This window comes from Rattus norvegicus, chromosome 11 (assembly GCF_021556685.1).
Source record: "Rattus norvegicus strain SHRSP/BbbUtx chromosome 11, alternate assembly SHRSP_T2T, whole genome shotgun sequence".
In the NCBI taxonomy this organism is placed as follows: Eukaryota; Metazoa; Chordata; class Mammalia; order Rodentia; family Muridae; genus Rattus; species Rattus norvegicus.
The window spans coordinates 83676159-83820337 of record NC_141544.1 but is presented as its reverse complement, the minus strand read 5'-3'; the positions used below and the strand labels follow the sequence as shown (position 1 = coordinate 83820337).

Genomic DNA, 144179 nt, shown 5'->3' with positions numbered 1-144179 from the left:
GTTTGCTCCTGTTTCTCCAGGAAGAGTTGTTTAACAATAATGAAGGCCCCCCACGAATACCCTGCCCATGTTGCCACGACCACTGTCTTGGTTTCTTCTCTAATCATCTCCTGCCAATCTGTAGTACAAGACTCCTCTCCTGTCCTCAGCACCTGCCTGTCTTCCTCACATTGTTGCGTCTGAACCTCAGACCATGGAGTTTTCCAGCTTTGCAGTTACCAGGCAATCTGCTCTCAGCAATTGCTTACTGTTTTAAAAATCTAGCGAGGACGAACGTTGAAGATATTTTATGTGTTAATTATCTGCTGACATCTGCTGTCAGCATTAAAACAGAAATGCAGTAAAAGTACCTTTACTCTGTGTGACCGACCAGAAGATAGATATCGGTTTGCTGGGCTTCATACAGTTTTTCCTAAATGTTGACACATCTCTCTATCAAATCTTCAAAAGCACACTCACTAACATGCGCACTGGAATGCCGCTGGGAACGTCTCTCAGTGTCTGGAAGCTGTCAGGCTCACAGTGGCAAACTCAGTTTTCCAATATTCCAGTGAGCTCTGAGCTCTTCATTCGCAGCAAATCCTGTTATCTGTTTTCCTCGAACTGACACTCGTGAGATTCATTTCTAGGAATATGTCTGTCCAGAGCCAGGTTTGAATAACCAGAGCTTGTCTAGCAGTTGTGTCTTTCAAATAGAAATGTATTTTCTGAAGAAAACAGTGACTAGTACAGCTCACCACTCCTACAGACATGTACAGGCTCGCCACTATTCCTTGAGATTATTGTGACGCTTCAAGTGTGGCAGAAGCAGTGTGGGGGTAATCAGACAACACTAGATATCGAAAGAATATGCTATTTAAGAGTTGAGAGATAACCCTTGCTCTCTCACCAAGGAGGAATGTATGAGGGTGGGGTGGGGGTGGGGACTGCCCTATTTTAATTAAAAAATTGATTGCACTTTATTTATTTATTATGTATGTGTGTGTGCATGCACATAGCATGACTCATATGTGAAGATCAGATGATAACTTGCCAGGAGTCAGTTTTTTCCTTCTGCTGTGTGGGTCCGGGGTCTTGAACTCAGATCATCAGGCTTGGTGGCAAGAACCTTTACTCCCTGAGAACCTCTGATTGGCCCTGGACTTACTTTTTTTAAATATTTTATTTATTTATTATATATGAGTACACTGTAGCTGCGGGCACTGTACACAGCAGAAGAGGGCATCAGATCTCATTACAGAAGGTTGTGAGCCACCATGTGGTTGCTGGGATTTGAACTCAGGACCTCAGAAAGAGCAGTAGGTCCTCTTAACCACTGAGCTATCTCTCCAGCACTCCCTGGACTTACTTTTAAGTTTTTATTTTCACCAAAACAGTACTAGTAGAGGAAACAATTCAGACTCACTCAGCCAGCTATGGGGAGGGGCCGAGATGGCAAGCTTTTGTTTGTTTTTGTTTTGTTTTTTCAAGACAGGGTCTGTAGTCCTGGCTGTCCCAGAACTCACTCTGTACACCAGGCTGTCAGAGATCTGCCTGCCTCTGCCTGCAAAGTGCTGGGATTAGAGGCGTGTGCCGGCAGAGAGGATGGCGACCTTAAACACCACTGCTTCTGCAGCATTGATGTGAATATCGACACGGAGAGCAAAGGCGGGCAACATCTTTGTTCCGTTATGAAAGCTATCTTAACTCCACGGATTCGTTGACTCCCTTGTCCTCCTCAGGGCCGTGGGGATCCACAGTAACATTTTTGATAATTGGTGAACTGACCCAGCCACTTCCAAAGGCTCCTGCTTTCCCCTCTGCGAGAACAGACTAGACCACAAGGTATTTTAGAAGCTGGGGTCAGGTCCCCTTTCTTAGTAGGCACCTCCATGGACACTAAGTTCCAAAGTGGAGCAGTGCAGAGTCAAGTGCGAGCCATGGGGGTAAACTTTTAGCATTACCATGTCTGCCTGGCTGACTGAAGCATCATGGGAAGCTCCTGGTGGGAGGTGTTTATCAGTCGCCCCAGGGTACATGAGGCTTCAGTAGCTTTTGTGCTAAGTGTGCTTTGCTTATGATGCCAATTCCAGCACTAAGTTCATTTCCACAGAATGACTAAGACAAGCGTCCTCTGAGGAGACCATCAGCTGAGTGCAATGCCCACAGCTGCTTACAGCATCAGCCCCTAGCGGGAGGGGGAAGTGTGATCGATCTGGTTTTGCAGGTGGGGAGAGGCATGGTGGGATAGGGTGAGTTAGAGTGAATCAGCCTTGCAGTTCCGTGGGTTAAGAGACTTTTGGGACTTCCTATGACAGGAAGAAGAAGTCAGCAGAAAGTCGAGCTGTAGGATTGGAGAGACTGCCCAGGGGCTCCAGCACAGCCACAGGGCGCATGCGTCAACCATCTCACCTCACACGGTGGCACTGCGTTTCCTTCTCACATTGTTCTGGTGATCATGATTCTGAGGGGAGTGGGTGGGAAGATTTACAGATCAGTCAATATTAGGTGAAGCATAGTTTACCCCATTTTGTAGGTAAGGAAGGTGACTCCCAGAAAGGTTACTTGACACAAATGTAGGAAGTGGCAGAGCGGGGACCTAGGCTAAGACCTCCAGGCTCAGCTCACACGGTAATATTCTTCCTATTCCGTGTGTGTGCAAATGCTGGCTGCTGTGGCAATCTTACAGAGACTCATTATACCTGGGATGCATGCTTTTCTTAACTCACTGGCCAATCTGGCATGAGTTCCCCATAAACACAAACGAGGCAGGCCAGCGCTGGGAGTGGTTCCAGAATTCGAATCCCATGACGGTCACCAAGCTTTCTCGTCTGACTTCTTCGTTGCATGCCATTAAAACCCACAAATCCACAGGCTGCGGGGATGTATACCCGTAACCCCAGCACTAGGAAGGCTAAGGCAGGAGGGTCTGGAGTTTGAGGCCAGCCTGGGCTTCATAGTGAGACTCTGTCTTAGAACAGCAAACCGGAAATAAAATAAAACAAAACAACAACAACTAAAACAAAACAAAACAAAACAAAAAGCATCGATGCTATTCACTTTTCTTCCCCCTGGGCTGTCATGAGCCAGAAGGGCGGGTACTGAACTGGAAGATAGTCAAGCAGGGCTTCCGTTCCTTGTTGTTTAGTATCTGGTGAGCTTGCTACTTGGTCATGTACAAAGTCTGTACGCCTTGGTTTCCTTATGTAACACGAACATATTACACACCACGTATCACAACCTGGCTTCACATAGCATCAAAGAACGCAATACACCTTTGCACTGTGAATGACTTTGAGGAAATTGGGGGTGGGGCAGACACATGCCTAGATTATTAGCCATGCTTCGGGTGTTAAATGGGGCCAGCTTTCATCTGTAAAGTAGGGCAAGCCTTTCAGGTAAGTATAACCTTCCTTAACAGAGCCCTAGGAATCTCAGGGTTGGGCAAATTAGGATCCACTGGGTAAAGGCAGGCCTGAGGACACACCAGGCAGGCAATCCTAAAAGCTATACTGGATTTATTTGTTTTCCAGGAGTTTGGATGGGATGCATGTGGTGGGGGTAGGTGATGTCTGTGTGGCCTGGTACAAGAATTCACAGTTTCTTGGCTCAGGACTCTGGACCACAGTTCAGACAGTAACAGGGTGCATGGTCCTGCACGGTACAGAGGTCAGAGGCACATATTACGGATCTGTAAGGAAGGACTTGGATGGACTGGCATTTGAGCATCGCCCCCCAGAACTTGGGAAGAGTTTCCTAAGTAGCAACTTAGTGTGACTTTTCCAGTCTCCTGGTGGTGCGGTGGTGGGCTGTGCTTGTGGTGATTAGGAACAGAGTCCAAAGCCAGAGAGTGTGAACTGGGAGGCTCCTTTTATCTGCTTGTTGCTTTGCTGTTATTGTTTGGCTTTTAAACTTTTTTTTTTTACATTTATTTTATGTATGTGAGAGTTGCTCTCTTCAGACACACCAGAAGAGGGCATCAGATCCCATTACAGATGGTTGTGAGTCACCATGTGCCTGCTGGGAACTGAACTCAGGACCTCCGGAGGAGGAGCAGTCAATGCTCTTAACGGCTGAGCCATCTCTCCAGCCCCTGTTTGACTTTTTAAGGACAGGGCTTTACACTCTAACTCTGTCTAGCCAGGAACTCACTGCACAGCCTAGGCTTACCTCAAACTCCCTGTGATTTCAACCCTCTCAAGCACTAGGATGATGGACATGAGCCACCACACCTGGCTCTTGATTATCTTTAATTGACAGCTGCCTGCCTCTTACATGAAATCTTATGGAAGATTTCGGTGTTAAAATATGTACAAAGACAGCTAGTCCAGGACTGGACTCACGGGCCAGCTTTAGCTATGGTATCAATATTGGTTAACTATAGATTTCTGAGTTCTAGAGCCCAGGGCAAGGGCTGGTCTGGAAATGGACATAATTGAGCTGAGGACTGGCCCCATCAATCACTTCCGAAGGAAAACTTCCTAAGTTGGCTTTTCTGGGGAGGAGGCACCAAGGCTGTGGGCTCTGCAGCTTCATGGTATCTTACAGTGTGATTCGTGGCAGAGTTTTTCACGGGGCTCAGCAAAGAGGGCTACTGTAAAGTGTTCTATACCTGCTCCTCCTGTCCTGGGCAGGGCCAAGGCTGCTGTCCCACCCACAGGATGACCTCCCTTTAAGCCCCCCTTGAAAGGAGAGCAGGCTCTTGAGGGTTGGGAACTTAGGAGGCGGGTACGAGCTTATGTCACTCCGTCATCTCTAGAGCCCACCTTTCTCCATTTCTCATTCTTCCCTCGGACTCTTAGAGACACATAGATACATATTTAAATTTTTAATGGATACATAGTAATTTCACAGATTTGTGAGGTACAGTGATACATTTCAACAAGTACTTGGCAACCAATGAGAAGGTCAGGTAGCCTGCCTGACACCTGAAACTATTTACCCTGATGTACATAGTAAGTCTCATGAATGAATCACCCTTCATTCAGGCTCCAGTGGGAAGTAAATTGGCTTCCTCCTTCAGATGACATCAGAACATAGGATGGGGCTCGGGTGGGTGCTGGGGTTGGGGTGTTTGGGAGGAAGAACCGCTCTGTTCGAAAGCAGGAAGTCTTCCAGGCGGCTCACTGGGACTCGAACTCTGCGCTCATTTCCTGCATGTCCCCAGGCTGAGGAGCAAACGAAATGAAGACGGTTTTCTCTGGCGAGCTTTATTGTCTTTTCAGGGATGCTGCAGACTGGATTTAGCTGGTCTTGCGATGACTCTTAGCCTTCAAAGTGTTTTTGCTTAGTCATGTCATTACAGAAGCCGATTACGGAAATATTCTTCTAAACAATGAGCCTGTATAAACTTACGTTTGGGAAGCATTTTGTACCAGGATTTAAAGACCGGTAAGGCCCGATGGAGTGAATGTGTCAGTGGAGGTTTATCCAACTTTATTAACAGTTTAGATCATCCCAGTGGGGATGGGTTGTAGCCTGAAGGCTTTATCGGAAAAACAATTCTGGATTCCATTCGCTGGCTCACTTGCATGAGGCGAGGAGTGATTGAATGGTGTTAAAGCACAGGCTAGTCGGGCACTGAAGCCTGTGTCACACCAAATACATTTTAGTGAAGGAAAAAGGAAGGGAGGGCAGAAGGAAGGAAGGAAACAGGGAGGGAGGAAAGCAAAGGAGGGAGAGAGGGAGAGTGGGGGACAGAGATTGTAGTCATGAATTTCTTTAGAATTAATTTTTAAGGTTAGACACTGTCTAGTGCAATGGTTCGTAAGCTGTGGGTCTCTACCCCTCTAGTGGGGCTCAAACAACCCTTTCACAGGGGCCGCCTAAGACTATCGGAAATATCTGATATTTACATTATGATCCGGTTATGAAGTAGCAACGAAAACATGCTATGGTTGGGGTCAGCACAACATGAGGAGCTAGTCAAGGGTCGCAGCATGAGGAAGGTTGAGAACCCTTGATCTAGTATTTTCTGAATGGAAGATTCTGGAAAATAAGAGTTAAGAAGTGCTTCCCTAAAACAAATTCTCTGCTTCAGAAACTCTCTTGGCTTCCGTGTCTCCTTCCAACGATCCAGTGGCCTGATACCTGGTTGGCCCACACTCTGGTCCTGTGAGTCTTGCCCCTGGCTCTCAAGGGAGAGTTTTCATTGTGTATTGGTTCTCGAAGCATTTACCCTTTTCTCGTCTGTGTCTAAGGGGAAAATGAAAGATGACAATGAACTGGAAGCTAACCTCTTCTACAAAACCATAAGCGCCACATTCTTCAAACTCGGTAAGGGGGCACGGCTTGAGCAAGTAACGTGTGTGAATGTTCCGTATTTTCACAGCACCAGAGAGACGTGCTCATTACTGATAAAATACACCCAGGGCCAGGGGCAGAGCTGACAAGACCCCTCATCTCTCTTTCGCCTTGCAGAGGATGCACTTGCAAACAAGCTTGTTGGGACAAACCGAAAAACACGGTCAGAACTAAGGGCATTTAACCCGCAGAAAGATAAGAGAGCTGTCCCTTGCCCCTGAGGGAAAGACTAGATTTGCTTTGGATACTCCAAGAAGTAGAACTGGGTAAAGGGTGGAGTGTGAATCAAGAGGAAAATGTTCCTCACGTGTATCTATCTAGGGACAGTGATGTCATCTCCCCCTTGTTTTAACTGAGGCAAGAAATCTACTTGGCAAGCAGGCTGGAGGAGGGGTGCTGGCCCTGGATGACAGCCAGCTTTGGGCTGCACACCTCCAGCCTTTCCCTGCCGGTGATACCAATTCTGCCTCCGGAAACCCAAGAACAAGCTTCTGTAAGAGTGGGTGTTAGACCAGGGGAATGTCTCAGAGGGCGGCGAGGGAACCAGGCATTTGGGATTTCGTCAGAGCCTTGTGGAGAGCCTAGGAAGAGCGATGCTAAAGCCAGGAAGACACAAGCTCTCAGAGCTTAGCATCTGGGGGACGTTAACCAAAATCTTTCAGGACACATATGCTTGTGTTCTGAAAGACATATGTCTTTCTTTTGTATCCTCTTTTGGTCCTGAAGATTTGAGTGGGACAGAGGTGACTCAGTCCCAGCCACTACACACCAAGGACTATAGTCTGTTTATGAGTAATGTAACCTCAGGCAGTAACGGGGTTGGGGCGTACTCATCTGGACTGTCTGGGGCTCAGGGACTTTTCACATGGGGAAATGGTGTGGGAGAAATATGCTGAATGAGACGGGCTTCTGAATGAGAGGAAGCAGGTACATGTGAAGTTCTGTCATAATGTTCTCTCCCTGAGTAGCTTTCATTTCTTTCTGATACCCAATAGTCACTCTTCACCCCCAAAATCCTATACATGTGTCTGGCACCACTCCATTTAAGTGAGGAAGCACACTTATTCATCCATGGGGACTGTGAGTAGAGGCCAGCAGAGGATAGTTCGGGAGGACTACAGGAGAGGACAAGGGATGACTGAAGATGACTAGGGACAGACATATAGGTGACTCATCACTCGATAAGACTGACAGTTTCGGTAGGCACTGTGCTGTGATGAGGGCAATGGCACATCTCCCTCAAGGAGTCGCCCTGCTGGATGGCTGTGCAGGCCATAGGGGTGATCCTGACAGGCAAGCACATGCAAGAAGCACACGAGAGCTAAGAAGTACGCACTGGATTTACAGAGGATCCTCTTGTTGGGTGTGCTCCACTGTGCCTCAGAGCCAAGAGGAGCTGGCAGCCCCCCTAGAACTGGCGTAACAACCTAACAGTTCACAGTTAGACTCTTGTGCTTGGATCCCTAGAGTGGCCAGGTAACAAGGGCCCACTCTCCCCTTTCGTTTAAGAACTCTCTTCACAACTGTCAGGTCCTCAGCTCAGCCAGACATGGCTTCCTCTGTAGGTGAGGCCTCTGCTCAGCCAGACATGACTTCCTCTGTAGGTAAGGCCTCTGGTCAGCCAGACATGACTTCCTCTGTTGGTTATAGGTGGTTCTTTATATTGGAGGCCCAGTTGGCCAGCCTTTGAATTTTCTGATTGTTGGTGAGAAGTAGACCTGACCTTTAGGAATGGTCACTGAGGGGAGCCATTCTCTTTAGGTGACACCACCATACAGAGGATTGGTCACTAAGGAAGAAAAGCATGGCAGGGCAGCCCATGGGGTAGACATATCTGTTCTCTAGCACTTGATCACATGACATTTCTAACTTTCTAATCTGCTACCAATAGCTGTTATTTTTCTTCCCCCATGCCCCTGAGACTTCGGGTGTGACAGGTCTTTCCCAAATTCATGACAACAGTTGATCAGGTTGTTTTTAGAGGCAGAGAACATTGCCTTCTTGAGCTGTTTCCTGAGCTCACTTCAGGCTTCACAGAAACAACCTCACCAACTTATAGGCAGCTGTTTTTAACCCCCGTAGAACTGGGACCTCTTTCTCCTCTCTAATTTGCATTTTTCTCTGACATGTATGCAAATACTGTAGATAATTTGGGGAGAAGAGTTCTCACTCTTACTTTTACGGGACCATACATACCCAATGCAAATAAGACCACTCTCATGAAGTCATATCAGGGTAATCCCCATGCCCTGCTGGAGTAGCATCTGTTTAAGTGTTCATGGTGGCAGTAAGAAGAGCCTCGCTATGCAGTGCAATGAGACCGTTAAAGAGGCCGTTTTAACTTTTTACGTTAATGGGATTGAAAACCTGCGACGAGAGTCAACATTGTGCAATTTATAGGCAGTGATGCCAGCAAGAGAGCAAAGCAGGACAAGAGGCAGCACCACACCTCAGAGCTCCGTCTGGTCTCTCAATCTTAATGAAGGACAAAACTAAAGGATCAGTAACAGTCGGTGACCACCATTGGTTCTGACTGAAGACCCAGAAGGCTTTTCGGAGGAGAGGACATGGAAGTGTGCAGAAGAAGAATCATTTAGAAAAACCAAAAGCTGGTGTTGCCAGAGGGAGAGGAGAAGTCGAGGAGGCAGTGGCACCTCCAGGGCACAGCCTACAGCCCCTTTGGCAGTTACCAAGTCCATGCTAGCTGGGCCTGTGTGGTACAGAGTTTCCTGCAGAAACCCGCACCATGTGACTAATGGGAGTTGGTGGGTAGGTACCTATCTTAGTTAGGGTTCCTATTGCTGTGATAAAACACCATGACTAAAAACAGCGGGGGGGGGTGTTTATTTCAAAATACTGTTCCATGGCACAGCCCCTCACTTACAGAAGTACAGGCAGGAACTCAAGCAGCACAGGAACCTGGAGGTAGGAACTGATGAAGAGACCATGGAGGGGTGCTGCTTATTGGCTTGTTCCGCATGGTTTGCTCAGTGTACTTTCTTATAGAACCCAGGACCACCAGTCCAGGGATGGCACCACTGACAATGGGCTGGATCCTACCCCACCAATTACTAATTTAGAAAATGCACCTCAGGAACATCCACAGAGACATCCTTTCAGTTGAAAGCCTTTTCCCAAGTGTCTCTAGCTGTGTGATTTTGACACGAAACTAGAAGTACAACACTCAGTTCCTAATTGCGAGTTCCTTTGTAGATTCAAACCACTGAGCATACCCAACCTCATAAAGCTGGGTTTTCTGAGAGTTGGTTGAAGCATTGGGGGAAATCTTTTACATTAAGTAATCCTTCTGGGATCGTGAGATCTGCAATTACCAGCTCATGTCACCCTTAGGTCCACCTGTAAAGAATGCAGTTAATGCCAGAACAACCTAGAAAACGTTACCCTCGACTGACTATCTTTTTTTCTTCCCCAACATCCTGCCGTTATTTTCTTGGAACATCTCCCTGATGTATTGTTCCAACTGTACTTGCACTTGAATCATTGTCAAAAGGCACTCTAAAATGAAAAATAGTTCAGCAGCTAAAAAAAAAAAGACCTGTGGGTAGGACTAGGTGGGCATATTTGGAGAGTGTGAGTGTCCCACATGGCCAGTAAGACTAGGGAGTCAGGAGATGGCACACCAGGACATTGGGCAATATAATGAAACTGTTCTGCGGACAATGGGGAGCTATGGGGCTCTGTGGGTAGTGGACCTTCCTAAGTCTTCAAGTGTGTGCACATGTGCACAGAAAAATAGAAAGCCTATTCTTCTTAACACGTTAGAATTCCTTCAGACTGATACTTTCCCCAGTCATCTATGCCTTCCTATGCCTTCTATTCTCAACCTAAACCAACCTAAACACAAGCTACATTGGCTTACCATCTAAAAATGACTACATCGCCTAAAAACTTATTCTAAGCCTGGAGATGCTAGACCAACACTCAATCTTGTCCAGTCTGTTCCCATTGGTGATATGTTGTTGTCCAGCTGATTCTCAAGGAGTTCATTTGCTTCTAGGTTCAGGGAGAGAGATTGGGGGAGAGGGAGGGGGGAGGAGGAGGAGGAGGAGGAGGAGGAGGAGGAGGAGGAGGAGGAGGAAGAAGAAGAAGAAGAAGAAGAAGAAGAAGAAGAAGAAGAAGAAGAAGAAGAAGAAGAAGAAGAAGAGAGGAGGAGGGAGAGGGAGGAGAGGGAGGGAGGGAGGGAGGAAGGGAGAGAGAGAGAGAGAGAGAGAGAGAGAGAGAGAGAGAGAGAGAGAGAGAGGGAGAGATGATAGATCATGGAGGTCATCAGTTGGGAACTGCTAATACATCCTCCTATGTGCCAAGGTATGACACAGTCCAAGGAGGGCCTTCTGAATGTGTAGACACTATTCTCTCAGAGGTTACCTAGAAGACTTAACCGATGCCAGGTGGGCAGGCAGTGGTTCACCCTTTCTCTTTCCAGTTCATTTGGACTGTTCTTTTCCTGGAGCTGAGGTGGAGGACCTCAGAATTCTGACTTCTTGTCCCAGTTGTAGCAAGCCCAAAGCCTTTGTCCTTGTTCACAATCCCACCTCGGGCTTTCTGGCTCATTTCTGCCCCCTTCTGCCAGCTGCTCCTGACAGGCACAGGCATACAGACGGAACCCTCTCCAAGGCATATCTTGGGTCTGTTCAGTTGTCTGTTCTCAGTGGTTATCTTGCCTAGCGCTGACTCCTCAGGTCAAAAGGACATCTGTATGTGTTGGGTACAGGCACAGAGGATGGTGGGTCATACAAGAAAGGAGGTACCACTCACACATAAATACACTGTATTAACTAAGGGCTTCAGAATGGCGGGCAGGAATTCAGTGATTTATCTATCCATCTTGGTGTTGGTGGTGTTGGGGTGTGTGCATGCTGGGGGAGATGGTCGGAATTGAGAACTGGAAGGCATATCTGGGAGAAAGGGGTTTAGAACTGGAGTGAGAGGCTCATGGAGGATTTGGTTAAAGATGGGGGCATAGCAGAAAGATGAGAGACCCAGGCAGGTCCTTAGATCTGTGTAGAGGAAACGTATTAGTGATTCCTTCCCGAATCTTTTTCTCCTCATCTGCTCTGTTTAGATTCTGAGTTCTCTCATGAGCCTTTATTGACCAAATGTCGTTCGCTAGTGTGCCTACAAAGAGACTTGAACCGGAATGACTGGGCCTTCAGGTTTCTCTTCTCTCAATGCTCTTAGAATGTTGCTATCACGTGAGTGAACATGCAGGAGAAGCATGAAGAGGCTGACTCCAGACGTAGGGTGTGCTGTCTAGACATATGTCAACTTGACACAAAATGTAGCCATCGGAGAGGAGGGAACCTAAGTTCAGAAAATGCCTCTATAAGATCAGTCTGTGGGTCAGTGTATAGAGCATTTTCTTAATTAGTGATTGATGGGGAAGGGCCCAGCCCATTGTGGGTGGTGCCACCCCTGGTTTCTATAAGAAAGCAGGCTGAGCGGCCATGTGGGACAAGCCACTAAGCAGTACTCCCCCATGGCCTCTGCACCAGCTCCTGCCTCCAGGTTCCTGCCCTGTGTGAATCCTGCCCTGGCTTTCCTCAGTGAAGGACAATGGATGTGGAAGTGTAAGCACAGTAAAGCTTTTGCTCCCCAACTTGCTTCTTGGTCCTGGTGTTTCATCATAGCAATAGGAACCCTACTAAGACACAGGGGGAAGCCCTGAATCAGCCAGGTCTGGCCCAGATCAGCTGATCTGTCCAGCTGAGCCCAGCTCAATTCTTTGAATTTCCAGTTCAAAGAAGGGTGAGTTACAGAGCTGGCTATTGGGAGCATGCCAGGTACATTCACTGCTGTAGGAATAAGCCCGGATCTGGGACCCAGGGCTAGCTTTCTGGGGTGTGAGGGTTAATTGCGGGGAAAATTATTGTGATTGGAGCACAGTCTCCGGTAGTTTGCAAAATATGGCCACATTTTTCACTCTCTCCCCTCGAGAGGAAGAATCTTTAAACAGCAAAGTAAAATGAATGAAAGCCTAGATTTGAGAATGGCCACACACACAACTTGCTGTGGCTGTACGAACAGAAACAGATGTCATATAAGCAGAGGTCTAAAGAAAAATCTTCCATTCGAGAGAGGTTCTGCTTGGTGCTTTTGAAACTCAGATTGCCTTATTGTATAAATAAATAAACAATAAATAAAATAAGTAAAAGCCTAGAAAATGAGTGTGGATTCTGGATAGGCCACCCTATAGAAGCTGTCCCAGTAGCCTTGTCTCCATTGACGGTGTACGCAACCACTGTCCTAACTGAGATCAGCTAAGATCACCTCAGGATAGACCTGGAGAACTCCTCATCTGAAGTCAGCCTGTATTGCTCTAATGTGGATTGCAAAATCAAGGCTGAGGCACACGGCTATTATTTTATTTTATATTTTATTTTATTTTATTATTTTAGATAAGGTCTTCCTGGCTGGCGTGGGATTTGCTATGTAAGCCAGGCTGGCCTCAGACTCATAGTTACCTACCTGCCTCCGTTTCCCAAGTGCTGGAATTAAAGGCGTGTACAGTCACGCCATGCACAGCTTATTAAGGCATTCAATTTTGCAAAAATGGCCTGATCTACCCCCTGCCCTGTGGCCATCAGTTCACCTGGATGGTCTCTGTGTGAGTTTACGAGCTTTGTCTTCTGCCAGCAAGAGGAGCTTGAGGACAGGGCAGTTACTTTCCACTTCTTACCCTGCTGGACTGTAGATTGGCCACAACTCAGTCTTGGGAGTTCTGGTGATCATTCCTTCCCATGATCCTTCAGGCCAGGAGGTAGCAAGTCCCTGCACTTTGCCTCTACTCCAGGAGAGGCCAGCTGGGTCCTGAGAAGCTCTTCTGAGGTAAGTGTCATTCTGGGTGCAAGCATCAATGGCCAGGTTTAGCAAGTAGAAGCTTAGGGAGATGGCACAGGACTCCTGCTGCAAGGATTCCTTCTAGAAAACGTCCTCAAGGCTGCTCTGGTTTGGACACTTGGGAAGTCACGCTGGTGAGCCTGCTTGCCAAAGAACTTTCTCGAGCTGGCTCTAAGGAGCCCTCTGGAGTATTGCTTGCTTCAGGGAACAGTCATTGATCCTTTTCCTGACAACTTCTCCACATTAACAAACGTAAAAAAAATCCTTCTGGTGTCCCTCCCCCTCTTATCCCTCCAGAGGATGTTTTTCTTGAGCAATTCTAACCACACAGTGGTGGCTTTATCATCTTTGACTGTCACTTATAAAGTCAGAACCTTCCAGTGGCAGGATGTCCATCAGTGTGCATCTGTGTTACCCAGGGCAACATGTGATGCTGATGACAGTGATGATAAAGGATGGCAAAGTAAACAGGAATCCATCTTTCTCACCAGCATTGCCCTTGTCAAGTTCTTGGGGAAGAATTTGGACTTCTTTGCTGAGTGTGTAAGAAGAATCAGTAGGGTGGCGGTGTGGTGGTTTGAATGAGAATGGTCTTCATAGGCTCATGCATTCAAATGCATGGGTCCTAGATGGTGGAACTGTTTGGGAAGGATTAGGAGGTGTGGCCTTGTTAGAGGAGGTGTGTCACTGCCCATTGGCATTGAGGTTTTAAAAGCCCAGTGTTGTGGATTTGGCCTAACACTTGTATTATGTTAATTGAGTCCCCAAAATTGCATGAGAATCAGCATGTAAGACACTGAGGGTCCCCACCCCCAGTTAGTTTTGGTTGGTAAATATAGTTGCCTGCAGCTAATGGCTGGGCAGGGAGACAGAGGAGGGATTTTAGGATTCATGGGAAGGGGACTGAGGGAGAAGGATGTAGATAGAACCACCATGCTGGGAAAGGAGAAAGACCAGGCCTGAGAAGTGCAAGACAGACAGCCAATTATGTAAGAGCCAGGAAAGAGCAGCCCCAGGGGCCCCCACAGGGTCTAGTGCAACAAAAATGGAATATTGATTTTAGTAAGCAATAACTCAAGAATATTGGAAGGGAGGTGCTAGCCATGTATAAGTTTAGGAGTGGCTTAGCCATTGAACTGTATAAGGCATATTAAAATATAAGGGTGTGTGTGTGTGTGTGTGTGTGTGTATGTCTGTGTGTCTTTCACTTGAGAACCCAGAACATTGGGGCAGGAACATGTGTTGCCACTGTTACTGGGTTGATTAGAGAACTACAACAGCCCAGACCATTTCCAGTTTGCTGGCTACCATGTTCCTCACCATGATAGTCACGGACTCTAGCCTTCAGGAACTGTGAGCTCCAAATTAAATGTTTTCCTTTATAAGTTGTGCTGGTCATGGTGTTTGTCATAGTGTCAGAAAAATAACTAGGATGGGGTAATATAAATTCTCATCTAGAAGGCTTGTTTATCCTCATAGTGATGGTTTTGATTGGCTTTAGGTCCTCTGAGAGGGTTTATCTATAACCCAGTCCTTCTTGGAAAGACCTTTCTGCTACTTTTCTGTGGCCTTGACACAGGCTCAGATCAGACCTTGTTTTTATTGGTCATCGAGAACTGCCTCACTTCTGCTGATGACAGAGGCACAGGACATTGGCATGTCACAGCTGAGGATGCCGGGTTTAGCTGGTGCACTGGGAGTGTGATTATTTCTGAAGATACAGATGCATAACTCAAGTGCAGGGAATAAAAGACTCTTGGTGATATTCAGGGGGAGGGAGCATTGAGGGATAATGTCTGCATTTGTGTTGTAAGTTTTGTAAGGGCAGTTCTTTATATGAGACTGTCCTGGTTGGTGTCCTAGCCCTTAGACCACTGTCAGTAGTGTCTCCTCATCTTTGTGACAATAAAGAATGTCCTTCTATCATTCCAACCATTCCTGGGGCAGAGACAATATAGCCTCTGGGTGAGAAATGAGGCCAAAGAAACAGCTTCAGGAACAAAAGATGGGAGATGGTGGTGTTGCTGAAGAAAAAGATGCATCTGGGAAACTCCTGAAGGCCCCAGGAAAGCCTCCTCAGGAACTCCCACTTTTCTTTTTGGCTCCTGGTAACTTACGTAGTAACAAGAACTCTTGGGTGAAGAAACAAAAGGTATCAGGTATCAGGGAAGTTGAGAGAGACAGTGAGGCAGGTAGAGCAGAAATGGAAACAAGTGGGGAGTCTTTTCTGGTCAGGGATGGGGTCCTGGATGGTGAAGATCCCTGAGAACAAAGGCCTGGCCAGGGTGAGGGTAGGCTTGATCTCCTCAGCTTCTCCTGCTTCAGAAGACATCATCTGGGTCACAGGAAAGGAAGGACCTAGCCACTGGGTTACAATTATTAATCGCTTATTCCTGTTGATCTTTCCAGGACCACTTCTTCTCCCAGGTCTGCATGGTCAGCTCACTCTCTTGTGTTAGCTCATTGCTCTGCTAGAATTCTCCCCCGACCCTGGGCTTTCCCTTAGCTTAGCTTATTTTCTTCAAAACACTTGCTGAGTCACATGCTAATTAATTAATTAAATTAATTAATTTATTGAAATCAGCTTTTATGAATACAGGCCCTTCAGAACAGTGAGTCGATTTCTCGTTCACTGAACTTCCTATTCTTTGGCGTGTAATACCTGCTCAGTGAATATGTATTGAATTAGTGGGTGAATGGTTAGTACACACCAGTGCTGTGCTAAGTAATTTACATGGATTGTTTCACTCAGGCCTCAAGGTAGAGTTATTTCCATATTATACTCCTATGCTATATTATGCAATAACATGTATTATCTTACACTCTTATATTATGTTATATAGTATTTTATATTGTTATTCTCCTATACTATTATTATGCCATATTATATACTATATTACACTCCTATACTGTTACACAATATTTTGTATTATGTTATACTCTTATACTATGATATATATTATGAACTATATATACCCCTTTACTATATTATATACTATATTACATTCCCATACTGTATAATACAATATTTTATATTATGTTATACTCTTATACTATATTATACAATATTATCTACTACATTATACTCCTTTGCAATATTATATTATATAATACTGTATACTCTAGTACCATATTGTACAAACCAAGACTTAATGAAGAAATCTGCCCAGGGTCATTAGCTATTTATTAAGTGTCTCAATAAGAATTTGATTGACTATAGCATCCTCCTTCATGTAGAAAAACAAACATGAGGACTGAGACGCAAACACTAAATGTCACAGGAGCAGCGTGGCAGGACACAGTGATGTGTCACACATAATCCACATGGCTTACGGCTGTCTGACCTGGGTCATCCTCCCTGCCCTGCCCACTTGGTGATCGCCAGGCCTGCTCTGTCAGCCGCTTCTTTCCTCAGTGCTCTGTCCAGTGTGAGCCTGCTGGACAGACACGCATTCTCCTGCTGCCTCACCACGGCCCCTGGAGATCCTTCAAGGCAGGAGCCATTTTTTTTAAATCACCACTGTAGTCATAGCCCTCATCCAACCTGGTGCCAAGATGGTTTGGAGGTGTGGGCCGAGTGAGTGAAATCCTTCTGTCTGCTTGTCCTCTCAAGTTGCTTTGCTTTCTGTCCAAGGGCAGTAGCCGGAATGGTTGGAATGTGTCCTTGGTTGGCCTTTGGGGGTGTTTGCTCCTATGTGATTTCTGGTCTTGGGGAATGGACGTTCTTACGTCCCTCCTGGAGGTTGTAGGTCAAGACCTGTTCTTGTGACTTTTCCCCTCACCCTCCTTCCTCACATAACTTCCCTCTAGACTCATGGTCCAGAACTCTTCTGTACCAGTGCCCAAGCCTTCGCCCACTCTTGCTGCAGGCACGTGGTAGAATACTGATCACAGCTGTCCTTTTCTCTCTGAACCCCAATGAGAGAGGGAAGATTTTCATCTTTGAGCAGTGTCCTCCTGGGACCCAAAGTTTTGTTTTGCTGTGATACATCTACAAACGTGTGGATTTAAGACTCCATCAACTATTTACTCTTTCTTCCTCCAGAGTCCTTTTAGAATGTTCTGGAAGGTTCTCCTTGGCAGCAGAGTAGGAGGAGCTCTTGCACAGTGATGCTTTGCTGTCCCGGCTACTGAGCTGAGGGTTCCATGTCTCCTCAGGGACACTGTGGGCTGTGCTGTATGCTGAGGCCAAGGGAAATATAAGGGAGCAAACATAGCCCTTGTTCCTCCAGGGCATCGCCCCTTTGGTCTATCTTGTCATAAAATCTCATTTGGAGTTCAGAAATACTGAGTACACTTACCCACAGACATTCACCATCATGCTCTGATGCAAGGCTTTCTCTTTTTTTTTTTCTTTTCCTTTTTTTAAAAAAATGTATTTTTATTTTTCATTTTCTTTTGCTTTTATTGAAAATGGATCCTTCTTGCATACAATACACCCCACCACGGTTTCTCCTCCTTCCACTTCTCCCAGCCCTCCCTTCTCATCCCCTCTCCCCTAGATCCACTTTCCTTCCACTTCCTCTTCTGAAGAAAAGAGTGGGTCTCCAAGAGACAACAGCCAAACAGGACAAAACAAGATACAATGAGAGAAGGTAACCTGATAGGAGGAACAAAACAGGCTTGTTTCATTATCATGAGGGCTCAGTTCTTCAAGGCCAGTAAGGAAACATTACAAACTCGTGTTTTGTGATTACTGAAGTAGTCTTGAGGGGCTATGATAGAGCTCGGGGTAAAGTGCATGCAAACCCTAAGTTAAATCACCAGGACAGGCAGGTAGCCAGGAAGACAGACAGACAGACAGATGGATACGCATACACACAAACAGTGATATCCTTCACCGTTGCTGCTGAGTTTTATTGTATAGAGTCAAGTCATAATTCCTGTAAAACTTACAGGGATTAAACAAAGTCATGACTACCATGAATGGATATCATGGAGTCATTTTCTGGGGCCACACGTGTTCCCTAGCCATCTTGTTGTTGGATACTGAAAGAAATTTTATGAAGGTTTTCCTCAATCACCTCAAGCAGATGTCTCTGTCTCATTCTGTGCGCATAGGACTTTGTTTAAATTGCCTTTGACAGTTCATTCCTTCACTTACCCAATGAATACATGCTGAGCCTCTACTGTTGGCCTGAGGTCAACAGCAGTGTAGTACAATGGTTAAGGCCACAAGTTCCCACTACCCAAATGCTAGGTCTACTGTTTTGCTGAGCCCACCTCTAAATGATACGAGAGTTGCACATGAGTGTAGTCAGCTAATTAATGTATTCACTCAATTGGACTGGGCCATAGGACGCCATGCAATTTGGGTAAGTATCCTGGATGTTTCTGTGTGGCTATTTTGGGATGATAATAACATTTAAATCAATGGGTTGAGTATCTTCATCTATTTTTGTGGCACTAAAGAATGCCACACACTGGACAATTCAAAATAGACAGACATGGACTGGCTCCTGGTTCTGGAGGCCAGGGAGTCCAGGATTGAGGGTCTGCTGGCATCTGGTGAAGCCTTTCTCACTGTATCAGCGCAGAGGATCTGGGTAAGGATAGGGAGGGGAGAAAGAGAAAAAGCAGCAGAGGAAGAGAGAATACATGAAAGGGAATAACTTTGCTTCTGTAATAACTCACTTCCACAGTTCCATAAGGGGTTGGTCCTTCCACAAGAGCAGCGTGCATGGCCTAATCACTTGTTCCAACACCTGTACAAAGGAATGTTTTCAATGTATTTTCTATCAGAGGGCACTGGATAAATTGTTAAATTGTTATCTGGAGAGAGAGAGAGAGAGAGAGAGAGAGAGAGAGAGAGAGAGAGAGAGAGTCTGGGTGTGGGGAGCAGCATGTCTAACCCATTGAAGGTCTGTCTATATAAACATTCTTTCCCAGGGAAGAAAGAAATCTTCCAGTCTATTGGCTTTAGGAGTGAGGCACCAGGTTTTCCTGTTTCTATGGCAGCTGCCCATCTTCCCACTTGAACTGGGTTATCAGCTCCTCAGCTTTTGAACTTGCCAGCCTCCATAACTGCCGGAGCCAATTCCTTCTACCAAATGCCTTTAACTTTATCTATATTGATGCCCATATCAATTTGCTATCTGTCCCTCTTAGTGGCTCCATTTCTCTAGAGTCTAAAACCCATTCAATAGAGCTAAATGAAATCGCACAACTGATAGACACACAGCAAAAAGTAGCAGGGACTAAATTTTACTTGAAGTGCTGGGAACCAGCTGTGACTCGGTGATTGTTATCTTGACCTCAGAGTTCAGGCACCCAGGTTCTCAGGTGTCACTGTGGTTGCCTTATCACCCCATCAGGATTTCGGGGATTTTGCTGAGAGCAGCTCCCTACCCCATTCCTCTCTGTTACCCCCTCATGTTTGGGCTTCAGTGAAGGTGTGTGGATGAACAGCCTCTAATTTGGCATTCTTGGGCAGCATGACTCTGCCAACACCCTTCTGCAGTACTTGTTAGCATGCCACCAGCTGTGTGGCCAGTGTGACACACCACCTGACTTCAGTCCTGGTTCAGCCTGCCACACTGGTCTTCTGATACTGACTTCTCTCATGAACAGTATGTTCGGATGCACAGTATTCCTCTTCTCTGTGTTGATGAGCTGTCGAGATAGTGACAGACTGAGGTCTGCCTCCCTCTTTCCCACTTGCTGCTCACTGGGCCAGTTCTCTGCATGAACCCATTCTGAGGTCACCGGAACATTTGCCTTTCATGTTTATTGTTTGCCCAGAATATAATCTGTTCTTTGCTATTTTATGGAATCTTCTGTGTATGGGTCTTACTGGAGGAGGCAGGCCACTGTCTCAGTGCCTTGACCTTCAGGGCCTACGTATGAAGGCAGATTTGAATTTGGGCTATCAAGATAATTCAGACCATCTTCAATTTTCCCAGGAGTCCCAGAGAGATCGGAGGGACCTGTGCTTCAAGCAAATTTTGGCCATACTTCGACCTGTGATATGTCCTCCCCCTTGGGACCATGAAAGTCCTGAGCAAGGCAGATTCAAAGCAGGTGCATTCTCTTAGCAAGGGTGTCCTCAGCTAACTTTGTGTCTTCTTTTTCCTTCTGTTTTACAGGAAGGCGTGGGAGAGAACCAAAAGCAATTAGCTGCTTGTCTTTACTGTCTGGGACTGTGTTCACATGCTTAAAGTGTCACCAAGGGCTAATTGTAACTGTGGAGATGGGGGTTGGGGGAGTGGGGAGACTGGAAGCAAGTCTAGGAAAGTATTATTTTTTTTGTTTTTGTTTTTTGTTGTTTTGTTGTTTTTTTTTTTTAAGAAAAGGAGTAGAAGTCAGGCAGTGGTGGCACACACTTTAAAACCCAGCCCTTGGGAGGCAGAGGCAGGTAGATCTCTGAGTTTGAGGCCAGCCTGGTCTACAGAGTGTGTTCCAGGAGAGCCAGAGCTCCAAAGAGAAACCGTGTCTCAAAAAAAGAAAAAGAAAGAAAGAAAGAAAGAAAGAAAGAAAGAAAGAAAGAAAGAAGGAAGGAAGGAAGGAAGGAAGGAAGGAAGGAAGGAATATAAAAGAAAAAGAAAAGAAAAGTTCATTAGTTTCCAGTTTGGGTGGTTCAAGGACTTGGCTCAGCTCTGTAAAGGCCCTCCTCCTTACTGTTGATTTTTCATGGTGGAGGTTCAAGGGTTGAGCTTGTCCTTATAGCAACCCGTTCTCAGGAGAACTGCAAGCTGGGCACGGTGGCAAACACCTCAGATCCAGCACACAGAATCTAGAGACAGCGAGATTTTCAGTTCCAGGTCCCTATCTAAGAGCTTCAAGCAATCAACAAAAGAAGGATTTACCTCAATCCCTAAGGCTGTGGCTTTAACTACCTACATCTCTCCTAGGCTCCAGTTCTTCAAGTTCCCATTTGCTCTGCTACCACATTGTCACGTTGGATGGGAAGCTACCAGCTCTCAAGCGGTTGGGGCATAAACCACATCCAGCCCCGTTATCTAGCTTAGACGCGAGGGTGCCTTCCAGCTTTCGACTAAACGTGTGTCCCTTTGCACGGTTTCCGGTGGGCCCTCTGGAGATGTGCCTTCCATGGTTTCCGGTGGGCCCTCTGGAGATGAACGTGTGTCCCTTTGCACGGTTTCCGGTGGGTCTTCCGGGGATGTGCCTTCCGCGGCTCGCCCATCTTCTTACAGTTTGGGATCTTTCCAGGAGTTTGAGAAAAGGAAAGCTGTAGGGTTTGCACGGCATTCCCCATCCCACACCTCCTCACCTTCCTTTCAAATCATCCAATTTCTTTCATCATTTCCCGTCTTTCTCTCCCTCTCTTTGTCTCTGACTCTCTGTCTTTCTTTCCCAATGCATACATAAAAGACTAGGAACACTTTGTAGGCCATAGATATGGTTGCTGCCCCCAGGGGCTTCCTTACCCATTCACAGTTTTCTTTGCACTTTTCTTAGTTAATTAATGAGCTTCAACAAGCCCATTCAAAACTGCCCCATGCCACCTTTGCTTTTATAACCCTAATTTTATTTCCCTTGGGGGGAGTGAACCACAGGCTACATTGGCCAGCACAGCCCTTGTTCCAAGCATATTTAATGCCCAACAGTTGTAGAAATGAAAGTGCTTGGGAAATGGGTCCCAAGGCTCTGTCTGATGTGTGACCTTGGGCTGGTGTCTTGTCATCTCCCCTCCCCCCTCCACCAGGGGTCAGATTTCCTTCTCTGTCAGGGAGTGGGTAGGACTGGATGGTCTCCAAGGACCCAGCAGCTCCCTGAGACCCTGAAGTTTATTAAAAGAGAAAGCATCCATAAGATTTATGAGTGGTTATTTTCTAATTATAAAAACAAAACATGTTTGTTGCAAAAATTAGAACAATTCAGAAGTGTGCAAAGCCAAATTGTCTGTGTCCCTTCCTTCCTCCACCAAACCCCAGGGGCCGTCTTTCGGGGCCTGTATTTGCCAAGGGCATTTAGTGCATTTGTGTGACTCTGACCCCAAGTGACTTCAGTTCCCTGGATAATGAAGGGCTGTGCTGGGAAGGCCCTGTGCAGTTCTTACACACAGTTCCTGGTTTCCTCCAAGGACCATCAGACTTACTGTTGTTTAGAGCTGTGACACGCTCTGCTGCCTGCAACCTCACTGAGAGTTTTTGTCAGAAAATAGAACCTAGAATCCAAGCCTTAGTTAGGTTTGCAGGGCCATGTCTTAAGGACAGCTAGTGACCAGGGATCCAACCAACTATCGTATGGTGGCCACGATAGGAATACAAATTCAGAGATTAGACACTGATTTTAATGCTCTGGCCTTTGAGCCAACATGAGTCTTGCCTTCTAATGTGTGTCTGTTTTCAATCAGCCGAAGTTGGACTCTGAGGACAGAGAAGATGCTTATTGTTAGAGCATAGCAGTGAGATGTAGTATGTACTACCTGCTGTTCTGGGGTGGAGTCCATGAGAAGACACTGACCAAAGACTCCTGGCTACCCAGGTTGCTTTGTCCTTTCTCTTGTAACCCACACCTGCCTTCACAAGGGCAAAGGCAAGGTGTGTGAGGCTCAGGAGGGAGAAGGATAGTTGGTGCCGAGGCAGGGAGAGTCCTGGGAAAGGCGTGCAAGGTAGGGAGAGAGCATGGACTGCTTCTCTCCAAAAGATGTGAAGGGGATAGGGTGTGTAAAAGGGTGAGAGGCTAGGCCTGGGGCATTTTAAGGGAGTAGGTAGAGAACCTCAGTGGCTAGACCTATGGAGAGAATAACTGAAACCACAGGTAGAGAGAGAGAGAGAGAGAGAGAGAGAGAGAGAGAGAGAGAGAGCGCAAAACATGGTTGGATTGCATAGGGAAGAGCTTCTAGGGGACGGGAAGCCCAGCCCCTCAGCAAGGAAGTTCAGGGCAGAGGGTGGGGGTATGCCTGGTAACTGGTAGGGACTGAGGGATGCTGGGAGGATCTGGAAGCTGGGTCAGATTTGGTATGTAAAATATGCATCTCAGCTGTTTGTCCTGGGTCCGAATCCCAACAAAGTCATTATTAAAATAGCGCTCAGTCCTATGGTTAGCTCATTCAGCCGTTACTGGGTGGAGGTTTCTTCTCCGTTCACCTCTAGGCTGGCCTCAAACTCTGTCTGTAGCCAAAGATGACCTTGAGCTTCAGATACTCCACCCTCTGTCTTCCAAGTGCTGGGATTACAAGTATGCACCACCATACCCAGCTTAAGTGATGTCAGGAATCAAATTCAGGGCTTCCTGCATACGAGAGAGGTACTCTACCAGCCAAACTACATCCCCAACCTCAGCTCCTGTCTGGAATGACAAGAACACAGGCAGTTTAAGAAGTTTTCTTCGAAAAGCAAAGGAGAGGGAAGGGGAGGGGGAGAGAAGGGAGGGGGAGGGGGAGGGAGAGAAAGGAGAAGAGGGGGAGGAGGAGGGGAAGGGGGAGAAGGGAGAGAGGAGAGGGAGAGGGAGAGGGAGAGAGGAGAGGGAGAAGGAGAAGGAGGAGATTGATTGTAGCAGGGCAGGTTGACCCTAAAGGCCTGTGGGTTGGCAGCCCACAGAGCCCACTGGGTTCTGCATTGTGGATTTTAAAGGCATTTTATAAATATTTATGAAACGAGTGGTATGTTTACAAGGCGCCATGACCCATTTCACCTTCTAAATCAGGGTAGACCAGCTTTCCCTTCTTGTGCACTTCTTCTCATTATTCTCTTGAAACGTCCATGGTGGTGGGGGTCAAAACCATAATGCAAATGATTTTATAATCAAGTAAGGTGTTTTTTTTTTTTTTTGAGGGTGCAGACTCTTCTTTAGCGTGTATGTGTGGCAACTGAGAGAGCTTCCTGGTGCCCGCATTTCTGATATAGCAGGAAGGACATAAATGTTTCAAGTGTGCTTTACCACAAAGGGGCGTTTTGACCATCAGGAGTCATAGTTACCATGGTACAGTGGTTGCTTCCTTGGCTCTCTCCCACAAAGCTCTTGTCTAATTGGAGACATAGCTACCGTGATGTAGCTTCAGTGTTCATACTTAACTCCTTGCCTACCCAGTCTGAAATTCATTCATCCACTCACTCAAAAAGTGGTACCGAGATTGTGTTTTGTGCTGGGTACTGTGCTAGGTCCTGGAGATATGAGACAGATAATTGTTGAGTTTTGGTCTTTTGCTATGTATTGTAGTGCTGAATAATAATCTCTAAGGCTTGGTTGCTTCCAGGGACAAGAGAATCTGCAAGTACAATGTGACCTTGCTCCTTAATTTGAAACTATTGGTTAAATAAAGATACCAACAGCTAATAGCTGAGCAGAGGAGACATAGGCAGGGTTTGGGGTTCCCGAGCTTGGGGTCTGAGGAGAAGCAGGAGGAAAAAGAGAAGGCAGAGAGAGGGACCCATGGGGTAGGTGAGTCATGGAAACATGGCCATGAGGGCTGGCCAACTGAATTAAGAGCTGCCCAGTGGAACATGGAAAATTATAACTTTGAGTTATTGATGGGGAAAGTAGATTCTAATAGCTTAGAGGGTAGGTATCTGCCCAGTTCTAGTGCTGATTAAGGTTTTTGTTTTTTCTTTTTTTTGTTGTTGTTGTTTTTATAAATATAAGGTTGTATGTCCTTTTACCTGGGAATTGAATGAGCCAAGGCAGGGTAGAAGTCCCAGATTGAGATTAAATATTTATCACAACAGATAATGGTTCTGGGTCTCAGGAAAGAGAGGAGACCAGTGCTGGATTCCCAGGTGAGGCCAAGAAGGTGGGTGGGGAAGGATAGATTGGGTGGGGCTTGAGGCTTGAGGCCTGGGGCTATGAAAGGGTGTGGAGGGAACAGATGTTTGCAAGGAAGAAAGAACTGTGTGCACCATCTTCTAGGAAGCACTTGTCAGGGTCAGACCTGTGGGCATGGAGCAGAGGTGATAGCTGGTCTCTGAGTTTGTGGTTTGGAGATATCTGAGAATATTGGGGTAGGATCAGGGATCAAAGTTGGGGGAGATAACCCCAAAGGCCACAGCTCTGTGTCTCATAGCCTCTTGGTCTCTTATTTTAAGACAGGCACCTGGGACGACCGAAGTCCTTCTGCTTCTATCAGGATACATTAGTCTCAGTTTCTTTTCCAACAGTGAACTGAGATAACCAAGTCTAGGTACTTAATTTGGGCCAAGGAATGCAGGCGGAAGTGAGTGGAAACTTAGAGGATTCCAGGAAGGACAGGGAAGAGTCAATGTGCAAACATTTCAAGCACACTCTGGGAGGATCTGCTCTTTATACGGTCTCACCTCTCACTGGGCATGCTGTGCACTTGGGTTTCCCATCTGTAAGAATGAATGCAATGATGTCATCACATAGAACCACGGTGAGAATCAAGTTGCCACCTCAAGCATCACCCTGAAGCAAGGGAGGTACTTGATAAGTGTTAGCCTCTACGCCCAGCCTCAGCATCAACTGAGGGATAGCCCCAGTGGAAAGAGAATGTTCTGTGCTGTCCTGTCTTACCTTGAGATGCAAGCCTATGAAAGCCCTTGACAACCTTTGCCCACACAGATGTAATTACCATTGTGATGTGCTGATTGGTGACAATAATTACCATGAAATGTGGCCAGAGGGGTCAGTAGGTTTCTTAAGAGCAGGGAGAACTGAGTCCGTGCAGCAGCTCTGTGCAACAAACATGGGTGGCAACTGGTGTCTCCGGCTTGAAAGGGCTTGGCTTGTGGTCAGAGGGCTTGGAGGATGACTCTGATGCTGCCACCATTAGCTACTTAATCTTATGGCACACTCTTTGATCTCTTTGGGTTTTACTTCCTCGATTAAATGGCACATCTAGTGCCAGTTGGCTCTATTGACCAATGCAGCGCTCATGTACACATGGGAAGGGTACGTAGAGTGAGTTCTGGGTCAAGGAGTTAATCTCATAGTGCTTCCGTTTCCTCATCGGCAGAGGGTGGGGTATTAACAGAGCCTACTTCCTAGGGTTATGGTAATGAAAGCCTGCAGAACAGTGTCTGGTAGCTGATGTTAGTCATTACCCCCACCCTGCTGGCCTCTGTGACTCTGAGCTGGATCATTCTCTGTGAGGAGATGCCTCTAGTGTGAGAGGCTCTGACATCCAAAGAAATCTTCATGCAGTCTCACAACTGCACGATAGTGGGGGCCTGTGGGAGGCAGCCTAGAAGGTTTATGAGCAACTGAACTTGGGTCCCTTGGTAACCTTGACTGAGACGCAGGTGTTCATCTGCCATGAGTCCTGCTTCCTCCTGTAGGAGAGGAGAGTCTCTGTTGCAGAAGAGCTCCCTCTCTATTCAGTCAGGATTCTCCAGAGAGACCGAACCAGCAGTTCATGTGTTGTTATGGATAAAAATGACGTGGCTGGTGTCAAATGGACACAGAGTGGACTTGTGATGGCTAATCTTCACTGTCCATCTGACTAGGAATCTCCTAGGAGACACACCTCTTGCTGTGCTTGAGCAGGGTTTTCGGTGAAGCACTATCCAGTAGACTGGACCAGATAAAAATGAAAGATGTAGGAAGCCAGCAGAACACCAGCATTCTTTGCTTCCCAATTGTGGGTGCAATGTGACCAGATGCTTCATGTTCCCACCACCAGGTACTTCTCCTTCATGATGGACCACACCCTCTAACTGTGAGCCAAGCCAACCTTGCTCCCTTGAGTTGCTTTTGGCAAGTATGTTGCCACAGCAACAAGAGAAAGTAATTTACAGAATAGGTTCCATACACTTGGGAAACGGGGTACAGAGACAGAAATAAACACATAGAAATGGACCAGAGTGGGGAAGGGAGGGCAGACAGGAGAGAGAGAGATAGAGCCAGAGCCAGAGAGAGAGAGAGAGAGAGAGAGAGAGAGAGAGAGAGAGAGAACCTAAGATATTAGCTCATGTGTCAGTGCATCCAAATCTGAGGAGGGAGGTTGACAGACTGAGTGAGGACCTAGGGAAGAGCTGCAGTATGAGTTCAGACTGATCGAAAGGCAGAATTCCTTTTTATAGTTTTTGTTTTATTCAGATCTTTAGTTGAGTAGAGGGACTCAGCCACATTATAGAGGGTAAGCTTCTCTACTCGAATTTCACTGATGTAAATGTTAATCTCACATATACATGAAAACACCTTTGTAGAAACCTCTAGAGTAATATTTAAGTAACTCTAGGGATACTATGCAGTCAGCCAAGTTGACTGTGGTGGTTTGAATATGCTTGGCCCATATGGAGTGGCCCTGTTAGGAGCTTTGGCCTTGTTGGAGGAAGTGTGTCACTGTGGGGGTGGTCTTTGAGACACTACTCTGAAAGACAGGCTCCTCCTGGCTGCCTTTGGACCAAAGTGTAGAACTCTTAGCTCTTTCTCTAGCACCATAATAATGGACTGAACCTCTGAAACTGCAAGCCAGCCCCAATTAAATGTTGTCCTTTATAAAAGTTGCCTTGGTCATGGAGCTTCACAGCAATGAAACCCTGACTAAGATATTGACCTATAAAGTCAATTTCCACATCCTGTTTTCCCTTTATTGAATCTTCTATATTCAAACTGAGGCATTGTGAGACAGGAACATCCCAGCTTACTGTGAGTCTAGAACAGACTCAGGAACCTGAAAGGTTGCCCTGTCTCTTTAAACAGCTCATTGTGTCCATCTAGGGAGCAGTGAGTTCACTTCTAGAAGTGGGGAGGTTGGCTCAGAGTTGGCGAGTACTTGCCACACAGGAGAGCTTAGTGTTCTCCATAGACCCATGTCCTCCCATCTCAGAGGGCATCATTTCACCTGCCATGCCCCAAATGCTGACCAGATAAACTCTTTGATGCCTACAGAAGCCTCTGACCTCTTACTGTCCTTGCCATGGAAAATCAGCTGTTCCTAAAAGTTCTTCCACCTTTTAACTTCTAGCACACTCTCTCTACCACATGGCCACCTTCTGCTGAGGTAACTGGAGCATGGAGATCAAAGATCTTGGTTTGCCCTACAGATGAGTTGGAAATTTCCCCATCAGATCTAAGGCCTATGGTAAGATAAAGACCTCAGGCTCTTCTTTTAAAAAATCTTTGCAGGGGGTTGGGGATTTAGCTCAGTGGTAGAGCGCTTGCCTAGGAAGCACAAGGCCCTGGGTTCGGTCCCCAGCTCCCAAAAAAAGAACCAAAAAAAAAAATCTTTGCAGAAAATTCTCAAAATCTTAGAAACTCCTAGAAGCTTTTATTTTATCCAATTCCCCAGTTTTGTAGAAAGCTCCAAGGACTCAGAGTTGGGGAGTGAAGAGCTTTAGAAAGCTTAGCAACTGACTGCTGTCCTTGGTTCTCCTCTCCTGGGTCTTGTCTCTGGCCAGGGGGAGCATGGCTGGCTGATGTAGAGAGGATGAGAGGAAAGCTTTTGGAGGGGTAACCCCATGGTCTAGCAGTTGTAGAGTGAGGTGCAGGCTAGATGCTTAATCTAAAGACAATTGTGTTCGTGAGTTGATGAAAGTGGGAACTGGTTGGTTGTGTGAGCTTCGGCAGGAACTATGGAGACTGGGGCAGGACAAGGCAGTGAGAATTCGCAGGGTGGGCAGCGAGCTTTAGACATACGTGGGGAAGTAACCGAACAATGTCCAGAGAAAGCTGTCCAGTGGACAGTGGGTGTGTAGACTGAGCTCGGAGCACTGATGGAGGTGTGAGATGTGGCGTCCCACCTGTGTGGTCTGGAAGCTGAACCACGAGAAGGAAGGTCAGCAAAGAAGAGCTCAGGGCCAGACATAAAAAAAGCCACAGATACCTTCCCAGCAAGGGTTCTATTCCTGTTCTGGTACCTCCTTCCCTTCAGACCAGCACTGTGGACAAGGATATATATGGCAGAGTTAGCCGCTGAGAGGCTAAGTGGCTTTCTCTGGTGCCCAGAATACAGCATTAAAAACTGTCCCCCGTAACTTGTCATCTGAATTCTCTCCAGCTGGCTGGTAATTTCTACTAAATCCCCAATGACCGTGTGTGAGGCTCCTGCTGGCTTTCAAAGAACGCAGGTCACCAGAACACAAAAGCATCTGGGAAATTTCTCAGCTCAGGGAGCTTAAGCCCCTTTTCTTTAATTTTTAAATAACTCATTCCAGATTTAGCAAAAGATCCATTCAAGGATCCTGGTGAGGCAGCGTGAGTTGACAAGTCTGTTTCTGAACAATCCATTACTTATTCAGTGCCAGCCACGACCCAGCAGGTGTCAGAGCTAAAATAAGCTTGCAGGGAAACACACACAGAGCCTGAGAGACAGGAAGAGTGACAGCAACCTGGACTTAGGGTGGTCCCACCAATGAAGGCTAGGAGTGCTGTGTGAGCATCTCTTCCTGCTTGGAGTAGGAGAGCTTACATGTCCCCCAGTACGCTGGGTGCGATACTTGACCTACCCATATGTAATGACCTTGGTTCTCATCATGACCGGTGGAGCATGTCATTCTCTCCACTGTACGGACAAGCGAGTGAGACCTTTGCTGGTGGTGATGCATGTGAGGGCATGCAGGAGAGAAACTACAACATGACCACTCTATCATATGGTTACAGTTTTCATTGTAGATACAAGAAAGGGAGTAGCCAGAGGCATCCAAAAAAAAAAAAAAAAAATCCAGAGCAGGGAGAGAAGGAAGCGGATTGGACATGACCAGATCTAGGGAAGGAGGACGGTGAGAGAGCATAGTGGAGATGGTGAGATAGCAAAAGAGAGAATGGAGAGAAAGGTAGACAGACAGACAGACAAAGTCTGAGTAAGAGATGGAGAATGTGTGTATGGTGGGACTAGCTGGGTTATAAGAAGAATGAGTAGCTGAGGTGAGGGAAGCCTATGGACTGGAGGGAGTTTAGGGTAGGGGAGAAGGTGAGAGGGGCTGGGTGCTAGCTACCATGGACTTTAAATGCTGAGAGAGCTTGTGGACTTTGATATGCTCATAGGCCCTACAGGTGACCATGTGTCCCTTCTGCTAGAGGTAAGGGAAGTGACCTCTTTTGGTAGATGGGAACTGGTTTTACAAGTTCCTGAGGAATGCTGGATTTTATCTAGACATCCTCCCATAGTCCAGTTGAGCTCATGTCTGGAAACCTGGACAGCCTTTGAGACCTCACAGTGGTTAGTTACAAAAGGACACCGCTCCCAAGCAGCCAATCCTGAGTCCAGAGCTCTCTTTTCAGTGACATGTTTTCAGGGCAGGCGAATGGTGTAGTGACTGGTCTCCAAGACTGTCCCAGGGAACTCATTTTGCTATTCATACCCTCTTGTATCTCCCTTCCATGTGGGATCAGAGATGGCCATATGTGGCTGTGGTGGAGTAGGTAATGCTGTGAGATTTCTGAAGCTAGGGCCAGATGCCCTATAGCTTATTAGCTCTTAGATGTTTAGATGCTGAGAGAAGCCAGGAGCTATGGGAGATGTCTGGCTTCTTGAAGACTACCATGCTGTGAGGAAGCCCAAACTAATCGATGACATGAAAGGTGATATGGAAAAAGATGCCCTGCTTCTCTCCAGATGCTCGAACTAGCCCAAGTGAGGCCTAGATTACGTGAGTGAGTGTTCATTCGACTCCCAATAGTGTCTTCACAGGACTCCACACCTCAGCTGTTTCCTGGCGGTAACTATAAGAGGCATCATGGAAGAACTGTCCATCAAAGCACAGATGACCCTCAGGATTGTAGAAAAAAATAAAGGATTTTATGTTGTCCAAAACCAGGCTTTAGGGTAGCCCATTTTTCAGTGACTTAGTGATATGGTAAAACTCAACAAAAACAATTAGGTTTCAGGATTGTTTATCCATCACAGACATGACCAGTTTGCATTGACATTTATTACGTGTCAAGGACTATGTCAAATATTCTTTTTAAAAAAGATTTTAAAAGTTTTAAATTTTGTGTGTGTGTGTGTGTGTGTGTGTGTGTGTGTGTGTGTGTGTGTTTACACATGAGTGCGGGTGCCTGCGAAGGCCAGAAGAGGGTGTTAGATCCACTGGAAGTGGAGTTACAGATGGTTGTGAACCACCTGACGTGGGTACTGGAGCCCAAACTCTGGTCTTCTGCAAGAGCATTTAACTTCTGAACATCTCTCCAGGTGCCAAGTAAGTGTTCTAATCTTTTTTTTTTTTAAACATTTATTTACTTATTATGTATACATCATACAGCTTTCTGCCTGCATGTATGCCTGCAGGCCAGAAGAGGGCACCAGACCTGATTACAGATGGTTGTGAGCCACCATGTGGTTGCTGGGAATTGAACTCAGGACCTCTGGGAGAGCAGACAGTGCTCTTAACCACTGAGCCATCTCTCCAGCCCCCAAGTGTTCTAATTTTGCTATTCCACTTGGCTTCCATAAGAGCCTTCTGAAACAGTACTTTTGTGGTCCCCAAATAGGAGTGAGATCGCAAAGTGTTTGTCTTTCTGTGTTTGGCTTATTTCACTTAACATGATACTCTCTGGTTCTAACCACAACACTAACGATTAGAGGACTTTATTCCTTTTTTTCTTATTGTTTGTAACTATCCAGTAAACTTCGTGTACTAGAAAGGTTCCGGCACGGTCTATATTAAGCCCAAGGTCACATACGAGTAAGCGGTCAGGCTTCAACTCCTCCACAGTACAAACTCCGAGTGCTGGTGCCTCTTGTTAAGCTTTGGGATAGGAGGCAGGTGACTCTCTGGGGACCACACTGATGAGCGGACTCAGATCTGGGCATTTGCCTTGGAAATCCTGGCCGAGCTTAGAGGGCTTGTTCTGGAAGGGTCAGAGCTGCCACCTTTGTGAATTCATTCACATGGAGAAACAAATAGCTGTGACCTTTTCATTTTGAAATGTTTTTCAAGGGAAGCCAATGCTGCCAGCAGGGTCTAGATTGATGGCCTCGGATGCGGAGACACCGAGCCTCTACCTGTGTCACTTCATCTGGTACCTCAGGACAGATCAGCCAGAGTCACATCCAGGTTCAGAAAGGTCACATGGCTTGCTTACTCAGAACACGTTCTCCCTGACTTTTCTCCCATCTGGATTGCTTTTCTGGTCTGTGGGACGTGCGGGATGTGATAGGTTTCATGTCTGTAGGACAAAAAGGGGCAAAAAAGGAAAACCGAGTCACGAACCAGAAAGCACTGATAAGGGAGGTGAAGACACATAGGCTGACCTGTTTGCAGCTGCTCCCTCTCCCTCCAGGTGGGCCTTGGGACTAGGGGTCAGAAGAGTGCAAAGTGACTGTGTCTCTGTATAGCATGGCCCCTGAAGGGCGGCTTGAGAACAAACTTCTGGGCAGTGCTGACTTCCTGTCGCTCTGGGTCAAGTTCTCCATGTGGAAGGGTTCTCAGCGTCAGCCCCATTGATCTGCTTTCTTCCAGAGGAGCTCACCTTGGTACCTGACCTGCACATCCAGGGCCCTACAGAGGCATGAAACACTCAAGGGGAGGAGAGAGGGTGAGGAGTGTGGCCTAGACAACAGCATGAGGCAGTGTTGAAAGGCAGTAGACGTCCTCTGTCTACCAAGAAGAACCAATTTGAACCAGATCCTACATACCCTTTTTTGAAAGACTTTTTTTTTAAAGATTTATTTATTTATTATATATAAGTACACTTTAGCTGTCTTCAGGTGCACCAGAAGAGGGCATCAGATCTCATTACAGATGGTTGTGAGCCACCATGTGGTTGCTGGGAATTGAACTCAGGACCTCTGGAAGAGCAGTCAATGCTCTTAACCACTGAGCCATCTCCCCAGGCCCCTAGCCTCAGCCTCTTAGGACGTCCATCCTGCATCTGAATTCCCTTCTCACTTGGACCCTGCCTTCTCCTCAGAGTCTGCCTGGCCTTCTTCACCATCGGGAAAGCCTGCTCTCTACCCTGGGTATTTTGCTTCCCAAGCCTCCCTTTAAATACTGATTACCTTTTGTTTCTATACCCACAGACCACACGTGTTATTACATTTACTTACCTCATCTTCCATAGATTGATTCTTTTACTGTCCTTAAATTGGCTAATTTCGAGAGGGGAACAGTGTGATGCAAAGCAGAACCATCTGCTATAAATAGGAGTCACCTGTATGAATAAATACAGCGTTGGCTGCCAAGGACCTGGACTGCCCTGTGTTTATTGAAGGGAATAGTGCCATCTGTGAAAGATACACCACGGAGAAACTCTTCTGCAGGGAACCAAAGAATCAGCAATGCATTGGCTTCTCAGCCTTCCATTAAAGCTATTTAATGTTGGCTGAGGGTCACTTCTCCCTCCCACGGTCTGATTTTCAAGTCTTGATAGTCACGGTCACCCCAAATTCAGGCCTGTCCTTCAAGGGTTTCTCCCTCCCAAAGTCTTTCTTGCTGTTGTTCTATGGATATCATTGACTGCTTCCCCCAAAATATTTACAGGAAGAGGTTGACCTATCTCCTACATATCCTCAGCTCTGGTTCTAGCCCGCCAGAGGTCTCAGGCTCTGTGAGTCAGTGTGCAGGATACGCCAGCTGCAGGTTTGCCCTCAGCATCATCTGTGAGGCTCGCTGAACACTAAGTGAGGTCTGTGGTGCCGTGGCTGCTAACTGCCTTGGGCTGCTCTGAAGATGATTTCACCGCACCGTATCAAATAATACGCATACAAACAACTTCCCAGCTCGAATCAGTCAATCATCCCTTGCGATGTCCAGCTCAACAAATTCTGTGCAACAAAAGGAATCTGCGAAATCGAATGCGTCTGAAGGCTTGTTGTCTAGAGCTGTACAAGTTAGAGGAAGCACTGGAGACCCATGGACTGACTAAACGCATTGCTCTCTCCTCTCTCAGCAAACCCTAGCAAAACATCTGCTTTATGCTGGGCCTGAGGGGACTCTTGGAAGGAAAAGGGAAGTAAGTAACGTTTCTGCTTGGAGAGGCTCATCATTCAGAAAAAGGTGATACCTTGAGAGCAGAACAATCAATGGATTGCAATTCGAGGCACCAGCCAAGTGACAGGAGACCCGGGGAGCCCTGGGTTCTAACGGAAAGTTCTGGAAAAGAAATAACACAGTGAGATGACCTTTGAATTAAGCTTTGAAAATGAGCCAGACTTGTCAGAGAAAGAGCAATCCAGGCTAACAAACAACTGGAAGCAGGGGCCCGGAGGCTCCTGTCTGTGCTCGGAAAGGACCGTAGCCAGGGCTGGCTATGGTCTGGAGTATCTGTGGGGAGGGACAGGAAGGAGACAGAGCTAGAGAGAGAGAGAGAGAGAGAGAGAGTGGCAGTCATTAGACCTGAAAGGGCCTTCCTTGCCTAGCAGAGAGGAGTTGTTGGGGTCACCTCAGGGAAGTGGGGTGTAACAGAGGTGGCTGATTCCCAACTTACAGAATTCCGCTGGCACAGAAGGCTGCATGTTCAGCTTTCCATGCAGTGAAGAGACAACACCTGTGGGTGAACAGAGAGCACTGGGCAGGGAATCTAGGAGGCTGCTCACAGGGGCGGGGGTGTGGTGGAGAGAGCAGTCGTTAAGGAGAAATGGATCCTTTGGGACATGCTGTAGTTACTCTCTTTGGGTTTGGGAAATGATGGTTGGCGTTTCATCAGCCCTTTTGGACAACAAAGCTGCTTTGAGGATGGAAGTCAGGCATGGAAATGGCAGAGGAAAAAGAGCAGATACCAATCTTGTATGTCATCTCTTCTATGAAAAAAAATACACACAGTACATGTGTGTGTGTGCGCACGCGCAAGTGCGTGAGCATGTGGGTGCACCTGTATGTGTGTGTGATTATGTGTGTATGTGTGTGTGTGTATGTGTGTGTGAGCATGAATGTGCATGTGTGTGTGTGTCTGTGTGTGTGTGTGTGTCTGTGTTCTCTCTCTCTCTCTCTTTCTCTCTCTCTCCCTCTCTCTCTCTCTCTCCCCTCCCTCTCTATCTCTCTCTCTCCCTGGACCTCCAGGTTAGGCTAGACTGGCTGGCCAACAAGCCCCACCTTGCCCCTGGGATCCTCCTTTTCCACCTTCCCAGCACTGAGATTTCAGGCACAAATTGCTACCCTTAACCTTTAAAATGGATGCCTGAGCTTTGAACTCAGCTCTCCCTGCTTGTAGGGCAAGCATTTTACTGACTGGGCTATTTCCCTAGCTCCCCAACCTAAGTAGTTTAAATTAGTTTACTATGTCCAGCTAAAGCATTTGAGAATGACAACAAGCCCCTCTGTCTTCAAGGCCATGCTGAGAACTTTCCTAGTCCGGACCTTCTTGTATCTATGGTGTATTGTGTGATTGTTGCGGCTTTTGTTTTGTCTGTTTGTTTATCGATTTTTAGTTATTTGATTTTGATTTCCCTGGTGATTTTTGCTGACTTTTTGCTTGTTTTATTTTTTTTTTTATCAGAAAATAGAGTTCACTAGCTATTTTTAACTCATGAAGAGGCTCAAGTGATCCCCCTGCCTCAGTGTTTCCAGTGACCAGGACTACAGATGTGCCTGGCTTCCAGGTCATTTTTTAATGGGAAGTTACACAGGTATAAAGTAGTATTATCGAATGCAGGAGCATTCTATACAGAAGTCGTGTGTAGCTTTAAAAGTTAAGGCGACACAGAATTCAAACTGCAGTTCCCATTTCCCGAGGGAACACTGAGTGTTCAGCTCTATTTCCCTAGGGCTGGGCTGCTGCGTACGAAAGGGCAAACGTCTCACATGGCTCATGCCAAGCCCTCTGCTTCTGTTTTGCTTCTCTCAGAATCTTGGCCTTTCACGAACCTTTGGTCTTGGTAGCTCTCCAATGACTTTAGGTGGGTTTCTGAAGTGCATATTTTATGCAATTTTCTAGCTATTGTTGGCAGTCTGATCCGTATGATCTAGCTGGAATTCCAATCACGTTTCTGCCACGGGCACTTAGAGCAAAGGTAGTCTGGTGGAAGGGTGTAGGGAAAGGCGATTGGAGCTTGAGCGAAGGTTAGGGAAGGAGGGAAGATGAAGTTGTCTAGTCCTGGCTGGATCAGTGGGTTGGGGAAGAGTTCAAGATAGACTCTCAGGCCTGGCCCTCTGATGACTTAGGCCATTGCAACATTATGGAAAGGAGCTAGACTTGGGAAGAGGTTGTTTGGATGGAAGTGGGTGTCCTAGGCCAGTGACATCGGCTGTGACAAGTGTGGCTGCTGCTCAGTGGCAGGGCAGGAACAACTTCCCACGGGAATCTGTCCTGTGCCTTCAGTGTGCACTCGCTGACTAGCAGCTGCGGTCTCCCTCCTTCTACTACCCCTCCCCTTCCTCTTCTGCTTGCTTCTCCAGCCTTCAGTCTCTAGAACTCCGATGGGTAACAGCACATTCATTCATAATAGCCAATGTCCAATCACAGAGGTTTCTCCTTGTCGATAAGATTTCATGTAAACCCAGCAAACTTGCACATCTTACCTTTCAAATACCTGTGGGATGGAAGGAAAGAGCTGGAAGGGAGACATGGAATACAGAGCAGGGTGGCTCTTTCAACTGGTAGTATAGCATCTATGCTTCATCGAAGCCATGAGGATAGGCTATAGTTCCCAGAAACTGTGAAGCCCAAGAAAGAAACAAAGTTTCCGGGTGTTTATCTTTTCCTCTCCTCCCCCGCCCCCAGACAAACTGCTGATCCTTTCAGTGATGTCGAGTCAATTTCAGGGGCTCAGTATGACTTTCTCCCATCATGCTGCTGTGTAGCCTAAACAGAGGTTTACCCACATTTATCCTTCAGCTGCAGCATCAGGGACTTTGAGAGACCTCTCTCCTGGGGTGGTTTGTCCAACTGAAGAACACTGTTTTCTGCCTGGCTTTAAGGCTGCCTGGTGGACAAACCGCTCACCCAGGGGCAGGTCCCCTGAGCTGGAGGCTCAGAGGCAGAGGCCAGACTTAAGAAGTCCTCAGATCAGTGTGGCTTTCAAAGCCCGGCACAGGGTAGGAAGGGACGGGGACGATGCCTGGTCTGTCAGTTTCTGCTTACCTGATCCAAGGCTCGATCATGGATGGCCCCACTGGCATTTGGTGTTCTCTCTGGGTGCTGTGAGGAATCAGGAAGTTAAGTGACTTGATTTATTCTTTGGAAATTTGACTGTGAATGACAGACAAGAAGGGAAGAGATTGTGAAAACAGTTTGGATCTGCAGTAGCGGGAGAGTAGACAGGAACATCGGATCTTCTGTTCACACAGGGGGCTGTGGGGGCATGGAGAGGACATAGACTTAAGAGGGTGTGGGCAAGGTCAGGGTGACCTCTAGATGTGCTTCTCTGAGTAGACTCTCATGCATAACCACAGGATTAGGGAACAAGATAGCCCTGTTTGGACCCGTGGTTTCAAATGTCTGTGGAAGAGTTAAGAAGCTGCATAGATTATGAGCTAGAGTCACAGTCGGGGCTTAGGAGAGAGATTTCTTTGGCCTGAGTGGACCTCTCTCTGATTCTCCACACTTTATACTTCCGAAGGTGGATGGTGTCTATGTGTAGGCTGCATCCTTAGCTTACACTCCTGCTCACAGTGTCTCACGCTGTCTCTTATTTGGCTCCTGCAGAAGGCTGTGCTCCATGGCTGGCCATATCTGTGATCCCAGCCCTGACAATCAAGCCAGCTGTGGGCCATATCTGTGATCCCAGCCCTGACAATCAAGCCAGCTGTGCTTTTTAGGAGCTGGAGTTTGGACTGGCATATGCTTGATTACCCCTAAATTTTTTTTTTTGGTTCTTTTTTTCGGAGCTGGGGACCGAACCCAGGGCCTTGCGCTTCCTAGGAACCCCTAAATTTTTTAATGACTCCTTTTTTTACTGTTATTTGAATATTTTATAAATTATTTGAGAGCTTCCTACAGTGTATTTTGATCACATTTACTCCCATTCCTCACCCAACTCCTCCCCAATCCACCCCCACCCTCCTGCCCCTCTCAACTTCATGTCCTTTTTTATGCTTTAAACTTTTTAAATTTAATTTTATTTTCTTGTGTATATAAGTACTTTGCCTGCACGCTTGTTTGTGCATTGTGTGTGTGCCTGGGGCCTGCTGAGGTCAGATTCCCCAGACATGGAATTAACAGATATTTGTGAACCCACGGGTGGGTGGTGGGAATTGAACCCAGGTCCTCTGCAAGAGCAAGAGCTCTTAACTACTAATGGCTCCAGCCCCTCTCCTCTAACTTCTTTTAATGTTTTAGTTTTTACTAAGTAACCCACTGAGTCCAACTTGTGCTGACTGTATTCTCATGGATGTGGGACTGTTCACTGGAATGTGGTCGACCCACCAGGACTCACTTCCTTAAAGAAAACTGGTTGCTTCTCCCTCAGAAACCATCGATAGCTCCTACTTACTCCGTGCTAGAATGTTGAGCAGCTTGATCTTGTACAGATTGTGTGCATACAACCACGGCGCTGTGAGTGCGTGAGCGCAGTGGTTCCTGTCATGTACAAAGCACTGTCTGGCTTCAGTTCTCCCCCCACAATCTTACCATCTGATTCGAATTCCTACGGACTGAAAGGAAAGAGACCCCAAAGACACAATGCTCTTCTATCCACATCCCAGAGGCTCAAAGATCTTGCTAGCCTATATAGCAACAGGAGTCAAGGAAAGCTTCGGGGAAGGGTTGCTGGGTGCAGCAAACAGGGGCAGTGCAGAGGGAGGGAGGAGGAGGAGGGTAGATGTTCACAATAGTAAGAGACATAGTGTATGCTCGGTACAGGAAGGACTGGCTTTAGTGGGCCAGACAGCTCCTTCCTTAATCCACTGGATTGCTTGTTGCATCTAGAAGACTGAGGGGGACCATTAAAAGAGATGAATATCCCAGTGCTCTCTGCCATTTAGCTAGAGGAGGAGAGCTGGCCCAGGGCCTCGAGAAAGGAATGCTGACCGCACTCCAGGGCTTGTTTTATGTCCTAAGTTTATTTGCGAGTCATCGGAGGCTTGGCACATCTGTCTTTCATATTTGCCAGGTGCCGCATGCCGGGCTCTGTACCCAGAAGGTGTTTCGTAAATGCTCAGTAGGGAACTAGCAATCAGCCAAGCAGCCTTGGAGGATTCTGTTCAGTGTGCTTGGGGGCAGGGATGAGGCTTGGGTAATTTTCCGAAGCTTTGGAGGCCTGGTGAGGTTGACGTGAACTCCCAGGAGTAAATTGCTCACCTCTGAGAAGTGAATGAGCTCTCCCGGGGCACTGAGTGGTTAGAGAAAGAAGTAATTCACTAAATGGTGCCTCCTGCCACAGAAGCGAGCGAGCTTGGAAATTAACTCATCACTGAACATTCCAGAGAAGCATTCTTTTAGCAGGATTGCTGGAATCGTGACTGGAGCTAATCCTGAGACACCACAGGCAGGCAGATCTTGAGAAGCCGGGGTGACATCTGTCCGTGAGTACTTGTGACTATAAAACACAGTCACATTTCAATTCCAGCAGTTCTACTGGGAAACTGAAGCTCAGAAAGTGGAGAGGACCCCAGAGCCACTCCAAGGACCCCAGAGTGGTCCTTGGCTCCCAGAGTGGCTCTGCTGACTTCTCAGAGCCCTGGGGATGTTCTCCTTCCTGATCAGAGGTCACTGGATGTGTGACTGGGTCCCTCTGTTGTACCTAACATTTTATATTGTAGGTACTTCCCCTCTGTCAGAAGATCAGACAATGTCCTCAGGAGCATTAGAGCCTCCTGCCCTTCCTGGGTAAACTGTGACCAGTCTGTGGTGTCTCTGAACAGCGAGAGCCTGTTAAGAGTTGCAGATCTCATCCCTTGGTGTGAGAATTTGGTAAAGGAGCCGGGAACCCAGAAAGGGGAAAGGCCTGTTATTTGTCCAGTGTTGTGTGTGTCCCTTAGCCTGGGCACTTCATTCTATAGGTGTATTCCAGGTACGATGGGAACAGAGGCTATAAAACTCTGTGGAGGTACACACTCAAAATCCTTGGGCCTCCCCAGTGAGGCTGCTAAGAGGATAAAAGTGTTTGCTCCCAAGCCTGACAACTGAAGTCTTATTCCCAGGGCTCACATGATAGGAGAGAGCCAGTTCCAACGAGACGTCCTCTGACTTTCACACATGTGCTATATATGACACACACATGGCCTTATGTACTTACATGGACACACACAAATAAATAGATAATTAGATAAATGTAATTTTTCTAAAAGAAAATACTCTGACAGACGATGTACACTCTGACCGAGTCAGTCATGGTGAACAAATTGTCCAAGTTCTCTACCGACGAATGGAATTGCTGGAGAGAACCGCTACAGCAGCGGTTCTCACCCTGTGGGTCATGACCCCTTTGGGAGGACCCTTTCACAGAGGTCACCTAAGACCTGTCGGTAAACACAGATATTTACATTGTGATTCATAACAGTAGCAAAGTTACAGTTGTGAAGAAGCAACAAAAATAATTTTATGATTGGGGGGTCACCACACTTGAGGAACTGAATTAAAGATGGCGGCATTAGAAGGATGAGAACCACTGCTCTAGAGCCTTGGGGTTGGAGCCGCCCTTGGAACTCACCCACAGCTTTCCTCCTCCCCTTCCTGGTGCTGTTCTACATTTTCATTCCAGCTTTACTGCTTTTTTTCCCCCTTCAATCAGCAATTACTCTAATCCAAGTCTTTTGGCCTACAAAATCACCGCTCTGGACTGCAGCCTATTTCAAGACACCCACTCATAGATGAGCAGAAAACCTCCTTGGGCTCAGATAACTACAGGGCCATTTCAGAGACCTTGGCGGGGGGGAGGTGTATCTATGACTTTCCTCTCAATACAGGTCCCTAGATAGTGGGTCAAGCTCCTGCTCTCCCCTGTCCTGGCTGAGGGGGCTGAGTCTGGATGCTGGGCACTGCCTGGGACACAGGCACAAGCCAGAAGGACACAGGGTTAGGGACAGAGGTTGAGGACCAGCCTCTTACCTCAAGGAAGCTGAAGTCAGTTTCCCACAAGAGTCTCTTCTTCACTCCTGCCTGTCTCTTTCCAGGAGGAAGGGTCTGGAAGGAAGAGCTCAGAGGTAGCTCCTAGGAGTCATGATTGTGCCTACTAGGCCCTGTGTCTATATCATTGTCCTGTTACTCATTGCCCCACTCAGATGGGGACGTGAGAGAGTGGTGAGGTGCTCTGCAGAGCAAAGGACAGGCTCAGGTGAACAGTAAGGCTGACTCTGATGGCCTCGCTAAGGGAACCTGTACTCTGGAGGGAGATCTACAGGGGTGCAGACATCCAACTTACCCAACAGGATTTTTGGCCCGTTTCTTTTTGCCTTCCCTTTTAGGGCCTGGGCTGCCTACTCTATTTGGCTCTAGGGACAAGACCCAACCTTCTGAACAAGGTCATATGTCCACCCATGTTGAGAAGAGCGACGCCTCTGGCTTCTCTCTCCAGGGAAGAAGGAGCAAGTTCACCTGGTTATTGGAAAGTAAACAATGGTTGGACCTTGTGGTTCTTCTCACTTCCTGTTGGGTGGGTTGTCTGCTGGAGGCCCCACGGCTGATCGCGATCTCCGGGAAACTTGTGCCCTTGGCCCAGCCATCCTGTGTCTACTTGAAAAGCTCCGCCGTTGGAAGCAAGTTCGGCAGAGAAAGGTCTTTCTCCGCTCCACAGATCTTTGTCCCCGTGTGTCTTATTCCTTTGTCTTTTCTCGGCTTTTACAGAACTGGGAAAGATGAGATTTGTTTTAAAAGATCTCCTGAGCTGAGCAAAGTGTTTGGAGGTGTCTCTCCTGGAGTTCTGACGAAGTAGGTCAGGGTTATTTTGTCAGGGTTATTTGTAGGCCGAGCCCCAGAGGGAAAGCAGTAAGGAAGCTACCTGCTGAGGCCCCTGCACCTGTTTTGCACAGCCCAAGCTCTTAGCTCCTGTTTCTCAGAAGAACCGCAGTAGCTTCAGGCCTTTGGCCAGATTCTGAAGAACAAACAAGGTTTCAGGCAGAGGGAGGGTGGCAGAGGAGCCAGGCAGGGAGGATGATCTGGTGTAACTGGCTACACTTACTGCGCAGGTAGGTTTGTAGAGATATTGGCTGCGCCAGCTCCTGGCAGTATTAAATGGCAGGGTAAGGGGTTTCGACCTTATCGTGTGGGGATATGAAGACTAAACCCTGGGAGGCAGAGAGGTGGTAGCAAGGGACAAGACTGAAGGCCTGGAAGAGGCTGCTGCAGGGACCGGGAGTTACAGTCACTGCAAGGTCACCTTCAGCTTCCCGCCCCCTCTCCAGTCCCACTCTCCTGAGCTACTCAGAGTGAGTGGCTGGGGCGTGTTGTTTCCCACATATTTCCTTTTGTACTCACAAACAAATAAGGGCTTCTGGAGCACCCTTTCCTGCCTGCAGAAAAGCTGAGGGTGATCACACCACACCCATGCTTCTAGAACGCGCCCCTCCCCCCCACCGCCCCACTTCACACTATTCAGCAAGCGCCTCCTATCTACCGCTCAGGACTATATTTTAATCCGCATACAAAGCTTCCATAATTTAGTCAATCAGTTTCTCACTGATGGGTATTTCGATTATTTCAATTTTTTTTAACATTAAAGAAAAGGCAATACAATAGCTGTTCTTAAAATCCACTTCTGTGTACTTACTTCAATATTTATTTTAGCAGAACACAGATGCTCAAAACTAATGCCTTGAGGGCCAGTGAAATGGCTCAGCGAGTAAAGGTGCTTGCGGCCAAACCCAACAACCTAAATTCCATCCCAGGACCCACGTGGTGGAAAAAGACAACTGATTTCCCGTAAGTTGTCCTCTGACCTACACACACACACACACACACACACACACACACACACACACACCTTGGCACATGTGCGTGAGAACACACACAAATAAATAGATAAATGTGATTAACATAGTTTTTAATCCAGTAATACTACCAGATTAAAGAGAAGTTCCACTTTAAAATTTTAGTAGGTATGTCTACATTGCCTCTTAAAATAGTTTAGTAATTAATTCTCACTGCTGTACGGATGAATTTGATGACAGGAAAGGCAGAGTCTGGGGAGACATGGGTGGGAGAATCTTTTCATTAACTGGATCTCTTGTATTGTGCTCATTGAGGTACAAATTGGTATAATTATTTTGACAAGTAATTTAGCAATTATCTTACAAAATTGCAATGCATTCAGTGACCCAGCAATTTCACCACTAGGCATATACAGAAGGAAAAGGCCGTCCTCATACAACCATATTACAGCAGCATTCCTGGTAAAAGAGGGGGAGGCACAGAAACAGCCATGCCCTTTGACATGTATCCTGGCTAGTTTTATGTCAACTTGGCATAGGCTAGAGTCATCAGAGAGGAGGCAACCTCCTCTGAGGAAACGCCTCCAGAAGGCAAGCCTATAGGGGCACATTCTTAATTAGTGATTGACGTGGAGAGCTCATTCCATTGTGGGTGGGGCCAGCCCTGGGCTGGTGGTTCTGGCTCCTGTAGGAAAGCGGGCTGAGCAAGCCAGTAACCTTGCTCATGGGTTCCTCCATGGCCTCTGCGTCAGCTCCTGCCTTCAGGTTCCTGTCCTGTTTGAGGTCCTGCCCTGATTTCTTTTGATGATGAACCGTGATGTGGGAGTGTAAGCCAAATAAATCTTTTCCTCCTTAACTTGTTTTGGTCATGGTGTTTCATCACGGCAATGGTAACCCTAAGACAACATGATATTTGATATATACATTACGACAGTAAAGATGAGTGAACTATAGCCTCATATCACTAAATTTAGTCAATACAAATACTATGTAACAGTTACACTGTATTTACATGCAAAGAGTATTTGTAATTAAAAAACTCATATCTCTTACTTTCTAACCTATTTCCTGGCCTCTACAGGTATAGAATAATGAATAAAATTAAGGTGTGGGAAACTATTGCTTACTACTATAAACAAAACCATGCATAAAGCAAAACGTTCTTTTTTTTTTTTTTTTTTGGGTTCTTTTTTTCGGAACTGGGGACCGAACCCAGGGCCTTGCGCTTCCTAGGCAAGCGCTCTACCACTGAGCTAAATCCCCAACCCCCAAAACGTTCTTTTTTAAAAGATTTATTTATTTATTTATTGTGTATAAGTACACTGTAGCTGTCTTCAGACACACCAGAAGAGGGCATCAGATCCCATTACAGATGGTTGTGAGCCACCATGTGGTTGCTGGGAGTTGAACTCAGGACCTCTGGAAGAGCAGTCAGTGCTCTTAACCTCTGAGCCATCTCCCCAGCCCCCAAACATTCTTTAAAAGCTGTAAATTGATAAGAGTTTGCCAAAGGTGTAGGGGAAAGGGAGGTCTGGTGGAGGAGAGCTATGCAATGAGATATAAGTCGACATCGATATTCTGGTCCCTTGAAGCCATTTGTTTGAGTTGCTTACAGATGCTTACAAATCAATGACAACCAATTAGTTGGCTTTCGAGTTAATCAGTCCATGCTGTAAAATAAGACCATTTGTGTCAGAAAAGAAAAGGGAGAGTAATAAAACGAACACCAAGGGGTGGGAGATGTGCCTTCAACAGTGGGAGGCAGGATCTCTGCCTAATGGCACATCAGGATTCTCAGCCTCTCAGATATGGATCAGGGCTCCTTCAAGGGATATCGACACTCAGTATAGGGCTGCTGTTACTGGTGAACTCTGTCATACGAAATGTCACAGGTCCCCCCGCCCCCTTAATGTCAGCCCTCTGTGTGTCCATGACATCAGGGTCTGTCATCGTAAAGGTTTGGCAATGATTAGTTTCCTCCTATTCTGTAGGTTCCATTCTTTGGAAATTTTTATCTTATCGTGGGCTGATGGACCATTGGTCAGGGTGAATCAGTATTCCTGTCTGTGGTTTGGGCTTCAGCACGGACTGTCTAGGATTGGGTTCGTAGACTAGAGGGAAACCCCTTTCTTACTCTGCAAAAGACATGCTCACCTCCACGTCACCTCTCTGCTGCCCCAGCCAGCTGACAACACCCGGAGGCTCCGGAAGGGCAAGGCAAAGGGTGCAGCAGATTGGAATGGGGAAGACCATCGTTGGGAGGAATTAAGAGGGCCCACATCTAGTTGGGGCCCTTTGGTTTTAAGCCTGGGATATCTGATCCTGCCCTGAGGGGTTTCTGCACTGAAACAATGAGCCAGCTCAGGAGGGTAGCCAGCCTTCTGTGGTAAAAGAGCGGCTCAGCTACTCCTTGGGGTTGGGTCGGAGTAGGTGGGTCAGGATTGGAGCGTGGACTTGCATCTGCGCCTGCGTCCTGAGGTTTAGAGCAGAGTGTCTCGGGGAACAGCCGTAATTGTTTAATGACAGATGAAATAGTCACTCTGCCCAGCAGCAGAAGAAGACGGTGAGCTGTTACTGTTATTATTTTTGATTTAGGAAAAGAGCGAATCATAAGGCCTCGGGCCACTTTGCTAATGGACACATAATTCACCAGATGCTCTCTAATGCTTCTGAGCTAGCTCTCTATTTCTCTCCAGCCTTGGCCTGGTGGACCTGGAACAGCACAGTTGGACTGCTCTGAACAGCAGAGCACGCTCCTGTCCTTTCCCATTCTAGACCCAAGCTTCATGGCGCAGGCAACAAGAGCTTAATTTATACACAGTAAGATTATTCACCAAAGAAGGCAGAACCACTGTCTCTACCTTTAGACTTTCCTCCCTGCAGATATAAAGATCTGTTCTCTACACTCCCTAATTCCCTCTCAATAAACACCAGCCGTTGACATTGTCTTTGTAATTTGAAGTGTGATCTACCCATGGTGACTGGACTCCCTTTCCAAGCTGCCATCTTGAAATTCTGCTTCTTTCTAAGTTCTAAATCAAATGGAACATCTTGCCTTTCCTGGTTGAACTCAGTACTTCTGCACATCCTCCTCTGGGGGCATCTACACTGTGCTGTGCTGGTCTGTGCTGGTCTGTGCTGGTCTGTGCTGGTCTGTACTGGTCTGTGCTGGTCTGTGCTGGTCTGTGCTGGTCTGTGCTGTGCTGTGCTGGTCTGTGCTGGTCTGTGCTGGTCTGTGCGGGTCTGGCCTGTGCACAGCTCTGCCCTTCTCCATGGCTTGAGGCTCCCTAGAGGGCAGGATCTGAGGTCTCCAAGGTATGACAGGTTTATCAGAGGGCGTGCCAGTGTTAAGGTAACTATAGCTGGCTGGTACTGTGCTTTGACCAGCCTTGGCACAGGGTAGGAAAACTTAGCTTTTAGCTGAACTCGTAGAACAGAGAGAAGGATAAAGAGGCAGACAGGAAGCAGGATGAGGGTTTGTGAGACTTCTGAATTATTATTTTTCTAGGGAAGGAGAGACAGAATTATAATTTCGTTATGATAGAATTTGTTATAACTTGGGGATTTGCTCCAATTACCAGGCTATTTGGGAGTTTGATGTGTTCTCAATTTGGTTTCACTGAGTACAAGAAACTAATTAGACTGTGTGATTTGAGCTGCTTGTGCTTAAATATTCCCTGACCTCGGGGAATCTAAACCATGCGTGTTGTCACTAGGCTAGAGGAAGAAGACTGCTTTAACCATCATGTACCCACATGTGCGGGCTTCCTGTTTAGTCCAAAGTGAGGGAGGGATCATCATTTAGAATTTGAAACATTTTGTTATACATGATTTTAATTTTCAAAATATTTATAATAACAACAACAGTTGGCCTCCAAACCCAGCTGAGGAATCCAATATTCTACTGCCAAGGGCAATCCGTTGGATTTATCGCTTCAGATAAATGGAGGTCTCCGTGAACTTGGACCACTTGGGGGAGATGAATATTAACCGCTGGTTCCACTGCCACCCCCCCCAAACACAGCATTTAATGAATACCCACTTATCTCCAAACTATAAAAGAGTTCTTCGAGGGGTTGGGGATTTAGCTCAGTGGTAGAGCGCTTGCCTAGCAAGCGCAAGGCCCTGGGTTCGGTCCCCAGCTCTGAAAAAAAAAAAAGAAAAAGAAAAAAAAAAGAGTTTTTCGAAATGAGTAACATCTCCTCCATTTTAAGAGCACGAAGCTGGAAGTCCAAACAGGAGAGGTGGCATTAGCTTACGTCTGAAGCTGGGATTCAAACTCAGGCCCAGCGGTCCTTAGGGCGCCATCAAAGATCTCCCAGGAGGCCAGGCTGACTTCCGTGACGGAGCAAATATCCTCAGTGAGTGTCCTCATGCGTGAGACAAGCACCAAGGACGTACGATGCAGCCAGGCTATTTGCCAGGGAGGTTGTGGAGGGCTGGGTCTTTCCTAGGAGAGAGGCCCTGCTGACCTCTTCATGTCCACTAAAAGGCAAACCTGGACATGAAATGCAGCTGCGCAGAGTGGGAGGCACTCCGGTGTCTGAGATGACGCGCATGCTCTCAGATGCAGTTCCGTCAGGCCGTGGACTCCAAGCTCTTTCCGGTGGGGAAGTCAATTAGTTTTTTTTTTGTTTGTTTGTTTGTTTGTTTGTTTGTTTTTTTTAGATTTGGTCTCCTCTTTACAAAATGAAACAAATAAAATTCTCTTCCTGGGGTTGTAAAATGATTATACCATTTATTGGCTGATGGTGCCTGAAATAATACATAAAACGCGTAACCACGCCCCTCAAAGGGTTGACATAGATAGCGAGTGACAGGATTTGGACCAAAGGCTTAGTTAATGAAAAGTACTGGGTGCACTTGGATAATAGCAGCCCCGAGCCTTGGGTAAGCTTGTGATTTATCAGGTGGTTTTTGTTTGCTCACTGAGGAAGTGGATGTGTGTCTTTCTACTGGACTAGGGAGTTCCTCCTTACTGTCCTTCATGGGGCTGGGAATGTTGGGCATCGGGTAGGCGGGAAGGTGGTCTGACTTAGGACCTGCAACAGAAGAGAGAAGAGAAAATAAAGACAAACTTCAGGAGTGCAGTTTTTTTTCCTAGGGCGCTTTCATGATATACTCTTAAGCAATTACCTTTGTCAGAAGGGCAGAAAAAGCAAGAGGCTCTGGCCTAGTCGCGTGGCCCAAAGAGTGCGTCGGAGGAGAGAGAAGAGTAGTTAAAACTCAGCTGACACCTCTAACGCTTATCCCAGCAAGCTGCAGGCAGGCTTCTCCGCAGGCGTGAGTGATTGATGGACGTAATATACCACAGCGGCTCTGGGCGGGGCCTCGACTGCATTAGCTCCCACACCCCGGAGTGTGAAACATAGATTCCATTCCGGTCTCTGTGAGTGGGCCTGCCCAGTCACATGTGAGAAGTAGGGAGCAGATCATGACCAAGGACACATGGTAGTAGGGAAAGCAGGGGACCTGGGCGACGTGGCTGCCACCAACGATGGCACCTTGGACTGGAGGAGCTTGGGGCCCTGCTGTAAAACTGGACCACTTCTTCCTGTGGTTGCTTATCACATACCATTAATTCCACTTATGATACAGTGCGGGAGGCGGTCAGAGAATAGGTGGTTGCAATATGTAATTCCAGAACCTTCTCGGCTTTGTTTAAAATTTGTCTTCTTTTGTGCTTCCGCCTTATTTTTCTTTGCAGTGTCGTAGTTTTGCAATATTTTGCAGTATCGCAAAATCTGTCTATTGTTTTTCAGAGCCTCTGGCTCACTCAGGCAAAAGGGAGCTTGGATTAGTGAAGGGAACATTTGATTTGCAACTCATAAATCTAACTGGCTCTGAGATCTCAGCAATTTTACTCTTTCAGCAAACATTAGTACAATGGTTGTGTGCAGGGGGTTCCTACCTAACTTGGAAGATGTCAAGATTTACAAAACAGCTCCCGCCTTTCACTTTCCCTGAAAGCTGAGCATCATGGGATATTCCCAGTAGATTATAGTGAGGACCAAGTTTGGGAATGCCCAGCACCCCAGGGTGACTCAGGACAAAGGGTGCTTAGCAAATCTGGCAACACCACAGGAAGGACTTTTTCCCCTATCCTTAACTACCAATCATCTTATTAGCGGAAGCCTCTGACTTTCATGTTAATAAAAGGCACTGGGCCTAGGGATATGGCTCAGTCAGCAAGGCAAGCCATCGAATGAATGCAAGCAGGGGGACCTGAGTTCAGAACAGCACCTTCCTAAGCAGCTGAGTGTAGCAGTGCACACCCTTAACTGTAGCATTTGGGGGCCGTTGGGTGAGGGGTGGAGCCAGCAGATTCTTGGAGTTGTTTGCCCTTGCCAGCCTAGCTGATCGGTGAGCTTCAGAATCAATTCTCAAGGAAGAACATGATGGAACAAGGCACCAACATCCTCCTCAGGCCTTCATGCTCGCACAGGCATACACGCAGTACACACACTAGCACACATGTGCATGAACAGACCCCGCACCCTAAAGTACATTGGTTGTGATCCACTTTTGCTGATCTAAGGATATACGTAGAACTCAAGGATTAATTCGATAACTTCAACCTTTAGGTAAGTCTGAGGAAGTTGGCTGCTAGGGTAGGAAGAACTTGGCAGCAGGTGCAGGGGACTACTGTTCATGTCACTGTTTCCATAAAGGGCCGTGAAAAATATACAGTGTGCAGGAAGGAAGAAATGAGTCCCGGCTTATCCTGTCAGCAGCTGGGGCAGCTAGGCCACAGACAGAGCCTGAGGACATCTTGAGTCAGCCACTCCCTTCACCACAGGAGGGAGGGGAGAGGTCCTCAGAGGCAGTTTGATGAATGGTGTGGTGCAGTGCGTGAATTCCCCTGTGAGCCAGCAACATGGGAAAGCAGAAGCTGAGTCTACAGGGCCCAGGAAGGCAGAGAGTTGGGTGCTCCTCTGGGGATGAGGGTGAATGTGGCTTATCCAAGTGTTTTCTCAATCAGTTCTGTCGCCTCTGGGTGTATGAGTGAAGTGGGGTGCAGTCCCTGGATTCAGAGCCCTACCTTTGTTGGTGCATAAAGACAGCCCAGGGAATGGTTGCCTCTGTGCAAACTTCTACTACTCCCTGTATCAATCCGATTTCTGATATATATATATATATATATATATATATATATATATATATATATATATCAACTTCATTACGTTTTAAAGAGGTTTGCTTTGGCTCATGGTTTTCTTTGGGTCTCTAGTGGAGAGTATGTGGTAAAGTAAACTCTGCATTGCATGTCCAGGAAGCAAAAAAGAGGAGACCATAGCCCCACAATCTCTTTTGAGAGACTTTAATTAATGGCGAAAGGACTACCCATTAACTTCCCTGTAAATGTTCCACAACCTCTCAATAGGTCTAACCTGGGGACCGAGCCTTAAACACATGGACCTTTGGGAGACATTCAACACTTCAACTAGCATACTCCCCTTATGTCCTGGATCTCTCAAAATTTCCCTGGTAAATTTCACTTGCCAGCCACAAGTCAGCTCAGGAGGAGGCTGGGGGATTTTAGACCACAGCCAAGAAAACGGAAGTTGGAAAGAGACGCTCTAACACCACCTCGGGTCACAGTGAGAGGAAAGGAGAACCTGTAGTTCGTTGAACAAGCAAAAGGGGTTCAAGTCCAGCCATGGATTGCTTAACGACTGGGATACATGCAGAGAAATAGTCATCAGGCAATCTTTGTCACTATATAGTCTGCTTTCACAAACCTAGGTGCTGTAGCCAAGGTATGGAATATATAGGATACACATATGCACACACTCAGAGACAAAGAATAGACTACTGCTTCTAGACTTGCAGTGAACAAAAAAAAAAAAAAATAAAGAGACTAAGTCAAGTGCAAGAGAAACAATTTTAAGTGTGAGCCCACTGTAGAATAACAACAAAAGTAAAGTATTGTAATATCTAAACGAGGAACACATTCATTAGCAAGGATCACACGCACTTTGCTAAGCATTCGTTTATGACTGATAGTGCAGCGGTGTGTTTACGCCAGCACCCCCACAAACACACGAACAAAATGTGTTACGTTCTAGAACTCTGATACCCAGGGCACCACTCGGCGACGGGGAGCTTTGATTTTTTTTTTTCTTTTTTCTTTTTTTTCGGAGCTGGGGACCGAACCCAGGGCCTTGCGCTTGCTAGGCAAGCGCTCTACCGCTGAGCTAAATCCCTAACCCTGAGCTTTGATTTTTAAGTCCCATCTTACGGGAACACCATTGTATGTGCGGCTCACAGCACGGTGCATGGGTTACATCAATTAAACTCACCCTTAAAAGGACTAAATCTAGGGCTGCAGATCTGTTGGGAGGAGTGAATACTAATCCCTATCCATCAAGACAATGAACAACATCAAAAGTTAACAACTCAAGAACTAATATAGACTAGATGTGTGGAGGTGGCTACGGGGAGGTACCATCCCTCTGCTACCACAAAGGGAGTGTAAATACTTGCTTTGGGGAGGGGGGGGAGGCTGGAACTAGGCTGGAGAAGGATGGAGCTTTGTCTAAGCTCTTAATAAGCACTCTTGTTTTTAATCATACACGCATTGTTTCGAGGCGTTTAAAAAACAATATTAAGTGCCAGATGTGGTGGCACGAGCCTGTCTTATAATTGGGAGCAAAGATACATCCTTCTTCCCTGTCTCCATGGGCATGGCCCCATTTTGTCAGCAGAGAGATGAGTAGGCAGGTGGGTGGGTCAAAATCTTCCAACCGGGTGCCAGTCATGGTATCCCCCTACAGCCGAGCAGTCCAAGTTGCTGGCTCAACCCAGCCTCTTAAAAGCCCTATAGTCCTACGGCGAGGAGCCCATAGACTGGGCCTGTGCCAGCAGACCATGGACTTGCCTCTTGTCCACGCTTCGGGAGTCTGGAAGCAAACATGAGCAGAGAGATGAGGTGCTGTGCCTGCTCTCCCTCTCCTTTTCCCTTACAACCATGGTCTCACATTACTCCCATTCTCAGCTCCTCTACCTTCCAGGACCTGTGGGAGAATGGCATTTCATTCTTCAAGTACTTTATCTGAAAGGACATTAACCATTGGGCCAGTAGGCCCACTGGGAGGCAGTGGGATGCCACCTTGGTGTACAGAGAGAATATTCTTTGAGCACCTAGTGAGACACAGGCCCTCTCTTGCTCTGATACTTGTAGCCAGGTGTGTGCTCTCTAGCCGGAAGACTGGAGAAACTGGGCAGGGGAAGGGAGCAGACCTGGGGTGTGGGGAGGGCTCAACAACAAGGCCGGTTTATTCTCTTATTACCCATGCACCAACATTCATCAGGCAATGACTGGGCTCCTGTCGCTCTTCTGCAAATGCCTTGGATTCTTCAGCTCTTGCTTCCTCTTCTGCCCCTTCTCATCTGGCGGTCCTCTGAAGGTCTGAAAATCTAGCTGTTCTTCTCTGTGGAGGGACAGAGTCCTCAAATTTTATCACTGTGACCCATGATCTTGTCACACATGACATTAACAGAGACATCAGAAAGAAATCATCATCCCAGAGCCGGGACCAGAGCTCCTGCCCCAGCTCCTTCCTTTGCTTGGGCTGTGTGGCACCAGATAGCTTTTCTCCAGCTTCCTCCCATGGCACTAGACCCCTGGCCACCTGCTCAGGACCCCTCAACTTGGCTCCTAGGATAAGACTCGCCTGAAATCTTCACTGTTCTGCTTTTGAACCCTCACGAACTCCTAGTTCAGATTCTGTACCTCCCAGCAAATTCCCTGAGATCACTTGGCTGCACTCATGGCCCTTCTCAGTGCTTACTCACTCCTGACTTGTTTATATTTGTTGTGGGTTAATCACCCACTTGCTTAGAGGCTCCCTACACACTACTATCTAAGACTGAGGCCAGTTTTCTGATTTGGTGTCATGACTGCTGCAGTCAAGCTCAGTATAGGGTATTGCTGGGGCTCTGTGTGTCTGTGATCATAGGGAGTCACTCTGAAGAGTAGGCCCTGCCTGACATTCTGGTGTCACTCTCTCTGAGCTGGGCTCCATGCTGTGTGTCCTCTTGGGCTCAGGCTTCTGCAGGGACTGGACATACTTGTGGCGTGTAGTGCAATCCTGGTTTTCCGTTTTCTTTCCCTATCCTGGAAGAACCCTTTATTTCCTTGTTCTTCCTTCCCATGCCAGGGAAAGGGTCACAAATCAGGTCACTTTCTGAGGATTTGGCTATAAGAGGATTGGCACTTATATTACATGGCTAGGAGGCAATTTGTGGAGAGCATTCGGAGTTAGCACTGATAAACTTTGCTAGGAAAATATCAGAGATATGGAAATAGAATGATATCGGTATCTTAATATGTTTACATAAAAATGCTTTCAGATCAATATTATCTTTAAACAAGAAGTAATTCCATTTTGATTTCCTGGTCTTTCGGCTCTTCCTTACTTTGCTGACCCTACCTCCCCACACCCCCCGCCAGCCCACCCCCAGCTCCCTTCTCCCATGTCTTGTCTCTTCTCTTTGGAAGGCTGGATGGTGACTAGGAGAGCTGTTTCGATTGGACTTTTCTCTAGCAAACCCCTCTGCCTCACTGAGAGTCTGAGGATAGATTTATCATTCACCACGATCAATGTCTTTAATCGTATGCTTTTCTCCCCACCCTCCTCCTTGAAAACTCAGAATAACACAAAGCAAACTAAGCACAAGCTGAACAATCAATTAATTTATTTGAGATGGCAGGAAAAGGTCCCAGCTATGTTGTCACCTCTTTCCCTCCCTCCTGCAACTCCCGGTCTGGGAACCAGGGGCCATTTTCCCTTTGGGCAACTGTCACATGTGCATAGTGGTAACATTCTAAGGGGGGTCCTCAGTTTTCTAAGGCTATCTTACCCCCCACTCCATGAATAGTCTATTCAGAGGTGAGATGTTCCTCCTTCCCCAGTTCTGCCCTAGGAACTGCTCCAAATTGTGACTAGGGGAGCAAACTGCTAGTGTGGGGGAGAAGCTACTTTCCCTACTCCAAAGTCACTACCAGGGTCACTCCGAGACATTTCTAGTTGTTCCTGGCTCCCCCCGTTAATTTTATTCCTTTTCCTTTTACTGAAAATAAATTCTTTTCTCACACAGTATATTCTGACTACAGTTTCCCCTCCCGCTACTCCTCCCAGTTCCTCCGGCTTTCCCTCCTGTCCAGATCCATTCCCGTTCTGTCTCTCATTAGAAAAGAACAAGCTACTAAAAAATAATAATAAAATATAACAAAACAATAAGATAAAACAAAAAAACCCAATCACATCAAAGTTGGATGAGATAAACCAACAGAAGGGAAAGAGCCCAAGAGAAGGCACAAGAGTCAGCAATGCACACTCATTTGCACGCTCAGAAATAAGTCCCATAAAAACACTAAAGTAGACGCCATTTTATAATTGGTGCAGACCCATGCAGGCCCTGTGCTTGCTGCCTCAGTCTCTGTGAGTTCATGTGAGCTCTTCTCATGTTGACTGAGAGGGCCTTGCTACCTTGGTGTCTTCCATTCACTCTGGCTTTTATGCTTTTCCTGCCTCGTTCCCTGAACTCTGAGGGAAGGGATTTGATTGCCATATCCCATTTAGGTCTCTCACTCTCTGAATAATGTCTGTCTTTGGGTCTCTGTCTTTGTTCCTGTCTGCTGTGGAGGAAGCTTCTCTGATAATGGCTGAAGAAGACATCATCTACGAGGATAGCAGGATATCACTAGGAATCGTTTTATCACTACTTTTTTTTGCCAATAATGTTTGATTTTATCCTTGGCCCTTGGGATATCTAGTCTCTGGTTCTTGGTCACCCCAACAGGGTTGAGTATGGGTTCAACCTTTTGCAGTGGTCTTAAGTCAAGCCAGGTGTTGGTTGGTTACTCCCACAAGCTTTGCACCATCACTGCCCTAGCATATCTTGCAGACACGATGCCATTGTAGATCCAAGGGTTTGTGGCTTACTTGGTTGCTTGGAGAAAACCTTTGGTGGCGTGCAGAGCGATTTCCTGTATCAAAGATGCTAGGATGCGGGGAGAAGGCTCTATGTAGGCGCCAGCTCCACGTTTCTATGTCTAATGAGTTGCATGGGTGTTATTTTCATCAATGGGGCCTTGTTGTCAGCTTATGAAGAGCAACCTACTGTCTCGGAAACAGTCTGGGTGGTTTGGGGGCTCCTATGGAACTCCCTTGGCTAACAAACTCACGTAGATGTAACTCAATCCCAATACCAGAAGCTTCATTTGGTGACGATCGATGGCCAATGGGACTTTCTCTCCCCCATTCTTTAGCAATGTCATTTAGACTGCCGTCTTATATGTATATATTTCAGAAACTTTGTACTGTATTAGGTTTCTATACTACCCCTCAAATGCCCCTTAATTTTAGCTGTCTCTCCCTGCATCCCCTCCCTCAACCCCTTCTCTCTTCGCCCTCCCCACTTGGTCATCCTACTCCATCCCGCTTTCATTCATAGCTATCTATTCCATTTCCCTTTTCTAAGAAGATCTGTCTGCACCCTCTAGTCTCTTACCCTATACTTACCTCTGCCGTTCTACAGAGCTTGGTTATCAGTAACTTAACAGGTAATATCTACATATAAGCAAATATATACCATATCTGTCTTCCTAGTCTGAGATACCGCCTCACTCACTATTCCTATCCATATGGCTACAATTTCATGTTTGTTATTTTTTATGGTTGAGTAATACTCCATTGTGTAAATATTTTCATTATCTATTATTCTGTTGAGGGGTATCTAGGTTGTTTCCAACTTCTGGCTATTATGAACAGAGCAGCATTGAATATGGTTGAGCAAGTGTCTTTTGATAGGATACCATCCTTTGGGTATATGCCCAAGAGTGGTATAGCAAGATGTTGAAGTAGATGCCCATCTTTCTGAGGAACTGTCACACTGATTTCCATAGCAGTTGTACAAGTTTTCACTCAACCAGTCATGGATGAGTGTTTCTCTTACTCTACATCCATGTCAGCATGAGCTGTCACTTGTGTTACTGACTTTTGCCATTCTGACAGGCATTTCCCTAAGGATGCTCCTTTAAGTGTTTCTCATTTGAGTTTCCTCTGTCGAGAAGTCTCTGTTTAGATCTGTACCCCATTTTAAAAATTGGATTGTTTGATTCTTGATATCTAGTTAATTGACTCGGTGTTTATGTATTTTGGATATTAGCCCTCTATCAGATGTGGAGTTGGTAAAGATCTTTACCCATTCTGTAGGCTGCTGCTTTGCTCAAATCAAATCAATTGACAATGTATTTTGCCTTCAGAAGTTTTCAGTGACCTGAGGTCCTGATTATTAATTGTTGATCTTAATGCCAGAGCTGTTGGTGTTCTGTTCAGGAACTCATCTCCTGTGCCAGTGCATTTAAGGCTGTTCCCCACTTTCTCTTCTATCAGTATAGTGCATCTGGTTTTATATTGAGGTTTTTGATCCAGTTGGACTTGAGTTTTGTGCAGGGTGATATATATATATATGGATCTATTTGTATTCTTCTGCATGCAGACAACCACTTTGACCAGTACCATTTGTTGAAGATGCTGTGTTTTTCCAGTCTGTGTTTCCGGCTTCCTTATCAAAACTCAGGTGTCCATAAGTGTATGAATTTATGTCTGAGTCTTCAATTCCACTGATCACTGTGTTTGGTTTTGTGTCAATGCTATTCCGTTTTGGGTTTGTTTTTGTTATTATTACTATAGTTTTGTAGTAAAACTTGAAACCAGGGGTGATAATATCCCCAGCAGGATTATTTTATTATTCAATATTATTTTAGCTATCCTGGATTTTTATGAAGAACTGAAAATTATTCTTTCAAGATCTATTTCGATGGGTATTATATTGAATCTGTAGATTACCTTTGGTAGAATGACCATTTTTACTATGTTAATCCTGCCAACCCTTAAGAATAGAAAATCTTTCCATTTTCTGATATCTTTTTCAATTTCTTTCTTTAGCAACTTGAAGTTTTTATCATACAAGTCTTTCACTTGTTTGGTTAGAGTTACTCCAAGATATTGTATATTATTTGTGGCTATTTAGGAAAGGTTTTATTTAGTCCACTTGCCATTTGTGTATAGAAAGGAACTGATTTTTGTTGTTAATGTATCCATCTAAATGTATCCAGCTACTTTACTTAAAGTGTTCATCAGCTGAAGGAGTTTCCTGGACTTCTTCCTTTACAATTTGTGTTGCCTTGATCTCCTTCGGTTGTCTTATTTCTCTAGGTAAGACTTTGAGTACTATATTGAATAGGTATGGGGAGAGTAGATCACCTTGTCTTATTCCTGATTTTGTGTAATTGCTTTGGTTTTCTCTCCATTTAATTGATGATGGCTATGGGCTTGCTGTAAGCTGCTTTTATTATGTTTAGGTATGTTCCATGTACCCATAATTTCTCCGGAACTTTTATCATGAAGGGGTGTTAGATTTTTGTCAAAGACATTTACTCCATTTAAGGAGATGATCATGTTTTGTTTTTGTCTTTCAGTTTGTTTAAATGGTGGGTTAAATTTTCTAAATTTCATGTTGATCCACCTCTGCATCTCCAAAATGAAGCCTACTTGATCATTGTGAATGATCTTTTTGATGTGCTCTTGGATACTTACAGTTTGCAAGTATTTGATTGAGTATTTTGCATCTATGTACATAAGGGAAAATTAGTCTGTAATTCTCTTACTTTTTTATGTCTTTATGTGGTTTGGGTATCAGGATAACTGTAGCCTCATAAAGTGACTTGGGCAATGTTCTTTCTGTTTCTACTTTGTTGAATAATTTGAGAAGTATTGGCATTAACTTTTCTTTGAAAGTCTGGTAAAATTCTGCCCTGGGTTTGTTGTTGCTGTTGGGAGACTTTTAATGACTACTTCTACTTCACTAGAAAGCCACGGGTCTATTTAAATTGTTTATCTAATCTTGATTTGACTTTGGTAAATGGTATAGACTGAGACAATTATTCATTTAGATAATGTTTGTCAATATTATTGATTTTCTCAAGGAACCAACTCTTTGTTTCATTGACTCTTTGTACTTTTGTTGTTGTTGTTATTTCCATTTATTGATTCCAGCCCAGAGTTTGATTATTTCTTGCTATCTACTACTTCTCCATTTGGGTGAGATTTCTTTCTTTCTTTGTTCTAAAACTTTCAGGTGTGCTGTGACTTAGTGTCATGAACTTGCCTCTTAGAACCACTTTTGCTGTGTGCTACAAATTTTGGTATTTGTATATTCATTTTTATTCAATTCTAGAAAGTCTTTACTTTCCTCCTCCTCCTCCTTCTTTGAGGCAGGGTTTCTCTGTGTAGCCTTGGCTGTCTTTGTACTCATTCTGTAGATCAGGTTGGCCTTGAAGTCAGAGACCCACCTACCTTTACCTCCTGAGCAATGGGATTAAAGGTGTGCCACTGGGGTGCTCAGTTAATTCCTTTCTTAATTTCTGTCTTGACCTATTTTTCATTCAGTAGACAGTTGTTCAATTTCCATGTTTTTGTTAACTTTGTTGTTGTTGAAGTCTGGCTTTAATCCATGATAGTCAGATAGGACGCAGAGTGTAGAATATTCTTGTGTTTGTTGAGACTTGCTTTGTGACCAGGTATGTGGTCAATTTTGGAGAAAGTTTCTTGAGTTGCTGAGAAGAAGGTATATTCTTTTGTGTTTGGGTGAAATGTTGTGTAAACACCTATTAGGTCCATTTGGTCTCTCATTTAAGTTTTTGTCTTGATAACCTGTTTATTGGTGAGAACGGGGTATTGAAGTTTCCCACTATCAGTGTGTAAGGTTCAATATGTGGTTGGTTTAAGCTGTAGTAATGTTTCTTTTACAGATGTAGGTGCCCTTGTGTTTGGGACATAGATGTTAAGAATTGAAATGTCCCCTTGGTGGGTTTTTCCTCTGACTTTAAGTATGTATTGTCCTTCCCTATCTCTTCTGATTAGTTTTGCTTAGAATGGGGACACCATTTTCTTATCCATAAAGAAGTCAGGTTGAACTCTAATTTTATATACTTGCTCTTTTTCACTTGCAGTTTTTAATACTCTTTGTTCTGTACATTTAGTGTTTTGGTTATTATGTGCTGAGGGAACTTTCATTTCTGGTTTAGTCTATTTGGTGTTGTATATGCTTCTTGTACCTTTATAGGTACATCCTTCTTTAGGTTAGGGGAATTATCTTCTGTTATTTTGTTGAATATATTTTCCGGGCCTTTGATCTGAGTTTACTCTCTGTCCCCTATTCTTATTAATCTTAGCTTTGGTCTTTTCATGGTGTTCCAGATTTCCTGGGTGTTTTGTGCCAGGAGTATTTTAGATTTAACATTTCCTTTGATTGATGTATATATTTCTTCTATTGTTTCTTCAATGCCTGAGAGTCTCTCTTCCTTCTCTTGAATTCTGTTGGTGAAGCTTGCCTGGCTAGTTTCTAAAATGCTACTAAATTTTCATTTTCAGATTTCTTTCAGTTTGGCTTTCCTTTATTGATTCTGTTTCCATTTTCATGTCTTGACTGGTTTTATTCATTTTTTTCCACTGTACTTTCAGAGATTTCTTTAAGGGATTTATTCATTTCCTCTTCAAGGACCTCTATAACATTCATAAAGGCTATTTTAAGGTTGTGTGTGTGTGTGTGTGTGTGTGTGTGTGTGTGTGTGTGTGTTTCAGCTATGTTGGAGTATCCAGGGCCTGCTATGGTAAGGTTACTGGGCTCCAGTGGAGACATATTGTTCTGGCTGTTATTGACTTTTAAGTTAGTGTCCAGGCATCTGGGATTGAGAAAACTTAATCCTAGGTGGTAGTGTATGGTCTTGTCTTTGTTGGGTGGATGCTTTGTTCCTTGGTTTCTGCTTCCTCTCTGGTTCTTAGGAGAGTGACACCTGCTAGGAAACCTGATAGATGTGACCATTAGAGGTTCCAGGTAAAATGTGGTTTATAGTATTTGGGAACCTAAGTATTGACACTTAGGAATGGGGAAGGGATTGGGGGCAGGTGTGTGAGGTGGCTCACAGGAGTGAGAAAAGCAGTATGTCCCACCAGGATCTGCTTAGTTAGTCCCCTGGGAATGGGGGCAGAGAGTACAGAGAGGCCATGGCAGAAGGTCTGCTACAGAGCCGAGGATGAAACAGGGGATTGGATTTGGAAGATCAGAGGGAAAGGTGAAGATATGCAATGACTTCCTTCCCCGACCAGAGTAGCCTGTGGGTCCCAAGGGAGTACCTGTCAGAGTTGGGGGCTGAGATAAAGTCACAAGTTGGAGGATGAAGGTTAGGAGGAGACGATCTGTGGGATCCAGTAGAAGTGGGTGGGTGGCTGCCACAGGTTCTGTTGCAGAGGTGGGGATGAGACTGAAGGACAGGATTTGGAGGAGCAGAGGAAGAGGTGATGATCTGGGCTAGCCCATTTATTACCTGGTCAGACTGGGCTGTTCCCAGTTAGTTTTTTTCTTTCAGAAAACAATCCTGGCTTCTTCTTATTCAGTGAGACATAGCCTTGGTAGCAGGGGTGAAGTGTAAAGAGGGAATGGCAAGGGACCCCTGCCTCCCTCAAGTCTCTGCTAAAAGCCTGTCAGCCACATGCTTTCTCCTAACAGCTCGTGTCTCTCATCTGGATTCATTCAAGACTTCTGACCCAAGACCTACAATCAAAGGCTACTCAGACATTTGCTGTGCCCCCAGACCTCATGCAAACATGTCTGGTCTAATTTATGCACACACGCACACATATCCACCTCCTGCAGAGAATATTTTAGGACAAAGTAGGCAGATGGTTTGCACAATCAAACCGGGCATGATTAGGAATTACAATGCCCACACATTTGGTAATCCCGGAGTTACATGCCCTGCAATAGAAGAGAAGGTGGAAGAAATCAGAAGTTCTGTGGGCAGGGCCCGGGATGAAAACACGTGTCTTTGCACAGTGTTTAAAGGAATGCGCTTGAATTCCAGTTTACACGCAGGTCAAATCAGGTAGAATGGCTGTTTCCATCACCCTCCCCTGACTTCAGAATGCCTTTACCCACAGGAATGATCTCTCGCACCTGATTTACTCAGGAGCTCATTCGTGAAACTCCTGTGTTGCTTTCTTGCCAACGTCAAAACTGAAACCTGAGTTCAGAACTTAGCCCAGATGAGGGTCCTGATCATTTTATTGTGAGCTAAGATCTCTGGTCAGACAAAGGCAGGTTCTACTTACTTGTGGGCGGGAGCAGCTTACCTTGTTTGAAGTCCCAGAGAGCCATGGTGAATCTTATCAAACAGGTAACAGCTGGACTAGTTTTAACTCATAGGACACAGGAATGGTCAGAGTCTTAATTAACTCTTAATTACGATCCTTGGGTTAGTCCCTCAAATGGTTCCACACTTCTGCTTAGAGCTCTCTGACAGGAGCTCACCACCTTCCAAGGCAGCAGTCATGGTCTGAGTACCCTTCAAGGGTTCATATGACCAGAGGGCTACTCTCTGTAGTATGGCTATTTGAGGTGGCATGGTCTTTGGGGGGGGGGGTGAAGCCTATTGGGTGGTTTGGGATTCAGTAAGAACATGAAGCAGTTCTCACATAACCCCTCTGTAGTTCTCATGAAGCAGTTTTCGTTAAAGCAGGGGAATTGGACTGCTATCCCTGTCTCTGATTCGTGACTTAAAATGTGTGCACTTGTCCTGACACATCTCTCCACTATGGCTCTCTCTCTCTCTCTGCCATGACAACCCCCATCCCAATGATGCAATGCAGGTACCATGCCCTGCATGTACTTCCCAACTGTGAACTAAAAAATATGCATTTTCTGCATAAGTAGCCTGCGTCTGATGCTTTGCGATGGGTACAGCAGCCTGTCTTATGAATTTGTTAAAATCTCTCCCTCTGGGTCAGCCAACCTGTCTCTCTCGCACATGCATGACAGCCCTTCTAGTGCTTGTCCTTACTCCAAGGTCCCAGTCTCTTCAGGGCTCCTGGAGTCATCACTCTCCAGGCATGAGGCAAGTAGGAACTGCTTCTCATCTGAGTGTGCTGCAAATCTGATAAAATTGCTAGGGTCAATAAGCTCTCACCCGGGAGAGTGAAGACATCACTGCTGAAGACTCCATCCCTATTGGTGTTTCTGACTATAGGGCCACACAGCCAAGAAAAGGCTGCGGTTGTGGGATTTGGCGAGTGCCACAAAGCCTGTATTCTGACAGACCCCAGCTCAGGTTGGAGTGAAACAACGACAGGTTTGAAACGCAGGTTTGAAACGCCCGTCCTTTTTGCTTCTCTTCTCCCACTTCCTCGCCTCAGTCATTCCGGGTCCTCCCTCCTCCCATCCAGGCCCAGCGAGACTTCCTGTTTCCCTCTTTTGAGTATGTACTCTGATTCCCTCTCATCTTGATAATTGTCCTTGCCTGCTTTATCTCTGGGAGTCTGTCCCTGTCCCCTCCCAGCTCCTACTTCATGTTTATTCAGCTCTCTCCACGAAAAACACAGGCCCATTGAGATAAAGACCTTAATCACTCAGAACCTCAGGAAACTCTCCCAATTAGAGAGCAGCTGAGGACCAGAAGCAGGAAGAGTTCTAGTCTAAAAAGATCAGTTTACGGGAGCCCTTTGAACGGCTGTTGTTTGGGGTTTCTGCCCCCCATCACTGGGCAGAGAATTCTTTCACCTTGTCCAGCCGCTCGGTAAGCATCTGGAGGGTCATGGGTATAGGAGAGTAGAAGGCTGGGAGCTCAGAGCTACTGCAAAGGGACTCCTCGGGGTCAGAGGTCACGTCTGTGGCTGAGAACAGAAGGCAAAATGGGCAGGAAGTAGCACACTCCTGGTAGATGCATTCCTAAACCAGGGCCTAAGTGGCTAGGAAGTTCAGCCTCAAGGTGACCTGGCTCGAATGTGTATGCTGTTACACACCACTGTGCGGACGTGTGGGTGCTTTGATATGGAAGGCATAGATATGGTTCCTTCCTAGGTCTCACGGGTGGGAGGGGCCATGCTCAACGGCAGCTTGCAGAGAGAGGGAAATCACAATATGTCATAACAGCACATTGCCATCCTCCACACATATGGCATTGGTCCTAGAGTTAGACATTTTCAGTTTGAAGGGGAGCCATTTATGTGTTGGAAAAAAAATTCCTTTACAAATGAAAATGTATTGATTTTTTTTGGGGGGGGCAAATATTCTCCAGAAGCAAGAATTAGTGTTTTCAGCCAGCAAATATCAGAGTGCCTGTTTTGCTAGTCATTTAAAAAAATATATCTTGTGATTAGGAAATACAAATTTGGGGTCACCCCCTACTCTGCCCGCTGTGTGAATGAAGACCAGCCACAGTGGGGACAGGGAACACTGTAAAGAGACATCTACTCCTGGTAGCTCCCTAGAAGCTGTTTGCTGTTAAAACAAAAAGGGAATTTCTGGAGCAGATTCCAAAATTCCAGGCAAATTTCCTCACTTTCAACCACGTGCCATGAGCTCATGTTCTGGAATTTTCCCCCTGTGTGTGACCTTCCCTATCCTAGACTGGACGTACGGGAAGTGCAGGTGGGGTGGTTTCTCTCCAGGCGACTACAGCAGGCCTTGGGACAGTTTGAGCCCTCCAGGGAGGTCTTAATGGAGGTAAGCACCCAGAGCCTAGAGTGTGTACTCGTGGCTACCCTGTGGTAAGCACACACATAGACGTCAACATCTATGGAAATATATCTATTCCTGAATTTACACATGAAATAGCAAGGGGATTAGAACCAAGAACATCAAGCCTACTTTGAGCACCTGACTTCAGGCATTCGTGGAGGGGAGATATGGGTACTTTTAGGCGGATGAGAAGGAGGGTTGAGACCCACAGTTTTACAGATTTCTCTCAAAAGCTCACCTCCTTCCAAACTATGTCCTAGCTTGTTCTCTTCCTGGAACTCCACAGCCACCTATCTAACTTCCTGCTTAGTACAGCACTCACTGTAACGGTAGGATTCTTCCTTTCTCCTGCCTTTCTCAGTCTGCCTCTTTCCTTCACACCTCTTAACTACTTCTAAACACTTTTAGAATCTAATCTTCCTTTGCTAACCTCCTGGACTCCTCCCTTGATCCCATCCTGGTCACCTGAACTGTCACGATGGTGTACAAGATGGCTTTCTTCTTGGAAGCCTGACTACCCCACCCTCCACGGAGCACCTCTGGGATTTTTAAAACCCGGCAGGGACTGCACTAGCCTCTGCTGTAAGCCACTGGACTCCCTGGATCACAGGCAGCCTGCACCATGTCCCCCTCCACACCTCCCCACACCCCCCTTCCTACCCCCTCCATACCCCTCCCCTCTGCACCCCCCCCCACACACACACTCTAGCAGCCAGCCTCTACAGTTCCCTGACTCTGGCCCTTACTCACTTACTCTTGTTTTCAGTTTTCACAAGCTCCTGGCTTTTCAGGCCTTCCTGGCCAACAGTGCCTGCTTATATATCCTACTTAGCCCTCAGGGCCCCAATATAATTACTTTTCTGAAGAAGCTTTTCCTGGGTTTCTGTCCTGGTACTGTCACCTCCCAGAGCAGGGACAGCATCTCAGCCTAGTGCAGAGAGGGCTTTAGCTTATGAATAGAAGAAATTACGTGTCAAGGGAATGAGTGAATGAACGAATGAATGAATGAATGAACTAACGAACGAACGAGCTAATGAATTATGATTCTTTCTGTGGTTATTAGGCAGGAAAGAAAAGCAGAAAGATGCTGAACCAGTGTGAAATTACTTGAAGTCATCACCTCACAACACATCAGAGACCACCTGAGCTCTATCACATCTTCGAGGTGATAACAGGGCACAAAGACTCCTCGTCTCCCAATCTCGCACCTATAGGCAATAACAACCCTCGAGTAGAGGTAGTATCGTGATCACCAAAGCGGATGCACACGGATATGCTTTCAAAATTATAAAGGACGGTTCAGATGTGCGAGGGGAGTGTCCAGCATCCCCGATGGGCAGAAGTCTCAGTGCCTACCGGTGATTCAGAACGCCAACAAGCATACGGCAGACGTAACGGTCCCATCGTAGTGGGCTGAGTCGAAGCCCTCTGCATCTAGCAGGGACCCTAGAGAAGGATATGGCTTCCCTTGCAGCATGGGCCTTTGCATACGGAGCTTCCAGATGGCCAGGGAAAAGAACAGTTCCTGGACTGACTCAGGGTCCCAGTGGGAATGGGCTCTGGTTTGTTGCCCTGTGTGTGCACGCAGTGAAGAACTCTGCCTTCTCCGGCTGTGGCTTGCAGCTTCGGAACCTTAAAAATAGCACTATAAGGATATTTTTAGTGCGTTATCCTGAGGCGTGGCTGGCCCCTGTGGGGCCGAGGATGACGCATGAAAACAGCTTTGGTCTGTTTGCAAGTGATTCAGACAGCTGGTTTAGAGCTTCAGTAAATACACAAACAAACGAGGGGGTGCTGAGTTCTAAGTATAGGTCAGCCCACACTGGCACATCTGGAAAACTGCTTCTAATGAAGCTCAGGTGAGCCTTGGGTCTCTGGACCTTTTACAAACCACAGCGCTGCTTACAGGGGGCTGGGTGCTTCCAGCTGGCGGACAGGACAAAGCAGAATAGCTCATTTTACAAGGGGGAAACTGAGGCTGTGAGAGAATGCTTCTCCTTGCCAAAGTTGCACAGTCGATTTGTGACAAGGTGGCTTTTCCAAAGCCCGTGTTTACTTTTCTGTTATTTTGTATGTGTGGCCAGGGCAGGCGGTGTGTGTGTGTGTGTGTGTGTGTGAGAGAGAGAGAGAGAGAGAGAGAGAGAGGGAGAGAGAGAGAGAGAGAGCGAGAGCGCACAGTGTTCATGCGCATGCGTGCACAAGGATGCAGCGGTCAGAGGATAATCTTGGATCTTGTTTCTTAGCTACTGGCCTATTCACTTTTGTTTATTCTGAGAGGCCTCTCACTGGTCTGGGGTTAGTCAGGTACCACCAGCTCCTGCCTCCAGGCTGCTGCTCTGTTTGAGCTCCTGCCTGACTCTTAAAGGACAGACTGTTACCTGGAAATGTTAAGCTGAGTAACCCTTTCCTCCCCATGTCACTTTTAGCCATAGCATTTCATCACAGCAGTAGAAACCCTGACTTAGATACCTTCCAAAGCCAGTTAGGTTTTCTATGGTGAGACCATTTCAACCCCTCTAGGCATTCTATAGGTCTCATCCAACTTGGTGTTCCTGTGAGACAACACCGTTATTCCGGTTTTGCAGGTAATGAAGCCAATGCTCAGACAGCAAGGAGGTTGCCCACCAGGTCACAATTAGCACAAATTCGTATCTGTTTAGTTACCGTGCCCAGTCCCACTGTTGGGATGTACTGCGTGTCCACCGTGTCCTGACGGCGGTTCACACTGTGCTTCCTGTCGCCGCCATCTTGTACCACGCTCTAGGACAAAGACAGACACTCTGAATTACTTACCACAAGCTGACCTTTCTTTGACCCCTATCATTTTTATTTAAGAGTAGAGAATACAAAGAGGACACAGGGGATGATAAAGACAGGATAGCTGACCGGCTGTTGTCAGGTGACTTCCCGCGCCGGCTCCATCTTTTAACATAAGAAAGCTCTATAACAACTCTGCAACCTTTACCGCGGTAGAGACCTGGAGACGCCCTAGAGCAGGGGTTCTCAACCTTTCTCACTCTGAGCTGCTTTACTACAGTTCTTCCTGCTACGGTGACCCCCTAACCATGCAATTCTTTCCTTGCTACTGCATAACTGTAAATTTGCTGCTGTTATGAATTGTAGTGTAAAGATTTTGAGAGGTAGAGGCTACCAAAGGGGTCGCGACCCACAGGTTGAGAACCACCACTCTAGACACATGTTAGAGCCACACCTGGGTGTCTGGACTCCTCTGCCATCACAGCTTCCAGAGAGAGAGGAGCGCGGCACTTCTTGGCACACATTCGTCTACACTGTGCTGCTGGAAACCCATGTCCGTGACTCGCTGATGGCTGTGCTGCCTTGGGGAGCAACCGAGCCCCTGAATTTCATTTCTTTTACAGACTTTTTCCTTTTCTTCCTTTCTTCTTTCCTTCCCTTTCTCCCTTCTTTTCGAGAGTGAAGTAATTTACGTGCGTGTGATTTTCCTAATTGCCAAGGGCTCTAAAATACGAAGCTATCATTTTGTTATTTTGATTATCCAGCGGTTGCTAACATTTCAAATGCCTGTGTTTTTAAGGAAAAGATTCACTTCACTGCTGATGCATCATTGCCCTTAGCACATGGCTGTCCTTGAACAAGGTGGGAAGAACTCAGGGCGGGCCAGCCAGACTCAGCTCATCTTTCCTGGGACTGGCCTCCTTGCGCCACATGGAGTCACTGTGCCCCTTGACGCTCTACTCTGTGATTGTCTCCATGAGCGGTAAAGTGTGTGATCATGCCCGTGATGAACTTCGAGCCATTTAGACAAAACTTACGTTGTTAGTCACAATGACAGCTGCACTGAACATTTGAAAACAAACAAACAAACAAACAAAACTAGGTAGCCTTTCATGACTCAGTCCTCTTTAGTCTCAAGGCCACTTGCAGAGTCCTGGCAATAATTTTGAGACCTCTTCACCTTGTGTGCTAGCCCCGGATTTTGTGGCCTCTATTGGGGAGATACCTTTCTTTCACTTTGTGGCCTTTCATAGAATTTCACCTTTTTACAATAGTGCTTAGGGCCTGATCAGAGATGTATTCCCACCCCTCGTCTTTGGAACCCGCAAATCTCATCAGCTGTGTAGAAACCCCTCCACCCCCAACCCCTGAAACACCCCCATCCCCACCCCCCACCCATCCACCCCCCACCCCCCACCCATTCACCCCCCACCCCCGCCAGTGGAATTGCTCTACAGGAATCCTGGGTTACCAATTAGGAGGAAATAAAGCCCTGGCTCTGCGGGCCCAGGGAGAAGTCAGTCGGAGCTGTTAACAATTAGACTGTGAGGATCAAGTCCTCGCAACAGTTCCTGCTTCTAATTATGTCCTATGCTACTTAGGAGCTTTTAGGAGGGTCTTTTTGGGTATGGTGGACCTTTGACATCCCTACACCAACCCAGGAGAGTTATGTACAATTCTTACTGGAAGAGTGGACAGAGGAGATGGCAGTGTAGACATCAATGCATGGAGAAACCAGTGCTATGCAGAAAGAGGCAGCACAACCTATTGTGCAGGGGGCTCTGACCACGCAACTTCCTTTAGAGGGCTTTTGTTATGGTAAGACGGGCTCTGACACAGAGCCTGGGATTTCTCTCACTGCAACCTTTGTCTTAGTGAGTGAATTGGTGCAAACATTTAATAGGTTCTTGCCTTCAGAATGAATGCTGGGAACCAGTAGAGAGGATCTTGAGGTCTCACATTTCCAGAAAGAACAAACAGCTATGCAGCCAGGGAGCGCACCGCATGGCAGTGACCCAGCAGGTATACCAGTAAGCTCAGGAACACGGTAGGGCTTCCCAATCTGGCTGCTGCAAAGGACGAGGGTTGTAATGGAAGGCACTGAGTATTCGAGAAACATGTCTCCTATCGGGGTGGTGTCTGGCAGAGTCTTCGAGATTGATTAAGAATTAAGGAAGGGAAGGCAGAAAGAGCTAGAAGGAAGTGCATCCTGGTCATAATCTGGAGGCCAGAGCAAGCAGGGCAGATGAGTAGTCACAGCATCTGTAGAAGAGAATAAACACACTGAGGGATAACAATAGAGGTCAAGCTGTGTAGTTTAGATTGTCCTTCCTTCCAAGTGTTGGTATTGCAAATGTGCACAATCAAATGTGCACAAACTGGTGAGATTGCAATGTAGTAATGTAGTGAGGAAATGTATATCTATCTGTCTGTCTGTCCATCCATCCATCCATCTATGTATCTATCTATGTATCTATCTATGTATCTATGTATCTATCTATGTATCTATGTATCTATGTATCTATGTATCTATGTATCTATCTATCTATCTATCTATCTATCTATCTATCTATCTTTCTATCTATCTATTCCATACACTATTATGTTAGGAATACTTCCCCCTTCCTTTCTTTCCCCACACTCCAAGCAAGGACAAGCCCTAGAAAACAGTTACTAAGAGTGAACTGCCTCTAAGGAACGCATCATTAGGTAGTCTGCAGGACAAAGCTGAGGCTAAGTATACCCAACTTATATGTAAGCAGTTCCAGCTGGGTGAGAAGAAACAAGCAAGCTGTAAGCCATCTACCTATGAGTCAGAACAGGAGTGTCTTGGGTGTAGGTGAACAAACTGTAAACAAATGATAGCAAGATGTCAGAACCAGGGTAGGCTCCCAGAAGGTACCTCAGAAACAAGAACCCCCTGGGACAGTACCCACATATAAGGCTGTACTCAGGGCAAGATCATTCTGTTGACATCCCTCTGTATTGGTTGCCTGCCTGACACACAGGGATGCTAAATTCGAGTGAATGAATGAATGATCAGTAGGAGTTGTAGAATGGTCCTCAGCATGGTAGGCACAGGTCTCTGTCTTCTGACAAGGCCAGCTATGCTGGAAAAAAGCTCTGTGTTTCATCCATGACCTCCTGGGATCTCATCTCAGAGGCATTTGGGGGGCTAGGCTCTGGATAAGCAATCTAATAGGTAGAAAGGCATCACAAGGCTCCCTCTGTTCCTCAATCCTCTGAAATGGGGACTTCCTTAGGTATCCATCAGAATTCTAGCAGGGCACCAAGGAAAGCGCACCCACACCTCCACGCCATGTCTGAATGTGGCTGTAGATAAAGGCACTGTGACGGTGACTAGGGAATGCATTCAAAATAGTTCTCTATCTTTACTTCCTTTCTGGAGACCTTTTGTAGGAAAGGTAGCAGTCCTCGGAGGTTGGCAGAATGCTTTCTCAACAACAGAATCAACGCAATGAACTGGCTGGGGGCTTCTCACAAGGCCAGGTATGTGACTCATCCTTGTGTTATCAGACAAATAGAAGGTACCACAAACTGGCTTACATGGTGGGGACACAAACTGGAATCTCAGAGCTTTGGGATTACTGCAGAGCCCAGGAGGAGAGCACTTCCTCCTAGCTTCTCAGCTCTGTATAGAAGAGGATGTGAGATGATATCCTTCAGATGAACAAAATGTTACCATGATCGAAGAGTCCTTCAGATGCTCGAAGGTACCTGGCAAACACAATGACAAAATGGGGCTGGACACAATATTTAAATGGCAGATAATCTTGGTTGGGAGAACTCACATAGAGAGAATCCCAACACATCATCCATTTATCCTTTTAAACCTATCATTCAATAGACTTCTAGGTCTAATGCCCATGCGCTGGGTCCTCAGCTTGGAGCTGGCTACAAGGCACCTAGCAAAACCACTTTTCTCTTGTTCACATGGTACTTTCAGTCTAGAGGGGAAGAGACGGCAGGCAACACAGCAAGAACGTGGGGAGGGTAACAGGAAGTACCTGCTTTTGATGGGCAGCCGCTTGGGAAATGTGACATTCAGGTTGAGACCTCGAGGTTGAAGAGCATTCAATCAAGTGAAGAGCTTGGGAAAGGACTTGCAGAGCAGAGGAAACGGCTTCCACAATGGTATTGGGCAGGGATGAACTTGGCCTTGAGAAGGAGACAAGGAATTGGGGGTGGGGAGGTTCAAACGACTTACAAACCAGGAACCTGGTGAGGGCTTGAGTTGTATTGTGAGGGTAATGGGAAACTGCCAGTAGCTGTTAATGAGGCTAACTCCATGATGGGCTTTAGGTTTTTAAACAGTTTGTCTGGTGGGATTGGGAAAAGCGAGAGAGAAAGGAAGGAGTACAAGACAGTGGTTCTGAGTGGAGGAGAGGGGAAGAATGGTGCATGTGTGTGGGGGAGAGGGGTTCAAGGAGACTAGAAAGATGATTCCAGATGGATCAGACAAGAGTTGAGGCTCAGTGGGGTGTGGTGGTGTCAGAGGGAGGGAAGATCAAACATGACTCTCGCGTTTTAGGTTTAGACAACTGCTCATTTGTCTGAGTCAAGGGTAAATGGACATGACATAACATTTAAAGATCCCAAGAGGGCAATTTCACCAAGCACTAACTGAGCAAGGCTCACCCCTGACCTAAACACCAATACCACAGTGGCATGGTGAATGATCCTGAGGCGTTCCCATTCACTCAGCTCATTGATATTGCTGCCCTGACTTTCTGCTTACTGAACTGAAGAAGTAAACAAGACTGGGAGATGGCTCATGGTCAAGAACATAGATCATGAACTTCATGGGCAGTGATCCAATAGAGAACGAGATGGAGGCAGGCATGGGAACATGTGCCTGTAACCAAAGTATTAAGAGGTTCGAGCAGGAAGATCTCACATTTGAGACCAACTTGGACTACATAGTATGACCCGATCTCAAAATAAAACAAAATGGGATGGACTGTGGTCTCAAACCACAGCATTTCCTGTTTCCCAGAAATCCTAGGTGGGGAAGATCACCACACAGTGAATTTAGGAGCCCAAGCAATAGAAGAGACAATTGACCAGGTCAAGAAATAAATATCCACGGTGGGCAGGTTCAGGAAAACGGAAAGATGATCTCAGGGACAAAAGCATTCCGAGTATCAGTCAGGAGTAGGGATCAGGGGACTGGCCTATAACCACAGAAAGAGTTCCTTGGCCCAACCCAGACTTCAAGGGGCAAAGGAAAAAGGAAATGTGACCAAATGACAGCTATTGTCCCCAATAAAAAGCAAGGAATGAAAGGACAATAGCCACATGGCAGAAAGCAGAAAGCGTCCTAGGTTCATAGGAAGACCTTAGGAAGGTAAGTCCTACAGTTGCTGGGGTTCTGACTAGAGCAGAAGGACTGCCATGTTTTATGAGCCTCCCACCTAGCCTCCCTTTCTCTCTCCTCCCCATGCTTGCAAAGCCACAGTGTCCACTTTATAGGCTGGACTAGGCTATGGCTGTAAGACCTGCCTCCCCCAGATACAGCCCTATCTTAGCCATCGTCAGTCCAGATGACTAGCCAGGACACTGTCACCTGCAGGAGCACACAGATGCGACAATGACAATCATGACTCGTAGCCTTCAAAGCGGCTAGGGAAAGGGCTCAGGCAGCAGTGAGTTGACATGAACCAACCAAGGCAGGATTACAATAGAGAACACGAACTGGAACCGACTGGTTGACTGTCTGATAGTAAAATATGACTTGGGAGGGAGGGATAGAAGCCAGGGAGGGAGGCTCAGCCAACAGTTGGCCAGGGCTCAGGAACTTCAGCCTTCTAAAGTGTAAGAAAGCTAGCTCCACCCCGCTGAGGGAGCTTAGAAGTGGCTTGTTCCCTTGTCAAGCCTCCTGAGGAGCACACAGCCTGACTGACACTTGGACTTGAGCCCTATGAAATAAACAGAGAAGCAGCTGGGCTGTGGCCATGCTCCTAATCCACAGAAATGATGAGATAATAGTGGGTGTTGCTTAAGACTCTATAGTTGGGGCGATCTTAAAAATAAGCAATAGATTCCTAGTTGTTGGGAAGAAGTCTGAACCCCACTGGGGACTTGGTAACATTGCTGTCATGGTCCCATCAACAGCGTGCGTGAGGCCAGAGACAAAAATGAGAGTCTGCTGACTGGGTTTGGGAGGCAAGGCTTCTGCAATAGGGAGGCTCCCAAAGAGGAGCAATCCATAGGAAACCATTGAGGGTGTAGTGGGGGATGAGGTAGGATACGAGATCTGAGGGCAGCGGTGGAGAGGCAGCATCTATGTGGCAACAGCTGGTTGTTTCCCTCCTTCCACAGCTGGGGGCACAAAGGTCAATAAACAAGATCTGCTCAGGAGCCTCAGCAAACGGTCCTGTAGTTTCCAGTTGTCCGAATGGAAGGAGAGAGAGTGAGCTAGAGGCCATCAGACTTCTAGCTCTAGAAATGGGAGTGCCTGATGCAGCCTTCCTGGAGCGAATGGAGGGTCTGCCAAGGAGGGGAAGGGCGGTGGGAAAAGTTGGGGGGGGGTGGGAACCGTGGAACAGCAGCACATTGTGGGGCTCAGGTAATGGTATCTTCAAAGTATAGCTTCGGGAAATAGCCACATCTGGGGACATGAGTCCTGCTGGCACTGAAACTGTCAAATATTACAGAAGACGCCTCTGTATAATGGGGGGAAAAGCGCCCCTCCTAGAGGGGGAATCTGGTCTCCTGCTCCTGGAGTTTGATTAGGGGATCACGGGCTGGACATATTTTCAGTCACCCTCATGAAGACAGCACTCGGGGTAGCTGTGTGTTGAGACCTGCCCAGTGCAAAAGATGAGAGGCTCCGGGGTCAGGGGCATGGCCTGCTGTGGTTTGCCTCCAAAGTCAACAGTCACTATCTACCCATCTCCAACTCTCTAAATGTTTTGTGTCTTGCTCCACTGAGAACACACATCGATGAATGGAGCGGGTCAGGCTAGATTGCCCCCTGGGTCTGTTTTGCTCTCACAGGCTGCCTGCTTTGACTATGAGTTCTGGGAGGGCAACTCGTGCCTTGGCATCCCTGTGGAGGCCCAGCCTAGAGAAGCTCAAAGAGCCTTTTGTTGACTCAGATGGAGTACCCAAGAGGGCCTGAGCCTGGCCGCCACTTGTGACAGGGAGCACAAAAGTCTGCGGGATAGCAAGCGGGCTGCTTGACAGAGAATTTTAAAGTTTAAAATGTGGACTCTTCCTCTGCATTCACTTGCAGGCAACCCCGCTGCCCTCAGCACACTGGCTGGTTGTTCCGGAATCACAGAGCGAGGCAGAAAGAAAGGCCGGATGGGAACAAACGCCATGGCCTCTGGCAAAGGCTCTTGCTTTTTTTAAAGGCCACACAAGGCAGGCCAGCCCATGGCCCTGCTGTCCTGGCTAGCCTCCACTGTGTCTTTTAACCACCATGCGCCTCAGCGTTCAGTACCTTCTTCTGGCCAACTGCAGAGCTGAATGTGTTTCTTGGGCCAGTTTCCCAGGGTTCTTTCCTGTAACAAGAACCCAAGCCTCTGCCTTCCAGAGGGAAATTAGGCCAGGGGGTAAGAAGTCATTAGAGTCAGAATTTGTGGAGGGTAGCAGTCAGACCAGATTCATTGTAATCATTCAGAGGTTAATAATTCAACTTAATTATCCACATTAACCTTGATAATCCAGAGACAGCTGGGCAATGAGTGCGCGTCAAAGAGTTTATTTATTTAACGAACGGCATGCGGGCGACTCTCCTATAGGCTGTAGAGCTGGACACAGCAAGTGCCAAGCTGGAAACTCCAGGTCTTTGTCTTCTCACCCCTAGCCCAGTGGAGACACGTGACCTGGGTCTTGGTGGTTGTAAAGTGAAGCAGAGTGAGAGGAAAGATACCACACAGGGTTCTGAAGCATCTTGTGGGCTGAGGGAGAAAGTTTTATGGCAAAGTGGCATCTGCGGTCATCCATTGAAAATTGGGTAGTCTTTCTGGAGGAGACAGGCAGATTAAGCAGTCTGTGAAAACGACAGTATGGGGGTTTGGGGAAGGTGGCGGAGACCTTGTGTATGATGCCCAAGGAAGAGGAGTTTCAGATAGTACAGCTGGAGTGATGTTGACAGCCAGAGCGGAGGGCTGTGGTGACAGCTGCAGGCCATCGGTGGGGCAATGGGAAGCCACTGGCCAGTTCTGAAGAGAAGGGTGACAGGCTCAGGGACAAGCTTTTGATAAAGTGATCAGGCAATTACACGAGGCTAGAACACATAACCAGGGGAAATATCGGGGGCCTGATCAATGGGGCAGCAGGTGGTTAAAAGTAGATGGGGCTGGGGATTTAGCTCGGGGCTGGGGATTTAGCTCAGTGGTAGAGCGCTTACCTAGGAAGCGCAAGGCCCTGGGTTCGGTCCCCAGCTCCGAAAAAAAAAGAACCAAAAAAAAAAAAAAAAAAAAAAGTAGACTAGGCTGGGGAAGGTGTACCAGCTTAGTTCTTGAGACTGAGAATCTAGGCTGGTGGAAAGCAAAGTCATGATGACGTGGCGAGCGAGAGTCCCTCTGACTTGGGGATGAGACGTCTGGCGTTATTACTGATACCCCAGGCTCCAGAATCGTTAGTACCGAACCTCCCCTCTCGTTCTGGGGTTGACTCAAAAACGGGGAGACCAGGAAAAGTGGAAGAGCTAAAAAAGACCACAAAGAATATAGTCCAGAAAGGTAGCTGTGTGGCTGGAAGGAACCGGCTTTTCCTCTCCAGTCCTGTGTCTTCACCTGTGAAGAAGGGCTGCCCAAGGTCCCTTCCAACACCCACAAGGCATGGTTCTGTGAGCAATCGTAGAACCCACATTCAAAAGCCCAAACAGATTCCCTGAGACAATGTGTTCAAAACTGGTCAGCAAATGAAGCGATGACCTGCAATGTGGGATGACAGGAGGTGCCGGGAGGCTAGCAGGTTCCTGGGGTGGGCTATGGAATGACAAGAAGGGTATTATTCCACCAGAAAAATGGAAACTGCCAACCGGGCGGGGTGGGCTCCTGCAGAGTGGCAACTTCCTAGGCTATAGGTGGTTGGTGGGGGGATGTGGAGGCAGGACGGGTGTAGAAGAGTGCGAATGAGTCCAAAATGGCTGCTGGAGGCCTGGGAGAGGAGCTCATACCTGGACTTGTAGGTACTTTACGCTCACCTCTCTGAGCGTGGCTACACTGATTCAAGGAGAGGTTGCCTGAAGAGGGAATGCACACCCGGGTTTTGTTGAGTTCGCATGCTCTCATGGTGTGAGCTAGAAGGCAAGGCTAGCCTCACAGGGAATGCTGCTCCCTCTGTAAGTCCCCCTGAGGTCTACAGACCCCTGCTGGCTGAACGGATCAGAAGGTGCATCTTTAATTGTTGCCTATTCTTGTGCCTATCTTAACCCAAAGACTCAGCTTTCTCGAAATCAACAAAGCAAGTCAACCAGAAAATTGCTTGCTTCCCAGGGAACAATGAGGACCATCAGCCAGCGGTACCTTCCCCACCCTCCACTCCCAGCCCCGACTCAGAGCCTCTAGGCTCTGTCTACAGCATGAACGGAGAGCTGGTCTACCCAACCACGCTCCCTCCTTTCCCATGGCGCTTCAGAAACTCCAGCTGTTTTCCAAGAAACACTGATCGAGACTTGGGTTCCAGTCCTGTGCGATCTATCTTCTGAGTAGCTTTGGGAGAGGTGTGGTTCCTCACAGGCTACAGGGTATGGTGTCCTCATTCAGAGAGACAGAGAGAAGGTAGGGGGACAGGAAGAAACCCACTGTGCCTCCTTTACAGGGCGATGGTGACGCACAAGTCAGATGGTGGATGCGAAAACTGGTTTTGCCGGTCACAGGATACTAAACCGCTCACCTTTCAATGACAGTGGGGACATAGGGGCCAGAATGGTACAGGGCTGTTTCTGATGCACGGCTCTGCAAATATCACAGGAAGAGGCGGATTCCTGGTACTAATTGCCTAACTTCATCTGTCTCGTTCAGCTCTGGCTTCTCGAGCTTTCTTGAAGCATCCATTTTCAGCTTGCTGAAGTTTGGGTGAAATATCTCAGAGCACTCTTCTCTTTCCAAGTCTAGCAGCCCCTCCCATTTCCCTCTTCAGAAGGAAACCAAAGCCACAGGACCCACCCTGAAGCCAGGCTCTCAGTGGTTTCACCTGAAGAACGGGGAGGCCCGTGATCTTTGCCACGTTCCAGGCTCTACATCAACGCCTTGGAGATCACGACTTACTGCATGCATACATATCAGTGACCAATAGTACATTGTACACATTGTCATTCTCATTCCGAGAACCCATAACTTTATGGCACACCTCCCCAACATACCCTTACCATAGGTAATCAATCACAACAGGTAAAAGTTGCTTTAAGATAGGCAGATATGGACACGGTGTTAGAGAAAGGGAAAAGGGAGCACTAAGAAAAATGAGTTTTGCGTGGTTATTACACCCTGAGCAAACAAACGTCATAACGCCAAGCCTCACACACTTCCTGAGCATGTAGAAGGACCAGCCCTCAGGTTTGAAGTGATGTGAAGCCTGATCCCAAAGTCCAGGGACTTCGAATGAGGGAAGCAAACGGAAACATGGGAGCTCCCTAGTCTAACCTAGAATCTCAGAGTGTGTGTGTGTGTGTGTGTGTGTGTGTGTGTGTGTGTGTGTGTGTGTGTTTGTGCATGCGTGTGTATGTGTGTGTGTGTGTTGGCTTAATTGGGTTCTATAAGACCCCCTCTGAGACACTTTCCAAAGACAGCCTTTATCCTGGTTCCATATGTGAAGATTTGTACATGAAAAAAAAAAGTCAACACAACTTACAATTAAATTATTCCCCTCAGAGAAAGAACTGGAAGAGCTTGAAGGGGCTCGAGACCCCATATGTACAACAATGCCAAGCACCAGAGCTTCCAGGGACTAAGCCACTACCTAAAGACTATACATGGACTGACCCTGGACTCTGACCTCATAGGTAGCAATGAATAGCCTAGTAAAAGCACCAGTGGAAGGGGAAGCCCTGGGTCCTGCTAAGACTGAACCCCCAGTGAACGTGATTGTTGGGGGGAGGATGGGGAGGGGAACACCCATAGAGAAGGGGAGGGGGAGGGATTAGGGGGATGTTCGCCCGGAAACCGGGAAAGGGAATAACACTCGAAATGTATATAAGAAATACTCAAGTTAATAAAAAAAAAAAAGAAAGAAAGAAAGAAAAGAGATGAGGACTCAAAACCACTTTACCTACCCTAAGAACCTGGAAGGAAGATTCAATGGTATGTGTGAAAATACTCCATATGTTGTTAATTACTTTCTTTCTGAAATCATTTTATAGCTTCCATGGTTAAAGTTTATTACCCACTTTCATTCATGAACATGTAAAGACCAGAAAAAGATAAAGATATGATGTGAAATTTTTGAACCTTCCTTAGTCTGGAAATGATATTGAAAAATTCCATACTGGCTCTCATTTTGACAGTAATTGAATTTCAGTTTCTACCTGTAAATGCAAATAATAATTGTGGTTTATGGGATTTGTTTTTTAAATCACAGGTTTTAAAGTCCACTGGAGAAAAAAACTAAAATTTGATAATAAATGCATTAAACTCTAATTAAAATAGACAAAAATTTCATGCATGCTCTGTTATCCTGTCCCAATTGGCATCCCAATTATAACTGTAAAGTCATAGCGCTTTGTAGTAGTAACATCAAAAACATACAGATGTACTGTGGTATATTAAAATTATTAAAAGAATTGCCAAGCATTCTTTTAATAATTATAAAATATTTTATAAGTGTTATGCCTCTGCAATTAGCATCTATTCACCAATTAAACATTGATATTAATTTTGTCTACAAAACAAGGTTAACAACTTGGGAGAAGGGATAGAAAAGGCGTGACTTGATGCTTGTAAAGTTTAGAGGAAGGGCTTCGATACAACAACAGGCGGAGCTGCTGGGGTGGAATACTGAATGCATACGTTGGATTCAACAAATGTCATGGAAAATTTTCTTGAATAAAATTACTACGCTTATTAAAAAATTATTCCCCATTGTCTATGTTTATTTGCTTGTTTGTTTTATGCATGTGTGTATGTGTCCCTGTGAGTATATACCCACAGGTACGTATGTGTAGGTGAGGGAGACGTTAACTGGACACTGCTGTCACCCACATCTATTCCTCTGAGGCAGGGGTCTGCTCTCAACCTAGGGCTCACATTTTCTTGGCTCAGATAGAAGCTAGCAAGCGCATCGATCCTCTCAGAACTGGAGTGACAGGCGTGCACGTGAAGTCCAGCTCGTTGCATGGCTGCTGGGATACTAACCCCCATTCTCAGGGTTGTGCAGAAAGAACCCTTACCCACTGAACCATCTCTCCAGCCCAATCTGCCCGTTACCTCCTGAAGAAAGGCATTGATGCCAATACCCCTATCTGCTTCTGTTCGTCACAAGAACCTCAGTCTGTGGAAGCCATAGCATGTTAGTGGGAAGCAGTAGGATTTGATTTCTGGTCAAGTTGGCTCTTTCTAGAGACCTGGCTCTTGGAAATCACAGGCACAACACTCTTTGTGGGCACTTTATACAAGGCGTGCCACACTCTCACCTTCTGGACTCAACCAATTCTCATTCTGAGGATGAGACAAGTGTCCACAGGCAAAAGTAACAGTCAAAGGCCATGCAGGGTGATGGCAGATCTGAGACTTGCCCTGGCCAGGCCTTCCAGCCTGGGTCTTGAATCGTTCTCTGAGCACTTAGCCAACCCTTTGGCTGGAGGACACAAAGGTATAGCAGCTCTCATAGGAGACTCTAGTGCCTGGGTCCTCCCATGCTTTTACAAAAGACTCCAGCAGAAGACAGTTGGTTCCTCTCAGCTGCTGTAGAATTCTGTGCTGTCAAGTATCATGAAACCTGGCAGAGCTGACTGAGACACACTGTCTTCCAGGTGACTCATCTGGCAGCAATGTGAGTCCCAACCAAGGTCACGGTGACATCCAAAAAAGCCCGCCTCCTGGTCCCTCCCCACCTCATGTTTAATCCAGTCTGTCTGTGAAATCAAGCAAGTAAGTGTCAGTCAGGGCTCTCCTGGCTGGGCCAGTCTGGCACTCACTGGAGGGGATGTTAAACAAAAGGTTTATCATGGAAATGTCAAGTGAGGGAGACAGCGTGCTAGCTCTGGGGGCTGTATTTGCTGTTGAATTCTGGCTCCTGCAATGTCCTTTCCCTTTCTCATCGGGGGCTGATGAGAGGCTTTATGACACTAGTGTGTGTGCCTTTTATGAAGGTGAGCTTGTGTGCTCACCCCTGGCCATGTGTGCAGTGCTCACAGCAGCAACTCCACTGTGGTCTTCGTATCCTAACTGATGCCATCCATGTACACTCACAGCCCTGCTTCTGCAGAGGTCTTGGAAAGACAGAAGCTCTGTAGATGATGTAACTTTAAACCGGGGCTCCCTAGGAAAATCTTCCAATAAATCCTCCGTGTGTGTGTGTGTGTGTGTGTGTGTGTCTGTGTGTGTGTGTGTCTGTGTGTGTGTCTGTGTGTGTGTGTCTGTGTGTGTCTGTGTGTGTCTGTGTGTGTGTCTGTGTGTGTCTCTGTGTGTGTGTGTAACCAAATTAAGTATGTGTAGAGACACACACAATACAGACAAATATATTAAACAAATAAACTAAGAAAGGTGAAGAAATAAATACAGCTTGCATAGGGCAACCTTTATTTTTCCAACCTCTTTATAAACACTCAGTGTCACTATGTGTCCTGCTCTGTGCTAGGAGCTGAGGATGAGTGAGTGAATGGGGAGCAAAGTAATGAACAAGGAGCCACCCTCTGTCTCGGGTACATATTGGAGCCACCTTTATGCTCTTTCGCCGCGATTCTGAGTATGTACTGAACGTCTGTTCCCCTCAGAACGTAAGCCCTGCACTGCAAAGACTGTGTCTGAGTTGTGACTCTGAGCCTAGCCCCAGGCGCAGCTGTATTTGTGGACTGAGGCATGGGCATGGTTGATGAGAGGAAAGAAGGGGTTGAATGGATAAAGCGGAGGTAGTGTGTTTCGTTCAATACTTCATACCACCACTCTAGTCGTTTTACGTGTCTTTCCATAACGTATACAGTGTCTTCCAGTCTATAACAGTAGTTGCCAGTGTCATTGTGTGTCAGGTGTCATGGGCAAGCTGCGTCTTGGCTCCTGATAAAACACTGGGGATTGTTGTCAAGTTTTATAGGTGAGCAGAACGCCCCCAAGGAGCTGGTATAACGGTGAGTGTTGCCACAGTACAATCTTACTGTACCAGGCATCTTCTAAAAGGTGAGAGTTTTAAATTTGGGCTTTAAAGAAAACATTTTAGAATGTGTCATTTAAACTGGCCATTTCCTGGGCCCCTGCCCCAGGGAGGGAGGATCGTGGAGGGGTGCGGAAGCTCGAGGTTTGCCTCCTGGCGCCTTGAGTGTCACGGTATAAAAGGCAACACACCCAGCTGACAGCAGTACTTTTCCATGGCATTTTATTAACCTTGGGGAAACGAGATGCCTTATAGGACAAAGATTTATTTTCTTGGACCCAGGCAAACTAACTATTCCAGTTGCCAGTGTCAAACCACATGCGGGGGTTGGGGGCTGGCTTCTGGGGTGCTGTGAAGAGGTCACAGTGTAGTGCAGACAAGGAGACAAATGCTCACAACACAGCGTGATGAGAGTGTTGGTGAGGACTCTTGGGCAGACAGCAGGCAGTCCGGACTGGACTTCAGCGGAACTCGCCAGTGAGACTGAGGATTCAGGGCCATGAGAGACCCAACGTTGACTTCAAACCCTGAGCTGGTCTGCTTGGCTTTGGCATGCTGTGCACAGAGAGCTGCAGACTGGAGCATTCTAGAACACATACTGCAAAGGATGACTGGGGAAGCAGAGGCCGGCGGCGGCAGAGAGGTTGGTTAAGGGACACTATCTGGCGGCAGGGAAATGCCAGGCCTGGGTTAAGGCCCCCAAGGGAGGAGTGGTGGCTCAATTCTGCTGCAGAAGGAGCTGTGAAAAATACCTAAACCGCTCAGGAGGCCAGGCGACTGGAGCCTTCTGGTTTTCAATTCCAGCGGCTCCTCCTGGGTTCCGCATTTAATCAACCTTTACTGCTGGAATCTAATTCATTTCAGAAGGCATCGGCACTCACAGGGGCGAGAAGAAGAAAAGACCCCACACTGAAAAATGACGTCAAGTAAATTAGAGCCTTTTTCTGTCTAGGTTCATCCATCAGTAATAGAGTGTTTTACCTCGGACTTTCAGTAGATAATTCTGAATCTTATTAATCACCAGGAGTAAGGGGATGGCAAATCTTCAGCTCCAATCTACTTGAAATTGCTCTTCAGAGGACTGTCTACATCTACAGTCAGTGGCCTGATGTACCATGGCCTGAGTGCATCCTGGGGCAGAAGGGGGGCATCCTGGGGTTGGTTGTGGGAGTGGGGGTGAGGGTAGAGGTGGAAGGGTAGGGGATGGGGAGAACAGTTGTGGGGGGAGTGAGGGGTGGGACATCCTGGAGTGGAGAGGAGGTGGGAGTGGGGGTTGGGGTGAGGCATCCCAGGGTGAGGGGTGGGAGGGTGGGGGATGGAGATACAGGGGGTGGGGGGTGGAGGGTGCAAAGGGTGGGGGGTGAGGATGGTACACAGTCTAGGCCTCAGAATGTGTTCAAAGTCCCAAGGTGACTGAGAAGCTCTGAAGGGGAGGAGCCCTGACTGTGGGTTCAGCTTCTCAACTCCAGAACATTATTCCATGAAATCTTTCTTTAACATTTAGTTTTTCTGGAACTTCCAAGAGGATGTGGACTTCAACCGGAAATCACCTGCAAACAAGAGAAGATGTTCACGTTTGAAAAGCCCTACACTCATTTCTATGCCCTGCTTCCTATATGCACAGCACACAGCCCACCTCAGAAGGGCCCAGCCCTGCCTAACCCGACAGACAGTTCCTAGAAGTGGGGAGCCCAAGGTCACCTGCAGTCCTCTCTACCAGGCTCACTCACTCTTTCCCAGGGGAGCTCAGAACTCCTTGTTATTTTTCCTTTCATAGGCCCTGTGGTGGTTTGAATATACTTGGCCCAGTGAGTGGCACTATTGGAGTTGGCGTGGCCATGTTGGAGGAAGTGCGTTACTGTGGCCTTTGAGACCCTCCTAGTTGCCTGAGACCCTCCTAGTCTTCTGACTGCCTTTGGATCAAGATGTAGAACTCTCAGCTCCTCCAGCACTATGTCTGCCTGGATGCTCTGTGCTCTCACCCTGATGATAATGGACTGAATCTCTGAACCTGTAAGCCAGCCCCGATTAAGTGTTGTCCTTATAAGAGTTGCTTTGGTCATGGTGTCCTTTCTCAGCAGTGGGAACCCTAACTAAGACAGGGCTCGATGGCAGAGAGTAGGAAAGTCCTGCATGGCTGTGGCAGAGCCCTGGAAAGTCCTCAGATACTGCCCAAATAAGTAAGAACAGAAGAAAGAGTGAACCTGTAACAGTGGGGACAGTGACGGGTGTTTGTGGACTGAGATGAGGGCCGTGTTGTACCCAGAGACGATTTCTTGGCATAAGTGACTTCTACTCCAGACTCCATTGATAATCACGTTTCTACTTCTTGCCTTTCCCATCTATAAGGGTGGGAGTGATAATAGGGAGCTTTGAGTGGCCCCTAATATTAGAAGGTTCCAATGGGGTCACTCTCAGGACAGTTCACAGAGCACAGTGTTAACATTCTCCTTGGAACATGCAGCCCAGCAGGAGAAGGCAGAGTGGAAGAATGCAGATTTTAGAAGGAGGGTGGTTTTAGAAGCTTGAAAGTCTGGATCATACAACCTCAAATAAGAGCAAGGGGACCATGAGGCAGCCCCTCAGCCTGAGCCACGATTGTAAAACACAAGGTAACAGCACACACACTTTGTAGGCCAAAGCCCCTGGTTTCCCTTACTCTCTGCTGGAGCCGCCCTTGAGAATGCCATAGACTCTTGTTAGGGGGAATTCAGTGCCAAAGTGTAAATGAATACACCGAAGGGCCCAGTGGGGAGCTTTTGGGATCTGTACCAGTTTCCTGCTTTGTGCTTTGGAGGGAGGAAGAGAAGGAAGAAGAGGAAGAAGAGGCAAGGGGAGATGGGGAAAAAGAAAGGGAAAAAGAGGAAATGAAACTACATGCCTAAGAGAAACAGTCATAAGGAGAGTTTCAAATACTAAATGAGTATGCACAGTAGTGAGTATTGGAGAGCGCTAAGGGGTGTGTGGTGTGGTGTATGTGGTGTGGTGTGTGGTGTGTGTGTGTGTGTGTGTGTGTGGTGTGGTGTATGTGGTGTGTGGTATGTGTGTGCGTGTGTTTGGTGTGGTGTATGTGGTGTGATGTGTGGTGTGTGTGTGGTTGTGTGGTGTGTTTGTATGTGTGTGTGGTTTGGTGTGGGGTGTGTGTATGTGTGAATGTGTGTGTGTTTGGTGTGGTATATGTGGTGTGGTGTGTGTGTGTGTATATGTGTGTGTGGGTGTGTGTGGTGTTGTGTGTGTGTGTGGTGCATGTGGTATGTGGTGTGTGTGTGTATGTGTGGTGTGTGTGGTGTGTGTGTGTATGTGTGGTATGTGTGGTGTGTGTGTATGTGTGGTGCATGTGGTATGTGGTGTGTGTATGTGTGGTGTGTGTGTGGTGTGTGTGTGTGTGTGTGTGTGTGTGTGAATGAGGGAGGGAGTGGAAACCGTGAGCCAGGAAATGGATTTGATCCAACTACTGCCTTCAGACGGTTCCTGGGAAATCAGGGGAAGACAAATGTGAAAAGACACTGCTCTAAGCTGAAAGAGAAAGTCTCTCTTCGCCTTCATCTTTAGCCATTCCTTGCCTCGCACCAGAAAGAATTTTCACTGTAGTTGTACACAAACTACAGTGAAAGTACAGGACTGGAGAGAAGGAATGGCAGGAAGAAAGAGCAAAGGCCAGGTGTATAAACCAGGACTGGGGATTGCACTACCAGATGACACGGAGGCTGGGAGTGAACCATGAACTCAGCCTGATGCTTCAGCTCAAGGGAAAGACCTGGTCCCGGGTCCATTAAAGAAGATTCCCTCTATGGCTCAGCAGTAACTTGTGTGTTCTTCGCGATAATCCTAGGTAAGGACATTGTACGATGAAAGAACAGCGTCCTTCTTCCACCTTGTCAGCAAGCATCCATGGATGCTCGCTAGTGCATCCAGTGCATTCTCTCTCTCTCTCTCTCTCTCTCTCTCTCTCTCTCTCTCTCTCTCTCTCTCTCTCTCTCTCTGTGTGTGTGTGTGTGTGTGTGTGTGTGTATGTGTGTAACACACACGGCATTAAACTACAACACTGAGCATCTCAAATGGAGCTGATGGGCAGTCCATGAGGAGAGAAAAGGAATATCATTTGGGAAAGTGAAAGGGACTTTGCACAGTGTATACAGGACAAAGAGAAATGGATCCTAGGTTGTGTAAAATGGCCTCTTTGTGTTCCAGGCAGAGACCCAGCCTCTCTACAGGAACTGGGCTTTTTCTCACGTGGCTACAGGAAGATAGAATCCACCTCAAAGCAATTTGGTGGCTGTGAAAGGGAAAAAATTGGAGATGGTGTTAGAGCAACGGTAGACCCCAGGACCATTCTGTTCCTCTGGGCATACTTGGTAATGTCTGGAGACGCTCGTGGTCAACCTTGGTTGGTAAGTTCAGCCCTTGGCCACTTTGGACTGTCATTATAGAAGAGGCCATGGAGGCTCAGGGATAGTAAGTTCTGGCTCAAACTCAGTTTCAAGCTGTAGTGTTTGGTTCTTAGTGGAGATGGTGGAGCAGTGGCTGTGGAGAGGTGGGGTGATGCGGTGATGTGGTGATGCAGTGATGTGGTGATGTGGTGATGTGGTGATGTGATGTGGTGATGTGGTGATGTGATGCGGTGATGTGGTGATGCAGTGATATGGTGATGCGGTGATGTGGTGATGTGGTGATGTGATGCGGTGATGTGGTGATGTGATGTGGTGATGTGGTGATGTGATGCGGTGATGTGGTGATGTGATGCGGTGATGTGGTGATGCGGTGATGTGGTGATGTGGTGATATGGTGATGTGGTGATGTGATGCAGTGATGCGGTGATGCAGTGATGTGGTGATGCGGTGGTGTGATGATGTGGTGATACGGTGATGTGGTGATGTGTGGTGATGTGTGGTGATGTGGTGATGTGATGCGGTGGTGTGATGATGTGGTGATACGGTGATGTGGTGATGTGGTGATGTGGTGATGTGGTGATGTGGTGATGTGGTGATGTGATGCGGTGATGTGGTGATGTGGTGATGTGGTGATACGGTGGTGTGGTGATGTGATGTGGTGATGTGGTGATGTGGTGATGTGGTGATGTGGTGATGTGGTGATGTGGTGATACGGTGATGTGGTGATGTGGTGATGTGATGTGGTGATGTGGTGATGTGGTACAGTGGCACCCAGGCTCTGGGAGGAGTGGTATTTGGCATGCTTGCTCGGCATGGCACGGGAAGTGGCAGCCTTTTCTCGGGGACGGTTCTGTTGCTGTGCTCAGCCACACAGTGGCTTTCCCTCTCCATTAGTTTTGGAGTTCAGCGGCCAAGGTTTGGGCACCATTATCCTTTTGCACTCCTCCATTTTGGTTTAAAAAGCCAGAATCAGTTCTTGCTCTATACACGGATCCATGACTGCCAGACTGTGGTCCTGGCTTCATTTTGCTTCGAGCCTCAGCTCTCCGTAGAGCTCAGCATGGTTCTCCAAGGCCTGAGCAGGGGCCCAGGTCAGGATTCCAGATACTACTCAGTCATTAATAGGCCCCAGCAAGAGGTTCTGTGGCATTTGCCTGGCTCCTTCTTCCCAAAGGAGGGGTCCTCTCCCCAGGGGTTCATTCCTTCTGTCTTCCTATAGACTCTGTGGGTCACTTTTCAGAGGATCCCAGGTATGTGTCTCTTCCTAGAAGCCATGTTAGCCCCAGATATCTGTCTTTTAAATGCCTCTACTTGGTCTGGGAACCATGGCTGTGAAAGAATTTGCCCTCAGGGTCACCACAGCATTCAGGATCCCTACTCCTAGGGACAGCAGCCACGATGTAGAGAGGGGCCATGAACAGAGTTTGCCATGTGCAGGGATGCTGGGACACCTCTCTGGCCTCCTGAGGGACAGCCAGTACGACGGAGCTCTTTTGGCACCAGGAAGCTACAAGGCTCATTGCTGGAGCCCTCCAGCTCCTATTCCAGCTGTCCAGTGAGGTTGGTGGACCCATTGTTCCTTAGAACAAGTTGAATCATGTTTCTTGTGGGCACTAAGGTCTGGCATACAGCCACTGGCTGTGGAAGGCAGTGTCATGCTGAGTTCCCCCTTTGTGATATAGGCAGGGAAGACCAAACAGGAAAGACAACTCCTGGGGTTCCTAGGAGAGGTCTTAGGGGATCGCCCCAGGCTTTATGCCCTGTTTAAAAGGAGGAAAACCCTTCCTTCTGGCCAGATAGACAGAGAGCATTAGCTCTAAGCTTTAAACAAGAGACCTGACAGGTCTTTGTTTCCTTCCCTTAAGTAGCTAGTAAATCAGGCACACTGGACCAAGGAATGGGGAAGCTAGCAGGGGACCCCAGTCTCCTCCCCAGACATGGAAGCCCTTGCTGAGGTGTGGGGTGTGTGTGAGCATGGCCCTCTTGGCAATGGCTCTCATGTCTCTTCCCTCATAGCCTCTATTCTAGCCTGTGACACAGCTGACATACTAACGGGTCCCTGATGAGTTCTCTTTGTTTACTTCTCCCATGGCTTCATCCCATTGTTGAGATGATTAGAAGTGACTTCCCTTCACTTCCAGGAACACCCAAGAAAGGGAAATGGTTACAGTGTTTAGGAATACAGAGCTCTTACTATTTATACAAATGTATCAGTTTGTTAACTGCCTTGAGGTTACACAAAGTAAGGTGAGACTTCCTAACCCCACACATCACATTAACAGTGTCTACTTTTCCCCCATGTCTACTTTTACATCCTCCCCTGAAACCTCCTGGTTAATCCAGAGAGTGAGGCAGAAATGGGACATTATTTTTCTAAGCTGCCATCTGCCTCCAGCCCTGCTGGCTGAATTCATCCTCTTCTTGGCTGATTTCAAGAGTCACCTTCATAATCAAAGAACGTTCTCCTGTGTTGTTGGACTTTATTATTTTGCCCCATTGATCTGTTTCTTTGTTTTGGCATCATTTGCTCTGGGAAGATTTATGAAGTCAAAGCAAACATAACTGATTTGATTAGCCAGCGCCTCTGTGAGGCTTTACAGAAGGAAACCCGCCTGCTGCTGGGAGTGTGGCTGGAGTCGGTGGGGGACAGGGTGGCTTGCTGTGGTGGTAGGGACAGGTACTGGCCACTGGGTAGTGGTCCTCACCTGTCCCCCACAGTGGGAAGCCAGAAGGACAAACACAATCATGTCGGATGGAGACAGAGGAGGCCACCTCATTCTCCAGTCAGTCTCTTTCCTTCCCAGCTCTGAGCCTGGACTTGAGGCCCAGAGAAATAGAGTAAGGACCTGCAGGGCAGACCTGAGTTCTGGCTGTGAACTCAGAAGCTCAGTCTGTAAGCTGCTCGTTGGGCCATTTCTTGTAGCAAACCTAATTATGAACCTTTTCTCTCTCAGCTGAATAGTGACCTTTGCCCTATCACCCTTCCTCTGGTCTCTACTTCCTCAAGTTAACAGGAATGTCTGGGCTGGTTTCCCTCCTCTCACGTGTCGGAATCTCACATGAAGTGTCACAGTACCTGGTGTCCAGGTCTTTTCCACTCTGGCATCATCTGAATTTTCTCATTTTCCTGCCAGCCTACCAAATAAGCTACAACCAGATGGACAGATACTGTGTCCTGTGGGTTTTCCTTTTTCTCTTCCTGGATCCGCCAAACCACACCTGCTCTTTAAAGACTACTCGTCCAAAGGTTAACGGAGTTCTCCAGATTCCAGAAAGGTTGAATCAGTCGTCCAGTTTCCTATTCCTCTTCATGCCCGAGTTACTCAGCTTCCTGTAATAAAAATAACCCCAAAAAAGTTATCATAGAAAAGAAATGGTTTTGCTTGGCTCACAGTTTTGAGTGTTCTAGTTCTGTGCTCTGGGTCCATGCGCAATAACAGTTGGGAGCGAGTGTGGCAGTGATGTCAAGAGTTGGAGCAAAGTGGGGAAAGAACCGAGAGCCTCGCAACCCACTTTGTGGGGGAGGTGTACCCACAGCCATTGAGAGACAGTCAACAGCCAAGCTGTAACGGTAGTAAACCAGAAGGTTCGTCTCTTTCCTTTGGATGCCATGCTTCCCTGGAGACTCTACTTTTTGTGTCTGCTTCCTTTCTGGTTTCCCCTTGACCTGTGCTCTCTTTTATACCAATGTTGTAACTTCCATAATCTCACAGCTAAACCCCCCAGATCACCTCACACGGCTGGTGAGAGCTGACCAGCCAGTATAACATGGAGGGCATTCTAGACAACACAGGATGGAGGAACAAATGGAAGGTCTCCTCTCTTACTACTCTCCATGAATTGGGAGGGGATGTCGCTCAAGAAGGATGAACAACCTCGCTAAAACAAAGCGGGTTTGGAGCAACGGGGCTGGCGTTGGGAAGTGGAACATACAATCCTGTTTTCAAAAGAAGAGGAAGGTATGGGGTTGGGGATTTAGCTCAGTGGTAGAGCGCTTGCCTAGCAAGCGCAAGGCCCTGGGTTCAGTCCCCAGCTCCGAAAAAAAGAAAAAGAAAAAAAAAAAAAAAAGAAGAGGAGGGTATGTTCTGAAAACAATGTCGGAAAGGTATGGAGTGTACCTTAGAACGATAGGCTGTGCTGTTAAAAGATGTGTTAGGGATGTTTAGCATAGTTTTTATGAAAGAATGGGTGATAATATTGAAATTATTGCTTTCCTTGTCCGTGCAGTCCTCACAAAGACTGTGAAGATTTGCCCTATTAGTAAAATCATTTACAGATATGACTAGCTCTCAGAAAGGTGAAATTGCCCCCAAACTGTGAAACTCTCCAGCAGGATTTGATCCTAGACCTTCTCTTCCTGAAGGTGGTCATAAAACCTGTCGCCAGGGCCTAACCCCGAGTTAGGACCCACCGAGTGTTTAATTTCACTCCCCCGGATTCTGTGTCAACAATGCCACACACCTCAGACTGCGTTAATGGGATTGTTCTGCCTGGAGTCAAGGAAGAACCAGTCCCGTTCTGGTGAGAGCCGAGCACCAGGGTCTGGAACACCTGGCTCAGGGAGTTGGGCAAGCAGGGGTAGCTTCTGACTCCGTTGCTTTCTGCCCGCTTCTGGGTTGAACACCAGGGCATCTTTTAAACGGTGGACCACAGCAGATACTTCATATTGCTGGGCAAGGGGGCGAGATGGGGTCATGTTGACTTAGCAGGTGACATGCGGTCTGGCACTAGGGCCTGCTCAGCAAGCGTTGGTCTGGTTGTCTCTGGCTGCAGCTATAAGGGGGGCTGTCAAAGGAGAGCCTGTTCAAACAGAGGCCTCCAAGAGAGCATCTGATGTTGTTCCTGAGGAATTTGGCCCAGGGCTATTGAGCTTGGAGTACATTTAAAGCTCAAATCCTGGAGCCTGGAAACAGGGTTCTCTGAGCATAATATTTGACAGCTCCTTCCATATTGCCCGGGACCAAAAACATTATAGATTGCTTCTTCCCCTGGGCACACTACCATGGAATGTTCTGTGGGGTGCTTCACGAAACTGCAAAGGTCTGGAGGTTAATTATCTCTTGAGCTGGATGGTACATGCCTTTAATTTCAGCACCCGGAAAGCAGAGGCAGGTACACACCTCTGTGAGTTCGAGGTCAGCCTGCTCTCATACTGAGTTCCAGGACAGTGGTATGTAGAGAGATCCTGGCTCAAAAGCACAAGAATAAGACGTATGTGTAGGCTTAGCTTCTGGAATTGCTATGACTCTGGTTTGATATGCTCCCCAGAGGCCCAAGGGTTTGGACACTTGCTCTTCCGTTGGTGGTATCGTTTCATTAGGTTGTGGAACCTTTAAGAGGTAGAGCCTAAGCTGGAAGGTGTGGGCTGTGGGGCTGTGGGTTGTGAAAGGTATCCTGGTTCCTGGTTGAGCTGAGGTTTGAAACCCCAGTGACCCTAAGGGAGAGTAGGCATTTCTCTAAACTCCCAGGAAACCAGATCCCTGTCACATAGCTACAGCCCCTCCCACAGTCCCCTGTAGAGAGGTTTGTGACCATCGGTCACATAGGAGCAGCACCCTAAGTCCTCCCATATGTAGATGAGGTGTTCCCAAGCTCTCAGACCAAGCCAATAGGAAGTGCCTACTGTCAGACCCTGATCAACCCCAAAACTGTATATAAGAATCCTACCCAGAAGGAACAAAGATGTGCAAAAACTACTCCATCATCTGAGAGCTTCTGTCACCAGAATTGTAACACTGCTGCTTGGGGGAAGAGATCCGCTCCCCAAAATCACCACCAGAAGCTCCCCTGCACCCCTCCCTGGCTAGTCAGCCTCCTGCTGGCTCAGCCCAGCTGGCGTCTTGGAGCAACTGACTCAGCGGGGGGCAGCGGGGGCAGCAGGGGCAGCGGGGCCAGCGGAGGCGACTCCGCCTCCCTGCTCGAGTTCTCTCCCTTTCACCTCAACCCTCGCACCTGGCCGGGCCAGAGATCTCCGTGGAAAGCCTCCAGTACACAGGCCCACAATGGGCCAATGAGGTGAGGTCTTCAGGGTTGTGGCCCAGCCTCCTTCTGGTCCTAGCTCTGCTTCCCTATGGCTGTCATGTTCAGACGCTGCTGTGGTTGGAGTCTACCCTGTATCTTCTCTACTGTGATGGACTGGTGTCCTTTAAACTGTGAGCCAAAGTCAAGCTGCTTCTACCAGATATTAGGGCACAGTGACAAGAAAGGTAACATAAAACACAAAACAAAACAAAACAAAACATTGAGTTCAAAAGGCCAGACTTTTAACCCAGAAGTCTCTCCTGGTGGTATTCACTGCCATATGCTGCTGACACCTTTAGGACTGTCCCAACTCTCTGGTGGCGGACCTCACAGGACTGAGAGGTGCCATACCCATTCTCCATGTGGATCAATTTCTCTATTCACACCTATTGAGAGCATCCTCTAGATCGTCTCCCACCATCCAACCAGTCACCTGCGGGGAGGAGAAGTCCCTACTTTTACCCACCCTTCATCTTGATGAAGCCATTGTGAGCATGAATTTGCAGAACTATTGTCATACTTAAGACATCGGGAGGGCCATGTGGGTGGGCCTTCTCCTGACACCACTTCTTGCTAACTCTCCAAACACGAAATGGAGACGTTCTATTCCCTAGAGATAGTCAGCACCTATCTGGCCAAGAAAGACATACAAACGTGAAAAGTACATTTGGAGACCCACGGCAGTGCCCCACACAGCAGCTGCCGATCTCCATAAATGCTGCTGTAGGACTCTCAGCCTCAGTAGGCTCTCAGGCACGCACCCCCATGCGTTCAGTGGCTCTGTGTGTTTTATAGCTTCATACCCGTCTGCCAAACTTAATTATTACAGTAACTCGAGATCACGTTAAAAGACGGTGATGTCCCGCTTTATTCCTTCCATGAATTAGTACTTGTTCCCTCTAGAGATGGCTTCCCAATGCTCACCATTCTCACAAAAACTGATTGGCTGTATTTGTATTAGAACCTCAGGCATTGGGAGTCCCTCCAAGCTTCCCTATCTCCCAATCAAGTCATGTGCAGTTTCTGATCAGGAGAACCTCCTAAAAACAGACTGGCAACTATTACAGGGAAAGAAACACTGGCGTCTTTTTTTTTTTTCCACCTCCTTTTTGTCCTGAGTTGCAGCCCTGTAGGAACAGGCTGACCCTGATTAGTCACACTTTCTCTGAGAGTCCCAATTTTTAATCTGCAAAATGGGAAAGATTGCTGTGGGCGTTAAGAGTGGGGAGAGCCGAGAAAGCATGTGATAAACTGAACCATCATAAAAATGTGATTTCTTTCTGTCCCATAAGCCTTGAAGAATGGGTGTCTTTAAAGGCTCCAGAGGAGGAAGTGACAGGTGCAGAATCACCCCATAAGTTATGGCAAGGCCTAGAACCCAGGATTTAAAAAGAAATCACATTCAGATTTCTTTCTGCTACCCCAACCAATCAATCAGTCCGTATGCGCTGTGCTAGTCTCTTGGCATCCAATAAGCACTGAACAACATCCATACATTAATCTTGTGGAGCTCTTCCTTCCTCGTGGAAAATACCATTTCTTTTAGGCAGAACTCATGTAAACCATGGAAAGGCCACACCAGGGACAGGAATGGCTTGAATACTTGACTAAATTTATGAAAATCACATGCCCCACATTTAGAGTCTTTGGAAAGTTCTGCAAAAACTGGAGCCCAGCCTTGGCTCCCTCCTGTGGCTTCCCCTGCCTACCCTCTTCCCTCCTCCACCCAACCCCTACCCTGAGCCCCACTGCCCCATTAGTTTTTTCCTCTTGTTGTTTTCTCCTTTTCACCTCTTGTCCCCTCTTTCATTTCTCAGTGATTTAATGACTGTGTGCCCAAGTGTCAGCATTTAGTTAGTGTCCGGAAAATATTTATTTAGGATGAATGAATGAGTACGTGTAGTCACGCCTCACAGTTTTGGGCTTTCGGTGACACGGGACCTGGTTTCAACTCCCAAGATGCTGAGTGATGTTTGCAGATATGTGGGTGGAGAAAAATATGTGGGCATTGGCGTGAGACAAATATGTCTCAGGAACCTGGCTCTGTGGGCAAAGGACACGGCCAGGCTGGGGCCTAGTTCCCTGGTTAATATACTGAAGGTGTCAATGTCTACCTCATGAGGCTGCTGCTTTTAATGTCACCCCCATGAAGCTGTCCAGTGTAGAACAGGCATGGGGTATGATCAGGATCACACATGATTAGGAACGATCAAAACACACACACACACACACACACACACACACACACACACACACAGGACTAACGCTCAGGCTTCATGTCAAGTGGCTTCTTGTCTGAAGGGAGCAAGACATCTAAATCAATCCTGTGACATCCTCTGAGGCTCCGTCCTAAGTTCTGCCAACTTGTTCCCAGTTCAGACATGCCAGGGACAGGGGTAGGTGGCCAGACACACTGACTCTCCTGACCTGTGTGGCTCAGAGATACTCTGAAATACCCACAGACCGACCAAGAAGCTCCTGGCTGACTAAATCTCTCTGCAACCCAGCCCTAGGAAGCCTCTTCTCCTTAGTCAAAGTAGGTCTTCAGCACACGATTATTACATCTGAGCCTGTCTCTGTCTCTCACTGTCTCTGTCTCTCTCTGTCTCTCTCTGTCTCTGTCTCTCACTGTCTCTGTCTCTGTCTCTGTGTAGGAACAATCTCTTGTGTACTGTGTGACATCACCTGTCAATAAAAATCTGATGCCCAATAAGCTGGGGCAGGATTAGAAGGTGGGACATCTGGGAGAGAGAGAGAGAGAGAGAGAGGGGGGGGGGAACTCTGGGATATAATCAGGCACAGGACTGGACTCAGCCTGGACTCAGGGGAAGTTAGATGTATGATACTGAGGAGGGGTAACTAGCCTTTTGGCCCACATAGAATAGTATAAAAGGGTTAATGTGAGTTATGAGTTAGTTAGAGAACACGCCAGAGCTTATGGCTCAGGCATTAATTCATAAATAAACAAGTTTCCATGTTTTTATTCGGGAACTGGGGCAGGGGTGGAAAAGCCCAAGGTGGCATCTCTCTCTCTCTCTCTCTCTCTCTCTCTCTCTCTCTCTCTCTCTCTCTGTCTCTCTCTCTGTCTCTCTCTCTCTGTCTCTCTCTCTGTCTCTCTCCCTCTCTCCCTCTCTCTCTCTCTCTCCCCTTCCCTGCCTCCTGCCTCCCCTCCCTTCTCCTTTACTTCTCCATCATCCCTTCTCCTCCTTCACTTCTGCATCCTTTTAGAAATGCATGCTTCTGAAATAAAAAGTAAACCTTGTGTTTTTTTTTTTACACATGGTCTCTCTATGGGTCGAGCTTGCCTTCAGTCTCCCTCAGCCTCCCAAGTGCTGGGATTACAGTCATGAATCACCATATCCAACTCTGTGTGCCTTTTCTCTGCTTGAGTGCTTTAAGGGGCTTATAGGAATCTATGCCCCCATACCACATTTAAACCATCACTGCTACCATAGCAGCTGCAATTACATTGTTACTGGCTTGCAGTACATTTTCCATTATTAGATTCTAAGCTTATCGATGGATGGGTCTTACTAATTTTATTTATCGATGACTCTCAGAGCCTGAAGTGGGAGAAGGCAAGAAACCTTGTTACAGAAATGGTAAGTGGCTAATCCAGGAAGCTCTCCTAGTTAGGTCTCTACTGCTGTGGTGCAGACAACTTGGAGAGGAGAGGGTGTATTTCAGCTTATCCAGGTCACAGCTCATCACTTTGGGAAGTCACTCAAAAGTAGGAACCTAGAGGCAGGAACTGAAGCCTAGGCCATGGAGGGTATGGCTTCCTGGCTTGCTTCCCACGGCTTGCTCAGCCTGCTTTCTTATACCATCTGAGGACCAGCCCAGGAGCGACCCCACACACAGTGGCTGAGCCCTCCTACATCAATCACCCCACAGGCTTTCCTACAGACCGATCTTCTCAATCAGGGGTCCCTCTCCTCAGGTAACTGTAGCTTGTGTCAAATTGATAGAAACAAAACAAAACAAACAAAAAATCAACAACAACAAGAAGAAAATAATAGCAAAATAGCAATACAGAGGCTGAGGATAAACGGTTGCACGTTTCCTGAGAGTTCTCAAAACTTGGTAGAGTGGGTAATTGCCAGGGAGCTAGCGTGTGTGTGTGTGTGTGTGTGTGTGTGTGTGTGTGTGTGTGGCATTGTGTGTGTGCATGTGTGTGTATGTGTGTATGTGTGTATGTGTGTGTGTGCATTGTGTGTGTATGTGTGTGTATGTGTGTGTATGTGTGTGTGTGTGTGCTACAGTTGGATTCCAGCTGAGTGGACCCGTGGTGGAGCTCTGATCTTCAGGGCAGCAGGGCACGGTCTGAGTAGTCACAAGAACCTCACTTCAGGATTTCTGTTTGTGTTTCTTTTTACCTGCAAGGAGAGGTGAGGCAGGGGATTGTGTGTTGCCTGATCCTGTCACTTGACCAGTTTTGTTAATCTTGGTGGGGTACGAACAGGGTGATGGCTCACGGTTCTCCCGCTGCTGCCATTAAACATGCCATCTCCCATCTGCTTCCCTCCATGCTGACATCGAAGTACATGCCTCTGCTTGCCATCACGTTCAGCTCTCTGAGGTAGCTTCTGGTTTGAGTATTAAGACATTGACTCTGGTGCTGGAGAGAGGATGGTTCCACACCTTTTAGTGCACATTGCTCTTGCAGAGGACCTGAGTTTAATTCCCAGCAGCTCACAACCCTCCCGCCCAGTGTCAGGCGGCTCACAACCATCTGTGAATTCAGCTCCAGGAGATCTGTAACATCCTCTGGTCTCCTTGGACAACTTAACTCATGTGAGCACACCACCACCACCAACCCTCCACACACACATAATTAAAAGATAAAATCTTAACAAAGTTTAAGCCAAAAAAGTCAACCTCATACCCAGTTCAAAACTCTTCTTAAGCCTGGCTGTGGGAACCTTCACTGGGGAAGAGGGACAGAGGTCTTGACTGTCCATCTGTCCATCCACCTATTTGTCATGCCTCCACTCGTGCCTACTGCAGCTCCCTGGCTGGGGGCCTAGGAAGGGCCATTTACAGGATCAGGCTATCTTGCACGATGGTTTACTATGTCTCTATCTGAATACTACACCTCCTGCTGAGTTTGGCACCCACCAATCCTGTCTGGTTTATGGGTTACATTTGTATGTTTGTGGTCTACATCTCCCTGACTCCATGGAGACCCGCATGCTTGTCATGGCCCTAGAATAGCAGGATACTAGGTGAATGTCTTCTGAAAAGACCACACACACACACACACACACACACACACACGTTTTATTTTATTTTTGTAATTCAGTCTTACTGGCTTTATAAGATGCTATTATGGTTTGGCAATGGCTTGTTCCTCCGTGTGGTAATATTGAGAAATAGTGGGTATTTGGGAGGTGGGGACTGGTGAGAGGCTATTGAATTAGTGAGGGCGCTGCCTCTAAAGAGATTAACACCACAGATCTTTTGAGGGTCTGGTTAGATCCCACAGAAGAAAGTTGTGATAAGAAAACATGCCTGACTGATTCCATAATCTTTCTCTAGCTTCTTTTTTTTTTTTTTTTTCCGGGGCTGAGGACCGAACCCAGGACCTTGCGCTTCCTAGGTAAGCGCTCTATCACTGAGCCAAATCCCCAATCCCCGGGTTTCTCTAGCTTCTTGACTCATTATATTCTCTCTCTCTCTCTTCCTGTGGGTGTGTATATGTCTTTCTCTGTTTCTCTCTGTCTCTCTATCTCTGTGTCTTTGTCTATCTGTTTCTCTGTGTGTGTGTGTGTCTCTGTCTCTCTACCTGCCCCTGGTGTGTGTGTGTGTGTGTGTGTGTGTGTGTGTGTGGTGTGTGTGTGTGTGTGTGTGTGTATGTGTGTGTGTGTGGTGTGTGTGTGTGTGTGTGTGTATGTGTGTGTGTGTCTGTCTGTCTGTCTGTATGCATGTGTCTGTCTGTCTGTCCGTCTGTCCGTCCATCCTTGTTTCTGTTTCTCTCTTTTCTGGGCACCACCGTGATGCCATCTGCCATAGTGTGACACATTCAGGCAAGTCCTTCACAGACCCAGTATCAGGCTGTTTGACTTTATGCTTCAGGTCTTCTGTGACAGCAACAGTAAACAGCTATCTAACTAGCTAACACACCTTTTAAAGAGGTCCCCCAACACGCACGCCAAACACAGTGCACCTGACAGTCTTCTAAATTATTCTCTTGGTCTGTGGGGGATTCCTACCCAGCTAGTCTGACTCGATGCCTGCTGCTCTGCCCTCTGCCCTCCTTTATCACCGTGAGTCACAGAACGCAGCCAGCCTCCCATCTCATGGTTACCTGGCTCTGGGCTGGCCTCCGATCATCATGTTACCTAATCCCTAACACCACAGGATGCTGTTATTTCTCTTAAGAAACTTCTCTCCAATGTATCTTCATCTTCAGGTGGCCGAGCCAGCATCAGGCTAAGGAGTGGGTTCCGAGGTCCCCTTCTGACATGTTCCCCACTGTTCTGAGGCCCCCTTTCCCAACGCTCCCCATTGTTCTGAAGCTCTCCTGCAGACACTTGGTTTGGAAGAGGCCTCCTACTTCCTTCCTCCCTCACAGGAATTGAAAGCCCCTTTTAACTTTTATAAATTTTCTGAATTCGCCGAGCTTCGAAATTGCTGGACTTACGTTATCGAGGCTATGGGGACATGGGCCCTGCCATCAGCAAGTCCCACCTGGACATACTAATGGCTTTCTGAGAAGGGGGGCAGTTTCTCTGTGATACATAAGAAATAGACCATGATGGAAAAGAAATGCTAAACTTGCTTTTTTTTAAAAAAAAAAAAAAGAGAGAGAGAGAGAGAGAAATATTTATTATTCAAGAAAGTTTGGAAACTGCAGGTGTTAGCATTTGGTTCAGTCTCACAGTTACCTGGCAACAGCCAGGTATGCCGGACTCACTATGAAAGGGGCTGCTTGCCCCCTCCTCTCTCTTGCTCTCTTGCCTCCCCCTCTCTCACCATTGCCCTCCTCTTCTCTCTCCACATCCTCATGGCTGGCCTCTACTCCTCTTCTCTCTCTCTCTCTCTCTCTCTCTCTCTCTCTCTCTCTCTCTCTCTCTTTCTCCCCCTCGTACTCTTTTAACTCCTCATCTCCACGCCCTGAATAATATACCTGTGGCTGGTCCCTCAGGGGGAAGGGATGCCCCAGCATGGGCCCACAAAGGCTCCCCCTTTCCCCACACCTGACTACACATTCACCAAACATGCTCCTTCTTTCTTTATTTTTATAAAACACAGCAGCAGACACGGAGAGTAACGGTAAAATAGTACTATGATCTGATGTACAATATCTTACAAGCTAGTGGAGGATTTAATGTCATAGGCTGGCCACTGACTTAGGGCATGAAAACCTTGACCATTTGAAACACGTGCACACTTCTTTAGAAGTGCAGGAAGGAGAATGAAGGGGCTTAATCTGATTAAACGCTCACTCTGTTGCAAGAGATGTGACGTCTAAACCCCTCCAAGGTCAGCTGGGAAAGGTACTCCCAGCTTACCACAAATTTCAACTGAGCTGGGCAGGAAGACGTTGGAAAACAACTCACACTTGATTTAGCTTAAAAATAAATGCAAGGACTAAAGGGATGTCCCCTGGTGGGAATCAAAGCAGAAAGCATCAATCGCCCAACAAAACCTAGCATCTCAAGTCAGCAGGGACCTGTGTATAGTCTTCACCACCAGGGAGAACAACTCCCAAGGCCGGAGGCCGAGGCAAATGTCTCAGTCGGAAAGGGTATAAACACAGTCGCAACACAAAACATTGAAAAACAATATAGGCTTTTGATCTGAAAATATCGACCTTAGGTAGGGCTGTGGAAGTGGCTCAGCCAGTAAAGGGCTGGCAGCACAAACATCAGGATCCCATGTAAAACATGTCAGCACGGTGGTGGTGATGCTAGCTTAAGATCCCAGTTATGGGGAGAAAGTCAGGATGCCTCGGGCTTGCTGACCAGGCAGCCTAGCTAAGTCAGTGAGTGGCAGGTTCAGTGAGATCCTGATTGAGGGAGATACAGGATTAACCTCTGACCTTCAGGTGCAGGTGCACACTCATATACATGGTATATACATGGTCCCGTACCCCAGCATGTGAACAGACAGACATACAGATACAAAATAAAATACTGTGTATCGTGGTATGATCTAAATGAAACAGCTTCAAAGGGTAAAACACTTGCCTTTTTTAGATGCCTGTCCTCATAGGGTCAGACACAGTGTGCTACTGTGCAGGCTCAACGAATAAGCATATGCCGGGGAGGCCAGGCGCCAGCGTTGACAACATCTTATAAGCAGGTTGGAAAAGGTCTGAGCATTTTAGCTACAGATTCCCTAAAAAAAACACTTGGCTTTTTTGACTTTGAAAATCACAAACGCTGACATTTGCAGCCCTCTTTAAATGTGAATAAACCATTGACATTTCCATAGATAGAATCCCAACCCCAGGGGACCTTATTTCCAATCTAGTCACTCCAGCGTCAGCAGGACTGTGAACTCTCCTTCCCTAGGAGAGGTGCCAGAACGACAATGTTAATGATCAAGGTCACATAACTGTCACCAGGTTGAGTGTGAAATGTCTGCCGTTTATTTTGTCCGTGCTTTGCTTTGAGTCCATACTTCGTTGCCAACAGGTTTGTGCTACAGCTGTCCCTCTACAAAGACAGGATGTTGTCGTACAGAGAAGCATCCTCTGGTTCCCCGCTGGACAGTTAAACAGCTGGCTGGGCGTCACGAACAAACCAGAAGAGTATGTTGGGTGATGCCCGCTCAGCAGGAAGCTGGCCTCTGCCTTCAAAGGACAGCGGTGAGCTGGGAGCAGATACACAGGGGAGGCTTATGTAATGCTTGGGAGAACAAGGGCTGGCGATAGTTAGGGGCTCAGAGGGAAGACGCCTGAGGATGGCTCCGGAATAGAGAGGAAGGAGAACTCACCAGGAGTGGTCAGCTGGTCTGCATTAGGGGTTGCGAGACTTGGAATAAACAGAAAGCAACTTTGTTTCCCCATCAGAAAAATCTCCTTCGCTTTAAGTTCTGGCGGTAGGGGAGTGGCAAGGACTCCAGCAGAGGTCATGGAGCACAAAGGCAGCCTGGTGCTAAGTGCTTTGGATGCACTTTCCCCTTTGATGTCTTTCAGACTGAGATGAAATGTTTCATTTCTCTTGAACGCAGGTAGGAAAACTGAGACTCAGATAGGAAGTAACTCACTTCGAAAGGAGGCTGTGAATCTGCTATCTGAGAACAAAGCTCTACTTATCAGTTCTCACAGGCTAAACAATGACACCACAGTGCCATGGCGGGAAATGGTGCCCTTCCTAAGTAAATAGCTCTGGATCAACTAGATGTTCATATGGGAGAATAAAGTTTTGTAACCTCCGACTTCACACAATACCGCATGTTAATACCAGTTGGTCAATAAAGGTTTTAGAACAAAACATAAGAGAGCATCTTCATAACCTCAGACTAGATAGTGATTCCTAGGCAGAAAAAAAAAAAATCTGTAACTATGAAAGATAAAATGGATAAACTGGACACTATTCTAAAATGAAAAGCACTTTATTTTAAAATGAAGAACATCTATTCATTGAAAAATAGGGCTGAGAACACATAATAAAGGATTTCCGTAAGACTTGTAGTAGAACTCACTTCAGTAATATATAAAGAGTATCTACAAATCAATAAGAAAAAGATAGGTGATCAGTAGAAAAATAAGCAAAAGACTTGAACACACACATACACACATGCCAATAAGCACGTGAGAACTTGTTTGAGGTTATTAGTCATCCGGGAAAGGCAACTCAAAAAACATAATGTAACTTCGGTACACACCCATCAGATGACTAAATGTAAAAAGGTGGGAAGCACCAAGAACTGGCAAAGATACAGACCAGTGAAAATGCTCGAAGCTGTCAGGAGTGTGGACCGAGAGAGGAACTGTGGGAAGCTGGTGATAGTTACTAAACTGGATATGCCCCCACATCACTCTGAGGGTGCCGCTGTCTGTGTATGTCTTTCTACAATTCTACTCCTAGACGAGAGTCTATGTGCTAAAGAAGACACTCACACTAGCCTAAGACTCAGTAGCAATAATCTTGAGGATAGCTGAAAACAATGACTCACCAATAGAATGGGGAGAATGGGCCAAACCACGCCCGTGAGTAACTCTTATAATGGGGATTCTGAGCTAAAGAACACAGACCTAAATGAGGTTGCTTTGTATATTTTCTTTCGATAAAGTAAGTGATGATGATGATGATGATGATGATGATGATGATGATGATGATGATGCCGCTGCCACCGCCGCCGCCGCCCATGGGGCTCCTGCTCTAGCAATTTGGGGAGAAAAACGCTTATCCAAGCTTACAAGTTACAGTTCATTATCAAGGAAAGAAAATTCATGGGAAGTCCTCAAAGCAGGATCCTGGAGGCAGGAACTGAAGCAGGGGCCCGGGAGGAGTGCTGCCCACTGGCTCGCTCTACACAAAGTGATTGGCTTGCTTTCTTACTCAGCCCAGGACCACCTGCCCAGGGCTGGGGCAGTGCCCACCGTTCATCATTAATCAAGGAAACGCCCTATAGAACTGCCCTGATGCCAGAGGCAATTCCGACTGAGACTCTCTCTTCCCAAGCGACTCTAGTTTGTACCAAGTAGACAAAAACTAGCCAACGTTAAGTCCCCAGTGAGGAGTGGCTCTCTAGGGAGGGGTGCTGCAATCAATTGAGGAGACTAGGATCCGTACTGGCTATGAAGGCTTGTGGAACGTATAAGAAACTATGAAGACATCAGCACATCACCCCGAGGCCAGTGCAGACAATAAACAGACATTTCTTGCTGACTGGTTTGCAGGTGGCTAGGGTTGAGCTTCTCCGAGGGTTTCGGATGGGGCTGTCTCACGTGCCCCTCCTCCTGAGATAAGAGGCAGAGACTAAAGAAAGGCCAAAAGGAAGCACCAGGTCTCCTGGGCTCTCTACTTAGAACTCCGCCTGACTGCTCCCCACATACCCTTAGTGAGGGCAAATCCCAACTCCACATCCAGTGTAAGTGCGGTGGGGAGGAAATATTTTCAAACAATCACCTCAATCAGGTCAAGCATGAAGGGAAATGTGTCTTACATTTCAGAAATAGCTAAAACACAAAACAAAACAGAAACAGAAAAGGTGAAGGGGCTGCTATGTTTCCCTCCTTGAGAAGACATTGCTTCTGAAAGTCTAACAAGAAAGGGAAGATGAGGAGGAGTAATGCTTCCAGTGCTCCATCCACTTCCTGTCTAGGGCTGAGCAAGGGCCAGGTCTCTCTTTCCGAGGCTGGCTCTGGACGGCAGCCTTGGAGTTCCCGGTCCCTGCTCCTTCCTTCAGAGTCTATTGGATTGATCAAGCAGCTTAATAAAGTCAGAACCTTTCAGTGCATGTGAGAATTTAGAACTCTAGATTTCTGTAGGACAGATTAATCAGCAGTCTGGGAAGATTTCTCACTGACAGCAGAGGCAGCAGGGTTGGAAGCAGACAGAAAACACTGGGAGAGCCACACCCCATCTCTTGATAGTCCACATTGGATCCTGAGCTGCCCCCCTGAGGAGAGGACAAGGCCTTTAGAGAGGTGGGCTTCCCACTGTCAGGGGGACGAGTGTGGGTTCTGCTTCGTCCCTGTAGGGAGGAAACACATGAGCACCTGTTTTATGGTTCTAGTGTGAAATATCCCCAGAGACACGTATGTTAGAGCCGGCCCTGTTTTCTTCCAAGCCCAAAGGTGGTGCAACATGCTGACACAGGGAAGCTGCCTGCTGCCTGGAGACTGGATGGGGGTTGAATTGAGGTTGTGGTATCTGGGAGGGGACCAGTTAGGACGTGCATGCAGCCAAGAAGTGGGGTTAGGGAGAAGCAAGTGGAGCAGAGCCAGTCTTCAGGTATACTAGGTCTGTGGTGACCCTAGGAAGGTGGCTTGGCCTATGCACAGAGGTGGCACAACCTGCTGACACACTGGGTTGATGGAGGAAGGGAGGGAGCAATGGAAGAGGCGGGCAGAGTGGAAGACGTGAGTTCAGCCAGAACAGGAAGAGAATGTGTGTCCAGCAAAGTATGGGCCACTGGGAAAAAAGGACAGCAAGGCGTGGGTGGTCCCAGTGAGGGGGATGCTGCCCGAGTTCTCTGTTGCAGGAACAAGACCAGATGCTCGAGAACCACAAAAAAGTGAAGCCATCTGGAGCGTCTATGAAGTCTGTGTTTAGGCAGGTGTGTGTGTTGGGGGCGAAGATACCTCCGCTTGCTTGCCGGTTTACATCTGGAAGGTTCTCAGAGAACCCAGTTTCTAGGGCTATCCCAGAGGAGAAGGCTGGGTGGTACAGATGGGGTGAGATGACTTCACTGTGGGGTCTCACTAGTGGCTTCACGGTTTCATTCCGTGTGTCTGTATTCCTGCTCAGAATCACAGCTAGAAAGAAACCACCCTTCCTCAGAGACGCTGTGAGGGTCTGAGGGTCTTCTTCGCCTGCTCTGATGATTGATTGACAGCTCAGCCTTTGCAAGGGGCTCACGAAGCTCCTCATGTCACTATGTCTGCCTCCCTAGGAAGCATCGGAAAGAGCCTTAGCGTGGCCATTGCTTCCCAGGGCACACTGACAGAACACTTCAAACCAGGCATCCTGAAGCATCAGACCTGGGCAGGGGATAACGAAGGCTTAGTTGTAGAGTGTTGGCTTAGCATGGATAAATCACTGGACCCAAACCCCAGCACTACAAAGACCAGGCGTGGTGGATGGCACATGCCTATAATCCCAGCACTTGGTAACGGAGGCTAGAAGACCAAGCATTCAAGGTCATCCTTAGTTAAAAAGCTAGTTTGAGGCCAGCTATGTGAGATTCTGTGTCAAGAGAACAAAACAGTGTCATCGTCAATGCATTTTTCCACCTTTCCAGAAGCTGGAAGTCTGGAATCAAGTTGTTGGTAGGGCCAGGCTCCCTCTGAAGGTTCTACAGACGATTCCATCCCTAGTTCTCCCAGCTTCTGTTGGCAACATCATTCCTTAGCCTCTCTTGGTGTTTACCCTCTGTGTATCGATGTCCTTCCATTGCTTTCCTATGAGGAGAATAATCAGTGGATTTATGGCCACTCTAATCCCACAGGACTTAAACTAATTATACCTGGAAAAACTCTCCTTTGAAATACAGTCACGTTCGTGGGTACCAGGGCGTTCATGAACTTGAGGATTGGCAACCAAGCAGAACGTGGCTGTTAAGACTCTCCCAAATGCTCATTTAATCACATCACGAATCAGCCACTTCTCTTCCTAGGCATCTGGTGCCCATCTGTACTCTGTGACTGGGGGGCTTGGAGGTGCTCTGAACCCTGCTCTGCCCAATGAGCTGGCTTTCATTAGTTCTGCCTGGAAGCCATCTCAAGTAGGCAGGTTGGCGGTCAGCAGTGAGAACAGGGCAGAAAGCCAAGACCCGCAAGGGCTTCTCGTGCTACAGGGAAGGAAAGAGCTTCATTTCTATTGCAGCAGACAACCTAAGCCATTGAAGGTTCCTGAAGCTATGACCCCAGACTGTTGGGTGTGTCCCAGCTTGGTCGCTAAGGAGGCTTGAACTCTACTGCCAGAGTCACAGCTCAGAGCTGTAAGGAAGGCCAGTCCCACCCTCTTGTCCCTCCTCACCATTCACAGCAGTGTGCATTCCTGTCAGAGGAGCAAGAAGAAATTAGATTTAGCACAGCGGATTCCAAGGGACATCTGAGGTCACGCACTGGCTAAGGAGTGCTGGGTCAACCCAGCAGGATGCCAGGTGCCAGCTCTGGGGCTCAGCTAAGGAAAAGGCTAAGGAAAAGCAGGAGGAGAGAGGTCAGGAAGAGGCCTCTGTGGGGAACTAGAGAGAGCTTCTCGGAAGGGCTAGTCCCCCTTTGGGTACTAGATCACAGTGACCACAGTGGCACTCCCTCCACCTACATGACTCCCTCTCCACAAAAGCCTTTTATCCCCGTGGGCTTGATGATTTGATTAGCGGCAGAAACATCCATTTGACTTCGAGGATAAGGAAATTAAAGCCGAGAGTGGTACCAGATCACCCTCTTGGAGGGACTGTGTGCCATCTCAGGGACCCTCACCAGGTCCCCTCCCAGTAGGGTGGCCTTTAGAACTCCACCCGTCTCCACCTGCTCACTCATGCAACGCCATAGTACGGACAGTCTGTTCCCTTTCTCTTGTATAAAGGGACTTTATAGAAGATTGCTCCTTATTGATTTATAACAGGCCATATAAATGAAATCAGTGTGTGAACTATGCAAACACGGGTTTAAGACAAGCCTGGAGAACTCCTCCCAATACCTCAGCCACTCCAGACTTAGGTCTTGGAGTGACCTAAGGCTGTGCTGTCCTGCAGGAGGAGGTCTGGATCCTGTCCCGGGGGCTGCATTGGGAGGACGTGGTCTTGCAAGGCTGTCTTATGTTACCTACCAAGGCAGCTTGTGTGTGCTGAACTCCTGCTGAGGGCTGTACCCCGGGACAGACAGTGAGTTATCTCATCCTCTGCTTGTGCCTCTGGTGACTGGCAGGGTCAAGCTCTCCTGCAGGGCTGATATCCATGGTTTGCTGAGGGAGGTGCTGGTTCCATTGCTGACTGAGAGGTGGTTTGAGGCTTTGGCTAGTGAACTGCATGTCTATTATGCAAATGCCTAGGGTTTGCTTTTGGAATGGCTATACAAATAGAATAGGTTGGAGCTGAGGAAGTGGTGTTTTATAGTTCTCTGGGAGGAGTGGCAAGGGTCTGATGGTTCTTTTGAGCCCTCACTGCGATTCCGTTTCCGCTCTGGCATTCGAACCAACTTGACTGCAAGCAATCCCAGTGCAGAGACCGCCTCGCTGCCACAGACAGGTGGGGGAGGAAGCACTCAGATCTAAACAGGGGGCTTCTCCAAGTTCACAGAGCTCTTATTCAGTGATTATGTATGAGTAGGAACCATGGGTGGCCATGAAACCACTTCTGTCCCCAACAGCAGCCAGGGTGCCAAGCAGACAATGATTATCCACAGTGTTAGTGGAGGGCACAGAGCATCAGCTAGGGAAGAAGAAGCCCATGGAAGGTGGGCAGGGGCTTCTCGTGAACCAAGCCAGGCTTTGTGCTCTGCATCACTACGCTGAACTTAGCTAATGAAGAAGGTGAATGGAAAGCAAGACAGCCCAGAGCAAGGCAGCAAGTGGGGAGAAGTATCAGATAGAGAGAGAGAGAGAACACGGCTGGAGGAAGTCTAGGAGAGGCAAAGTCTCAGAGTGGAGCTCACTCTCCCTCTCCAAGAGAGCCCGGCCTCACTGGTACTCATGATAAACAGCATGGTGGAGATAACAAAACAGCTTCCCCACATCATCCCGACACATGTACCTTCATGTAGACTCTAACTGTGGGCCTCCCTCCCTCTCCCGCTGCCTCCGTGGGCACAGCTAGGTCAGGAGGGCCCTCAGCCCTGCCTTCCTCGCCTCTTAAGTTGACATCTGTGATCTCTCTGGAGTCCCTCGAGGGTCCCAGTTCTACAGATGCGGAAACTGCCCCCTTCGAACTCCTCCCACGTCCTCACTGAACTTCCTTTTAACATTAGCTTTTAAAGATTTATTTATTTTTATCTTTATGTGTATAGCGTTTTGTCTGCATGTATGTTTGTGCACTGCAAGTGTGCAGTATCCTCAGAAGACAGAAGAGGGGGATAGGTTTCAAGAGGAACTGGAGTTACTGACAGTTGAGAGTCACCATGTGGGCGCTGAGGGTAGAAGCCAGGTCCCTTGGAGGAGCAGCCAGTGCTCTTAACCACAGAGCCATCTCTCCAGGCCCCTAGCTGTCTATTAAGTACTGTTAAACTGATACTGTGAATGGGCTGAGTAAACCACATAGGTAGACACGCCTATCTTTGTACAGCGGCAGAATGCATCAAATGGCAACACATTTATAGGCTGCGATGATTTCCTGAGATCTAAGCCACTGGGTTTCTGTGATTTTCCATGGTCAGTCTTCACGGCCATCAGTAAACACAGATTCCTTTACTCTATCTCAGTTTCAGTCACCAGTATTGATAATTCTCAGCCCACATACATACATTTCACAAAACAATAATAGATTACAGAGTGTAAGAAGGGATTACAGTGGCTTCGGGGCTGTCAAACAGAGGCTAAGTGAAGGGAGAAGCAGAGGGATTCCCTTGCTTGCCATCCCATGAGAAGTGACCAGAAGGCCTGCTGGTGGTCAGCGTACGGTGTTAGCTGCCCCTTTGTCACTTGGTCCTGCTGAGGCAGACGCATCCTTCACCCCTCTCAGTCTTTGCCAAGCTCACAGGCCTGGGCTCTTGCATATAGTTTTTGTGTAGTCCTGGTTTAATTTAATATATTGATAGGCAGCCGTTTCAATTTGCTTAAATAAACTATGTGTCCGTCTGTACCTTACAGTCTGTCCTGGATAGATGGGGGTTCATTACAATACATTCTGTATGCCCAACACCTGGGGGTCATCTACTTGTCCAGGGAAATTACTGAGTTACTCTGCCCCAGCACTTACACTCTGAAGAGTGCGAGCTGCCACTTTCTGAAATGAAATCACTCAGGGCAGGGTACCTGCAAGCAGGGGCAGTCTGTTTCCCTCAGTCAGGCCAGACCGCTAGGGTTTCAACACACAGCGTGGAGCCGATGCCTTATTGCCCCCAAGAGCTGAACCTCTGCTCGACTCTGCCGGTGAGACGGTAACAGGGCGGTCAGCAGCACAGCTCCAGACAAACTGTTGGGCATTTCCTGTGTGTTCACGTCACCTCTCACCCCAATCAAACAGGCACTTGAGCTGTTGCTGGTTTACAGAAGGAAGCAGAGGCCCAAGCTGTTAACTAGTTTATTAAGGACGACTCATCCATGACACATGGTGACTGCTGGATGCTATTTACTTGTTTGCATAATATGAGACCACCCTACACCAAATATTAGATCCTTGGTGAAGACGAGGCCTACACTGTGTAATGGAGGAGCGACAGAAGAGCAGGAAAAGCGCAGGAGAATTAGGAAAGCGTTTTGTTTGTGAACCGGGTAAATGGAAACCAGAGACAAAGCAAATTTAAACTGTGAGAAGAAAAAAAAAACCTGTTCATTTTATTCCCTCTTAAGAGCCTGGTTGTTTTGGTTTGGCTTGGTTTGGTTTGGTTTCGGGATTTTTGTTTTGTTTTTGTTTCTTCTTTGTCAGCTTGACACAAGCTAGAGTTGTCTGGGACTAGGAACTTCAATTGAGAAAAAACGCACCTGTCAGACCGACCCGTGGGCAAGTCAGTGGGTCACTGTTTTGATTGGTGATTGATGGAGGAGGGCTCCCATTGTGGGCGGGGCTATCCCTGAGCTGGCCATCCTGGGCTCTATAAGGAAGCGGGCCGAGCAAGCCATGGAAGTAAGCAGTGCTTGCTGTGGCCTCAGTTTCAGTTCCTGCATCTGGGTTCCTGCTTTGAGTCCCTACCCTGACTTCCCTTCCTAGTAGGCTGTGACAGAGACATGTAAACTGAAACAAACCCTTTCCTCCCCAAGTTGCCTTTAGTGGCAGACTGTGTCCCAGTAATAGAAACAGAGCTGTTTCAAATTGTGAAAAATCTGTATACACAGATATTTCCTCTGCTCTCCGGGCTTGAGAAAATGAGGCTATGTCACAGAGACCAGCCCTGAGTGATGTCTAGTTACACGGCACACGTGGCCATGTCTTGGTGGAACATGTACTCTTTAGAACAGTGCTTCTCAACCTTCCTAATGCTGTGACCCTTTAATACAGTTCCTCACGTTGTCGTGACCCTCAACCGTAACGGTATTTTGTTGCTATTTCATCGCTGTAGTGTTGCTGCTGTTATAAATTGTGATGCAAATATTCCAATATGCAGGGACCATGACACGCAGGTTGAGAAAAACTGCTTTAGACTGGCAGAGTCTAAAGCCTGACTTTCGTGCATACTGTGCATATTTTGCGGGGCAAATGCTCCCAGGTTCTCTCTGGGGCCAAGCTCTAGAGAAAATTTCCTGTCTGGAGTCTCGGGCACAACGAGCTGGTTGAGGCGCACATATATCGCTCTTTAGTTTGAATGGCTCATTTGCCTTGCAGTTGGGTCTTGGAATAACAACAAATCATGTTCCTCTAAAAGCTGAAGGTATATATGGCAGTTGAGGGAGTGTTGCTAAATACTAATACCTGGTCCTCGTACCCAGCCTTTTTAAAAGAGGATCCCAGGACAGCATTCCTCTCACAGTGAACTCTTGCCATCTGAAAGGTCATTGCCATCGCGACTATTTGGAGACAGAGTCTTCAGCGTCATGTACCCAAAGAGTTAATCTGATTAGAATCTCTGCAAAACTCCTTTCTAATACCTGTGGCAGTAGAGAGAAACTTTATGTACTGTGTGGAAGCAACACCTGCCAATAAAAAGCCTATGGCCAATGAGTGAGGCAGGATTAGAAGGTGGGACATCCGGGAGAGAAAGAGAGGATTCTGGGTAATAGTAAGGCATGAGGGCTTCTCCAGGAAAGCCGGCGGAGTTGGATGCATGTGCCTGAGGATAGGTGACAAACCACGAAGCACTATTTAAACTAGTTTAAACAGGATCACTGAGTGATGAGCTAGCAGAAACGAGCCAGAGCTATTGGCATTTACTCATATATAGAAATTTCAGAGTTGTTATTTCAGGGAACAAAGAGGCTGAATGGATAAATCCACAGTTACACAGTGGCAGTATCTAGACTGAGCTTCGGCGGTTAGGATTTGGATATTAAAAGCCTCCTCCCCATCCCAGGCTTAGTCATTTTATTAGGAGATGGAGAAATGTAAAAGGTGAGGTGTAAGGAAAAGTAGTTAGGCGATTGGGGTACACTGGAAGGAATAAGGACGTCAGGTATGTTCCCATGCTCTCCTTCCCACACACCACGAAGGAAGCAAGGCTTTCTCTATCGCAGTCCCACCCAATCACGGGCCTCCAAACCACAGAATCGATAACAGATCATAGACGGAAACTTCTGAACGTAGAGGTCAAGATAAATCTTTCCTCTTCGTAAGTTGACTTTCTCGAGTATTTTGTAATAATAACAGAAATCTTGCTAACACTATTCTCCTCAGGTCACTCAGAAGGTCAGGGCAGCACCTTCCGGGTCATTTCATAGGTAGTGAACAGTGCGAAGATGTACAGTGGTGGGGTTGGGGATTTAGCTAGCGGTAGAGTGCTTGCCTATCGAGCGCAAGGCCCTGGGTTCGGTCCCCAGCTCCGAAAAAAAGAAAAAAAAAAGATGTACAGTGGTGGTGGTGCTAGGCCTAGAATCTCTCTCCATGGAGCTGTGTGGAGGGACCCCAGACATGGATCAGACATACTTCACATATCCTAAAACCCTTTCAACTCAGCTCAAAGCCACGAGCATTGGCGACAACCATGGACTCAATGTATGGGGGTGATATATGAAGGTGACAGTGCTCTGGGGCCACAGGGTGAAGGGTGGATCCCGCTGTGGCAGGATAACGCTGAAGGACCTCTCAGCACATTGACCAGGAAACGTGAGAATGTCTGCCTAGCAGCGATCTCATCCAGACTTTAGGAGCTAAGATCCATTTCCTCATCCCTTCCTCTGAGCTTTCTGGGAAGCACAAGAGAGATACCTAGAATCTCTCTCAAGGGCTGGCCCACAGAAAGGAGAGCACATGCACTCATTCATCCATGTCTTTTCTGGTTCCTCTCTTCTTCGCTTCTGCTTCTCTGAAGATGTCTTTAGTTTCCCGTAGCTCTCTTCTGTATGTCTCCTCAAGGTAAGACCCAGAAGAATAGCGCTCACTTGGAGAGTACTTTTCTCTCTGCGGACACTTTAGCTCTACTAATTCAACCTTTCTCTACTAATTCAGCTACTTTCCTCTTGGCAACTCTCGGCACTGAAAGGGCTCATCGAGCCTTGCCGCCGTGCCTCACACTTAGCCCAACGTTTTCCTTGAATACATCTGGTTGAAAGTTATTCATGACTCCACTCCTCAGAACAGAAACTTGACACCACTGTATGACATGCTCAGTTGGAGTCTGACCCAGACCCCGATGCTCTATACTTTTAGTTCCCTAAGTTGAGAGACGAAGATTCTCTGGAAGACGACAGACATATCTACAAGGATCACCCTAGGCTGCAATGCACACAGGTGACAGGACACATGACCACGACCCTGGGTTTCCTAGCCATAGGAGGAACAAACCGGCAGATCTGGGTATCTTTTCTGTATAATAGATTTTGCTTTGAAAATTTCTAATTAATTGTATTATTTCTCTTCCCCCTTCCCCTCTAACTTCTCCCATGCACCCCCTTACTCACTCTCAAATCCATGACCTCTTTTCTTTATTTATTTTTACACACACACACACACACACACACACCCCTAACTACACAACCTTCTCAGTCCATTTAATGTTACCTGTAAGCACATGACCACAGGACCTACCACCTGCTATTGGAAGACTTGTTGGCCTGAGTCTTTAAGCTAAGCCCTTGCCCCTTTACTGTCTAAGCTTCCACAATGCACTGGGGCACCATGATCCAGAGCTGAAGTCAATGTGGTCCTCATTTGGAGAATAGAACATGTCCCAGGAAGAAATGGCCCACCTACCTACAAGTAACTTCAACAGATGCTGGTAAAAGACACGTGTTCCTGTATGCATGTGTGCATACACGGGTGGGGGGAGAATCTTCAGCTCTTATATCAGGTTTGGACAGAGGAGTAGGGCATCCCAAGAGAACCAGAGTTTCATACTGTACTCATTCATTGCTTGCATTCTCGAGTTCTGGAAAGATGGGAAATCCTTGGGTATCTGACATTAGCCCATTGTTTTGCTACTGTAATGAAATAAGCCTTTGTAAGCAGGCCACTGTCTGAGAAAAAGTTTTTATTTTAAATCCGAAGCAGACTACTTTGTATGGTAAAGAGGTTTATTTCAGCCATAGTTATAGCCAAAACATAAAGTCTGGGGCCCTCATCTGTGACTTTCTTCCTGCTGATGGAATACCAGTACAGCCCAGACTATCACATGACAGCAGTGTGTGCTTGTCTGTGCATATCTGGTCTCTGTTTTTCCTCTTAGAAAGCCACTAGGATTCATAATCAGGCCCTGCCCGTGACCTTATCTATTCTTAACAACTTTCTAAAGATCCCGCCTCTGCAAATAGTGGATGGAATCACCACCCTCTTAATACTTCACAGCAGCGAACCACGAGGACCTCTCAAATCACACCCCAGCACAGCAGCCAAACTACTGAGGTCTGTTGTGCACTTGGTTTAATGCTTGCATTGTGGGTTCCCAAATTGCATGAGAATCTCACAAGTAAGATGCTGTGGGTCTCTGTCCCCCTAGTTGGTTCTAATTGGTAAATAAAGTTGCCGGTGGCTAATGGTGGGCAGGCAGACAGAAACGGGACTTTAGATTTCCCAGGCAAGGAGACCCAAGGAAGAAGGATTTAGTACCACATGCCAGAGAATCGGAAGGATCCGGGGTGAGAGCTGCAGGAAGAGAGAGGAAACAATCATGTGAGAGCCAGGGAAGAGCAGCTCAGGGCCCTCCCCCATTGGGTCTAGGGTAGCAAAGATGGGATATAGTTTTAGTAAGTGATAATTCGGGCGTATTGGAGGGGATGCATTGGCAATGTGGAAGCTTCTAAGTGGCCCAGCCATTGAGCTGATTAAGGCATATGAGGTATAAAACTGTGTGCCTATGTCTCTCATTCAAGAATCCAGAGCATTGGGGTGGGTGGTGAGGAGCACACGTACTATGGCTCCTGCTGCTGCCTCAGGGGAGATTAGAGCAGACTAACAGCCAGGGAGACTAACAGGGTGTTGATAGGAGTCTTAGAGTCCTGTACCCGTGAGTCTGGCTCATCTGAAAACCTAGGCCCTGCCACGTGACTGGTGCCTGGTCACAGCAGAATCCCCTTTCTCCCATACACCTGTGACTTTTGAATGTTCTAGGAATATATATGACTTTAGAGATCTCAGAACTAAGCAGAGACAAGAGAGCTTGCCTGGTCCTTGGCTACTCTTCCCCTCCCCTCCCCTCTCCCCTTCTCTCTCTCCTCCCCTCCTTTCCCCTCCCCTCTCCTCTCCTCTTGCCTACTAAAAAGTCAATACCATTGCCTTCTCCTCATCCATTACTATCTTGCCTTCTAACAGTCAGAACAGAGAGAATCTAGGCTGTTCCAGCCACAGATGCCAAGACAAAGGCACTGCTGATCACTGACTGTCCCCTCCCTCAGCAGGTCTGTCCCTATGGAGATCCTTTACCACCTCCCAATCTCAGAAGGGTGAGGAGCCAGGAGCCAGCAGCTCTGAGGCCACCAGGGCCAGCTGTTTCTAGGACTTCCTGGCTCCCTTCCTCAGTGACAGCGGGTAAGGGGTACCATATAGGGAAATGAAGGCCAGCCCAGCCCTCTCCCTGTGACAAATTTGGGGACCCTGGAATTGCTAGGGTTCTGATAACTTTCTTCAACTCAACAGAACCCAGATGACTAAGATCCATCCAAGAAAAGCCCAAATACTTAGTAGCAAGCCACACACTGGCCTCCCCAATTTTCTTGGTCTTCCAGTTGGAAAGGAGACAATCTTCCAAAAGTGAAAATCAGAGTTTGCTTATCCACTTCCTTGTTTTGTGTTGTCATTCCTGCTCCAGTGCCCTTGTCTCCCAAGTAGTATCTTCTGATGTCCCACAGTTCCATATTTAAACTCTTGGGAAGGAACAGGAAACCAGTAGCCTCTGTCTGTCTGTCTGTCTGTCTGTCTGTCTGTCTGTCTGTGTGTTAATATGCATGAATGTCTTGGCTGGAGACTGACACTTCTTAAGAGGACTTTCCAGAGAATCCCTAAAGGAGGGGTGACAAAAACATGAGACTTCCCCACCTCTCTCAAGGTTCCTCTACAAACTACTCAAAGGCCAGCATTTGTCACTGGGTTCTGTGAGACTGTGCCCCTCTGTCTGTACCTCACTGGTGCTGGGCCTACAAGCCCTCACACAGGGCAAGGTCGGGACCAAGTCCTGAAAAGAACAAATCAGCACTACTTTAGGGTTCACAAAACAAATTCTCCGGACCCTGGAACAGCACACCCCTCCTGGACATGCTGACTCAGACCCCTTTCTCCCACCACATCTGTGGCTTCTGTCAACTTCCGCCCTCACCATCCACACCACGCAAAGCTCCGTGCCCAGCTGCATCTATCTCCTGCCAAACCTCTTCCCCTGCCATCGCTTTGCTACTAAACAGGGCTGCAAGACACGCGAGGCCCTGCAGGGCCGAGTCCTCAGCCCTCCTCAGGTTCTTTTTCCCCTAAGTGACCCCGGTGTCTCCTGGCCACTCCCACAGCCCGAGCACACATGGCCACTCTGACACTCAATGCCTGGCACTGCAGCTGCGGCCTATCTGCCTGGTCTTTCTACCGCCCTGCGGCTTCTGTGACGCACAGTGGCAGTTGCTGAAATCCTAGAGCAAGCTTATCTTCTTGATAGCAGAATCCACTGATAATAACACTGAAGAGAAGGGAGGCAGAGACATTTTCAGACTCAGGGGCCAAGCTGATGATTCTAAGAACCTCATTGGATTCTGCCCAAAGGATACGGTGTTTCAGCTTGATTTTTAAAATTAAGAAGCAGCCTTTAAAACTATCAAATCCCACTGTTGTCTAGTGACACAAGTCGCATGCAGGTTAAACATGACTGAAGCCAACAGCCCTTGAATTTGGGCGAGTGTCCTATGCCTGGTGTCCTAAAGCTGGCGCCTGAGGGGAGTCCCCAGCTGTTAGTGCTGACTTTACTTGGATAAACTCTGAGAACACTTCTACTTACTGTTGAGTTTTATTTTCTGCTTATCTGTATTTTCTACACTGTGTACGGCCTCATCATCGTCCCCAGGGAAAGCGACAACACAGCATTTAAAGTACATTGCCAAACATGGATAAAACCTTGGCACCTCAAGGGGGAGCAGAGAGGAAGGGCCTCTTCCCTATGCATGCATGCCTGTGCAGTGAAACCTGGGCAAGAGGGCGACTTACTGTCCCTGTGGCCAACTCAAAGTCATAAGGAGGAAGGGAAGACGTTAGGCTCTCTGGGAGCCTCCTCTGCCCAGCTGCCGTGTCTCATCTCCCTGCTGATCCGATCTTCTGGAGTCCAGAGGAGCATTGCAGGTGGCATTTCCATCCAGCACTGCTGCTTATAGCTTCTAGGCCCCCAGACAGGTCTCAGCACCGTATATCTCTTTAGGGATAATACACCCCCGAGGGCTGCAGTGTGCATCACAAACTATGCAGTCGTTCGTATGCTGGAGGCTTGCAGCAGCCATCTTTACTTCTGGAAGGAGGTGGGCAGATAGGTGTGTACACACAGACGCCGGCCCTTTGTGAGTTTACAGATGTTTCATGAACTGGAAAACATCTGCACGGAGAGATAGGCAGTTTCCATTACCGTTTATAATGTACAAATGATACAGTTTTGGAAACAAAAACTGAGTAAGCTGTTGGACTTAGCAAACGGAAGGAAGGGGCCAGAATATGAGCCCAGGTGGTTAATAGAGGAGTCTGTGTTAGTAGACTATGGCTCGGGTTTACCCTCACACGTGTATGTGTGTGCAACATGTGCATATGGGCACACACACATACATACACACATATATATACATACATATACATACACACTTACATACATACACACACATACACACACATACACATACATACACATACTTACACATACACACATACACACACATATACATACACATACATACACACATACACACATATACGTACACACACATACACATACATACACATACACACATATACACACATACACATACACACACATACACACACGTACACATACACACATACATACATACACACATACACATATACACACATAGATACATACACACACAAATACACATACACACATATATACACATACATACATACACACACACACACACACCATCCCAAATGTACAGCTTCACTGTTTGAGCCCTAACTGGCCTCAGACACTGTTCACACTTTACCTCTGATAACTGGGACTGCGGGGTCAGGGAGAAGGAGGGAGACTTTCCTTTTTCACTTCTCAATCTCCATCTTTGGCTCTTCCCATACAGGATAAGAACTAATAGAAAGGCTCTGTCCTCGTTGGTAGGATTGTACTTCAGAACCAAAGCTTTAACTTTTCATACAAATGAAACATCCTTTGCTGTTCGCGCATTTGGGACTCTTGTTTATTTAATGCCCTGGCTGCTGCGGATCTTTCCAATTTGCTTTGGAAGGGAGCCTGGACTTCCTGATTTCCCCCAATCCAGCTCTCAGCTGGGCAACCACAGCAACCACACCCCTTCCTGCGGTTTCCAGTGAAGCCTCCTGGTAGAGAAAGAAGTGGGGAGGAGGGAGGGTGAGGGCATGGAGTGTTGGGCCCTTGCAGTGGACAACAGTGTCTGATGAAAACAATGTCACTGCACACACAGCTACGTGGCTGCCTAGACCTAATAATAGTGGCCTGGGGAAGGCGAAACATGAAGAGATCTTAAAGCAGTCGGCTCAAAAAGGGGATAGTGCTCGGGTGAGCAGGCAGGCAGGAGAGCCTGGGGAGTTGGGTAGAACCCCTTCGAAGAAGAGGAAGAGGAGGTAAAAGCCCAGGTTTTAGCTCCCCAGCAGGATTATCTCTTTCCTTCCGGGATCCAGAGGGTCTAAGGGTCAGATTCCACAGTGCAGTGGACCCAGAAGGGGCTGGGGGCTGCTTCCGCCTGACTTGAAATGACACACGTGCAGGCTAGGCTCTGTCTGGCAGCGGCTTTAATCAAGTTCCTGCAGAAACACAGCCACACTGTCATGCAGAACCGGAGGAGGAGCGAGGCAGGCTGGCCTGCTTCTGGTGTGTGTACCCACTTAGAGATGTTACTTTAATTTCTCAAAAACACTTCCTGACAGCTCCACACTGTGCCCCAGCCTAATGCTGCTACTAGAACAGCTTGGGGGCAGCTGGAACTGTCTGTCCGACTTGCTGGAGAGCATTAATTAACCATCAGCTATTCTGTCTCCAGGGTCCTCAGCGCTGGGCGTCTCTGGGTACCATTTCTGACTCTGGAGCCATTCCCATGGCATTCTCACATGCCAAAGAGCCCCCTTCCCCTCCAGTCCCCACAGAATGTTCTCTTAGCTCCTTGCTCAGCAAACAAGCAATCCAAGCGAGGCTTTCTTCTCCAGCCACCTCCGTGGTGTTATCAGGGCTAGGCTGAGATACTACTCTGCGAATGTTTGCATTCTGGAAAGTGCTCAGCCTTGTTAAGGAAGAAGCAATGAATGAGAAGTCTTTCTTTGACCTCATTCAGTGCAGGCAAGCATAAAGAAGGCTCTGAAATGTTATCTGTTCAAAATTCAGGTGGCTAAATATTTACTGAGAGCATGATTGGTATTCCCTCATTAGCACAGGGTCTACCTAGTATCAGAAGCAAGCTATTGTACCCTGGCGAGCCCTTGGGAGGAAGCCTGGTCTGGCAAGAACAGGTGTCCCAGCTTCCAAATAGAAATGAGGATGACCTGAGATGCCAAACTCCCCCTTTCCCTGCTCCTGATAGACTTTTGAAGTGGCTATTCCATTCTATGCTCACCACAAGACCCAGCATCGAGCTACATCTCTAAGCACACAAGCCCTCTTGCAAGGTGGGGTAAATAGTATGTTCCTAGCATGCCCCTTCTGACATGTTTCTATTACAGTTTTAGGTTCCCCTCTGGGTCGTGAATAGCACAAAAGTTTCATCTGGGTAGTCAATTGCGACCGGTTTGCCGGGGCTGCTGGGAGCTTTGTCATGACATCCAAATTTTGAAGGGTCTCAGACATTTGCTAATGCTGTGGGGGCCACTACTGTACATACATGTCACGAATCTTGTTGATTGGAATACCACCTCCCTCAGGACACCTGCAAGACTCCCACACACAAAAGCAAACCAGCCTTTTCCTCACTGTGCTCCCTGGCTGTCTAGCTATCTAGCTTGTATCAAGATGATTTGTTTTGACTTCTCCTTCGATGCCCTTTGGGTCCCTCTGGGTCCCTCTGGGTGGGACTGTGCATTTCTCATTTGCATCCTCCTTAGGTTGCTCCGTCATAGTGCCCAGCTGTGATGACTGATCTTCATTGTCAACTCAACTGGGTTTGGAGTTACCTAGGAGACACACCTCTGGGCATGTCTGAGGATATCCAGAGAAGCTGAGCTGGGGGAAGATCTGCTCTGGGTCTAAGTGGCACCACACATGGGCTAGGGTAATTAGGCTGAATACAGAGGATTGCAGGAGATCCAGTGGAGTGCCAGCATCCAGTCATGTACCCCGGCTTCCTGACTAGACACCCTGTGATCAGCCACCTCCCATTCCTACCATCACTACTCCCTGTCTTGAGAGATTCTCTTCTCAAGCCATGAGCCGAAATAAACCCTTGCTTTGGTTTCTTCTGTCACAACAAGAAAAATATTTAATACGCCAAAGCAGGTGGTCAAACCGAGTCTCATTTCTGGGGACCACAGCTATGGGCAGACTCCGGGATGCTCTTCAGGTCCCGCCCTGCTGCTCCTACACTCCTATTGGGTAGATGCTGCTTCAGAATGGGGTGGGAGCCACTGGGGTGCTGGGAATCTCTCTGAAGTGGGACTGGAAGAGTTGCCAGATAAATCACAGACACAGTTCAGTAGCTCTAAGTACAGGCCTGCCCCAACTGTTGAACGAGCTCATACACTAAAGACAAGTGCTATTTATTGAAGTATCTTGTATCTTTTGTTGGCTAAACCTGGCGACACTGGATGAGGATGCCAAGCTGTTAGACCCAGACTCTGAGCCCTGCTCCTCCCACGCAGCTCCCGTGGCTTCATGGAGGAACCGCTTAGAAAAGTGAAAGAATGCCAGTTCAGCCAAGCTGGCCCCTTCTATAGCCGTCCTCACTTCGTCTCCTAGTGTTTCCCTGATGCTCACTGATATCCCACTATCTGATTCCTGTAGGCCTGGCTACCTGTGAAAGTCGGCTCCGGTGAGATCCAGTCAGGGAGGACTGGCAGCGCAGCGACACTTTAGAAAGGCCCCGGTAGGCATTTCAGAGTGCTTGGGGCCAAAGCCGAGTCGCCCAGCCTAGCACAGCAGCGTTTTGCCCAGTGTTCAGATGAAGTAGGTGCTCAGTAAATATTTACTATCTGCCCAGAGGATGTGGTGCTAATGGGCCTTCTCCACCCATGGCTGTGCTTACCTCATCTGTGGTGATAAAAATGTGTAAAATCAGTTGGCATAGAGCCGTTTCCTTTCCAGGAGCCAATGCTCACTCCCACTGGGCAGAGTGCCCAAGTGCATTAGGCTGATTTGAATTTAAAATCAATTAACACATCCTCGGGGAACTTGGCTGCCACAAAAGCAAGATAAAACTGCATCTTCTTAAGTTAATTTATTCCCATTTAAAGGATAATTAATATGTTTTCATTGACGTGAGCGTAGAGAGTAAGGATCAGTGACACGGGCAGAGAAGCTGGCGGTCGCTGTCTCAAGGCTGCGGCAGGAGCGTTTGAGCCACGCCTGTGTCACACTCCTGCCTCTCTGGTCCGTCTTCCCTCAGACTCCTTTCTGCTCTCCAGTCTTCTCCATCTCCTTCTCGACCAAGGAAGCGGAATGGAGGTCTGCTCCTGGACTTCGAAGTTTGACTAAAGCAGAGGGTCCTGGTGACGAACTCCCCGGGTTGGAAGACAGAACAGCAGGAAGATGGATGAGTGTAATCTGGGTCTGTTTGGGGCGGTAGAGGGGAGACAGGTCCTGCAGAGCTACTGGGCCTTAGGGACAGCGATGTGAGCATCACAGGGACTATCAGAAATGACTCCCAGCTCACTGACCGGGGGAGCCGGGGGAGGGAAGGACACTAACCAGCATTTACTTGCAAACAATGACCTCTCAACACTGGATCTCAAAGATCTCACTAGGCAATGGGGAAGCTGGGAAAAGCCATCTCAGAAGCCAAGAGAGGCTGGAATAGGGTCATTCCACAACAGCCACCAGGGGGTGTGAGTGGTGGTGCATACCTTTGATCCCAGCAATCAGGAGACAGAGACAGGTAGATCTCTGTGACTTTGAGGCAAGCTGTGGTAGGAATTATATATTCTACCTAGCCCAGATATAAGATGCACAATCCTGGTATTTATTTACAAGTTGTAAGCCTGTTCTGAGCTATTCTAACTTACATCCCAGAAATATGTGCCTTGTTACTTGTTACTTGGGCCATCGCCTCTCATGGCTGCCTCTTCCTCTCTTTGTTTCCTCTTGCCTCCTTTCTTCTCTCTGTTCTCTCCTGAGACCCCTCACTCGATCTTCAAGTTCCGCCTTTCTCTCTCTCTACTGACCAATCATAGGGTCTTTAGTCTTTTAGTGAGGTTTGCATAACAAAAACTGGAGTATGTGAGAATTCGCTCCTCTTGGGGTAATCAGATCTCGGGGTAAAGAACTTTTAGCATTTTAATACTTAGAAGCACTAGACCAACTCCAACAAGCTAGCCTGGTCTACATGCTAGGACCCCACTTCCCACTCCAGAAGAACAGTCGTGACGTCCAACCTTCACTGCTGCCTGAACACTCTCCAGCATTTGCGCCACACCCAGGAACTGAAGTCCAGAGGGTGTGGTCTGAATTTCCACACCATGTCATGTGCATATTCCCCAGGCATTAGGGGGCAGATGTGGAAATATCTGGCCCCCATCAGACTGAGACGAGAATTTCCTACAAACACAAAAAGAGTCCACATGATAGGGAGGGCAGGGATGATTCTTATGGTGCCATTAAAGTGGGGAGTGAGGAAGGCAGGGCAGGTTTACATGGAACACGAATTCCATTCTGGTCAGACTGAGTACGAGCCGTAGGTGTTCAGTGGAGCTGGGAGAGACAGAAACAACCAAGGGGCTCTCCGAAGAGGTTAAAGCACACCGGCATCACATCCTGCCCTGGCTACTGGTGGCTCATCCTTTTATTCCTCCTTCTTTAAGGCGTGATATCTTGTGAGATGCCCAGGACAAGTAGGCTTCATCTGGACAAGGTTTAGAGGGAGCCTCTTTCCTAGAAATCCAGATATCTGCCCATTTCTGACCAATAGTGAACAGGGAATAGGAGAAGTTAAGCCTTCAATGGCCAGGGCGTGAGGCCAACGTTGACTACAGCTGAGAGAAAAAAGGCAAGATGAATCGCCCCTCTGCTTAGGGCTCTATAGGTTTAACTTCCAAGTTTAGATCATGCTTCTAAGACAGGAACACCTCTAGGGTATAGCAGGGTCTCTGCAAGACTTAGCATTCAGAAGTTTCCACTGAAGAGATTTAAGTTTGCATAAACATCACAGACTCATTTCCCTACCCAAGGGCCCCAAGGTTAAGAGGGCGGCAGAGACAACACACTTCCAGGCTCTCTGAGTGTGGGACAAGTGACAACCTTTCACCCACACCTCAGCCCATCCTGCCCCTCTGCTGCCCACCTGAGAGGAAGGGAGACTCCTGCAGGATGCAGCTGGGCGGACCACCTCCTTTTCCCCAGGAGGCAGTGACGTCCATCATTTCTAGGAGACAGTGTTACTGCTATTGTTAAATGTTGGCAATAGATTCGGGATTATTCTCTCCTGGAAACTGGTCATGAGTCACCATAGCACATCTTTAGGAAATCGCTGGCTCGTCTCCCAAAACAGCCACATCCCCCAATGAACTGAAGACCTGGTTCACTCTGCACTGTGTACTGGAGTCTGCTGGCTGCCCTTGTTAGAAGTGGAGGAAGCGGTTTTGACATTTCTGAGAGAACAGACACCCAGCTTGAGGTTAGTGTCTCGGAGAGCTCAGTCCACCCAAGGCAATTGCGATGTGATGATTCACACCAAGATAGGAGGATTCGAGGAGAGACTATGGAAAGTATCCAGCTGTTCACACACACACACACACACACACACACACACACACACACAGAGAGAGAGAGAGAGAGAGACAGACAGACAGACAGACAGACAGACAGACAGATAGATATAGATATAGATATAGATATAGATATAGATATAGATATAGATATAGATATAGATATAGATATAGATATAGATATAGATATAGATATAGATATAGATATATTCCTTCTTTTAGGGGATGGCCACTGAGTGAGCCCTTGAAAGGTAACTGAGTCTTCTCCATCCTCCCTGGCAGGAAGAAAGCAAGACATCCCCGGGAAGAGGTATGTTCACTGATCCTTGAACTTCAGGAGTACAGTTCTACAGTGATGGTCATCAGCGTACATACTGTGTGTAGTTGTACAAGAAGGATATTCACACAGAGTGTTGGGGAATGGATGGCAAGGCCAGCCACTCAGTCAAACAGCCAAGGTGAGCATCAGTGTTGACAATAGAGTCCAGCAGCGAGCAGATTTCCGGTGTGTCTTATCTCTTTGCAGACACAGTAGTGTTCACAGCCTAGAGACATTCCTTGCAAAGAAGACTTCTTGACCCTCCCAACCCAACACAATCCATCCAAATGACTAATATTACGAGAAGACTTGCCTTCTCCTGGTCCCTTTGTCTAGGCTTGTTTGAGTGACAGAGAGTTTTGGAGGTTCATGAACCAGAAAGGCATTATCAGAACAAACAGTGGACAGAAATCCCAAGGTGGAAGTTGAGAACGCCTACGGTGGAAGGCCAGGCAGATCATAATACAAGTGGACAGGAGTATTTTCCAGGGTCAGAGTGAGGCCAAGAGACCGGGAGGAAATGGTCTGAGTGGATGCTGCAGGAATGGGAGAAACACACTGAGCATCCTTCATTTAACCTCCCCAAGGACTGGTGAGAAAGGCATTGCTGGTGCCTCCTCTTACAGGTGAGCAAGGTGGAGGCACAGAGAGGTTAGGGAACTTACCCACAGCTCCCCATCGGATCAGTGATCAGGACAGGCTTTGAACCCACTCACCCCTCAGTGCTGCCCCATCATGCAGCAGGACGCCTAATTTAAAACATTTCTTCCCCTAGGTTTTGGCCCGTCGTACACCAACCCTGGACCTGGTATTTTCTGCCAAACCTGGCACATTATAAGAAACGTTTTTTGTTTGTTTGTTTGTTTGTTTGTTTGTTTCTCTCTCTCTCTCTCTTAGGGGATAATTTGTAGCCTTGAAATTCAATTAATGGTTTTCAGAATCATCTTCAGGAAAGAAATCCCATCCAAAGGATAATCTCAAAACAGTAGTAAAATGGATACAAGCAATTAACAATGGTATCTCCCAATCACTGGCGAAGTTCTACTCCATCCCTTCCCCTTCTCTGCTTTATTTTCCAAGTTCTAAGGTTCAAGTGAATTCGGGAATTGTGACAGAATCTTGTGTGATGGAAAGGTGGGTGCAGGACAATGAAATAAATGCCTACAGAAAAGCAACCTTCAGACCCAACCGAGTGCAAGTCACATGCTTGGTCATCACCTGCACAGATGTTAAGCACACTCTACTTGAACTTATCTGCATGTTCTGAAGGAGCCGTGAATCAGCCGTTCTGCATACTTTGTGAGGGACAAATACCTTCCTGCCTAGGAATGCGCTTGTCCTTTGGCCGCTAAAGCTTTCCCTTGCAAACGGTGGAGGACCCCTGGCTCCAGTTGGCTGGGAAACAAGGACATACATTTACCACCATCTGTAACTGGAGTTCAAAGCCCCAGATCAGGCTAATCTGAGGCTCCATAAAGTCATCAGGAAACCACAGGGTTTTGTTGTTGTTTTTTCTTTTCCTCATTCTTTTTCCTTGGCTGTTGCATTTCTGTTGGGAGAGTAAGACTGCCTGCCAGATGGCTGCCCCAGCCCTGGGCAGGACATCCAGAAACAACAGTATCCAGGGTACTGACAGATGTCTCTTTTCATATGCGTGTCTCTTTCTCTCTTTAGAAGCAAGAAAACTTGGTCCAACAGGCTCCTGGGAAGGGTTAGGGTGTTGCTCAGTGGTTGGGTTTATATATGGGGTTTCAGAACCTAATGTGTGTGTGTGTGTGCAGACACACACACACACACACATACACACACACACACACACACACACACACACACACACACACACACAGTCAGGACATTAGCAGCCAGTTGTTGAACTTGACTCATTCTTTTGTTCCTAAACCAATTGGTGGATAAGCCCAAGCCTGCTGGAGAGCCAACAGCCCTGACCCCTACAGACAGCCACTAGACTTTTTCCAGTTGTATTTCTGAGATAAATACTATTTCTTCATCCAGATAGCAAACCTTTACTATTCGGTGGAAATGAAAATCTTTAAAAAGACCCAAACCTGAGATTTTGTAATACACTCTCATACCCTGTTTTCCCTGATAATGAATTGTCTCTGTCACCTCAAAGGTCACCTTGCTTGCCATAAAATAACAGTTTATAAAGATTGTGAAATATGGCCTTGCTAACCAAATATTATTCTAAACGCAACAGAGTAGATTGCTGTTTAGAAGAAATGTTTGTTGAAATATTTTAAAATGAAATATGATCAGGACGTCAGGTTAAAATGATGTGTGGAATATATGTATTAATCTTCTCTCCATCTCAAAATATTACTTAAAAATGGAAAAGAAATACAAGGGCTGGAGAAATGACTCAGCTATTAAGGGTACTTATTGTTCCTGAGGAAGGCCTGGGGTGAGTTCCCAGCTCTCTCATGGTGACTCACAACCAGTGGTAACCTTAGCTCCAGAGAATCCAATGTCTTCTTCCCACCTTTGAGGGTGCATGCCCATGGTTCACTGACATTCATGCAGGCAAAACACCCATACACATAAAATAGCAAACAGAAAATAATATTACATACACTTACATACATTACACACAATAACATAACAAACATTAAAAATAACAAACAGAAAAAAAGTTAAAGAAACAGTGGCATAAAGACAGAGTGGGACCGGAGACATCAACATTCCAGAGGTGACAAAGCAGATAGAATAGTGGTGGGCCATCTTGAGAAAGCTGAACTTGAAGATGGTAACTAGAGAAACCCAGAGTAGCCTGGCTTTATATGAAAGGATGCTCAGATTACTCAGAATAATGAAGAATTAGACACCAAATACCCCCACGAGTATAGAAGAGAGGAGAGGGGATGGGAATGAAGAGGGTGGTTAAGAGTTGTATGATAAAGTCATGGGCCTCAGCTTGGGCTCTAGCTCCACACAGCAGTCCTGTCTTCTGCTGAAGACTAGAGGCTGATCTCCAGTGAATAAGAGAAGCAGCTCTCTATTGGAGGAACACCAGGAAGGTCAAGGGCAGAGAACAGCAATGAACTAAAAGCTGGCGGAGTACAAGTTGGACTTACTGACTTTCTTCTCCACCCAGCATCTTGAGTCTAGGAAACTCCAAAGGGATATCATTCAAGTAGGAGATGAACGGTGCTCTCCGAGGCAATGGAACAATAGCTCAAGAGAAAATATGAGAATATATTACTATCTGAGCGCTCCAGCCTTGTGATGGAAAACACCATTGATGAACTCCTTGTTTCCTAAGCGTCTGGTTAACTGTTCTTTTCTGCCAAGGTGAAGCCATATCATAGGCTGAGAAGATTACTTAAAAACAAAACAAATCAAAACATGTTTGTTGAACTCATGGGTCCAGAGGCTGGCATATCCACAGACATGGCACTGGTGGGAAGTGAGGGCTTTCCTGTGTGGGAAGTTTGAGGAATGTGTGCAAGCCACAGCAATGGTTAAGGACCCTCTTTTCTAGATACAGTGACAGCCAAGGATCACCTGGCAGTGATGGTGGTCTCTAGTGCAACAGTCCACGACATGGAGAGGGAGGGAGTGACTGTCTGGAAGGGACAAGTGAAAAACTGTCCTTAGGTTCCTCTGAGCAACACTGAAACAGAACCAGGAGCCCATACAACAGGATCAAACCCTGTGACTTATGACCATGACAGCAGAAATGAAAGGCTCGACAGAAGAATTAAAGAGCAAAGGGAAAGAAATCTGTTGGATAATAGAGCCAAAAAGTAGAATACACACACATATACACACACACACACACACACACACACATATACACACATATACACACACATATATATACACACACACAGACACACACACATATACACACACAGACACACAGAAACACACACACACACAGACACACACAGACACACACACACACAGACACACCAGATATTGTGCTAATAGCTTTACAAACACATTTAGCCTCAAAACAAATCATATAACCTCAGGGCAACACATTTGGTATCATGATAATAATATGTAATCCCAAACTAACATATTTAACCTTAAAACGATTAGGTAAATTTACTGGTTAGAAAAAATAATGTTGGTTGATTAATGACGCAATGCTTAGTCTCCAGTACTTAGGCAGGAAGATCTTTAGTTCAAGGCCAGCCTAGAGCACATCACAAGACCCTGTCTCAAACAGGGTCTGGGCACTGTGATGTAGGATGGTTTTAACCTATGACAAGCAGTGTCGGAGAAGAAGACCTAACAAGACAGAGTGGAGCTGAGTAAACTGGGGGTCATGAGCACCGACATCTATGCACCATTATGTACTCTACACAAACGTGCATTCGTGGGTATAGATACAAATACACCTCTAAAAGGAATATTTCTTTCTATTCTGTTTCTCCCATTTCTCCTTGCAAAATCTTTAAAGTTCATTTCTCCTTTGGATTGTGTCCCAAAGAACAGTGATTTATCAAAGAGAAAGATAATCAGACTGGAATCCTGCCTGTATAGATCTGAATTTATTCCTGTCTCTGGGAAGAAGGGCAAGGGGTAATTGCTGGTCCTGTGCCCAGAGCCAGACCCAGCAGTGGCCACACAGCTTGATGGTTTAGAGCCCCAGTCGGGAGCAGAGGAGCAACCTGAAAATAAATTAAAACAGGCCTTTTATTCTCTGGGTGTAGTTTAAAGCATGCTAAAAAATCGCCTGCAAAAAAACCCTGTATAACAGCCTTAACAAACCAGTGCTTGTAATTATATCAACTTGATGGCAGTAATTCTTTCCTATGAAACTCAGTTTCTTTCTGTCTCCACTAAATCTTCCCTGTGGTAATTCTGTAGTATGTATTCATCATGAATAAAACAGAGTGGCTAATTTGTTGCAAAGAACGACCTCACATTGACACATAGAATCCTCTAAGGGTGCTGTGAATATGAGCCGAGTTCCCCAGCTTCTCCGAAGACCCTTAAACTGTCTATGGTTCTTGAAGCTCACTGACAACCCAGGCCTCAGAGAGGCCAGCCCAGCTCTTTGGCTGGGGTCTGGGCACTGTGATGTAGGATGGTTTTAATATTTAATGATCAGTGTCAGAGAAGAGCCTAACAAGACACTGAGTGGAGCCAAGTAAACTAGGGGTCCCCAGAGGAGTGAGGCCAATGAACCTCTGCTTTGACTTCCTCCCCAAGCCAGGTTTTCTGCTCAGGGACAGCTGATGGAAGCTAAAATGGCTCTTTTAGGAGAGCAGTGTTGGGTCGGCAGGCTGCATACACATCCCATCTTGCCAGTCAACTCATGCGACCTCTCAGTGTCTCATGATTTCTCTGAACATCTGATGCCTTGCGTGTGAAAGGGTTATGAATTTTGCTTTTAATTAATGGGGTTTTTTTTGGGGGGGGTGTTGTTGTTGCTGTTGTTGTTGTTTTTAGCAATTTTAAGTTTACAATGAAACTGAGCTGAGGGTAGAGATTTCTCATATACTCCCAGCCCTCCGGTGAGCATAGCTCCCTCATTACCAATATCTTCAACCAGAGTGGCCAATTTGTTGCAAAGAACGACCTCACATTGACACATAGAATCCATTAGGGCTCCCTGCTGGCATTATATATTCTACAAATTTAGAAGGATTTATAATGACATATGTCTACCTTTGTGCTACCACACAGTGTTTGCCCTGGTTCCCAAATCCTTTGTGCTCCAGTAACTCATCTGTCTGTGTTGCTATAACAACGTTTAGGAGACCGAGTGCTGTGTAAAGAAAAGAAATTGATCTCTCAAGCTGGAAAGATGGCCGAGTGGGTGAGAGCACTTGGTGCACAAGTGTGAGGATCTGAGTTCAAAGCTCCTAAACCCACACACATAAAAAATTTCCTAAAACCCACATCAAACACACCTGTGTTTGAACAAACATACATATATGCATGCAAAATCCTCATAAGACGGTAGGGACCCGTCACATGTCTTGATCAGGTCAGTCTCAAGTCCTTCTTGCTGGGTGTGAGGGGTGCTTCCCCTCCCCCTCTTAGGTGACCATAGCTTCAGTGGTCTGAAGGTCCTAGAGGCTTGTCTGGGCTGCAGGGCTGCCCTCCATTGTTGGCCCAGGGTGTCTCAAGAGGTTGTATTTAAGCTGAGACCTCTTGGAGTAGGAGTTGGTTGCCGGGTGCCACAGGAGGGGATGCTCCTCTGACAGACGTCCACTTAGTTGCCAAAGAAAGGGGAAGGGTATGAATGGACTTCTCGTGTGACTTCACTTCTACACAGAACAAGAGATTATTGGGTACTTGTTTAAAAAAAAAAAACTCCTTTTTTTTTTTTTTGGAGCTGGGGACCGAACCCAGGGCCTTGCGCTTGCTAGGCAAGTGCTCTACCACTGAGCTAAATCCCCAACCCAAAGAAACTTGGGCTTTTTTTTTTTTTTTTTTTTAGGATTTAATATTTTATGTATGTGAGTACACTGTCACTGTCTTCAGACACACCAGAAGAGGACATCAGATCCCCTTACAGATGGTTGTGAGCCACCATGTAGTTGATGGGATTTGAACTCAGGACCTCTGGAAAAGCAGTTAGTGCTTTAACCACTGAGCCATCTCTCCAGCCCCCCCCCCAAAAAAAACTCTTAAAGTTCAGGATAAAATGAATATTTTCAATGGCGCTTAAAAACACCTAATCCCTCAAGTCTGGAGAGACAGCTCAGCAGTTAAGGGCACTTGGCTGTTCTTCCAGAGGACTCTGTTTTAGTTCTCAGCACCCACGAGGTGGGTCACAACTGTGACCCCAGTTCCAGGAGATCCAGGGCTTTCTTCTGGTCTCCCATGGCACCAGATACACGTGTGGTATACACATACATTCATACATACATACAGACAGACAGACAAAACACCCAAACATAATGAAGAAAAGATGGGCTGGAGGGTTGGCTCAGCAGTTAAAAGTACTTGGCTGCTCTTCCTGAGGACCTGGGTTTGATTTCCAGCATCCATGCGATAGATCACAGCATCGTAATTCCAGGTCCAGGGGTTCTGATACTGTCTTCTGACCTCCAAGGACATCAAGTACACATGTGGTGCACATACATATATGCAGACAAAACAGTGACAAAATAATTTTTAAAAAATTAGGGCATGCATGCACGCACACCCTGACCTCTGCTCGGTGCCCTACGGAGCCCTGGGCCCTTCTGATCCATCTCAGAACCGTCTTTCTGCCAATGTGACTTCACACTATCAGCCATGCCAGAGGGCCTCTAATTTTAAACTCGTTTCAAATTTCCCTTGCTTGGTCCTTGGTTTAAGTCAAACATATTACCTTAACCCTAAAGACACTTGGCACCATTTTGCTCATATCCCAAGTCAAGAGAACATTATCCGAGTCAGCCTCCAGGGTGCCATGTCCCATGCGTCTCGGTCCTGGAATCTCGACTAGGTGTGGCAGGGGAATGGAGAAGGGACAGACGCACAGGCACACATACAGAAAATCTGAGGTGGCCTTGTGCCTCAGCCTGGATCCTCAGCGTGTTTGTTGTGTATGGGGAGGAGCTAGCCATTCCCTGTAGGAGATCTCCACAGGCAACAGTCTCAGCCTAGAAACATCTGAGAAAAGGAAGCTGAAGTTCTGTCACACTGGTCAACCGACAGCAAAGATGGTGGTTGACTCAGGGGAAGGCTTTATCCTTCTGAGCCTAACCTGGGGACAAACTTGGCCAATTTCCCATGAAGCCTTGGTCCTTGACATGGCTATGCCCATGTCAACCATACATATTCCCTCATTACACATCCTCTCGGGGCTTCCTTGACACTCCACATCAGGGAGTCCCCTTCCCCCATTTTACTTAGATTTCCAGGCAGACCATGACTGTGCTCATCCCCACGCTGCCCCATGACCCTTTCCCTGCAGGCTCAGGTGACTGCAGCATTCCACCTGATCAAGGAAACATTCACACAGCTGCATGGACAGCTCTCCCACTGTTCTTCGAGTCATTGTCCCAATTATTACGGGGTTATTATAGGCTATGAAATTAGAGTGAGATGACATTAAAACAGCAGCAAAATAGCTGGTGGAATTCCATACAGGATTGTGTCTTTAGCCCTAGATTAATAGAACCCACTGCACTTGTAGAAGAGAAGAGAGAGAAAGTCAAAGTCAGCTGGTTTATTAGAAAACACACCAAGGGCTGGGAAACTAAATGATCCTTAAGACCAGGTTCACTGGAGTGTTCGGTTCGACTGTGGTCTTGGCTGTGTTCAGAAGGAGGCCACACAGGTCACTGAGCGCTTCCGTGAAAACTGAGCTGGGTCTTCCCTGGGCCACTTACTTGAGGCCAGACCATGGCTCTTAGCTGAACTTTTCAAAGCCAAGCAAGAATTAGAATGAGTTCAAAGTCTAAACTTTAAAAAAAAAAAAGGAATGGGAGATTGATTATATTCAGGCCCTTTCCTTTAAGGACTCTGGTTAGCTCTGATGGGTCCCACGTCCATGCATCTACTAGCTACTGGTGAGAAGAGTCTACTCCACAGTTAGGGACCGGGCAACCTTCTTCACCCAAACCACATGGAAAAGCCACAGCATAAAGCTAACTAGGACTTTGCCACCTCCAGCATCTCCTGCACTGTGCCTAGACAATCGGAGAAGTGGAAAGAAGGCCCTGTGGGACACCGGGAGGGGAGGAAGAAGCTGACATGGGGAGGAGCTGCCACGACTGCGACCGACCGACCGAGTGTAGCCTGAAAAAGGAGGAAAGCTCCCAAACATTCCGATTAAATGCTTTTCAGAGCTGACTCGGGCTCAAGCTGTTCTCTGCACCGTTTTCTGAGGAGAAAACTCAAAAGAAAAAAAAAAAAAAAAAGGTCAAACCTTCCCAAGCAAAGAACCCATTTGTTTTATTTGTCCCATGAGGTCTCTTTTATCTTAAAAATTGCTTCTTAAGAGGTCCTTTGCATTTCTAAATAAACTTCAGAATCACCTTGCCAATTTGTGATTTTAAAAATAGCGCGGGAGTTCTTGTTGCCAGCGTGGTAACTGTGTGAGTCACTTTGGGAAGAATTTGGATATTAATGTTATCAGATTCTCCAATTCTTGTTTCTTAATTATTGCTCAAATTTTTGAGATGATAATGTAATTAAATTATTCCTCCCTTCCTTTTCTTCCCCCAGACCCTCCCATATGCCTCTCTTTGCTCTTTTTCAGATTCATGAACTCTCTTCACGAATTATTGTTACATACAAATACACATGCATACACATTCCTAAATACACAGACACCACCTGCTCTGTCTGCATGTTATTTGTATGTATATGTTTTTAGGGCGTTGGATCTGTTTGGTGTTGGACAACCACTTAGTGCTCTTCTCTGAGAAGTCTATTTCTCCCACCCTCAGAATTCAAGTCTTCCGGTGCTTACACATGATATATCTCTTGACTTGCTTAGATGTTCTATAATTTCGTTAATTTTTAATTTTCAGCGAAGAAACCCTGGGCACATTTTGTTAGATAAATACCCCAGTGGTTTACAGATCCAGAGACACCATTGTAAATGGATTTTTTAAAAAAATTTCATCTCCCAACTGTTGGCTTATAGAAAGGTAATTAATATTTGTATATTAGCTTTCTATCTTGAAACTTGGCTAAATTCATTCATAAGTTCTTATGAGCATTCAGCAGGTCCCCTGGGGCGTGCTACACACACGATCGTATCATTAGCTACCTGGAGCTCCGTCTTCTCTGACAAGGTTAATGCATCAGTTTGTTCCTTGCTGTGCTGCGGTCCTGTGGGCCTCGGGTCAGGGGTGGTTCAGGGTGGGAATCCCCGCCCCACTGACGTGGCTCTGCAGTGTGGCTGGGTTGCTTTCCTCTGCAGTCATCCCTACAGCCTCTCCACTGGGTGCCTCCTTCAGTACTGGTAAGTCTGCATGCGGACCCACTGTTTGCTGGTTCCTGTTTGTGACATCCTGTCTTTTTTTCCTCCTCCCTTTCCTCCTCCTTTGCTGTCTTTGGGAATAATTTCATAATTTCTGGAATATTCTAATTTCCGTGTCAGTTTTTAATCCATATAACTTTATATCGTGTCTAAATGATTGCCCTATTTCAGTGTGTGCATTCAGTGTACCTTTATGTGTGTGTGTGTGTGTGTGTGTATGATGCATATATGCGAGTGCCTGTGAACTTTCATTTTATGTGTCTGCATGCTGCACGTGTGTGAATGCCTGTGGAGACCAGATCCCCCTAGGCTGCTGGGATCCAAAGTTGGGTTCTCTGCAAGAGCAGCAAGCGCTCTTTACCCTGAGCTATCTCTCCAGTCCCAAATAGATACCCTTAGATTTTCTTCTTTTTTTTTTTTTTAAGAATTATGTATTCATTTTATGTACGTAAGTACACTGTGGCTATCTTCAGACACACCAGAAGAGGGCATCAGATCCCATTACAGATGGTTGTGAGCCACCGTGTGGTTGCTGGGAATTGAACTCGGGACCTCTGGAAGAGCAATCAGTGCTCTTAACCACTGAACCATCTCTCCAGATTTAGATTTTATTTATTTATCTACTTAGTATTCATGTTTTCCACTTTAAATGTTAGCATCTTCCAAGTCCACACTGATTTTAACTTCCTTCACGAGGGGCGATGTCTTATAACAAGTGTTACATTTGCACTTTGTCAAAGAAGAATACTATGAACTTTTGTGGAGAGATAGCTCAGTGGTTAAGAGCACTTGCAGCTTTTGCCAAGGACCCAGATTTGGTTCCCAGAATCCACACGGTGCCTCCCAGCCAGCCGTGACTCCAATTCCACAACGACCAACAGCTCTCCTGACCTTCATGGGCTCCTGCACACACACAGTGCCCACACATATGGCACACACAGACACATAACATATTTTTAAAGTTAAAATAAACAGATATTGGGTTCGGTCCCCAGCTTTGAAAAAAAAGAAAAGAAAAAAAATAAACAGATATTTAGAACAATTTTCTATTTCCAGGAAAATTATGGAGAAAAATGCTCTCCCGTGTCCCACACCAAAATGTGCCTTGTTTCTGCATCTTCTGTTAGGATTTGCACTCTTGCTACAATTGATAGAGCCAGACATTTTCTGCAAAAGACGTCAGAGAAAACAGAATATTTGAAGGTCATTCTTCCTCAAATCCTTCACAGAACCCATCACCAGAACCACGGCACCTTCTCTGGTCTGGAAGATGTTAAACTTATTTTTTTTTTCCTTAATAGATTCAGGCCCACGCCAGTTTTCTATTTTCTTTGTATGTGTTTTAGGAAGTTTTTTATTTGCTTTCTTTTTAGGTAGAATGTGTTACTCTGCTGCCCAGGTTGGTCTTGAACTCATAATGCTCCTTCCCGGGTCTCCCCGGGAGTGCTGGAAATTACAGCTGTGTGTCACCGCGCCTGGCTTGAGTTTTAGAGTTTGATATTTCAAGGAATCTACCCACTCATCTGTATCATCAAACTTGAGGGCCAATCAGCAGGTGCAGTGGCTTTTCTATCTGGTTATTGGTGATTTGTGTCTTTTTCCTTTTTAACTGGTCAGTCTGCCTGGCGATCTATCCGTTTTATTGATCTCTGCAAAACCTTGGTGGCTTTTTGTCTTTCTTGTTTTCAATTTCTCTGTTCTGTGTCACAATATCTGCCCCTTCTTCTTGGTTTAGGCTGCCCTTCTGTCTTAGTCTCCGAAGATATCTTAGGTAATTGATTTTGGGGGTCTCTTCTTTCTTATCTGCGCAGTCAGTATGATAGCTTGCCCCCAAAACACTCTGCTCCCTCCTGGCGTCTCCTAGAATTCTATAGATTGTATTTTCATTTCTGTTTAACTTACTTTACAGTTTTGTTCAATTTAACTTGAAATTTAATATTTTTAAAAGTCTCAAGACTTTTTCATTCATGTATGATTGGAAAGTCGATCGTCCAGTCTCAGAGATGATAGGGACTCTGGAGCTATCTCTCAGCCAGTGATTTTCAGTTTGATTCATTGTGGTCTAAGAGCATGTGTCATATGCTTTCTGTTCTCTCAGGGTGTAGGTGTGTTTTCTGGAATGGACATGGTATTCTTTTATGAATGACACAGACACACTTGAGAAGAAGGTGTATTTTGCTGTTCCAAGAGAATATTTTAGAAACATCAATAAGATCAGGTTGATTGATAGTGCCATTTAGGTCAACTCTGTCTTTATTGATCTTCTGCCTGTGTCATCTATCGCTTCGTGGAAGGGATGTGTAGACAGCTCCGGCTGTAGTACTGTGGTAGTTACATCCACTTCTCCTGGAGTTGCAAGATCTCTGTGTCATCAGTTTCGTTTTTTATTGTTAAATGCACACATACTAACATTTGTTTATTAAACTTCGTCATTATGAAATGTTGCTATTTGTTCCTGGTAATTTCTCATGTTCTGAATTGCACTTGTGTGTGTGCGTGCGTGTGTGTGTTTGTGTGTGGTGCTTGTGTATGTGCATGTGTGTGTGCATGCATGTATGTGTATGTCTCTGTGTGTGTGCATGCATGTGTGTGTCAGTATGTGTGTGTGCATGTGTGTGTGCATACATGTGTGTGTCAGTATGTGTGTGCATGTGTGTGTGTGCATGTGTGTGCGTATGTGTGTGTGTGTGTGTGTGTGTGTGTGTGTGTGATGGGCTGGGTTGTTTGTATATGGGTATGCAGTTACATTTGTGTTCATGTGGAAGCCAGAGGTCAGCCAAGTTCCCTAGGGACAGTGCCTGAGGCTGCACTGTGGTGATTTCTTCCTCTTCCTCTTCCTCTTCCTTTTCTTTTTCTCCTCCTGCTCCTCCTTCTCCTTTTCTCCTCCTCCTCCTCCTCCTCCTCCACCACCACCACCACCACCACCATCTTCTCCTTTTCCTCCTTCTCTTTGATGGAGTCTGTCCCTGGGACCTTAGACTAGGCTAACTGGTCAGCAACCCTCAGGAATCCACTCACTCCTGACTCCCCAGCTCTGGGATCATAAGTGTATACCACCATGTCTACCTTATCACACAAATGCTAGGAATCAAATTCAGGTCAGCAAGCATTGTCCTGACTGAACCATCCCCTAACCCTTGAAGAACCTTATTGAAAATTAATACAGGGATTTCACGTCTGTGGATTGGTGTTAACCCTGCATTGCCTTTTCATCCTTTTGCTTCTACTCTGAGGCTTCATATTTAAACTGTATTATTTCTTTAAATATAGTTGGGTCTTGATTTTTATTGTTTAGATTTAGTTGTGTGTGTGTGTGTGTGTGTGTGTGTGTGTGTGTTTGTGTGTGTGTGTGTTTTGCCTGTATATATTCGTGCCTGGTACCTCAGAGGCCAGAAAAGGGTGTCGAATCCCCTGGAACTGGAGTTACAGTTGTGCGCTGTCATGTACATGCTGGGATTTGATCCCAGGTCCTCTGGAAGAGCAGCCAGTGTCCTTAACTGCTGAGCCATCTCTAGCCCTGAATCTTGGATTTTATTCAGCCTGACTCTCCTCCTTTTCAGTGGCGTATTTATACTGTTCTCACTTAAAATGACCATTAACAGAGCTGGACGAAGAGCTGTAGTGTTTATGAAGGTTTTCTACAGGTTGCACATGTCTTTTGCATATGCCCCCCTATTTTATGTTTCTATAAATTTCTACTTCTAATGAACACATTGTCGTTTCATTTTATCTCCTTTCTTAGGATAGCAGCTATCTTTATTAAAAGTGTAGTTGTTGCCCTAAGTTCTCTGTGCTCACCTTAAACTAACATAAGAGCATCTTCAATGCAGCAGCACTCCACAGATGGTGTACTAAGAGTCCCCTACCGTGGTGGCTTACACTAGAGACGCCTCTGGGATGCCAATCTTGGTCCTCAGTTAGTGGCACTGCTTGGGGAGGCTTAGGAGGTGTGATCTCTGTTGGAGGAATTGTGTCACTAGAGGTGAGCTTTGACGGTGTAAAGACTTACTATGCCCTTTGAAAATGAAAAGATATCAACAGGGCTGGAGAGATGGCTCGACGGGTAAGAACCCTGGCTGCTCTTCCAGAGGCCCTGAGTTCAATTCCCAGCAACCACATGGTGGCTTACATGGGGTCTGATGGCCTGCATTGAGTAATATACATCAAATAAGTAAGTAAATAAATAAACATTCTAGCTTGTTCTCTCTGCTTTATGACTGTGGTTCCTGAAATGAGAGCTCCGCTTCCTGCTCCGGCAGCCATGCCTCTGCTCGGCCATCATAGACTTTTATCTCTGGAGCCGTAAGTTCAAATGAACTGTCTCTTCTGTAAACTGACTGGGTCATGGTGCCTATCGTGGCGGTAGGACAGTACTGATTACGTGTGTTCACAGCCATTGCTGTGATTTCTCCCATGCTCTAATCAGCCTTTACGTGGTTACCAAGTCCACCTTGAACTAACAGTGATCTTTATACCAAGCACAGAAAAGCTGCGGACTCTGCTTAACCTTCATTTATTTCTTCTCCGGTTGCTCTTTCTTCTGTGCAGATGGGAGTTTCTGACCGAGATTGGGTTCTATTGTCCCTGAAGAACTCTTACTCCCATTTCCCAGAACAGGGTTATTGGTGGCAAACCCTCTATGCCTTCACTTGTGAATGAAGTTGCTCAGCGTCTCCTTCACCTTAGACACATTTTTAAAGGTTTATTTTATTTTATGTGTATGCATGTTTTTACCCATGTGTACATATGTACATCACATGTATACCTGGCACCCACAGAGGTCAGAAAAAGGCATCAGATCCCAGGAAACTGGAGTTATGGACGGTTGTGAGCCACCATGTGGGTTCTGGGAGTTAAACCCAGGTCCTCTGCAAGAGCAACAAGCACTCTTAACCGTTGTGCCTTCCCCGCAGCCCCTTCGGTCACTTCCGAAGGGTAATCTCACTGGCTAAAATTCTAAGAGGCTGCGATTTTTCTCTTGGTGCTTCACACAATGCTCTTCCGCTTGTACAGTTTCCAAGAAATCCACTAAAAATTCTTACCTGTTTGCCTATAGAGATAGTGTCCATTTCTTCTAAGGTTGTCTCTCTGTTTTGGGATTTCCTTTGGAACGTGGTAAGTGTGTTTTTTGCTGATTGTCCTGCTCGGTGGTTTCTGGGTTTTTCTCTTCATATTCATCCCCCCGGAAGCTTAACTGACCTGTCTTCAAGCTCAGCGTCTCCTCAGTCTATCTAGTGTCTGAAGAACCCACCAAAGCCATGCACCCCTCATGCTTTGAATATCTAATCTCCCCACTTCCTGTGTCCCGGAGACTCCATCCCTCAGCTCAGGTGATCTACTCTTGTGGGTTGTCCCCTTTGGCTCATAGGCTCCTTAACCCACCAATCATAATTCTTTTAAATTCTCTGAGAGTTCCAGCGGCGGTGTGGTAATCGGGTTTGGTTCTGAGTCCCATTGTCTTCAGTCTTTATGCTTTTCCTATCTTTAAGCAGACCTTAGGACAACTGTGTGGCTGTTTCTGAAACCAGTTAAGTAGTACATGCAGGAGCTGAGGTAAGGTTAACAGGCCTTCAGGGTGGGGGTCAATGTCAACATGGCTGGAAGCTCACCTGTGTTTCCTGTGTTCTGTAGAGGCCAGAGGTTTCAAATTCCTGTTGTTGTAATTTTCATCTCTTCTTCATAAGGATTTGGGCCTTCAACTCTTCCAGCTATGACTCCTTGTGACTTGGGGTGATGGCAAAGTGTCAATCATATAATGCCTAGGTTTTTGTTCCTGGCCTGCGACTCTCACAGGTACATCTTACCTTTCTTATCTCTGTGGCCACCTTAGTTGACAAGGGGCTTGAGTAGATGTCTTCCCCAGGTGAGAAGCAAGACTCTGGTGAAGTTCTTTTCCTTGGCAACACGTCTTTGTTCTGGAGAATGAAAGTTTCATGACAGCTTCTTCTGGACTCCCTGCCAGAGTGGATATCACCCTATGTGAATGATCAAACCTTAACCTAATGGGCAAAGAGACATCAGGTCTTCCCATGAAATACAGCGAGACCTCTGCCTTCCAAAAATGTTTATGACAGAGCATAAGGAAGCTGGCAAACACTCAGGTCCAAAACAATTTGCCCGGACTGTTCAAAAATGACAGTGTTGCAGTCTTCTCTTTTTGAAGTAAAAACAAAAATACAACCTTCAGGGGATTATTATAAATTTAAAATGACTAAAAATGAATGGTAGTTAAATGCAAAATGTGATTGATCAGATACTAGATGATACACACACACACACACACACACACACACACACACACATATATATATATGTGTATGTGATATCATATGTATATATATGGACTTCAGAAAACCTGACATGTACTACGTCTTAGGTGACACGTTTTTATAAAGGCTAAATGTCCTCAAACACTGACATTGACACTGACATAGCATTAATAACCCTACCACCTAGGATTCATACTTATACTTAGTTTGTGATCTCTCAGACAAGTACTCGTCATGACTACAGCCTGTTTTCTCATGATTAAAGCAAGCTCAGAGATGCTCGCACATTTGTCCGTACACATTTAAATAGAAAGTGGATGCAGTATCTTTGTGTGTCCACTTTTTTTTGATAGAGTACAAAGGAGGCAAAATATTAAAATTTAGCTGAAATAACATATTTGTTGTACTTGTCTTAATTTGCTTACGTGTGTGGCTGTGCATATGATAGGTCAGAGGTCAGCCTTGGGTGTTACTCTCCGTTGTGCATCCGTGTTTCTTCTTTTGAGACAGGATCTCTCACTGTATTCAGTAAGCATGGCTGCTTGCCCAGCAAGCCCCAGGGATCTACTTGTCTCTACCTCCCCCAATGCTGGGATTACAGGCATGCCTCTGCCTCTGCCTCTCCCTCTTTCCTTCTCTCTGTCTGTGTCTGCTCTCTCAATATCTCTCTCTCTCTCTCTCTCTCTCTCTCTCTCTCTCTCTCTCTCTCTCTCTCTTTCCCCAACTAACATGGGCTTGGATTAAACTCAGGACCTGTGCCATCTGCTCAGCCCATGATCTTTATTTCTTTTTTTCTTTTTTAAAGATTTATTTATTTTATGTATGTGAGTACACTGTAGCTGTCTTCAGACACACCAGAAGAGGGCATCAGATCCCATTACAGATGGTTGTGAGCCACCATGTGGTTGCTGGGAATTGAACTCAGGACCTCTGGAAGAGCAGTCAGTGCTCTAACCACTGAGCCATCTCTCCAGCCCATGATCTTCATTTCTTGATTAATGTGTTCCATTTTCAGAGGGCAGCACACAGTGCAAGTGTACATTGTGGACTTCTTGAAACTTGTCTTTAGAGTTGAAAGAACTCCAACGTTTTGTTGTAAAATGTTGATGAAAGCAAGGAGTGGGCTGGGTCACGCATACTCTGAGTCCACTGCGCACGCCTCAGCAGGCCGACGCAGAAAGTGATGCTGCTCTTTCCTGAGGCCTCGTACACTTGGGATAAACAGCTGTGGCTGAGGTCAAACTCTTTGGAATAAATATTGTGCCTTAGAAAACTTGTCCCAAGTCTCAGGCTCTCTAGTGCCAGTGACCATCACAGCTCTCCTGTGTCTCATGAGACCTCCTCAGTGCAACATGGAATTCTCCTTAGGAGCAGAAGGAGTTAAACCTGAGATTGTTCACTGGAGATTTTCCAAAACAAACAAATATCTCCTTCCTCCAGCCCACTGCCCTATCTCTGGGAAGGAGCTGGCAAACTCAGAGGTCAAGGAGCTGGAAAGCAACCCTGAGTCCTTCTTTTGAAGATTTGCATTATTGGTAGCTCTCTGACGGGCTGGGATGAGATGACTGAGTATGAGGCCAACTGGCAGGAAGGATCTCCGAGGAGATGCCCCCCCATGCCCCACCCCACCCAGCAGACTCACTTGCTATCCTGGAGAAGCTATGGCATTGACAAGCAAAGGAATCTTGACCTACCCCCCACATGTCCTTAACTCCTACTGGTTAGTGTGGGGAGACATCAAGGTCTTCGAAGCTGGCCCCTGGTGGTTTCTTCCTTTTCTCCTTGTCTACACTAAGTTCCTTCAGGTCAGGAAAGCTAGAGAATTCTTGTACACATGTGGTGGGGAGTCCTAAGAGAAACAAGGCTTCCGAGTTCACAGGAACTCTCCTTCCCCGTCAGGAACTCGGAAGTCTTGTTTCCCTCAGAACTTCCCACCTCAGGCAGTGGGGGTGGCAGGACATTGCAAACAGATGTGGTCTCCTTCCTCTTCCAAACTGGCAAAGCAACACCTGTGCCATTGGGTCAAAGGCAATTTTAAAGTCAAGCCGGAGCATCTGGAAACCACACACCCATACTTGCTCAGCTCAAAGGCAGGCGTTCAAATGCTTCCCTCCTGCCTCTTCTTCCAACCCTGCTCCTCCATTGCCTGCCTTCCTCCCAGGTGGGCGGGCAGCAAAATGAAGGAGATCAGACAGTGAATTCCAAGATGGCCCAGCTCACCCTAGAATCTTGGCTTCTTGCATCTAAGCTTCCTCCCTTCTCTGTTGCCCGCCCCCAACAGAAAGCAGTAGTGTCTAACACGGCACTAAAGACACATTTCCATATTGGAAAAAACAGTCTGGCCTCAAGGCTTCTCATTTTCGTAAAGCGAACCAAAAGAAGGATTCTGAATTCCCAGACTCAATGAGATTTTTGTATAAGGTCTCTGTGCCAGGAGAGCCGTTTTAATTGAAATCTCAGATTTTGAAAGTATACCTCGATGGGCCCATTTCATCTGGGGAAGCCAGAGATGTTAACAAAAAATTGTGTTTCTGTTTCCCTTCCAGTTGCTAATAGTGACGTGTTCGGAGCCCAGGGATGTATATGTATTGTGCCTTTGACTTCATTATTTTAATTGTTTATAATCGTCATTATGACACAAAGATTGCAGCTATTTCAATAAAGTCAAGAATTTATTCGGCAATCAACCCCAGATAATGCAAAATTCTACTGATGTTCAGCTCAAATATCAAATGCTATTTCATAAAGAATATCGATGCGTTTGTATAAAGATAAAGAGAAGGGGGATGCGATCAATAGTTGAGTGACCATGGAGAGATATTGCTTTCTGCTTACTGTGAATTAGACCAAGGCATCTCAGTAAACAGGGACAAGGCAGTGACGACAGACCCTTGGGTGAGAGACTAGGAGCCGGTGCCCCTGAGCTGGATCAGTTTATCCAGGCCTGGCCTTGCATTTTTCAGCAGCGAGAAAGAAACTGTCTCAAAGGGAGAGAGGAAAGTCTCACCAGAGGGAAAGGTACTAGAATGAGGGTCAGTGAAAAACTCCACCCTCAAGGGCAGCACAGGGGTCACTCCAAGCTCAAGAACTCTTCCCTGGGACCATGTGGACTTTTACTCTGACCAGTGGGGGAAGGGGACTTACCAGTTCTCCCAAGTTTAGGCTAGTGAGTGTTGAATCTTCATGTGATAGCAGGGGGTGCAAAACCAGAAGAGTTTCTAAATCCAAGTCACGGCACCATATGACGTGTTTATAGAAAGATAAAGAGATATGTTCTATGGAGGTGTGGTGAGGTATGGGGAAAGAGGGAGCAGCTGCGGACCCATACTGAGTCATTCCTTCCCCCTGAGGGACCAGCCACAGGATGGTACAGTATAAAATAGAGTGTATTCAGGGCATGGGGAGGGGAGTTAAGAGAGTCGTAGAGGCAGAGAAAGCGGGGGGGGGGGGGGGGGGGGGGGGGAATAGAGGAGTAGAGGCCAGCCGTGAGTATGTGGGAGACGGGAGAGGGGCATGGGGAGAAAAGGAACAGAGGGGGAAGAGGGTAAGAAAACAAGAGAGAACAAGAGAGTGAGGAGGGGGCAAGCAGCCCCTTTTATAGTGTCAGGTGCACCTGACTGTTGCCAGGTAACCGTGGGGTGGAGCTTAGACAATGCTAACAAACACTGTATCTTCATTGCTCTCACCAGGCTTGACATTGACCATAGGAAGAATTGTAAGTGTCCATGATTCGCTGAAGAATGATACGCTGGACTCAAACAGTATGTAAATGCAAAGAGTGTTTTATTCTGCTGAAATCCAGCATGCTGGGGTCTCCCATTGCCAAGATGGAGAGACAACCAAGTGAGCCTGCAGGCTAGACTTAAAGCACATTAGGGAATTCCAGGGTAGGTGACCTTTATCTTACTCTGTCTCCAGGGGCATTTGGTTACTGGGTGTGGGGGACAGGGCTGGAAACCTTACTGGGGAGGTCTGGAAACTGCTGCTGACCCATTGTCCTTGCCTCAGGTCAGGTGGCTGGGCAGCTTCTGATGACAGGGCAATTTCTAATTAGCTGCCTGAAACCTGGTTTTTTTGCTTTTTTTTTTCCCTAGTAACTGACTTACCTGGGTTTGCCTGGACTTGCCTGGACTTGCCCAGTTCTTAGGCCTAGTCTTCTAGACTGCCATTTTGAAGCCTGTCATGGAGTCAGCACATCTCATCAGAGTAACAGTGAAAAGTAAGGGGGTGGGGGTGGGGGCTGCAGAAATGGCTCAGCAGATAAGAGTACAGGCTGTTCTTCCAGGGGACCCAGGTTAACCCCAAAACCCACATGGCAACCCCAAGCATTTAGAACCCCAGTTGCACAGGACTTGATGTCTCCTTCAGGCATCTGTGGGCATCAGGCATGCACAGGGTACACAGACAAACATGTAGACAAAATATCATACACACAAAATCTTAATTTTTTTTTAAAATCGAAGGTGGGGGGAGTAAATGCTCTAGAAAACTTTCTCTAAATGCTCTAGAAAACTTTATTTTCGTGTGTTGGGGCCAGCAGAGCTTCAGAGCTGCTCCAGTTTAAACTGTCACACATTAAGCTATGGTTTCAAGACTGAGCACCAAGTCTTAGAAATTACCATCAGCGATTCTTGGCCATAGCACGGCTCGCCAACATCACTGCAGGAAAACATCTCAAGGAAGGTCCATCCCTCTGTTAACAGCACAGCCTGTGTTAGAGCAGCCGGGCTCATGCACAGCACTTGCAAACCGAAGCACCACCGCAACGCCTCTCCGTGGTAGAAAAAAAAAAAAAGCACCAAGGATTTGTTGAGCCCCAATCAGGAAATCGCTCTAGTTGTGCAAAAGGAGTAACTTACAGATAGCCAGACTACCCGTTCTGCTTTAGATGAGGTGAAGAAAAAAAATTCCATTAAAATATTGTTGTTTCACATTCTCTGGATAGCTGAGCTTCCTGACTGACATTCTTCTTGGAGCTGGGGAGGAAGCTTGACTCAGCTCAGCTCTGCGTGGAGTCCTGAGGTATGGGCCAAATGCGTGGTAGATCAACTCAGCATTCCGGAGTCGGGGGCTAACCCGGAGCCTTCTAAACGGCCCGAGGTCACAGAACAGGAGGAGAGAGGAAGAGAGTGGGGGAAAGTTGAACTAGGACTAATTGCATGCCAAAGTCCTTGTTCTGGCTCAGCCACTCCTTCCTGGAAAGAGGTGTGTGGGGGAGGGTTGCGCAGAACCTCCCTGCCCGGTTTCCCGGATGTTGCTGGCTCCTTGGAGATCTCTGGGGTCTGCTTGTTTACCAGGCTTGAAGGCCCCAGGACAGAAGGATGTGAGTGGAAATTATTCGAAGTGGGACACAAGGAGAAACCAAAGCCAAAGTAAAAGTTTCACATGCTGCTCGCAACTATCATCCCCGAGCAAATTCTGATCAGTGAAGCAGATGTCGTAGCTTTACGGCCTGCTTACAACTGTCAAGAGTGTTTCATGGAGTTTTGTTTGTTTGTTTATTCATTAATTTAGCACAGCAATGACATTTGTTGAGAATGCTCCAAAATACCAAAGCGAAGAGAAGAGACACGTGTAAGGCTTCTGGAAAAAGACATTTAGCGCATTTCGAGCGCACCTCTAGCTATTCCAAAGTGCATTCAGCTCTCTGAAGTCATTAACAGCAAGAGGAACAGGTCCCTGCCAGGAATCTCTCACGCTCCCTCCCACGCGTAGCTGATAAATGGGATCTAGTCAGGCTGGGCTTTAATATGCTTTCCTATCTAGTGGCAACGATCAGTGAGCGGAGAGGCAGAGCCCTGGAAAAGGCAGCGTGGAGAGCTCATGACTTTGGGTGGAGATCAGGGTGGGGTGAATCCTGGGACATCTACGGTGGACACAATGAATGAAAGGGACCATCAATCTCTGCAGATCTGCTATAGGAGAAAAACTCCAGCAGATTCCCACTGTGCAGATCCAGACTACCCAGGAGTCGAGCAGAAACCCGGTCTCCACAATATGCCATTCTGCCAGGGCGCCTTGGGCAGTGTTGAA

At 46.9% G+C, this 144179-nt stretch overlaps 2 long non-coding RNA genes across 17 annotated transcripts; both read left to right on the top strand.

Annotated features, from left to right (window-relative positions):
• The first annotated feature begins 39106 nt into the window (after positions 1 to 39106).
• On the top strand, positions 39107 to 123464 carry LOC120095679 (uncharacterized). 16 transcript variants are annotated; one of them, XR_015633124.1, is made up of 6 exons: positions 105058 to 105229; positions 118737 to 118818; positions 119338 to 119490; positions 121435 to 121560; positions 121934 to 122109; positions 122746 to 123464. It is a non-coding gene; the product is annotated as an uncharacterized LOC120095679 (long non-coding RNA). The 16 variants fall into 16 exon arrangements; XR_015633115.1 differs by having other exon boundaries at positions 105076 to 105229; positions 119338 to 119499; XR_015633121.1 differs by lacking the exons at positions 105058 to 105229; positions 118737 to 118818 and adding an exon at positions 99268 to 99536 and having other exon boundaries at positions 119338 to 119499.
• Positions 80514 to 82358, top strand: LOC148002647 (uncharacterized). Its single transcript, XR_015633127.1, has 2 exons — positions 80514 to 80952; positions 82087 to 82358. It is a non-coding gene; the product is annotated as an uncharacterized LOC148002647 (long non-coding RNA).
• Positions 123465 to 144179: the final 20715 nt, after the last annotated feature.